The sequence below is a fragment of the Ovis aries genome, chromosome 13 (assembly GCF_016772045.2).
Source record: "Ovis aries strain OAR_USU_Benz2616 breed Rambouillet chromosome 13, ARS-UI_Ramb_v3.0, whole genome shotgun sequence".
Classification (NCBI taxonomy): domain Eukaryota; kingdom Metazoa; phylum Chordata; class Mammalia; order Artiodactyla; family Bovidae; genus Ovis; species Ovis aries.
In genome coordinates this window covers 56971803-57114498 of record NC_056066.1, presented here as the reverse complement: position 1 = coordinate 57114498, position 142696 = coordinate 56971803, and the positions used below count along the sequence as shown (strand labels likewise).

The window sequence follows — 142696 nt, the reverse complement described above, 5'->3', positions numbered from 1 at the left end:
GCAGCACAAGCAGAGCTCAGAGGGAAATTTAAAGCATTGAATATATACATCAGCAAAGACAGAAGTTCTAAAATCAATCATCTTAGCTTCCAAATTAGGAAAATAGAGAAAAAAAAGAAAGAAAGAAATGACAGTGAGCAGAAGAAAATGAAGAATTTGAGCAGAAATAAATGAAATTGAGAACAGGAAATCTATAGGGAAAATCATGAACCCAATGCTGGTTCTTTGAAAAGATCCATTATGGCAATAAGGACTTCACTATAGATTCTATAGACATCAAAATGATAGAAAAGGAATAGTATTATTTGATAATGATGAAATGGGCCAATTTCTCATAAGACAGAATCTACTAAAATTCATGCAAGAGTAGACAACCTGAAAAAAATAGGCAATCTAAATGAACCTATCTATATTAAAGAAATTGAATTAATAATCTTCCAAAACAGAAAACAAGAGCCTGAGACGGGCTCACTGGCATGGTAAATTCTACTAAATCTTTGAGGAAGAAATTATATTCATTCCCTACAACCTATAGTAGATTCTATATTTTAGAAAAATATATATTTTAGAACTTTGTCTTCTGATGCACAAAATTTTAAAAGATTTTTAGGAAGCCCAATTTTTCTATTTTCTTTCATTGCTGTGTCTTTGGTTCATGTCCAAGAAATCATTGCTGAGTCTAGCATTGTGAAATTTTGCCCTATGTTTTCCAAGATTTTTACAGCTTTGGGTCTTATATCTTACATACATATGATCCATCTGTGTTAATTTTTTATATGGTGTTAGGTAAGAGTCCAGCACCATTTGTTAAAAACTACCCTTTTCCTCACTGAAGGATCTTGATAGTCTTGTCAAAAATCGTTTGATGATATATGTGTGGGTTATTTCAGGTCTTTCTAGTCTATTTCATTGGTCTATAGGTCTCTCAACATGCTAGTACAATGTTAGCAAACACTGTTTTGATTTACTGTAGCTCTGTAGTAAGTTAAGGTTCACTGCTCTAACATGTAAACTTTTAAAGAAAGCATCTGATAGTAAATATTTTAGGTTCTGTGGAGGAAGAGCAATCTCAATGATGTACATACTTATTTAACAAGAGAAGAAACAAACAAGTTTTTAATTGATGAAATTCAAAATATAATAACTAATTTTGTCATATAGGCCTACTAATGAGAAGAATGGGGTACTTTTAGGGGGGATAATGGTTGCTTAGTTGGTGATCAAAGTTAGTGTCCCCTATAATCAAATGCAAATATGCATCTGTGAATGCTGATCTGTGATGAGGTTTCGTTTTCCATCTTTGAAAATGCCCTTTCACACAGACAGGCACTCCAAAATCGGCATCAGTGCACAAGCATGTGACTTTAATCGAGCATCTTCATCACATACAAGGCAATCACAGAATTCTAGTAGGTTCTTCTCCTGATATTTCCATTTAGCACATCATTGCATTACAGGTTAATCACTTCCCATTGAACATTGGGTAGAAGCTGCTCAGTTAAAGAGTTAAATGGATTTTTGAATATGTAGATTTCCTTTGAGTTTGCATCAAAGTCTAAAAGACACTACTTGAACTGCAGTTTCAAACTCAGAAACTAAATAAACTGTGAGTTCCTTTGAGAATTGAGATCTTTACTCTTGTTTCAAATTTGAAACATGAGAGGTAAAACAATTTGACATTATGTGTGATTCAAACACTTTTAGTTAGTAAAGTTGAAATGACTGAACCACACTATGTTTTACATATAAACTCTGTATAGCCTTTTAAATATTAGTTTGATTTCATTTTAAAAAAAATGTTCAAGTCCAGAGCAAAATTCAGTTTCCAAAGCCATCCAATATTTGTAATAGTGGTTGAAGGAAAGAAGTTCTTCTTATGCGGAAAAATTTTAGTCTTGACTCAGAGCTCAAAATATCTTGATAAAGCTTGGCTAATGATAAGCCTTCAAATTTCTGAGTTACAACAAAGTTACAATATTCTGAGTTCAGCATATCCCTCTTAGAGTTCCGACAAAAATGTCACAGAACTGATGTTCCTGTCCACAAGGAGAAATGTAGCTCACTATTGATACTGATTCAGTAATACATGATAGATTCAGATATTTCCCTTGAAGTACCTGCTGATAATACAGTGAATTACCATAAATACCTTACATTTTCACAAGCTGTGCATGTTTTCCAGCCAAGCCAATTGCTGTTCCACCCATATTTTTTCCCGTTTTATTGAGAAATAATTGGTACACAATCTGTACAAATTTAAGGCATACACAGTATGATGGTTTGATTTACAGATATTGTGAAATGATGACCACTGTAGCTCAGTTAACAGAATATCTTCTCATACAGATACAATAAAAAGGGAGAAAAGGATGAAGGAAGGGGGGGAATTCTCCTTGTGATGAGAACTCTCAGGATTTACTCTCCCCTTTCCTGTGTGTCATATATCACTGTTAGCTCTAGTCCTCTTCTGCCTCACACCTTCAGCACTCCACATCTTATAAATAACTGGAAGTTTGTACAGTGTGATGTTTAACACCTCTGGTTGTAACACAAACTTAGTTGATTCTACTTCAGGCTGTGCTGAATTTGTGTTTTACTAATGTCTTTGAGACCTTCCAGGTGGCCCCAATAGTAAAGAACTCACCTGCCAACACAGGAGACATAAGAGACGCAGGTTATTCGAACCCTGGGTTGGGAAGATCCCCTGGAGAAGGGAGTGGCTCCCCACTCCAGTATTCTTGCCTGGAGAATCCCATGGACAGAGGAGCCTGGTGGGCTACAGTCCATGGGGTCACAAGAGAGTCAGACACGACTGAAGTGATTTAGCCCTCACCATGTCTTTGAGTAACTATAGGTGAGACTATTTTCAATCTATTTAGAGAAGCTAATTCTGTCGTCACTTCTATGTTAGCACTGACTCCTGAAATAAACACCAACTGAGTAGTAACATCTGCCCTGTTTTTAAGTTGTTCCCAATGTCCTAAATTCCTCAAGCTTCTATTCTCAGTATGAGGCTAATATTCTTTAAAAACATTTTGTTTCCTGGACCCATTTATTCAGCTGTTGCAATCAAACACCATCTAATTAACTTACCACTTATAAATGGCTTCTTTCTTGGTTAAGAAATGAGCCCCTTGACAAGCAATTTTGGTACTGGATCCTTTTTCTTTTTTTTTATGTGCGTTGAAGAGAAATTCTGTCACAAGATAGACAATCTTAAATTTTCCAATCTTTCTAACCTCCCCTTTGATTTGGGAATATTTGGATGAATGCTGAGTGTGGTTGCGGGCCCACTAATGTATACTGTAGTTTTTAAACACAGCTGTAGTGTCATCACACAACACAACATCTTGCCATGTAATGTAATAACAACAGAACCCACACCCCATTATGCTTTACAAGCACTTTAGTCTTCTTTTCTTGTTCTGACATAATGATGAGCGCTGGAAACTTATTGTTTAATCACAGTACGGCAACATGTGTGGCACTCCAAGTGCCGCCGAGTTCTAACTGTGTGACTGCAATTTGCATTGTTCCAACCACTGGCATAAAATCGCAAGTGCACCACACAGTCTCTGCTACAATTACTCATCTTTGCTTCAGTAGCAGGAAAACACCCACAGAAAGTATGTAAACAAATGAGCATGGCTGTGTATCCTTAAAAGTCTATGGACACTGAAACCTGAGTTTCAAATAATTTTCATGTGCTGCCAAAGAGTCTTCTTTTATTGTTTTCAACCATTTAAAACTGTTTAGAATGAAATAATGCCATCTGCAGCAACATCGACGGACCTAGCGATTATCATACTGAGTGAAGTAAGTCAGAGGAAAGCGACACATGATCATATATCACATCTACGTAGAATCTAAAATACAACACAAGTGAACCTACTTATGAAACAGAAACAGACTCACAGACTCAGAGAACAGACAAGTGGTGGCCATGGGGGAGGGCGTTGGGGGAAGGATGGATGGGATTAACAGATGCACACTTGCATCTATAGGATGGATAAACAACTAAGATCCTACTGTATAGCACAGGGAACTATATTCATTATCCTGTGATAAACCATAATGGAAAAGAATATGAAAAAGAATCTGTGCATATATATATGTATACACACACACATAACTGGATCACTTTGCTGTACAGCAGAAACTAACACAACATTGTAAACTGACTATAATTTTTTTTTTTAATGTAAGAACACAAAAACAGGCAGGTCAGATTTGGTTCACAAGCCATAGTTGCCAACCCTTGCTTGTGCTCAGTCATTCAGTTGTGTCTGACTCTTTGCAACCCTATGGACTATAGCCTGCCAGGCTCCTCTGTCCATGGGATTCTCCAGGCAAACCAACCCCTGCTATATGTCAATAAATGTAATTTTTATTTTTTAAAATTCAACTTCATTTCGTTGTTTTTTTTTTCATTATTTGTACAGGTAATTATTTTCACACGACCTAAAATGGAATAAGTTCCTGAAAGGCAGAGAGTATAAAATCTCCCTTCCACCTCGGCCACCAGCTCCTGATCCCCCTGGAAGAAAATCAAGGTTGCTAGTTTCTCATGTAATGTCACAGAGCTATTCTGTAAAATAATAAGTAATTACACACGTTTATACTCTTCTTTCCTCTTCATCTTTACATAAAAGGCAACATACTCCGCACCCACTGATATGGCAACAGTCAAACGTAGACAATAACAAGTGCTGACAAGGATGCAGAGAAACTGAAACCTTCACACATTGTTCGTGGGAACGGCAAATGCTGCAACTGCTTTGGAAAGCAGATCGGCAATTCCTCAAAAAGTTACACAAAGAGTTTATATACAACCCAGAAATTCTGCCCCTGGACATAGACCCAAGAGAAATAAAAACATGTTAACACAAACATTTATACACGAATGTTCTTACCAGCATTACTGAGAATAGCCCCAAAGTGGAAACAAATAACCATCACCTAGTGAATAAACAAAATGTGGTCTATTCATATGATAAAATATCTTTCAATCATGAAAAGGAAATGAAGTACTGATATACAATACAACATGGCTGAACCTTGAAAATATCACGGTAACTGAAAGAAGCCAGTCACGAGGCCGCATACTATATGATTCCATCTACAGGAAAAGTTCATAAAAGGAAAATCCATAGAGAAAGTAAGTTAGTGGTTGCTGGAGGCTGGGAAGCGGGAAGACAAGGAAGTGGCTGCTAATGGCAACAGGGTTTCTTCTTGGGGTCTGAGAATGTTCTGGAACTAAACAGTGGTGATGGTGGTACAGCATTGTGAATATACCAAAAACCACTGAATCATACACTTTGAAAAGGTAAATCATATGGTGTGAGCATTATTTCTCCATAAATTAAGGCAGCATCCTATACACACACCCTTTTCCCTTAACAGTATCCAGTGCGACCCCGTGGACTACACAGTCCGTGGGATTCTCCAGACCAGAATGCTGGAGTGGGTAGCCGTTCCCTTCTCCAGGGGATCTTCCCAACCCAGGGATCGAACCCTGGTCTCCCGCATTGCAGGCAGATTCTTCACCAGTTGAGCCACCAGGGAAGCCCAACAGTGTCCAGAGGCCAATTTAAAGGGGGTGAGAAATGCAGAAGCTGGGAAATAGAGTGGCTGCCTCTCTCGGCATCAGCAAACTTTAAATAACCAGTAGCCCGAATCTTGAGGAAGGGAATAGAATCTCAGAGCCTCTCTACTATGTTCAAAGACCTTTGAACTGACTATAAGAAGGCCCAACACCACTGAAAACCAAACCGTCACAGATGGATCTTGTGGCTTGCAGAGTATACTCTGTCGACTTCACTGTCTACAGTACATTTAACTGAAAGTTACAGCAGTAGTTGAGAAAGGCCAACAAACTGAAAATGAAATTAAAACATGCAGGAATAGTCTGTGATTCCCTGAGACCCCATCATCCTGAAACACCCCTCACTATTTAGGGTCTTCTCCCTAAGACCTTCCCCTTCCCAGGAAAGACACCATCCCCCATCCTCCTCTCTCCAAGGTGTGCTTGGCTGGGAAACAGCATCCAAATCCAGTGTGGCATGGGAGTGAAATGCAGAACAAGAAAAATGCATTACACTGTGGAAGAGGGGCAGGAACTGGCTAGCACATAGAGGTGCACACCTTGGAGGTGCCGGTGAGAATGGACTTGGGGTGCATGGAGAGGGAAGGTGGGGTTCTCTTTTCCATTGGAATGAGATTAGGGGTTTGAGTGCATTCTTTAGGAAGGCGTGACAGCTGCTTCTGCGGTTTGCTGTTTTAGCTAATGTTCTGGACACTCCTCCGTGCAAAGTGACACGGGGAGGCCAGTAACGCTTTGGCATCAGATAGAGAAAAGGATTCAAAGACTTCAGGAGAGAGGAATGCTGAAACTTGAATGAACTCCCCCAGTGCCCCCATCTCCCACCCCCTCTCCGTCCCCCATTAGACCTGGAAAGACCATGTGTTCCTTCACCTTGAGGAATCGTCTGGGGAGAAAGATGTTAGTCTTTTAAAATGGGCTTTAATTGACTGTTTTCCTAACTAGGGAAGGCTGCTGGTGGTGGGGGCTGCAATGGGCCTTCCTGATCAATTGCAGCAGAGATGGGTGGAACCAAGGGTGGCTGATCCAGGCGTTACCTGCCAGAACTAAAGTGGACCTAGTTATCGTAACTGGCAACAGAACAGGTATGTTTATTTAACTTTACGAACTGGTGTGGTGCCCAGCAATCTTAGCTGTGATTAATTCATTATAAAGTTCTCAGGAATTAAAGTGACAGATGACTCATTTTTCCCCCCATAAAATAAGTCCAGCTCTAATGGGACTATGCCCAACTTAAGAAAACCAACAAATTATACGTAATTCTTAATGCTGCGTCCTTTCACTGATTCAATCTCCATCTATACTCAAGTAGATGTCAGGTAGCCTTGAGACCTACCGAAGCATCATAGCAAATTATAAGTCTGCTTCCTCGTGTTCCCTGAAAAGAAATGTGCTCCAGAGGAATGAACATACTCAGATCTTTGGTCTGCTGGATATTTATTCCAAGTTAATGCTAATTATTGGGATCCTATAAACCTTGAGCAGCACTATTGTCTGCCTTCTGGAGTGAGGGCTACGTGGATCTAGAGATAAACAGACCAGGTGTGCCTATGGCAAGTTCGTTGTTGTTTAGTCACTAAGTCATGTCCGACTCTTTGCAACTCCATGGACTGTAGCCCACCAGGCCCCTCTGCCCATGGGATTTCCCAGGCAAGATTACTGGAGTGGGTTGCCATTTCCTTCTCCAGGAGATTTTCCTAACCGAGGGATCAAACCCAGTCTCCTGCATTATGGCAAGTTCATCCAAAGGCTATTTTCTGTTCAAACAGAAACAGCTGAGATGGACTGTCAGCCTCAGGGAGAAAGCCTGGACTGGCTTCCTAAGGCATGGAGTGTCTCCATGGTATGCAGGGTCAAGAGGAAAACACCGGAACTCCTTCCTTTCAAAATAGCAGTCAAAAAGCAGTATCACCTCTTGAATAAAAAATGTGGATTGTTATAACCATCAAATATTTAAAAGGGGTATGTTTGGTATTTAAAAGGGGCATGTTTGGTGGTTCTCATTGACATCCCCACTGAATCCACACAGCCCACCGCATAAGATGTCAGTGAATTAACACAAACTTCATCAAGTGGATTCTCCTTACCCGACAAAAACAACAATGTTGTCTGGAAACTGGTGCTGTACTTTGATTTAGCAAATGTTTTCTTAACTCCTCTACAGTCCTTCCTCAAAGCCCTCTCTCACTCTAGGGCTTAAATTGGTCCCATTAAATAAACACCTTACACTAGCTGGTCAGTTACACTGAAAGCATCATTTTTTGGTTTGTTTTGCCTGTGCCATGTGGCTTGCAGGATCTCATTTCCCTGCCCAGGGATTGAACCCTCACCCTCAGCAGTGAAAATTCCCCTGGACTGTCAGGGAATTCCCAAAAGCCTCGTGTCTGATAAACAATGAAGGTAAGAAGTAACAGCTGCCATGAAAATTTCTTTAGAGTTTTTCTGCACCAAGAGATCCTTGCAGGGGCAGGAGTATGTTCATTCGTCACGTAGTACCTTGGTTTCTTCAGCAGGATGATTATTATTCAGACAGGATCAAATCAGTCAGTCCTAAAGGAACCAATCCTGAATATTCATTGGAAGGACTGATGCTGAAGCTGAAGCTCCAATACTTTGGCCATCTGATTCGAACAGCCGACTCACTGGGAAAAAAACCCCTCTGATGTTGGGAAAGATTGAGGGTAGGAGGAGAAGGGGGCAACAGAGGGTGAAATGGTTGGATGGCATTACCGACTCAATGGACATGAATTTGAGCAAACTCCAGGAGACAGCAAAGGACAGGGAAGCTTGGCGTGCTGCAGTCCATGGAGCTGTAAAGAGTCAGACATGACTCAGTAACTGAACAACAACAAAAAGCTATGTGTGTATCTCACCCAGAGAACCCAGGCAGGCAGCTGTGTTTTAATTGGCTACGACTTTGCGTTATCTTCATTTGGAAAGTAAGCAAGATTCTGGAATTATCTAGGAGATGGACATAGAGGAATTTTAAACCTTATACGGGATTATGAGCAAGTGTCTATGCAAACACACAGGTGTACATGCACACATGAAAACTAAGAGGTGGAAGCAGTCAGCAATGACTGGTTTGGCCAGGTACCCTGATGCCTTTAGGGAAGTTATCTTCAGCTCCATCCAGTGGTGTGAAACGGGTGCCAATCAGAGGACCTCATTCTGTGTTCTAACCAGGCCTGGAAAGTGACTCAGGCCAACCATAATTCTGTATTGGTAGGAACACTGTAAGTGTCAATACACAGAAAACCCAACTAACATGCTTTTGAAAGAAGAAAAACTAAGGGGTGTTGATAGAACACTCTACACAGCAAGAGCAGAACACGTTTATTTCAAGGACACGTGGAACACTCACCAAGCTAGACCATATCGTGGGAAATAAAGCAAATCTCAACAAATTTGGAAGAGCTGGAATCATACAAAGTATATTCTCTGGCCACAAAGGAATTAAACTAGAAACCAAGAGCAAAAAGTATTAATACCCTCAAATATTTGGAAATTAAATAATACACTTCTAAATAACCCACAAGTCAAGGAAAAGTCTCAAGGGCAATGGAAAATATTTTTTTAATTCAATGAGAATGAACACACAACTAATCAAAAGTAAAATGAAGCTAGATAGTGCCTCGAGAAAAAAAATGATAGCATTAAATACTTATATCAGGAAAAAGGAGTCAGTGATCTATCACCTTAAGAAGCAATAAAAAGAGTAACTTTAAACACACAGTAAGCAGAAAGAAGCAAATAAGACAGATAAAAGTAGAAACCAATGAAATTGAAAACAGGAAAATTATAAAGTCAATTAAACCAGAAACTAGTTCTTTAGAGCAATACAATTTATAAACCTCTAGCCTAACTAAGGAAAATAAAAAGGCAGAGAGAGGATATAAATTACCAACATAATAAAGAATGAAAAAATAAAAGAATGAAAGATCTTACACTATAGAGCTTAGGCATTAAAAGGATAAGGAAGTATTTTAAACATCATACCTACAAATTTGATAATTAGATAAAATGGACAGATTCTTTGAAAGATATAAACTTCCTCAGCTCACTAAAGAGGAAACAGGTGATCTAGATGGTCCACTATATAATCTATAAATTGCATTATAGTTTAAAACCTTCCCCTCAAAACCCTACATCAAACCAAACCAGAAGTCCAGGCCTAAATGTATTCAGAGGTGAATTCTACCAAACATTTAAGAGAGAAATAATACACGTTCTCACAAAATCTCTCAGAAAATGGAAGAGAAGCAATTGCTTTCTAACTCATTTCTGAGGGCCCTACTTAACTGTCAAAACCTAAGATAAATATTACAAGAAAAAATAACCTTCAGACCATATCGCTCATGAACATGGATACAAAAATTGTAAACAAAACATCACCAAATTGAATCCATCAATAGATAAAAGGAATAATGTATCCTGAAAAAGAAAAGGAGATTAGATTACCCAGGGAATGCAAAATTGGTTCCATACTCAAAGATGGATTAATTTAATATGGAATTCAATAAAGCAAGGAAGAAAATCCATATGAACATCTCAATGCAAGTGAAAAACAAGTTTTTTAAGCATTTAACAGAATTCAACATTAATTTGTCATAAAAAAAATCTTTCCACAAACTAGGAATACAATGAATTTCCTTAAACCACTGAAAGCAATTACAGAAAACCAACAGGTAATGTTACATTTAACTGTGAAAGACTTACGCTTTTCTCCTAAAAACAAGAACAATGCAAAAATATTCACTCTCATCACTTCTATTCAACATCATTTTGGAGGCTACAGCCAGTGGAAATAAAGGTCATGTAGGTTGGTGATAAAAAATAAAACTGAGTTACAGATTACATGATTGTCTATGTGGAAAATATAAAGATTCTGTTTTTAAAAACCTTAGAACTAATAAATGCATTTAGCAAGGTCACAATATTACAAGGTCAATTTAATCAATTAAATTTCTAGACACTAGCAATGAACAATTACAAAATGGATATTTTTAAAGTACCATTTACAAGGACACACAAAAAATCATGAAATGTACAGGCTAAAATCTAACAAAATATGTGTAAGACCTGCATGCTGAAAAATACCAAACCCTGATGAAAGAAATAAGACCTAAGTAAACAAAGAGATATTTTTTGCCTTCATGGGTTGGAAGACTCAATATTATTAAGATGTAATTCCACCAAAATTTATCTATAAATTCTTTAAAACACCAAGCAAAATCCTAGAATGATTTTTGTAGGAATATATATGCTGACTCTAAAATTTTATTGGTAAAGGCAAAGGAACTATAAGTGCCAAAATAATTTTTTGAAGAAAAAATATGGGACTCCTGGTTTCCTGTCTGGCACGTAAGAAGCTTAGAAGTCACCATTCCATCCTGAACAAGGAAAAAACTGAACAAACTGAAAAATCAACCAGTCTTGGCTCCCAGATTAGAAAGACACACAGGCTGACAGAATCACAACTTACCTGAGCAGAAACCTCCACGGAAACCAGCGCCTAGGCAAGTAAAGTCGAGTTCGGAAAATCTCATCTTTTTTGGACAAATTGCTGGAGTCTCAGTATAGACAGTTCTGAGTTAAAGACTTCAGGGGGACCCAGTGATATGAGAACACCCAAGCTTTCGTGGTTCTGCCTCCAGGAGCTTCACACTGCGGTCCTCCCAGTGACCACCAGAGAAAAGCTCCCTCCGCCTTCCATTCGCAAGCAGAGGCGAGGAGCCAGGTTTGAATATTCCAGAGCATCCGGTATTTAACAAGGCATGCCCTCAGGAGAAACCACTTTCAGTTCAGTTCAGTCGCTCAGTCATGCCCGACTCTTTGCGACCTCATGAATCACAGCACCCCAGGCCTCCCTGTCCATCACCATCTCCCGGAGTTCACTCAGACTCACGTCCATCGAGCCAGTGATGCCATCCAGCCATCTTATCCTCTGTTGTCCCCTTCTCCTCCTGCCCCCAATCCCTCCCAGCATCAGAGTCTTTTCCAATGAGTCAACTCTTCGCATGAGGTGGCCTAAGTACTGGAGTTTCAGCTCTAGCATCATTCCTTCCAAAGAACACCCAGGACTGATCTTCAGAATGGACTGATTGGATCTCCTTGCAGTCCAAGGGACTCTCAAGAGTCTTCTCCAACACCGCAGCTCAAAAGCATCAATTCTTCGGCACTCAGCCTTCTTCACAGTCCAACTCTCACATCCATACATGACCACTGGGAAAAGCATAGACTTGACTAGACGGACCTTAGTCGGCAAAGTAACTTCTCTGCTTTTGAATATGCTATCTAGGTTGGTCATAACTTTTCTTCCAAGGAGTAAGCGTCTTTTAATTTCATGGCTGCAGTGATTTCACCATCTGCAGTGATTTTGGAGCCCCCAAAATAAAGTCTGACACTGTTTCCACTGTTTCCCCATCTATTTCCCATGAAGCGATGGGACCGGATGCCAAGAAACTACTTTAGCAGAGCCCAACTTACTAGGCTTTTACCAGGCGTAGGCTGCAGGGGGCGGGAGGTGGAAATACACAACTCCAGCCCCCTCCAGCCCTCCCAGCCCACCTAAGAGCCGGCGGAGGTGGGGAGCGCCGCTGGAGGCAGTGGTAGAGCTCTTAAGCCAGGGACAGAGGCTCACCAAAGACCAAGACCAGACCTAGGACTGGAGAACCCTTCCTTTACCCCCACGTCATACCTCAGCACTGAAGGACGTGCAAGTCCCTTACCCAGGACAGCAAGTTGAAAGTTGACTTGCTTTTTTTTTTTTTTAACCACACCAGGCAGCATGGGATCTTAGCTCAAGAACCAGGGATCAAACCCACAGACCAGGCATCAAACAGCCACACACACCCCCAACGCATTGAAAGTGTAGTCTTAACCATTGAACCATAGGGAAGTTCCCGGAAAGCTGGCTTTCAACAAAAAATGAAAAGGCATACTAAAAGGTAAAAAATGCAATTTTAAGGAAACAGAGTAGACATCAGAACCAGAGAGATGGCAGGGAGGTTGGAATTATCATATCAGGAGGTTTTTTCTTTTTTTTTTTTTAATCTGCTAAAGGCTTTCATAAAAAAAGAACGAAATAATGTCATTTGCAGCAACATGGATGCACCTAGAGATTATTGTACTAAGCCAGAAGGACAAATACAAATACCATATGATATTACTTACATGTGGAATCTAAAATATGACAGAGATGAACCTATCTATGGATTAGAATCATGGACATAGAGAACAGATTTGTGGTTGCCAAGGAGGAGGGGGTTGGGGGAGGATTGGGATTAGCAGATATAAGCTATTATATATGGACTAGATAAACAACAGGGTCGTACTATATAGCATAGTAGGGTCCTACTATATAGTATATATATCTGTAGTACCTATAGTAGTATATATACCTATATGGGTATATATATGTATAGTACCTATAGTAGGGTGCTACTATATAGGTATTCTTGGAGAATCCTACTATATAGGTATACCTGGAGAATCCCATAGACAGAGGACCCTGGGGGGCTACAGTCCATGGGGTTGCAAAGAGTCAGAGACGACTGAAGGACTAACATACACTATATAGCATAGAGAACTATATCCAATATCCTATGAGAAACCATAAAGAAAAAGGATATTTAAAAACATATATATATGTACAATGGAATCATTTTGCTGTACCGTAGAAATGAACATTGTAAATGAACTATATTTCAATTTTTAAAAATATTAAAAATTTAAAAATAGGCTAAAGGCTTTAATGAAAAAAGTAGACAGCATGCAAGAATATAAGAATAGCATAAGCAGAGAGATGGACACTCAAAGAGTAAAAGAGAAATGATGGAAATTATTAAAAAAAAAAAACACCCCACAACAGAAAGGAAGAATGCTTTTGATGAAATCATTAGTACACTGGACATAGCTGAGGAGAGACTCTCTGAACCTGGGGTTATGACAATAGAAACTTCCAAAACTGAAAAGCAAAGAAAAAACACTGAAAAAAAAAAAAAAAGAAGAGAGTATCTATGAACTGTGAGACACCTATGAAAGGTATAACATAGTCATTAATGGGAAAGCCAGGAGAGGAAAGAAACAGAAGAGATACTTTAAAGAATGATGACAATTTCCCCAAGTTAGACAAAAAAGCACAGATCCAGGAAGCTCTGCTGCTGCTGCTGCTGCTAAGTCGCTTTAGTCGTGTCCGACTCTTAGCGACCCCATGGACTGCAGCCTTCCAGGCTCCTCCATCCATGGGATTCTCCAGGCAAGAGTACTGGAATGGGGCGCCATTGCCTTCTCCGTCCAGGAAGCTCAGAGACCACCAAACACAATAAAAACAACATGACGACCCTAGGTATATCATACTGAAACTTAAGAAAATAAAAATAAAGAAAGAGGGAATTCCCTGTGGTCCAGCGGTTAGGACTTGGCGCTTTCACTCCTGGGACCAGGGTTCAGTCTCTGGTTGGGGAAATAAGACCCCACAAGCTGAGGGCAAAAAAAAATTTTTTTTTAAAAGTTGGAAAGAAGCCAGAGGAATGAAACCGCATTATCTATAGAAGATCAAAGATTTCCATTCACCTTCTTCTCAGAAACCATGCAAGCAAGAAGAGAGTGGAATAAAATATGTGTGTTTAGAGAAAAAGAAACACAAACCTAGAATTCTGTACCCTCAGAAATGATCCTTCAGAAATGAAGGAGAAATGAAGACTTTCTCAGAAAAACAAAAATTGAAGATATTTGTAGATCCAGTAGACCTGCCTCATAAGAAATGTTAAAAGTTCTTTAGAGAGAAGAAAAGTAATAGAGGTCAGAAACTTGGACACACATACAGAAAGGAACAGCACTGGAGAATAAACAAGTAAAGGTGAAAAATCCAAACTTTTATTTTTCATATTTTTTATTGATCTAATGAATCCAAATGATTAATCCAATTGACCTTAATTAATCCAACAATATCAATAGTCACATTAAATAGCAATGGTCTAAATATGCCAATTAAAAGAACTAGTCACAGTGGATTAAAAACATTACTTATCTTTATGTTGTCTGCAAGAAACCCATTTTAAACATAAAGACATATAGATTAAAAGTAAGTAGTTAGAGGGACTTCTCTGATGGTTCAGTGGTTAAGACTCCATGCTCCTAATGCAGGGGGCCTGGGTTTGATCCCTAATCAGGGAACTAGATCCTGCATGCTCTAAGATCTAACATGGCCAAGTAAATATTTTTAAAAAAGTAGATCGATAGAGAAAGCTATAGCCTGCTAATGCTAATTTACAAAATGGGGGCAGCTATATTAATTTCAGACAAGGCAGACTTCAGAGTAAGGAAGGTTACCACAGATAAAGAGAACGTTAGTGCTAGTGCTAAGTCGCTTCAGTCATGTTCAACTATTTGGCATCCTATGGACCATAGCCCACCAGGCTCCTCTGTCCCTGGGATTTCCCAGGCAAGAATACTAGAATGGATTGCCATTGCCTCCTCCAGGTGATCTTCCCAACCCTGGCAGTTCAGATGGTAAATAACACTAGGACCTAAGAAAAAAATCTTAAAAGAAAAAATTTTAATTTTGGCCTAAATGAAATACAACTTTTCAAAATTTGTGGGATGAAATGAACACAGAGCTTAGAGAAAAACTTACAGCATTGACTAGATATATTTGAAGAGAAGAAAGATCTAAAATCAATCATCTAGGGACTTCCCTGGTGGTCCAATGATTAAGACTCTATGCTTCCACTTCAGGGAACATGAGTTCAATCCCTGTTCAGGACCAAAGACCTCACATGCCACATGGCCAAAAGAATAAAAAGAGAACTACAGATCTATATCTCCCATAAATATAGATGTAAAAATCACCAACAGAACATTAAGACATCAAACCTAACAATGTATAAAAAGAATTCTGAATCATGACCATGTGAGATTATGCCAAGTCTGCAAATTTTGGTTCAACATTCAAAAATGAATGTACTCAATTGTATCAGTGGTGAAGGACAGGGAAGCCTAGTGTGCTGCAGCCCATGGGGGTCAAAAAGGGTCGGACTGAAAAAACAACATCATCAACAAGCTAAAAGAGAAAAATCATGTGACTATATCAACAGATGCAGAGAGAGCAGGTGATAAAATCCAAAACCAATTCATAATAAAAACTTTCAGTAAATTAAGAATAGAAATTGAGCTTACTCAATTTGGCAAAGAATATCTACCAAAAAAAAAAAAAAACCAAAACCCTCTACAGCTAATATCATATTTAACAGTGAGAAACTTGAAACTTTCTCGCTAAGCTCAGGGCTAACCAGGTGGCACAGTGGTAAAGAAAGAATCTGCCAGCAAATGCAGGAGACACAAGAGATGTGGGTTCAATCTCTGTGGGGAAGATCCCCAGGAGTAGGAAACGACAGCCTACTCCAGTATTCTTGCCTGGAAAACTCCATGGACAGAGGAGCCTGGTGGGCTGTAGTCCAGTCACAAAGAGTTGGACATGACTGAGCAACTGAGCACAGCACAGCACTAAGATCAGATTCTAGGCAAAGATAACTCCTCTGTTTTTCAACATCCGCAACTCCTAGCTAAGGTTATCACACACAAATATAAAATATAAAGGTATACAGATTGTGAAGGAAAAAATAAAACTGTCACTATTTGCAGATGACATGATTGTCTATAAAAGAATTGACAAAAAACTCCCGAAACTATTAATAAAAAGTGATTATAGCAATATTGCAGAATTCAATGTTCAAAAAGCAATTGCTTTCCTATATACCAGCAATGAATGAATGGATTTCGAAATTAAAAACACAATACCATTTGCAGTAAGACCAAAAAAAGAGATGAGCTTTGGTATAAAACAAACCAAAAAAAAATATGTACAAGATCTATATAAGGAAAACTAAAGACTATGATGATCAAAATCAAAGAATTAAATATGGAGAGATATTCCATGTTTATGGATTGGAAGATTGAATAAGGTCAAGATATCAATTCTCTCCAACTTGTTTGAAAGATTCATTGCGATTTTGATCAAAATCCCAATAATTCAGTTTGTAGATATTGACAAACTGACTCCAGAGTTCATGTAAAGAAAGAAAAGACCCAGAAGAGGCAGCTCAATATTGAGGGAGATAAATAAGTCAGAAGACTGACATTAGCCGACTTTAAGACTTACAAAAAAGCTATGATAATCATGCAGTGTGATATTGGCAAAAGAATAGACAAGCAAGGTGATGGAAATGAATAGAGCAGAAATATACCCACATAAATGTGTCACTTGATTTTTAACAAAGGATGAAGAGCAATATAATGGAGAAAAGAGAATGCTTGTAACAAGTGGTTGGTACATGCAAAAAAAACCACCACCAACAGTCTAGACACAGCCTTTATACCCTTCACAAAAATTAACCCAAAATGGGTCATAGACTTTGATGTAAAACACAAAATTATAAAATTCCTAGAAGATAACATAAGAGAAAGTCCAGAGATTTCCTCGTGCATCCAGTGGTTAGGATTTCGTGCTCTCAATGCAGGGAATACAAATTCAGTCCTTTGGGAACTAAGATTCCACATACTGCATGGTGTGGCAAAGAAAAAAAAAAATCCAAATGACGTTGAGTTCAGTGATGTGAAAGAAATAATTGATAAGCTGGACTTTATGAAAATGAAGATTTCTGCTCTGCAATAGAAGGTGTCAAGAGAATAAAAAGACATGCCACAGACCAGTAGAAAATCTTTGTAAAAGACATATCTGATAAGGACTTCCAAAATATGGAAGAAACTCTTAAAATTCAACAGTAAGAAAACAAACAAACAAAAAGCCCAGTTATAAATTGGGACAATGACTTTAACAAACTTCCCACTAAAGGAAATGTAGAGATGGCAAATCAGCATATGAAAGATGGCCCAGGTCGTATGCCATTAGAGAAACGTAAACTAAGACAACAAGGCGGTACCACTACACGCCTATTAGAAAGGCCACAGTTCCACACACTGGCAATGACAACTATCGGTGAGGATGTGGAGCAACAGAAACTGTCATTAACTGCTGCGTGCGGAGTTGCTAAGTCCTGTCTGACTCTTAGACTGTAGCCCGTCAAGCTCCTCTGTCCGTGGGATTTCCCAGGCAGGAATACTGGAACGGGTTGCCATTTCCTTCTCCAGGGGATCTTCCCGACCCAGAGACTGAACCCTCATCTCCTGCATTAGCGGGCAGATTCTTTACCACTGAGCCACATGGGAAGCCCCATTAACTGCTGAGGGGGATATTAAATGATACCGCTTCTTTGGAAGACAGTTTGGTGGTTTCTTACAAAACTAAACATACACTTACCATACATTTCAGCAACCAAGTGTTAGTGTTACTGAGTTGTGTCCAACTTTTTACGACCCCATGGACTGAAATCTGCCAGGCTCCTCCGTCCATGGGTTTTTCCAGGAAAGAATACTGGAATGGGTTGCCGTTTCCAGGGTCGGCAATCAAACTACTTATTATTTACTCAAAGAAGTTGAAAACTTATGTATACACAAAAACCTGCATACAGTTGTTTAAGCAGCCTTATCAGTAATTGCCAAAACTTGGAAGCAACCAAGATGTCCTTCAGTAGACACATGGATAAATCACCTGGAGTACATTTCAACAACAGAATGTATTCAGTGCTAAAAAGAAATGAGCTATCTAGCCATGAAACAACATGGAGGAGATTTAAATGCATATTACTAAGTGTAAGATGCCAGTCTGAAAAGGCTACATATTGTATGATTCCAAATACATGACATTCTGGAAAAGGATAAGACTGTGGAAACACTAAGAGGAGGGCATGGCAACCCACTCCAGTATTCTTGCCTGGAGAATCCCGTGGACAGAGAAGCCTGGTGGGCTACAGTCCATAGGGTCACAAAGAGTTGGTCATGACTGATGTGACTTAGCACGCACAAACCCATGGAGACAGTATAAAGGTCAGAAGCTATCAGGGCTAAAGGGAGATGAAGAGAAAAGTAAGTAAAGCACAAATGACTTTAGGGCAGTGAAACTACCGTGCATGATACTGAAAAGGTGGGTATGTAATTATAAATTTGTTCAAACCAATAGAGTATACAACAGCAAGTGTCAACCTACAATGCGTCAGCAAGTGTCAACCTTTGGATGATGAGGATGTGTCAGGGTGGAATCATCAATTTTAATAAAGTGCCACTTTAATGGAGGATATTGATATTGGGGGAGTCTACACACAGGTGAAGGCAGGAGAAATGGGAAATCTCTGTACCTCCCATTCAGTTTTAAAAAAATGAATGAATGATTGAATGAATCTTTGGCTGCTCATGGGCTTTCTCTAGTTGCAGCGAGAGGGGCTCCTCTTTGGTTGTGGTGCATGGGCTTCTCTTGTTGAGGAGCATGGGCTCTAGGCCACTCAGGTCTCAGTAGTTGCAGCTCCCAGGCTTTACACTAGACTCAATAGTTGCCGTACACAAGCTTAGTTGTTCCACACCACAGATCTTATCCTCAGAACATTAAAAAATGGCTGGTGGATGTTGTGTTAGTTTCCTATGACTTCTGTAACAAACGACCACAACCTGGGGACTTAAGAGAAATCTGTCCTCTCATAGTTCTAAAGGGCAAAAGTGCAAAATCAAGGTAGGGGCAGTCCTATGCCTCCTTTGAAGACTCTAGGGGATTTTTTTTTGGCCCCTTCCATCTTTGCCTGGTTCCAGTATTCCTCAGCTGTGTCTACCAACAAATCTCTCCATCTCTGTTTCTGTCTTCACCCGGCCTTCTTCTCTGTGGATAAGGAAACTTGTCATTGGATTTACGGCCCATCCAGCTAATCCAGGATGATCTCCTGGATTAAGTTAAGATCCTTAACTTAGTTGTATCTTCAAGACCTCTTTTGCAAATAAGGTCATTCACAGATTCTGGGGATTACGACATGGACCTAGGGTTTCGGGGGCCACCACTCAACCTACAGCGATGTTAAGCTATATAACACACATCTGTAGAGTTGCTGTGTTAGTTAAGGCTCCTTAAGTGGCATATGAAATCTACTCTGGCTGAACAAAGCCAAGAAAGGAAGTAGGAAAAAGAGGGTTATTGGAATACTGCTGCAGTCACAAAGTTGACAAGAAATAGACAAGCTGGCTTTAGAGAGGTCCATCCAGAGCAGCTCTAAGGACCTCATCAGTGAGAATTCATGAATTATGCTTTACATCAGGGATTGTCAAGTATTCTCTATCAATGACCATTGTATATATTTTCAGCTTTGTGGGCTATGCAGTGTCTGTTGCAATTATTCAACTTTGCTGTTGTTTGTGAAAGCAGCCATAGACAAGATGTAAATTAATAAGTATGGCTGTTTTCCAATATTTATTGCATGTTTATTAATAAAACTTTCCAACTTTATTTTGTAAAACAGGAACGGATTTGATTCAGTTCAGTTCAGTCACTCAGTAGTGTCTGACTCTGCTACCCCATGGACTGCAGCACACCAGGCTTCCCTGTCCATCACCAACTCCTAGAGTTTGCTCAAACTCATGCCCTTCGAGTCGGTGATGCTATCCAACCATCTCATCCTCTGTGGTCCCCTTCTCCTCCTGCCCCCAATCTTTCCCAGCCTCAGGGTCTTTTCCAGTGAGTCAGTTCTTTGCATCAGGTGGCCAACGTATCGGAGCCTCAGCTTCAGCATCAGTCTTTCCAATGAATGTTCAGGACTGATTTCCTTTAGGATGGACTGGTTGGATCTCCTTGCAGTCCAAGGGACTCTCAGAAGTCTTCTCCAACACCACAGTTCAAAAGCATAAATTCTTTGGCATTCAGGTTTCTTTAGGGTCCAATTCTCATATCCATACATGACTACTGGAAAAACCATAGCTTTGACTAGACAGACCTTTGTCATCTATTTGTCAATTACTTTAGTTATCTCCTATAAGTGGAATTATTGTTTGTCTTTTTGTGACTGGCTTAGTTCATGTAAGTGCTTCGCTGGTAGCTCAGATGGTAAAGAATCTGCCATAATGTCCTCAATTTCATCTATGTTATAGCAGGTGATCAGACCTCCTTCCTTGTAAAGGCTGAGTAATATCCCGTTGTTGTGTAGACCACATTTTGCTTATTCAGTCATCCATCAGTGGACACTTGGGCTGCATCCACTTCTATTCTTCACTATCGTGAATCATGTTGCTACAAACATGAGTGTACAAATATATCTTTCAGTTCTTTGAGATATATACTCAGAAGTGGAATTTCTGGATCATATGGTGAAAGGGAAAGTGAAGTTGCTCAGTTGTGTCCGACTCTTTGTGACCCCATGGACTGTAGCCTATCAGACTTCTCAGTCCATGGGATTTTCCAGACAAGATTACTGGAGTGGGTTGTCATTTCCTTCTCCAGGGGATCTTCCTGACCCAGGGATCAAACCCGGGTCTCCCGCATTGCAGGCAGACACTTTACGCTCTGAGCCACCAGGTTAGATCATATGGTAATTCTATTTTTAATTCTTTGAGGAACTGCCATACTGTTTTCCATAGATGTTGCTGCACTTTACAATGCTACCCTTGTTGACTTTTTTTTTTTGGTCCACTTGTCCACCAATTGTCAAGAGTGAGGTACTGAATTTTCCAGTGATTGTTGAATTTTCTATTTTTCCTTTCAATTCAGTCAGTCTTTCCTTCATTTACTTTGGGTTAACCGATAGAAGTTGACACATATATATATATTTATAATGGTTACAGCTAACTCTTGTATTGGCTCATTTATCATTAGATTTATCTGTAAGACTTAAAGTCTCTTCATCTGATACTGATAAAGAAACTCCAGCTTTCTTTGGTTACTGTTTGCATGGTATCCTTTTTCTATCCTTTTACTTTCAACCTATTTGTGTCTTTGAATCAAAGTGTTTCTGTTAAAAACAGCACATGGTACAGTCTTGCTTTTTCATTCAGTCTGACAGTCTCTATCTTTAGAGGTTTTCAGTCTTTGCATATTTAATGGCATTCCTGATATGATTGGATTTATGCCTATTATTTTGCTATTTGTTTTCTATTTGTCTTATGTCTCTTTTTGTCTCCTTTACTGCCTTATTTTACATTAAATGTGTTTTCATGAACTACTTTAATTTATCACTTCATTCTTTTCTACTTTTTAAAAGTTATTTTTTTAGTGATTGCTCTGAGGGATTATAACCTGCATCTTAATTTAGCATAATCTGCTTCAAAATAATATTAACTTCATTTCAGCAAAATCTGGAAACTTTGCTTCAATATGTCTCAACCTCCCTCTTTTGTGCTATTGTAAACCCAGCCATACAGTGTTATAAATATTGCTTTGTCCAATCATATATTTTTTAAAAGGCAAGAGAAGAAATGGAATCTATTTAAAGAACCCTTTATATTTGCCATTCCTGGTTTTCTTCCATTCTTCTTGTGAATTCAAGTTATGGTCTAGCATCAATTTCAGCCTGAAGAACTTCCTATAGTATTTCTCATAAGGCAGGTCTGCTAGCAACAAATTCTCTCAGTCTTTGTTTATCTGAGAATGTATTCATTTCACCTTCATGCTTTATATTTGCTAAATAGAGAATTCTTGTTTGATAATGTGTTTTATTTCAGCATTTCGAGTATGTCATTCTGGTGCCTTTCATCTCCATTGTTTCTGATGAGAAGTTAATCATGAACTGTATTCCCCTTGTTGCTTTCGGGCATAGAAGTCTTCTCAGGCAAAAAATATATATATATCTGATTTTCATACTGTTCTTACCTGAACTTTGGTGTGTGTGTGTGTTAGTTGCTCAGTTGTGTCTGATTCTTTGCGACCCCATGGACAGGCTCCTTTGTTCATAGGATTCTCCAGGCAAGAAAGAATACTGGAGAGGGTTGCCATTTCCTCCTTCAGAGGATCTTCCTGACCCAAGGATTGAACCCAGGTCTCCTGCATTGCAGGTGGATTCTTTATTGTCTGAGTCATCACAGAAGCCCTAAATCAACTATATTCCAATACAAAATGAAAAAAAAAATTTAATAAAAAAAAAGAAATATGAGCATAGAAAAAAGTAAATAAAATCTTCCTGTTTTGAATTTCAAGAGAACTTTATCAGCACTTCTGTCACAGAAAATGTCAGTTTCATCTTCATATTTAAATAATCTCTCTCCTTAGTGGATTTTCAGCTTCTTGATGGCATGCGTCATAGTCACCTTGGTCACCTTGCTTCCTCTGTGGTGTGTAACCTTGCATCCAGAAGTTCAGTAAGTATTTGTTCATTTTGGTTGCATCATAGGGTACAAATTATAAGAAAAAATGAACATCTTGCAATCTTTGGATTCTTTTCTTTATGGTAAAGTGATTCAGCAAAGTTAAAAAGAAGAAACATTGTGGATGTTTGGAGAATAGACTACGTGAGGCTCCTGTAGTATCTAGGTGAGAGTGGAAACCTGGACAGTGGGTGGCAGCGGAGGTGGACAGAAGTGAGAGATGTGAAGTGTATTTTTCAAGTGGGAATGAGGGACTTTCCCTGGCAGTGCAGTGGTTAAGCATCCTCCTGCCAATGCAGGGGAGACGGGTTTGATCCCTGGTCTGCCAAGATCCCACGAGCCGCGGAGCAACTAAGCCCTTGCTCCACAACTACTGGGCCTATGTGCTACCACTATTGAAGCCCACTTGTCTAGAGCCCATGCTCTGCAACAAGAGAACCCACCTCAAGGAGAAGCCCATACACTGCAATGAAGAGTAGCCCCTGCTTGCTGAAACCAAAGAAAGCCCTTACAGCAACAAAGACCCAGCACAGCCAAACATAAATAAACGAGCAAATAAAAAGTAATAAAGTGGGACTGATAGAGGATTTGCCTTTGCATTGGATGGGGGAGGGGAAAGAAGTTAAGGATGACTTGTAGGTATTTGGGGTTGGTAACTGGAGCCGGTGGCCCCATTTCTTGAGAGGGGATGGAGGCAAAAGCACCAGGTTTGGGGTGCTCATGGAGATGCTGAGGTACCCATGGGGAAGCCTAATGGTGAAGTCAGGGGGCAGTTGGGTGGGTAGATACATGAGTCTGGAGATGAGAGAAGACACAAGGGCTGCAAGTACAAATTTGAGAGCACAGATGGCTTCAAAGATTGGGGGTGGAAAAGAATCCCTTGGGGAAAGTGAGGAAGGAAAGAGTCCAGGCCTGGGTCCTGAGGCTCCACGGTGCCTAGAGAACTAGTAGAGGGACCACAGGGGAGGAAGTCTGAGACAGAGCAGCTGAGGAGGAGGAGGAAAACCAGGAAAGCAAGGGGCCGCCAGAGCCGAGGAAGAACAGCATTTCAAGGTCAGAGCTGCCCCTGCCAATTACTGTCAACAGATCAAACAAATAAAGTCGCAGAAGTGTTCTTTGGGTGGGAAAGGAGGGTTGCCATTGGCAGGTGTAGTTCAGCGGCATGAAGAAGATGGGAAGACAGAGAGGGGACTTCCCTGGTGGTCCAGTGGTTAAGAACCTGCCTCGCAACGCAGGGGATGAGAGTTTGATCCCTAGTTGGACAACTAAGATCCCACAGGCCTAGTTGTGTGGCACAACTAGGCCTGTGCACCACCATTAGAGACTGTGGACCACAACAAAAGATCCTGTGTGTCACAAGGAAGATCTAGCATACCACATCTAAGAACTGACATGGCCAAATTAATGAATTTAAAAGCTCACATTAAAAAAGGAAGACAGAGGAGAGGGCTGAAGCATGACTAGAAGATAAAAAATTTAAATATTGGGGTGTTTAATATATACACTCACTGGATAAGACCATTCACTCTCTACCTGTCCAGCTTCCTAAGCCTTTTCCAAGTGTACTTACTTCATCCCCCTGCCCGCCTCATTCTCAGTTACCATCAAGCCTCACCTGGACATTTAGTCCACAACATCCTAACTGATACCCAGCCTCTACTTTGCTCCCTTTAAGCCCTTTCTCTATGGGGCTAGAAGAACCTTCTGAAGACCCTACCTTTGATCATGCCACTCTTGTGTTTAGACACTTTTGATGGCTACCCATGACCCGGGGATAAAGTCCAAACCACTTGTAAGGTTTTAGGTCATCTGGCTCCTGCCTAGATCTCAGTATCTCTCAGTATTTCTCTGTCTTTGTCTCTTCGCACTTCATCTCTGCTCTTCGATCATTTTCTTTTACTGTCATCTTGTATTTTCTCTACTGTGCCCTACTCTCTTTGTCCTCCAGGTTCAAGTCTGAAGTCTCAGATTAGACGTCATTGCCCTAGAAGGGCTTCCCTTGACCTCTACGAGGTTAGACCCTCTCCTCTCCACACTTCTTCTATAGTCACAAATGACATTTCTTTTCTCTTTTCCACCATTAGCGTTAGATAAACTGTTTCCACAATTTATAGCTACATCACAGTCCATGAAACTGAGTAGGCACTCAGTAAATATTTCTTTAATAGATTAAGTGAAACCACATTCTCATTTCTAAGGAAATTCTCCACCAGGATTTTTCTGAAATAGGAAAATCTCTTAAAAGACTTTAGAGCCCTTATTTTCAGTAATGTAAGCTAATTTGAACATTTTAGATGAGGCTTTTCAAAAACAACGGGTCAACAATATCTTAGGAGGTAAGACCTACAGACTCAATTTTTCTAACTCATCACTACTTATACACTGAATGTAATGCTTTCATTACGGGTTGTTTGTTAATCTGCTTAATAGTAAGTAGCCTTTTGGTTGAGAGAGAGGTAAGTTAAATAATCCCTGATTCTATAGAAGTAATTAGTTATACATACATTAATTTGCCTGCTTTCAACTCAGGTACTATTAAAAAAAAATACAACAGGAGAAGTAGTGGGAGTTTAACAGCCATCTATTCTTTGTGACATTTTCAGAAAGCAAATGAAAATAATCCCTGAAACAAGCCAACTGCAGGGACACTTGTTAACTTGATATGCTTTAATCTTGTGAACAGAAGCTGAATCCGAGTCACTGAATCAAGAACTGCACACTCCCAGATCTGGATGCCTGCAAGACACCCAGGCATGAGTTATTTTCTGACTGCATCTCCAATCAGCACGACACAATCTGAACTCAGTATTGGATTCGTGAGGGTCCCCTGCAAAACCTGGCCAAACCCTGGACTCCCTACCTCTGTGGTGCTCCATGCCTGGCACAAGGCTTCAGGTCTCAGCAGCATCTTCCTGGGCAGGCTCCTTGGCCATTCCCAAAGCTGCCGAATCCTCAGGACTTAACCCTGTGCTATATAGTATGTCGTTTATCTATTTTATATATTGTTGTTGTTGTTCGGCCACTAAGTCATGTCCGACTCTTTGTGACCTCATAGACTGCAGCATTCCAGGCTTCCCCGTCCATCACCAACTCCTGGAGCTTGCTCAAACTCATGTCCATCAAGTCAGTGATGCCATCCAACATCTCATCCTCTGCCACCCCCTTCTCCTTTTTCCCTCAATCTTTCCCAGCATCGGGGTCTTTTCTAATGAGTCAGTTCTTTGCATCAGGTGGCCAAAGTATTGGACTTCATATTGGAGCTATATATTTTATATATAGTAATGTGTAATTTGAATGCAGAATTCCAAAGAATAGCAAGGAGAGATAAGAAAGCCTTCCTCAGTGATCAGTGCAAAGAAATAGAAGAAAACAATAGAATGGAAAAGACTAGAGATCTCTTCAAGAAAATTAGAGATACCAAGGGAACACTTCATGCAAAGATGGGCTCAATAAAGGACAGAAATGGTATGGACCTAACAGAAGCAGAATATATTAAGAAGAAGTGGCAAGAATACACAGAAGAACTGTACAAAAAAAGGTCTTCATGACCCAGATAATCACGATGGTGTGATCATTCACCTAGAGCCAGACATCATGCAATGTGAAGTCAAGTGGGCCTTAGGAAGCATCACTACAAACAAAGCTAGTGGAGGTGATGGAATTCCAGTTGAGCTAGTTCAAATCCTAAAAGATGATGCTGTGAAAGTGCTGCACTTAATACGCCAGCAAATTTGGAAGACTCAGCAGTGGCCACAAGAAAGAAAAGTTCAATTTTCATTCCAATCCCAAAGAAAGGCAATGTCAAAGAATGTTCAAACTACCGCACAATTTCACTCATCTCACATGCTAGTAAAATAATGCTCAAAATTCTCCAAGCCAGGCTTCAACAATATGTGAACTGTGAACTTCCTGATGTTCAGGCTGGTTTTAGAAAAGGCAGAGGAACCAGAGATCAAATTGCCAACATCTGCTGGATCATCAAAAAAGCAAGAGAGTTCCAGAAAAACATCTATTTCTGCTTTGTTGCTTATGCCAAAGCCTTTGACTGTGTGGATCACAATAAACTGCGGAAAATTCTGAAAGAGATGGGAATATCAGACCACCTGACCTGCCTCTTGAGAAATCTGTATGCAGGTCAGGAAGCAACAGAACTGGACATGGAACAACAGACTGGTTTCAAATAGGAGAAGGAGTACGTCAAGGCCGTATATTGTCACTCTGCTTATTTAACTTCTATGCAGAGTACATCATGAGAAACGCTGGGCTGGAGGAAGCACAAGCTGGAATCAAGATTACTGGAAGAAACATCAAGAACCTCAGATATGCAGATGACACCAGCCTTATGGCAGAAAGCGAAGAACTAATGAGCCTCTTGATGAAAGTGAAAGAGGAGAGTGAAAAAGTTGGCTTAAAGCTCAACATTCAGAAAACGAAGATCATGGCATCTGGTCCCATCACTTCATGGCAAATAGATGGGGAAACAATGGAAACAGTGTCAGACTTTATTTTTCTGGGCTCCAAAATCACTGCAGATGGTGATGGCAGCCATGAAATTAAGACGCTTTCTCCTTGAAAGAAAAGCTATGACCAACCTAGACAGTTTATTAAAAAGTAGAGACATTACTTTGGCGACAAAGGTCCATCTAGTCAAGGCTATGGTTTTTTCTGTGGTCATGTATGGATGTGAGAGTCGGACTATAAGGAAAGCTGAGCGCCAAAGAAGTGATGCCTTTGAGCTGTGGTGTTGGAGAATACTCTTGAGAGTTCCTTGGACTACAAGGAGATCCAGCCAGTCCATCCTAAAGGAGATCAATCCTGGGTGTTCATTGGAAGGACTGATGTTGAAGCTGAACCTCCAATTCTTTGGCCATCTCATGTGAAGAGGTGACTCATTGGAAAAGACCCTGATACCCATCACTCTGCTGTGGGCGTGTGACTTGCAGCAGACTAATCAGATCATTTTCCAAAGGCACTTCAGCTTCACTCATTGGAAAAGACCCTGATGCTGGGAAAGACTGAAAGTGGGAGGAGAAGGGGATGACGGAGGATGAGATGGTTGGATGGCATCGTCGACTCGATGGACATGAGTCTGAGCGAACTCCAGGAGTTGGTGATGGACAGGGAAGCCTGGTGTGCTGCAGTCCATGGGGTTGCAGAGTCGGACATGACTGAGAGACTGAACTGAACTGAACTGAACCGAATGTGTATGTTAATCCCAAACTCCTAATTTGTTCCCTCCCTTTCCCCATGTTTATATTTTATGTCTGTGAGTCTATTTCTGCCTTGTAAGTAAGTCCATTTGTATCATTATTTTAGATTCCACATATAAGTGATATCATAAACCATTGTTGCCCTTCTCTTGAGCCCAGGGGTCACGTGAGGAAAGTGATGCTCAGAGGACCAAAAGTCCTGGTGAGAAAGACATGGGACCAGAAACCAGGCCCTGTATGAGTCTAGTTTGAAACTTTTACCTATCTGGAGCCAACATCCCTGGAGCCCAGCCAGGTTGCCTTGGGGGATCAACTCCAGCGGTTCCTTCTGCAGCTTATAGGCCGCCCTCTGCGCCCCGCCCCTTCGCTCCGACCACGCCCCTCCACCTGGCCCCTCCTCTTCGCCGGGACCCTGCGCTTCCCGCCTGGGGACGAGGCGCGCGTCCGTAGGGGGCGGGGCCTCGGGGCCGCGCGTGCGCTCGCCGGTCCACTGTGCGCATGCTCAGTGTTTTCGCGCGCGCTCGCGAGAGAGGATGGCGGGGGCCGCGCCGGGCGCCATCATGGACGAGGACTACTTCGGGAACGCGGCCGAGTGGGGCGACGAGGCGGAAGGCGGCCAGGTGAGGGGGGCACCGGGCGCCCCCGACGAGGAATGTTGGTCACCGACCCCGGCTGGCCGCCCCTGCCCCCGCCGCGTGATCCAAGCACAGCCCGCCCCGCCCCCTCCCGCCGCGCGCTTCGCCCCTGCCTCGAGCCCGCCCCTCTTGTTGCCGCCGCCGGGACCCACCGCGCGGCCTCTGGGGGGCGGGGGCGCGGGGCGATGACCTGGTCCCCGCAGGGACAGGCACGGGCGCCGCCCCCGAGTCGTCACCCGAGCTGGCCCTCGGACCACCGTGGGGCGGCCTCGGAGGCGGGTCCTAGGAATTCTTAGCCCCCGGGGCGGGGCGGACACAAGCTCCAAAGTGAAGGATGGGGCTCAGACAGTTTAAAAAGTAGTCGTACTTAAAAAAAAAAAAAAAAATCCAACTCAGAGTCAGGAGTGGGGAAAAGTGCAACTTTGGACTTTCTCACACGTGCTTTACTGTTTGAAAACCACACTCGGCGTTCTGGCTGATTCAGACTGTCCTTGGCCTAAGTAACGACAAAAGGATTGTCTATCCTTGACCTTCAAAAGTTTGCTGTGGATGGTGAGGGGCTGGTCACAAGCTTCTCTTCTGAAGTCAGGGTTGCAGGTCCCAAACTGGGCGCTCTCGCTCTGTCAGGGGACCCTGACCTGATTCTGATCCGAAGACCCTCCAGAAGTGATGTTTGAATCCCAGCTTCTCAGGCTCCTCCCTTGGGCACTGGAAAGCGGTTTAGAGGGCAGGAAGCGAGGAACCTGCCTTTTATTTATCTGTTTATTTAATCTTTATTGGAGTATAGTTGCTTCCATGGTGGGTCAACGGTAAAGAATCTGCCTGCAATGCAGGAGATGCAGATTGGATCCCTGGGTCTGGAAGATTCCCTGGAGGAGGGTATGGCTACCCAGTCCAGTATTCTTGCTTGGGTAATCCCATGGACAGAGGAGCCTAGGGGCTACAGTCCACAGGGTTACAAAGAGTCAGACACAACTGAAGTAACTTTTAATGCGGCGGGGGCGGGGGCGGGGGGGGGGGGGTGGTCTAGTTTTTTTTACAGTGTTGTGCTAGTTTCTAGGGTGGAACCTACCTTTGAACAGGAGTCAAGGTTAGGTGTGTGGGGGACAATCGAAGTTATGTTTTGAAGGAAAAAAGCCTGCAGCGGCATGTTCTCCCTTGAAAGAGGCAGGTGGGGCATGGGAAGATCATCGAAGCCAGGGTGCAGGGTGCAAAGGTGGGCACTGTTTTCCAGGACCTGAAAGGAGGCCTGTGTGCTTAGTTGTCTGGTGGAAGCAGTGGGTTCTAAAGGGCCTTTGAGAGCTGCTGAAAAGCATGACTTGTTCAAGAGTTGGAGCAGGGAGTGACACTCCAAGATTCGAGTGTTGGCTCACTCCATGGTGTTGGAGGCTTAGAGTGGAAGGATAGAGTCAGATTTAGCTAACCGAAAATCTGGGCTGGTCAGATGCTTTCATGCATTATCTCATTCCACAGACAAGATACTGAGTTGGGTATTACTCTGCTCATTTTGTAAATGAAGTGAGACAGGAGGACCTGGTCCTGCCCATAGTCAGGAAAGTAATACATGAAGGAAGGGGATCCTACCTACATCCTTTGTCTCCATCACCACTGTAGCAGATGCTGGACCACCAAGGAGATCCAGAAGAGAGACACGTAGGGTATCAGTCAGTTCAGTGGTGGGTGGTTCAAGCATTTGTTCAAAATGCCCTAGTATTTGTCACATTAAGCCTTCCAGTCATAGTGATACACCTGGGGCATGTCTGGGGGCTGTCCCGTCAGTGCCCTCATTTTGTAAATTGAGGGTTTATGCTGTTTTGAATAGCAGAGCCAAGCCTAGACCCCATAGACGAGGGAGGCGACTTTTTGGAAACTTGAAGCACAATCCTGATCTGGCCCCGCTAGGCTCCCACGATGGAGGGGTGGACTAGATGTTCATTTCACGTTCACTCTAACCATGACTTTGTGGAGTAGGGAGAGAAAGTCACCAGTTTGCTGATCCCTGGCCCATCTCTTACCGCAGTGCGTAAGGGTCAGTTGCACTGAGGTTGGTCTCTCCTACTAGTTTGTAAACTCCTTCAGCAGAAAAAAACTGTCTGTTGTCTTTCATTTTCTTAATTTTCCTAGTGACAAGTACAGTGCTCAGTACAGAGTGAATGTTCAAAGAGCATCTGCTTGTTGGTATGACAGTGTTAAAGCTGGACAGACCTTGGGGTCATTGAGTCCATCGCCTCCACATCCTCATCCTGCTTTGCCCTTAGATTCAGTGACTGGCCTAAGGTAACTTCTGTGCAGAACGGGGACTAAAGTCCAAACAGCAAATGGGTGGCTTGTGTCTTCAAGAACTGCTTCATCAGTCTTTGTTGTGAAGCTTTCCGTGGCACATAAGAGAGAGTAATAGTGAAGACAGTAATCGTAGCTGAAATATGCTGAACTCTTACTAAATGTCAGGTACTAGGCATGGCTTTTCCAGAAATCAGGTCGTGGGATCTCACAGCAGCCCATTGGTAAGGGCACTGCTCTTACCTTTGTTCAGGAAAAGAGAAGCAGGTGCTGGATGAGGTGTCCTCTATGAGATGCAGTAACTTCTGTGACCACCGTACACGTTACGCAAGCGTGGAGTCATGCTGCAGGCCCACTTGGTTATGATTCTCAATTCCGTTCTCTTGGTCACTTGTTACTCAAAAGTCAAATGAAATGATAAATGTGGAATGCTTGACGTGGACAGCGTTACATGGTCTTAAGGTGAAATTTCAGGGTGTCTGTGGTAATGAAAGAATAACCTGGCTGTTTCTGCCAACCACAGGAGGATGACTATGGAGAGGGAGAAGACGACGCCGAGGTCCAGCAGGAGTGCCTACATAAATTTTCTACCCGGGATTATATAATGGAGCCGTCCATCTTTAACACTTTGAAGAGGTACGTGAGAAAGTCTGGCTGCGTTGGGAAGAGAAAGCTGCATAACAGACCCAAAGATGACATGTAAAGTCAGAGGGACATGATGCATGAGTGGAAGGCTTCCAGGGGCCCCCACTTTAAAAGCATGAACAACCTGTCTTCCTCCTCCCTCTGCGGTCGCTGTCTGTCCGCATGCCCTCTGCGTCCATTCAAGTGCCACAGCTTGTCTGTCACTTTTCTAGGTATTTTCAGGCAGGAGGATCTCCAGAAAACGTTATCCAGCTCCTGTCAGAGAACTACACGGCTGTGGCGCAGACTGTCAACCTCCTGGCCGAGTGGCTCATCCAGACAGGTGCTTTGTGGGGGGCCTAGGGCCTGCCTGTTCCCCGCCCCCATCTTTCCAACTGGATCATTTCTTTTTTAAACTTTATTTTATATTGGAGTATAGTTGATTAACAATGTTCTGTTGTTTTCAGGTGTACAGCAGATTCAGTTATACCTATACATGTATCTTTTTCAAATTTTTTCCCATTTAGGTTGTTACATAATATTGAGCAGAGTTCCCTGTGCTGTACAGTAGGTCCTTGTTGGTTATCCATTTTAAATATAACAGTGTGTACATGTTGATCCCAAACTCCCTAACTGTCCCTTCTCCCACCCTTCCCATTCTCTCAAGTCTGTGAGTCTGCTTTGTAAATAAGTTCATTTGTATCATTTATTTTTCATATGATACTTGTCTCTCTGACTTAGTTCGCTCAGTAGACGAGTCTCTAGGTCCATTCATGTTGCTGCAAATATGGATCATTTTAATGCTGATAAATTGGAAAGCTTTTGTTTCTTTTTCTGGTTTTAAGACTTCTATAAGTAAGAGGGACTTCCCTGGTGGTCCAGTGGGTAAGATTCCATGCTCCCAGTGCAGAGGACCTGGGTTCAATTCTTCGTCCAGGAACTAGATCCACATGCCTCAACAAAACATGTCATGTGTTATAACTAAGATTCAGTGCAACAAATAAATAAATTTAAATAAATAAAGACTTCTCTAAGTAAGAATTGAACTTCTTACCCATTTTCATCTGCTTGATTCAATAATTGAGGTTTACAGAGAGCTTGCGAATGTAATTCTCATTGAGCTGTTTCCTGCCATGTTGTAGAATTAAAGGGTGTATGTTCAATGTGTCATTTTTAAGAAGTCTATTATAGCGAGCAGTGGATGATGGGTAAGTGAGGACCAGGTATGATTATTGCTTTTAGCCAATACGATCAAAGTAGGGCCTTACTGGAAATCGGCTCCTTTGAGTAGGGATGACATGGTGGGGTAAGTGCTGCCCAGAAGCAAGTTGACCTGCTGCTGTCATGGTGATCACATAGGAGTGCCTCTTGGCCGGCATCTGTTCTGCTGTGGGGGCTATTCTGTCATCCTCCCTGTCTGTTTTGGCAGTCTGTCCTTGTTCCCTGCAAGCCTCAGAAGACGTCACCGTGCTTTACACGTAAACAAGCATCCGTGTCTGTTACACCCTGGTCTCCTTTTGGGGTCTTACCAATATGTTAAATATGTGTAATATTAATTTTAATAAGAAACTCCAAATCCTAAGTGGTTAGAAGCAGTTTTATAATACATAATTTGCACATGGACTTTTGATCTACTTTCTCTGAAGTAACACGAACTGAGAAGTAGCCATTTTCTATCTTGTTGCTTTCATTCTCTTCCAGGTGTTGAGCCAGTGCAGGTTCAGGAAACTGTGGAAAATCACCTGAAGAGTTTACTGATCAAACATTTCGACCCCCGCAAAGCAGACTCTATCTTTACTGAAGAAGGAGAGGTGAGGAATGTCCCCCCCTCTACCCCAGCTCCTGGCGCACGTTGCTGGCTCCGCATGCCCACCGGCACCTGGCATGCCAGTCATGAGAGAGCTGGGGGCTGAAGTCAGGCTGGGAGGCCCAGCTTTTGAATTGCCTGCTAAATGCCCCTGCTTGGGGTGCAGGAGGCTGGAGCGTCTAAAAATCGGGGTGGGGGGAGTGGAGGGCATCCCCTGGCTCTACCACTCGGCCCCATATGACCTCACCAGCCCTGGGCCTGCTTCCTCCTGCACAGGACACCGCAGCGGAAGCCAGGAGCCCAGGGACTCCTCTGTGATTGTTGGCACAATGTAATCTTAAGCTAGAGCCAGGCCTCTTACCTTGCTGTTTGTTTGTTGTCAGACCCCTGCTTGGCTTGAACAAATGATTGCACACACCACCTGGAGAGACCTTTTTTACAAGCTGGCTGAAGCCCACCCAGACTGTTTGATGCTTAACTTCACTGTTAAGGTAGGAAGGATCCTGGAGTCAGAGAAAAGATAAAACTACTTATGAATGAGGGTCACTTTGAGTTGGTTGGTTGGTGGTCTGTTCCCTCTGAAAAGGTCCTATGTGCTTTTTTGGTAAAGGTCTTCATTGCTTCACTTTAGTAAGTCTTGTTAAATGTTGAGAAAGAAAAGCACAGAATATGTGTTTTGGGGTTGACGTGGACTGTGTTTTAGAGTTTGGCAGGAACGTATTAGAGAACCCAATGTGTTCTGAGAGGAGCCTTTACGAATGTCTGGTCAGTCTCCTCTGTCTCACAGATTAAGTGTCACGGGTTAGGGGTGGGGAGTTGGCTGGGGCCACCAGCCTAGTTAGTGGTGAAATGGGCACCCGAGTAAAAGTTTGAGACCCAAAACCAGTGCATGTCCCTTCTCACCCCAGACCCCGCCGTCAGCCACCTTCCTGTGGACCTGTGAGCATGGCTCGTGTGTTTGGCTTCTTATTTCCGTGTTGTAGCTTATTTCTGACGCAGGATACCAAGGGGAGATCACCAGTGTGTCCACAGCCTGCCAGCAGCTGGAGGTGTTTTCTAGAGTGCTCCGTACTTCTCTAGCTACAATTTTGGATGGAGGAGAAGAAAACCTTGAAAAAAATCTCCCTGAGTTTGCAGTAAGTTCTTTATGTGGCTCAGATTAGAAGTGGGCCATTTGAGGTCATGTGTTTTCAGAAGCAAAATGTTCTTTACTGTGGAGAATGTCTGGATCAGAGGTCACCTCCCCAGAAGGTGCTGAACTTTTGGCATCTGACTCCCATCTGCCTTTGCTGTTGCTGTGGTCACAAAGCCCAAACACGCTCTTCTCTCCATTCTGTAGAAGATGGTGTGTCACGGGGAGCACACGTACCTGTTCGCACAGGCCCTGATGTCTGTGCTGGCCCAGGAGGAGCAGGGGGGCTCGGCTGTGCGCAGGATTGCACAAGAGGTTCAGCGCTTTGCCCAGGAGAGGTGAGAGGCACTGTCTCTGCTCTCTCACCCCACACCATTGCCCAGTGTCCACAACTGAAGACCCTAGGTCCTCCTGTTTTGATATAACTTCCTCTTATCCATAGAGCTGGGAAAGAGAGCTTGCGTTCTGAAGTTTTGCTTTGATGAATGTTTTGTAAAGGATTTGCTTACAGTTTAATTCACTGTATTTATGAATTTATTTATTCCCAATATATTGGGATTCATCAGTAGCAAATGACAGTAGTCTTGAAACAATTCTTCAGTAGTCCGATTGTTAGATTGTGGTCCATCTTTTACGGAACAGAATTATTAGCTTTATTAACTAATAAAAGTTTATTTTTACTAATTAGCTTTATTTTCTACTCATGGAGTCTTAAGATACTGAAAAGTGCATGGTTCCTTTTAGGAAGCTCGTAAGCTGCACTGGATCCTTCTTTCCCAGTTAGCTCCAAATGTTTTCATGGGTCAGTAGGTAAAAAAATACCAGTGGATGAGAGAAATATGAAAAAACAAAGAGACTCCAACAATTCAAAGCATAAATGTGAAAGGCGGGAGGGAGAGAAGGCAGGAGAGGGCTGGGCAGGGAGCCACCTTATCGATGATGGGATATATGATATTGTTTCATCAAGAGGCCACGACGCCAGTCAAATCACACTGGCACTGGGCACAGCTGCCTCCTACCCCCGGGCGTGCCAGGCCCTTGGGGCCATGCTGTCCAAGGGAGCCCTGAACCCGGCCGACATCACAGTCCTGTTCAAGATGTTTACAAGCATGGACCCGCCCCCTGTTGAACTCGTGAGTGGCCTTTCATTTTAACCATAAGGTGAGACACCCTCAATGCCAACTGGAAGTATATTCTTTTGGAATGTTGGTGCTCCTCTTAGTTCTTTCAAGTTAGGGAGCGCACATGCCTGTTGAAATGTTGCTGTCCTCTCCCTGGTCCTTCCTTATCACGTCCTCGGTCCTCAAGCCCCCTGGAGCACTCTCGGCAAAGGACCTGAGCTGGCACTCCTGCGTGGGCGTGTGTGGACTCACCCCCTTCTCGTTCCTGCTCTCCTTTCACTGAGTTGTGTTTCTTTTCAGATCCGGGTACCCGCCTTCCTAGATCTGTTTATGCAGTCACTCTTTAAACCCGGGGCCAGGATCAACCAGGACCACAAGCACAAGTATATCCACATTTTGGCCTATGCAGCGAGCGTGGTGGAGACCTGGAAGAAGGTAGTGTCTATGCTGAGAGCACACGGGCTTTAGGGAGACATGAACCACCTCTGTTTGGTGTTATGTGTGGATTTTGGCTGTAGAGAGTCACAGGCCCAACTAGTGTCTGAAATGTCTTTTCTGGTGTTTCTGCATAAAACAGCCAAAGTGCTCAGTGTCTTAAGGAAATGTGTATCGCATCTGTGATACTAATTCAAACTGTAATCTGAAGTGTGACTAAAGAAATGAAACTGATTCCCTAAGACACCGACAGACACAGGTGCCCCTGGTCTGCAGTGTGTGTTTGCTGTGTGACAGGGACCCTTGACTTCAGAGACGGGTTTGCAGAGGGAAGGGTGGAGTCTTGGGTTACCCCAACTTCAAGGACACGGATGCCATCAGGATTTACCAACTTGCTGTGTTTTCAGAACAAGCGTGTCAGCATCAATAAAGACGAGCTGAAGTCCACGTCAAAAGCTGTTGAGACTGTTCACAACCTGTGTTGCAACGAGAACAAGGGGGCGTCGGAGCTTGTGGCTGAGCTGAGCACCCTCTATCAGTGTATCCGGTGAGCAGATGAAGGTTCTAGATGTAATTATTTGGGGAGGAGCTGGTTTGAATTTTCATATTAACAACTCAAAATATATCACAAAAGATTGAGGTACTTATTCATTTAATTTGTTTTCTTTTCTGTAAATACATAGAGAGAACTTTGTTTTAGCAGCATGAGTAATTTTCAGATATTTACCTGCCAGAAATCTGTTCACAAATTAGACTAAGAAGAAGGAAGACCAACCAGAATTACAAAAATTGACTTGAAGAAGAGGATCTGTTGAAAGTAAAAGTTAGACCAACAGAGTTTTGCCTGGACAGATGTGTGCTATGCCAGTTCTATGAGCACTCACAGCTCTCCTTTTAGGCATGTGAATTTTCGTCTGTTAATTTGTACTAGAGACTGAGAGCTTGCTTCATCCCAGTCCACAAAGCTCTCAGAGTGCTGCAATAATGGCTTTCTTCTAAACCAGCGAAGTTAGTCTAAAGTCAGCAGAGCATGGGTTTCGGGTTCTGGCACCCGAGTCTGAGAGGTGCCGCTCGCATCAGACTCTGCACTTATGGCATCTCCCTGGCAGAGCACGTCGAAGAGTGAAGTGATAGGCTGGACTGAGGTGTTTGGTTTTGGTGTTTGCATTCTGCCTTGTTTCCTGGTAGGTTTCCAGTGGTGGCCATGGGGGTGCTGAAGTGGGTGGACTGGACTGTGTCGGAGCCGAGGTACTTCCAGCTGCAGACCGACCACACCCCGGTGCACCTGGCGCTGCTGGATGAGGTAGGGGCTGCGAGGTGCTCGGAGCAGCTCTGCGTCCTCACCTCCCACGTGTCTGTTCCGTGCCTTCAGAAGACAGTCTTTTCAAAGCTAGTTATTTCTCTCCAAATGAGGAGTTTCCTTTTAAGAAACTAGTTTCGTTGACTCTGTAGACTTCGCAGTTTCTATCAAGTGTTCTTGAGAGGATGAGGAAATGGGACAGAAGTTGACTGGCCCCGGGAACCACTGTCTTCCGCCACGAGCCGTGTTTGGAGGCGCTCCCCTGAGGCCTATGGGGAGCCCAGAGCCGCGGCCATGTGGCTCAGGGTGGCTCCCTCTGGCCTCTCTGTAGATTAGCACCTGCCATCAGCTCCTGCATCCCCAGGTCCTCCAGCTGCTGGTGAAGCTCTTCGAGACAGAGCACTCGCAGCTGGACGTGATGGAGCAGGTGAGTGGTGGCCTGGGGTGAGCTGGGCAGCGGGGAGACGGCCCTTCTCAAACTTGTCACCCCACACCCGCAGCTTGAGTTGAAGAAGACACTCCTGGACAGGATGGTGCACCTGCTGAGCCGGGGCTACGTGCTTCCCGTGGTCAGTTACATCCGCAAGTGTCTGGAGAAGCTGGACACTGACATTTCCCTCATTCGCCACTTTGTGACTGAGGTCAGTGTCCTGGCAGTGCTCTGTGGGCTTGATGTTGTCACCTTGCACCCAACAATAGTCATGGTGACGACAGTGATTTGGATGCTTGTCTATCAGGCACCTCCTATCTGCAGGAGCTGTTATACCTTTATGACCCCTGACCATCTTCATGTTGGAGTTTGGGATGGTCTCCAGGAAGAAGAGGGTGGGAGTGGGGACAGGGGTGAGGGTCCCTCCGCACTGCTGCCATCTGACCAGCTCACAGGGTGTGCTCCTTACAGGTGCTGGATGTCATTGCGCCCCCCTACACCTCTGACTTTGTGCAGCTTTTCCTCCCCATCCTGGAAAATGATAGCATTGCTGGCACCATTAAAACCGAAGGTGAACATGACCCCGTGACAGAGTTCATAGGTAAGGCTGGCGTGAGCATCTCTGGGCTGCAGTTTTGATGTCATCGTTTCCCTCTTGTTTCTAACCCAGGTCCCTTCTGTTGTTACAGCTCACTGCAAGTCTAACTTCATCCTGGTGAACTGATTCAGAGCATCCCCAGAGTGGAGCCGGGCCCTCGGGGAGACCTCTGTGGAATAACCCTTTGCAGAAGCTGTTGTTGAAGAGGCCCTGTCAGCGTCTTGGAAATGGGCTCTGATGGGAGGAGGTGAAGGACTTCTTTGTAAAGGAAAATGTTAGCAGTATAAGGGGAAAACTTGGGAATGGGCCCTCTCCTTGTAAGTCCAGGACTGCCCCCTGGATCCCGTCTAGCGTCACTTCCCCTGGTAGTGGACTGGGCTCCCAAGACCCCTTAGGATGTAGCCAGCCGTCAGCCCTGGGGTGGTAGAATTCAGAGACTGAGACACTCAGATGAACTGTTTTCAAAGTTGATTTTTGTTTTTGCACAAGATCTGATTGGTTAGTTCATATTATTATGATTACTTTTATTTCCCAAGAAATATGAAAGCTTTTCTGTGGTGGGAAGGTGTGGATCCTGATGTCATGTCGTTCTTATGTGTAAATAAAGCACTCAGATTCAGTTCTGGTGTGAAGTGTGCATTTTATTCATCAGTTGGGCAACTCGAAATTGCCATCTCCCCCGTGCGCCCCATTGGTTTCAAGGTGACAAAGGAACTGGTGGTGAGTGCGAGCTGTTTTTCCTCCCAGACCACAGCTGCCAAGTCATCTGTTACGGAGGTCACATTGTTCACTGCCCCTCGGATCCTGCTTCTCCAGGCTCTGGTGGCAGGAAGCCATCCAGTGCAGGCGTGGAGCACGCCACTCCCCAGCTCGCCCCTCTGTCATTTCCACCGTGCCTGTCCTCGGTGCTCAGGGCCATCACTGGCTGTCACATCATGTGAACGTCAACCCCCAGTTCCTTCAAAGCATGGCAGCGCCACCCCGGTGCCTGTGACAATGGGATCCCCTCTGGTTCCGGCTCCCGAGATCCTTTCTGTAAGAGCTGCTCTGCCTTAAACGATGGGGTCCCCAAATGTGCAGCTCTCCTCGATGGCCAGGTTGTAATGGGCGCCCTCCCCACCTTTGTAGGTGCTGGTCACAATCCGCATCCAGCCGTGCTCGCCCTGTGAGGAGTGGGACTATGCGTGAGGACTGGGGACCCCCCCACACCTTGCATCTCCTACCTAGCAGACAGACCCTCTCCTCCCTCTTCAATCCACCTTGCGCTCAGGGAACCTGCAGTGTCCAAGGCACCCGCTTAGCTGCCCCTCCCCTTTCCTAGGACCCCCATTCAGATAGCACTTTCGTGAAATATTTAAACTTGGTTAATTCTTAACACAAAGGGTATGTGGGTCTGTATACCAAGAGCTAATTAATGTAGCTAAAATGTTGACTCTCGTGAGCCAGATGTCTGGGCTACCTATTAACACCTCCCCTTTATAGTCACTGAATAAAAAGTACTGACGTTTCATCACTTTGACATAAATCATCTTCCCTGGATTTCATCATAATGAATTAGTGTCTGAAGCTGTAATCAACATGAGATCTCAGAAATGAAAATTCTGGCAGTTGTTGTTAACTCCCCTGGGTTTTTTAACCCAACTCAAATAGTGTTTTGAACTTCCCTGGTGGTAGAGCAGATCCCCTGCCAATGAAGGGGATGCAGGTTCAATTCCTGGTCTGGGAAGATTGCATACACTGAAAAGCAACTAGGTCTGTGTGCCAGAACTACTGAGTCAGCTCTAGAGCCTGGGAGCTACAACTACGGAGCCCACGCGCCACAACTACGGTAAAGCCCGAGTGCCCAGAACCCGGGTTCCAAAAGAAAAAGTCACTGCAATGAAGAGTACCCCCTGCTCACTGCAACTAGAGAAAGCCCGTGCAGTAACAGAGATCCAGCACAGCCAAAATTTTTTTAAAAAAAGGTATTTTTGAGGAAACTGTGGTTATTACTTAGAAGACCAGAAAATATAACAAGAGAAAGCATGAGATGGTTGTAAAGGAATAAAGCAAGCTAAATGGAAACGTTTAAAGCAGGGCTCCTCAGCCAGGGTCTTCCCCACCCCCATGAGATGTGTGGGGATGCTGTGGTGGTCACAGCTGGGAAAAGAAGGAGCATCTGGCATCAAATGAGTAAGGGCCAGAGAGGCTGCTGAACACACTGAGATGCCCAGAACAAGCCCCCTGCCCCCACCACGCAGTACAGAATCCCCCCAGCCCCACATCTGGAGCCTGAAGCCCCACTGCTCAGGGCTGCAGTTCTCAGCTACAAACCCCCAAAACCATCCAGGTGAGAGCAGTCCCAGTAGATTTGTCTTACCCATGGTTCTCCCCACGAGTTCCGGACAATCCAGTACTCCATGCCATCGCTGACACCCCACCCGGCCACAGAGACGATGTGGTTTATGTAGGCCTGGTTGTTGTATTCGGAGTAGATGCCACCAGTGTAGTTAGACATCTTTTCAGTTGCCATTATGCCACAGCTGAGAGCAAGCAGGGAGAGAATGCGCACTTTTAGAGAATGCATACTTTCGGCAGCCACTGTTCACCACGGTTAGGAACAAATCACATAATTCACACCTGATGGTTCTGTCCAAACTTCTGTTGTTACTCACCTGGCGTCCCCCCTATGGTTGCTCTACTGGCAGCCCCACAGCATGGGCCGTGCCCTGGGACCTTCCCACACACGTGTGCCCCCTTCCCAATAATCCTACCAGGGGCACACAGACTGTTGAGCTTTACTTTTGATTAGCCGCTAAGTTGTGTCAGGCTCTTTTGTGACCCCGTGGACTGTAGCCCGCCAGGCTCCTCTGTCCATGGGATTTTCAGGCAAGAACACTGGAATGGGTTGCCATTTCCTTCTCCAGGGGATCCTCCCAGCCCAAGGATCAAACCCATGTCTCCTGCATTGACAGGCAGGTTCATTACCACTGAGCCAGTGGGAGAGCCCTGAGCTTAATTTTGAGAAAACTCCCATGGCAGCTGTTTCTAGCCTTGTGGGTCAAGTTGGCCAGAAGAAAAGGGATGAAAATGACTTGGGTCTCCTCGACCTGAAGCCTGCGCGCCCAACTAGGGCAGGGGTCTCAGCTCCATACCTGATGGGGCCATTGGCGTAGATTTCCGCCATCATCTTCTCCCTCCCCGAAAGGGAGCCGTAGTCACCGACCTTCCAGAGGGTGTAGTTCTGGATGACGTGGCACTCTTTGAATTCAGTGCACGTCCCACACTGGTTAAACTTGTCACACTCTGGGGACCGCACGGAGAGGCAGCGTGAGACCTTTTCCTCGTTAACACGCAAACAGAGCAGCGCGCCCAGACCCCAGTCTTCACTTTTCTAGCTGAGTGCTCCATCCACTAGCTAATAACATAAATCACCTTATGCTCAGGTGTTTAATTACCCTCTTCCTTCAGCTACAGGAGTAAGGATAACCATTCCTTCCCCAGCTCTCAGCAAAAAGACAACACTAATTAGCACAAAGTAGGCGCTCCAAAGCTCGACTTCTCCTGAAAGCCAGGAGAAAGGCCTTTGCATAATACCCTATAGCTGAGAATAGAGGGTAATTAAATTCTTAATTTTTAATAATTTTTAGTAATTTCCTTTGATTTCCAAGGGGAGCAGTCTTTTAATAAGATTATATTGTTGGCTAGTGAATAGGTCAACACATCTAGGGGGAAAGTAAGCATTTTCTTCATTTGAGGAGGCATCAAGAATTAGGGTTCAAAACAAAGTGCAGCTGTTAGATCTGGAAGATTCCACACCGTCTCGAGCCCGCAGCCCCCTCTTTACTGCTTTCATGTTACCTATTTCTGCCATAATTTTCATGTCTGTCCAGATTCCTCCCCCCAGGACAGTAAACTCTTTTGAGGATTAAACTGTTGGTTTAATTCACCCCTTGGACACCAAATGCCCAGGACACCCTGAAACATGGTGGATCTGTGGCCACATTTGCTAACACAAAGGCAACACACTGCAAACAACCAGGGGCCGGTGAATTCCATCTGGCCCTATTGTTCTAGGTGGGCTCGAGGGCCTGGTTGAGGACGGACATGACCAGCTCTGGGCAGAGCGTGGCCCCAAGAGGCCGCAAGACCACCTGGGTCCCCAATTCTGAGCCCTCAGGGGCCCCCCTTCTCCTTTTCACCCTGGGCACCTCTCCCTGATCCTCTGACCCCTGTGGCATCTACCGCTTCAACAAGACTCACTCAACCAGTTTGGGGGGATGCTTTCTGGCTGGGAGTATGGCTGGGAGGCAAGGTGGGGGCACCCGTGGGCGTGGGATGGCGCCTTCAGAAGGCTCAGGGGTGGGAGCACACGTTTTATAGATGGGGTTGGGGGTGGCAGAAAAGTACCCTCCCTGGGCCCCTGTTCATCCCCATCCTCCCCTTTCCTGTCTCAGAAGGCCTTTTGAGTTGGCCCCAGCTCTGTGCTCTGGTTACGAGGGAGCTCAGACAGGACACTTAAAACTACCCACTGTGGGTCTGGGGTTTGGACTCTTTCTCTCCTTTGGTTTCCAAGGGGAGCAGGTTGAAAGGAACGTGCCAGCTCCAGGGACTGGAGGCACAAGCAGGCCAGCTTGTGTCCTCTGGTCCATGCAGTGCCCTCGGCCCAGGGTTGTGATTCAGGCCAGGCCCTCCTGCTGCCTGCTGGCTCTCCCCACCCGGCTCCTGGAAACACTCTTCCCTAGACCCACGTTCCCCTTACAAAGGCTGTGAAACCACTAAAATGCCAGATCCAAACACCAGGGCCTGGCCTGGCCACGGTACGTGCAGGCTGGAGAACCCCGCCCCAAGTCCTTTCTCAACAAGGACACCAGGCCCCCATTTCCTGATCCCCCAGCCCCACCCAGGGGGCTCCATCCCATCCTCCCCCAGGGCCGGCCACAGGACCTGAGAAGTGCGTGGGCCTGGGCTCTGGACCATCCCTGCCCTGGGAAGAGGGAGGCGTGCGTGCGCCCATGTGCGTGGGGTGGGCGGCGCCTACCTTGGTCCTTGGCCTGGTAGTTGTTGCAGGTCTCGTCGGGGATGCCATGCCGGTGAGCGTACTCCCACACCGGCAGGTCATTGCCCCCCTCACAAGAGCCCGCGTCGCCGCAGTCGATCACGTGCTGCACCGACAGCAGTGTGGACGGCCACGCCCCCTTCCTCTTGATGTTGATCCGGTCTGCAGGGGCAACAGCCGCATGGGTCGGCGCCCACCCCCTTTCCTGCTGTTCTGGGGGGGCCCCCTGCATCCCGCTCCACAGCACGCTCCCCTCCTCCCGCGGGGCCTCTGCTCTCTCTCCTCATGCCCCCCTCAGCACTGATGCCGACCCCCACCGCCAACTACCAGGACAGCTCCAGGGGTATCCTGCCTGAAGGCTGCTAGTGACCAGCCCCCTCTAGGGCACTGGGGAGTCCAAACCAGGGGCCGGTGGGGTGACCCCTCTCATTCCCCACGCGCCTAGGCCCATACACCCCACAGGCAGCTGAGGGTGGCCATGCCCCTTTCCTTGCACACGCAGAGTCCTGGGGTCCCCCAGCCAGTCCTACCCTAGCTGGCCACCTCACTTGCCACCTCCTGAGGTGATGATCCCACAACCATCCACGCCGGCCCACATCTTGAGATCCCACCTCCAAGTCGGAACTCACCAAGCCTATTCTTTCCCTGATTACAGTGAGCAAGCAGCCAGGTCCTCCACCCCCCAGCAGCCCCCTCCAGGCGCTTCCTTCCTTCCCTCCCACAGTCCCATGCCCCCCTACATCGCTGGGGTCACCTCCCAGGCTCTGGGCCCACAGGCCTCTACATCCGCCCCTGTAACCTGCCCTCGACCTCCTGGAACCCACAGCCAGTTACCAGCAGTGTCCCAGCTCTTTCCCCAGTGCCTGGGCCACACTCCCCCAGGGCCCTACTGCAGACACCTCTACAGAGCCCTGTGTGGCCAACCCCTCCCCACCACAGGTCTCCCCAAGCCCCTTCTCAGCAGCCTCCCACAGCCATCTGCTCTCAACCCTCATAATCCCTCCCCAGCCTTGATGGCCCTCCAGCTGACATCATTTCAGCCATTAGCCCTACCCCTTAGTCCCCTTGTTAATGGACCATCTCCATCCTGCAGTGCTGGCATAGCGTAGTTCCTAAGCTGCCTGGCACATTGTTGGTGCTCAGTAAATAAATGCGTTTAGTCGTGTCCGACTCTTTGCGACCCCATGGACTGTAGCCCGCCAGGCTCCTCTGTCCACAGAATTCTCCAGGCAAGAATACTGGAGTGGGTTGCCATTTCCTACTCCAGGTGATCTTCCTGACCCAGGGATCGAACCTACGTCCCTTGTGTCTGCTGCACTGGCAGGTGGGTTCTTTACCACTGCATCACCTGGGAAGCCTGCTCAGTAAATACCAGCTGCCTAAATGAACTCACTGAGGTTTTACTGATTGCAGCCTCACCCTGGAAGCCCCCTTGCCATGAACGCGGAGGTTCTCCACCCTGGCCGCACGCTGGGCAAGGCCTGGAGGTGGGATGAGGGCCCCCTTCACCCCCACTGCTGTTTCCCAACCAGTCTGCACCTGACCCACCCCTGGAGGGTTGCCCTCGGCACTTCCCCTTTCCACCCCACATCTTCCCCACTCATCCACGGCCGCCTCGTCACCTGCTGTGCGCCAGGCCCTGTTCAGTGAGCAAAACAAAGCTCCCACCCTGTGAGCTTCCTGTGGTTGGGGAGATGGGCCACGGCAGCAGTAGATGCAGTGCTGCCAGGAAAAGAGGGGAGAGGATGGGGGTACAGACAGACAGTGGGGGGCACCCATGGGAGGGGGCAAGGGCCAGGCCTGAGGGCACCCTCCCGTTCTTCAGCTCTTGACATCCAAATTGGGTCCCAATACCAAATAAGGAGTCAGCTAACATAGGGTCTGCAGGCAAGTCAGGGTTTTGACTAAACTGCCTGAAGTCTTAAAATAGTTTCAAGCAGGACAGAAAGGGGCCTAGGACAGCCTGGGTCGGAGCTGTTTCTGAGGTGGGGCGGCAGGGGAGCAGCAGGTGGACCAGTCAGGCAGCTCCAGCAGCGAGGCCAGGGCCCAGTTCCAGCAGAATCCTCGATATACCTTGAAGGGAGAGCCCAGCCCTATGGCCTGATTGTCTGAAGGTAAAAAGCAGGTGGCTGGCGTGCTTCTGGACTTCAGCCAGAGTGAGGGAAGGAAGGCGTTCTCCTGGAGTGATCAGGAGGCTGGGGAAGAACAGGTTTGGGGGTGAGGGTGGTGGTGAAAAGGAGAAGCAGGTGAGGTTTGAGGTGTCAGGCGTCCAAGTGACAGGGAGAGCATCAGGTGGACGTGAAGGCCAAGTCCAGATCTAGGGTCCTGGGGACCCAACGTTCAGAAGTTAAGTTAGGAGGATGGGGGCCAGGGAGGCAGAGATCAGGGGTCCACTGTGACTGAAGGCCAGGAAAGCACTGGGGTTGGGGGTCACGGATCAAGCACAATCAGGCAGGGCGAGGCCAGGCGGCGACCACCTGGCCTGCCCATGGCGGCCCCAGGCTGGAAACCTTGGCAAGGAGCTGGAGGTGCGGCTGGAGGTGTTTGAGGAGGTAAGAGAAGAAGTGGGGGCTGCAGGCACCTCTGAGAGCCCAGAAGTGGGGTAGCAGCTGGAGGCAGAGTGGGGTTCAGCGATGGGCAGGGGTGGGCATTGGCAGGGGTGGCCTCGTCCAGGGGCTCAGATGCTAGACACACAGGGATGGGGAGGGCAGGCGAACTATGACCAGCTGTGGTAGGTGGCAGCTGGGCCAGCACACTGGAAGTCCCCTTTTGGGGGCTTCTCTTTTCTCAGCGAAAGAGGAAGAGGATGTCCGCTGCTAGGGAGTACGTTTGAGGGTCAGGAGGGGGAAGCCATTGTTTGTCTGCCCAGGAGGGTCCACTCCGGTCAGTGGAGGGTTGACCTCTGATCAGGGAAAGGTCAATGGACCAGACAGCCCTTCCAGGCACCGTGTTCCTTTATAGATACAAACTTTGGCTTGTAAATCCCTCCTGAGATCCCTCAGGCTTCTGCCAGGCCCCTCCCCTGGGCGCAGGGCCCCTGGTGACCTTTTCAGCTTCCCCTACCACACCCTCAGGCCCCCGCCACAAAGGCCCTCTCAGTTCCTCTAGGCCAGTGAGCGCCATTCTTGCCAGGCCTTTGCCATGAGCTTTGAGCTCAAGGCCGCCCACACCCTGCCTGCTTGCCCAGCCCAGACGTCTCCCAGTAGCTCCTTGATTAAGCCTCTGGCTCCACATTCTCCAGGGGGCCCTGTCCATCTCCATTCCAGTCAGCGGGGGCCTCCCCAGCTAAAAATGGGGCTCAGCCTACCAACCCCTTCCCTCCTCCTTCCTGAAGAGTCAGAAGTACCATCCAGCCCCCAGGAGAGATGGGGCAGGGCCACCTCGGAGACCCACCAGGTGCCCCTGCTACAGTGGTGGACCCTGGGGTCCAGATCCCACCCCTCCACCCAACTCTTCACCCTCAAGGCAGCCCAGCTTCTGGGCTCAGGTCCCGGCTGTCACTCACGCTCACACAAAGGCCTAGTCTCCTGACCGCTCAGCCAGGAGCCTTGGTTTCCTCATCTACAAAGTGGGAGCAATCACAGGGCAGTCAGGAACTTCAGTGATACATGGAACGTTGGCCAGAGGCAGTAGCCACAGTGTGGTCAGTCTGCCTAGCACAGAGCCTCAGGGCAGGAGTTTCATAGATTCTACTGTGGAACATCTGGGTTGCCAGAAGACCCAGGCTGGTGTGAAGTCTGCAACCCACCCTCCCAGGCAGGCCCAGCAGCCTGCTCAAGTGATGTGAACCTCTGATGTCCCCTCCTTCCAGGCCTCAAGCCTTCCAGCCCTCACTGTGGCCAGGTGGCTAAGGTCCAGATGAGAAGAAAGCTGGCCTTTCTCAATAGCCCCAGCCTGGGTCAAGCATTCATTTCAAATATTAACTACCCTGAAAAGCAGCATTACATTCACATGCCCAACTCCAGCAGGGGGTTGGGTGAGTCTGTGGTTTGGGCCCCAGTGGCCCAGGTCACAAGCTTTGAGACAGATAAGGGTCCTGGGGCTTCAGTTCTGTGAACGCTGGGCATGCACAAGGCCCCAGATCCGCTCCCCGAGGCCTGACACAGACACCCCCCCTCCCCATCCCAGGTTGAATCCCCGGGACCCATGCTGACAGGAAGCGCAGCTGGATGGGCCTCGCTGGCCCTTGACCTACCCGCCATGGCACTGGTGCTGCCATGCGCCCAGCAGGAGCCGCAGTACTGGGGGATGTGCTGGTTTCTGGTGACACTGGCGTAGTTGACCCCATTCACGTTGCGCCAGTCCCAGCTCTTGGGGAGATCCGACGGGGACAGGTACTCATGAGGCCGGGGGTACGTCCTGGGAACAGACACCACCAACAGAATCAGCGCTGGGCACCTCTCCCCTCTCCAGGGGTGGGGGTGGGGGGCCCCGACATCTTCCCCAGTGGAAGGGTGAGAGGGAATGGGGGCGACCCATCTCACACCGGGAGATCCCCGCCCTCTCAGACTCTGAAGCTGGCCCCTACCCCCACCCCCAATGCAGGAACAAGACTGCTCTGGCCAGCAACGCCCCAAATGCAGGTCGGTGAGTCTGGCCTGCTTCCAGCACGGGTGAGGCCCGTCCAACTCCGCACAAGTGAAAGAAAGCGCTCCCAAAGCCTAGGGGCTGGCCCTGACCCGCAGAGGTCAAGGGAGGCAGGGCGCCCTGGTTGCTGGCACCCAAGGAGGCGGCAGGGTTCCCCAGGCGGCAGAGCGCGCGCAGCCCCGGGAGATGGGCAGCCCCCCCACCAGCCGCCCCGACCTGCGCCCCAGTTGGGTGAGCCGGTCCCCCCGCAGAGGCCGGTAGCAGCCGCGGCCCGGGCGGAAGTGGAGGCCGGCCCGCGCCGCGCCCGCCAGCAGCACGAGCAGCAGCAGCAGCGTCGGCACCAGCGGCCCGGACGACGCCATGGCTCCCTCGCCGGTGCTATCGGACCCCGAATCGAATCCTAACTCAGATCTCGCGCCGGTCACCCCTCCGCAGGCTTCCTCCCCGGCCCGCAGGCCCTTAAGGTGTCTGCGCCCGGCGGGACACTCCCCCGGGGCGGGGCGCGCTGCTGCCCCCGGTGACCCGGCCCCGCCCCGCCCGGCCGCCCTGCCCGTCCGGGCTCGGGTCACGCGCCAGGCCTCCGCGGACCCCGCCCCGACCCCGTCACTTGCCTCTTGCCTCTGATCTATCAGATCTCATTCATTCTTAGGGCCCCCCGCCCCCAGCCTTGGCGTCTTGGGACCCTTCGGTCCGGAGAGATGCCCCGGATCCCCGCATCCCGCCTGGGTCTAGCCTCCAGGGATGATGGGCAGGGGTCTCCCGGCAGAACCGCGCCCTATTCTAGCTTCCTGATGGAGGAGGGCATGGCAACCCACTCCAGTATTCTTCCCTGGAGAATCCCATGGACAGAGGAGCTTAGCAGGCTACAGTCCCAGGGGTTGCAAAAGAGTCAGACATGACCAGGCACCTGAGCACCCTAGCTTTCCATGAGGCTAAGACCCATTCTGGAGAGACGTTGCTCCTACATAGAGAAGGAAGACTGAATCCTTCTAGAAAAGGCCCCTCAAGGAAAGTCTCACGTGGAGCCTGAATCTTCTTTCTCCCTGCCAACTCCCAAAGCTGCCTGGGGAGGTTTCTGCTAACAAAGCATTTCATCTTCAAACAACCGAAAGCAGAAGTTCGACCCCAGGGGCCTGGGTTTCATAACTCAGGAGTTCCCTCATCCTCCGGCTCCTCGTGACTCCTCGTGACCTGAGCTGGCCACAGAAGGGCCTCCCTGGTCTTGGGAGAAAAGGGTCCAGGCTTTTGGTCCTAGAGTCCAGTGTTGGCGTAGGGTCCTCCGATGTGGGCACCCTGCTCTTACCACATGGACACCTCCCCCTGATCCCTGTCTTTTGCTCTGCTGGCACCAAGCCTGCCCACAGAAATCACAGTAGCTGCCTTGCGGACCTCCAGCCATTTCTGTGGCCGCCCTTGGAAGCCCTGAGGTGCCCATGGAATCCCAGTAGGGCTTGGTCCCCGCTCCCGAGAGGCAGTCTCTGAGGCGACATGTAGACACGGCCTCTATCCACTGAGGTGTCCTTTATCTTCTTGGAAAGCTGGCTCCTTGGTGCTTGCCCTAGCATGTGTCCTGGGCCTGGTCCCAAAGCCTTTCCCTTTCCCTGGGTGCAGCAGGTGTGGGAAGGGAGTTTCCAGTCGGTGTTTCCCCATCTCTCACCTCTCTCCTCCACAGCCAAGGTGAACCAGCCAATGGGTCCTCCATCCATAGGAGGAAACAAGCCAGCGGGGTTGTCCCTGAGTGACCCTGGTGACATCTACCATCCAGGTGGGGTCTTCCTAAGAGGTGGGTTTTGGGTCTCCTTTAAATAAAAATATGAGCTTCTCAGGTAATGCAGTGTTAAAGAATCTGCCTGACAATGCGGAAGACATGGTTTTGATCCCTGACCTAGGAAGAGCCCGCATGCCTTGGGGCAGCTAAGCCCATGAGGGGCAACTACTGAGCCTGTGCTCCAGAGCCCATGCTCCTCAACAAGAGAAGAAGTGAGAAGAAGAAGTGAGAAGCTCATGTGCTGGAGAGCAGGCCCCACTCGCCACAACTAGAGAAAAGCCTGAGCCGACACAAAGACCCAGCAGTCAAAAATAAATAAATAAATAAACATGAAAAAAAATCATAAACGCTCATAGTTGTTGAAGAATGACCACAGTGGTCATTGTAGGGTGATGAATATTGTGGGGACCTCCCGAGTGCCAACAGATGGTCAGGGCCCAAGAAGTGCAACACGGGACACAGATGGCCCCTCGGCCCCACCTCAAGGGAGTGCTATGAGGTCTGGGGCTGCATCCCTGACGCTGGGTGGAAATGTGCCAGGTTATAAGCTCTTCTGTTCCTGCAGTGTTGGGGGACCTGGATGCTCTGAAGGTGTTCTGGGCTTCTCGTAGGAGGCCCATGTGCATCCGTATTATGATGGTCAGGGCTGGTGTCGTGGGCGTGTGACACCTGACTTCAACAGGGCCCTGAGCACTTGGTGAGATGCTGGTCTGCCAAGGCCCCCATTTTCATTTTGAGCTGCACATTCTGGAGCTGGGCCTGCCTGATGATACAACCTCCGTAGGCCAGGGTCTGAAGAAGAGTCAGAGTGGGGCAGTGGTCACGCACTGGGCCCTGGAGAAGGCAGGTTAAAGGGAGGGACAGTGACATTCTCAGGCTGACAGGTAGTGTACCAGGGTTTCCTTGCCCTGGAAGCTATGCAGACTCAGAGGATGATGGGAAAATCTAGCAGGTGGAGCGGGGAGGGAGGCCAGACATTTGAAACCACAACTTGCAAGGCAAGAAGAAGCGAGTGAGTTCTCCTGTGACCCGCTCTGCCTCTTCAGCACCTGTGATGCGTGCACCACGTGGAGTCAAGCCTCTGGGCCGTTTCTTCCCCATGAAGTTGGCTCTGGTCCACAGATATACGTCTGCCTGGCTCCCAGCTCTGAGGGATGAGCTGGCCGCGTCACTTTGGGAGTCCCTCAGTGCTGTGGTCTCTTGAGGGAGGGGCCCTAGCTCTGGCCACTGCTGTGAGGGGAGGGCATTTGACTCCAGGAGCTCTCTGAAGGTGCACCGATGAAACTCAAAACCTGCTGGGACTGCAGAGAGGAAGGAGTTGCTGGACTGGCCGCCCCACCCATCTGCTTGTCTCTGCCCAGAGCAGGTGCACCTGAGTAGCAGGTTTGGGGACCCTGCGGATATGAAAGCTCTGTCTCTTCCTGATGCCACCAGTGCTCTGCGTGTTTGGGAGGGTGTTTTGTGGATAATGACTTGTCTTATCTGCCTGGGACAGAGGCTCAGGGAGCCGGCCTGTAACTGAGTAACTGATTCGTCCCTGCCGCTCAGACGTGCTTGAAGGCAGATACAAAGTCAGTCTGGAAAACTCCTGTCTGGGAAAGTCTTCTCTCCTTTGATCCTTGGCACAAGCCTGTGAGGTGGGAATCAGATGCTATCACCCATTCTACAGGTGGGGAGACTGAGGCTCCAAAGAGGACGAGAGACCTATACTCAGACTGAGGTTCATGGGTGGCAAGTTTGAATCTAGGCTGTTCTTTTTTATTGCCCCATAAAGTCTCCTGGCAAACACGTGATGCAACGCCATGACACAAAAGCCTATTCATTTCTAAAAATAAGGTTGATTTGTCCCCTTGTCCTGATAAAGAAATCTTGCACTTTACAGCCAGGCTGGGGCCGACCCAGCCTGCCCACTTGCACAGGAAGAACACAGGTGAGTTTTCATTTACTGTGGACCTGCCTCTGAGCCCTCTCCTCCTTCTTGGCTCATACCATGCTGCCTGCCCTCCACGGCAGACGGCAGACACTTCCTATTCTCTCACCTTCCCAGGCTGAGCCAGGTCTTGGATACTGCCTTTATTGTGATGGGTGCTGGTGTGCTGGGAGGCATGTCTGGCTCGTGGGCAGCATGGGTCCCTCACCAGCTGTTCCTCTGTCCACACAGTCACTCAGTTAGATGACCCTGTGCTGTGAATGTGGTCCCCAAATGCCATTGACACCACATCCTGGTCACACAGGCTGGCTTGGGAGGGGACTCGCCTCCTGGGGGTCACATTTGTGAGACCGGCCTGTCAGTCTCACCCTGAGAGCATGCCTCCCACTGTCCACCCGGCAGGTCCCATCAGGCCCACCCAGGAGCCTGCCCAGGAGCCCTTGGAGCGTGGCCTGCCTCTTGCACCGGATCCAGTCTTCTGGGACCCAGAAGGGAAGTTGGCAAGCACACTGAGAACCTAGGATGTGCCACGTCATTGTCCTAGCCCTGGGGACACAGGAGTGTCAGTCCCTGCCTGCCAGGAGTGGACATTCTGGTAAGGGGCCACGTGGAAACAGGAAGGGTGTCCAAGTAGAAAGAGCTGGATTCAGAGACGGGGCCTCTGGGAGTTTGCTCTGGGGTGGTTCTCTTAGCCATCCTGTGAGTTGGGATTGACTGACGAGGATGCCGCTATGAAAAGTGCTGGACTTTTCAAGCATGTGCAAGGACCTCGAAAGGCGGGCACTCTGGGTAGGCGTGGCCAAGTGGCCTCAGAGATGGCTGGAGAAGAAGGAGGCTGGGCGAGGTCCCTGGGTTGTAAACGCACCTCTCAGCTGCCACGCTCTGGGATCTAAGGCCAGCTTTCTGCTTCCCAAAGGCCACTGTCTTCAAGTGCAGGGCTCCTCCTCCGCCACCAGGTCCCACCCAGCCCTCCCTGGTCCCTCCCTCCTTGGGTCAGGCCTGTGTCTCCGCCTCCTTTGGCTCCCTCCCTGCTTCCCACTCACCCCAGGGGTTTCCCCATCAATCGGAACAATATATCAGCTGCGGTAAAAGGGGTGGTTTTAACCCGGTGGCCGCTAGTTTCCTGGGGAGCAGTGGTGAGGTCTTTATGTTCTATGAGCTCCCTCTGGGAGGAAGGATGGAAGGATGGAAGGCTGGGGGGTGGTGGTCAGTTAGAGGCTATTGCGGTTGTGGGCGAGAGAGCTGCTGCTGGTGGTGGGTCACTGATTCTGCTGGAGAGATGCTGAGATGGGTGGCAGCGCTGGCAGGACCCAGTTATGGACCAGAGGTGAGGAGGCCTGGCTAAAGGCTGTCTGGCCGACCTGCCTCTCCACACCTGGAGTCATCTTTTTAGAACCATCTCTGGTTCTGCCATGTCATCCTGGGACATGTGTTAACCTGTCAGGTCCCTCTCTGAGCTTCAGTCTCTTCCACCAAATGAAAGAACCATCCCCTGACTTGTTGTTCAGTCACTGAGTTGCGTCCGACTCTTTGTGACCCCATGGACTGCAGCACGCCAGGCTCCTCTGTCCTTCACTATCTCCAGGAACTTGCTCAGATTCATGTCCATTGAGTCGGTGATGCCTTCTGACCATCTCATCCTCTGTCCCCCCGCTTCCCCTCCTGCCCTCAATCTTTTCCAGCATCAGGGGTTATTCCAGTGAGTCGGCCCTTTGCACCAGGTAGCCAAAGTATTGGAGCTTCAGCATCAGTCCTTCCAACAAATATTCAGGGTTGATTTCCTTTAGGGCTGACTGGTTTGATCTCCTTGTTGTCCAAGGGACTCTGAAGAGTCTTCTCCAACACCACAACTCGAAAGCATCAACTCTTTGGCACTCAGCCTTCTTTATGGTTCAACTGTGATATCCATACATGACTACTGGAAAAACCACAGCTTTGACTCTACAGACCTTTGACTGGAGGTGGGTGCAGCAGGAGAGATGGTGGCAGAGCACTCGGTAAAGGACAGAGAAGGGAGGTTTGGCACGTGAGTCTCTCCTGCCTGGAGGCCAGGAACCACATTTCCTGCATTTCTGAGGTCCTTCAAGCTCTTCTGAGTTCCTCAAAGAGTACTCAGCCAACATTTGGCGGTTAAACAAATAGATTTCTGAGGCTTGTACAACGGAGGTTGCTTGGACAAACACTGGGCTTGAGGAAATATATATTTTTGTTTGATTTCATCCGTGTTGTGCTTATCTCTCTTTCTGCCACTGAACATGGCTTATCAGGAGCTGCACACCTTGGGAGATGGGAGAGATATGAGCGAGAAGGTTAATATTTCCGTACACCTCAGAATCATGGTGGGTCACGGGAAGTGTGTGTGTATGTGTGTTTCCTCCTGCAAATAAGAGGTGCCACAGCCCAGGACGCTGATTCTCAATGTACCCAAGAGACGGCATATCATCCCCACTTTGGACGTGAGGCTGGAGAGGGATGGGGAGCCGTCGGCATGGGGCACCCAAGGGAGAGAAGGTCTCAAACTCCTCCGTGGAGCTGGGCAGCCTGGCTTAAAGAAAAACAGTAACTAGTTTCTTGGTTACTTTTTCTCTCCTTTCAGTTACTTAATCATTCTCCCAGAACTTTCTTTTACAGTAGGAGAATGCACGAGGAGGAGAGTACAAGCAAGTGGAACTCAGTTCATCTGATGATCTGCCCACATCCGCTGAGTCACTCCTAACGGCCCCTCAGATGTCATTTTCTTACTAAGACATTTGGAAAAATTTCTGCCTCTGAATCGCAAGCAAACATTGCAATTCACCAGTCTTCTCTAAGTTATGCAAGGAACTTTGATGTGCTCAGAAGTAGAAGCTCGGGGGGGATGAAATCAATGAATTCTCTGAGAACTTTGTTTTTCTCCTACTTGAAGTTCATTTTCCAAGTGGAGGATGCGGAGAGCTCTGTCTGACCACGGGAGTCACCTCTGCAGGAAGTCTGGGAGCAGCTGATGTGGGGTTTCTTGATGACACTGGTTTTCCTTATCATCTTGGTCCTGTTCCCATAATAGACCCGAGTGTCATCCAGGAAGGGGCTTACTGCCACAGCATCTTGCCAAGGGCTGCTCCTCACAATGAAGGGCTGGCCTGAGGGTGCTTAATCATCTCCAGGGTTCTCAGGTGCATGGGGTCGCCCCCGGCATGCAGGGGACTCCTGCCCTCTGCCCCCCTGGAGCTCAGTTCAGGCCCTATCACTGTCACCTGCCTTTGTCACAGCCCTTCTCGGGGGAGAAGATGGCTTTGTCACTCATCACGGATGGCCGCTTTAAACCCCTTGCTGTGCTTCAGGGCAAGGGGTCACCTTCTGCCTGGCAGGAGCGCAGACCTTTGGTCTCCCAGGGGGGCCTGTTCACCTGTGTGTCAGGAAGGGGGCACTCCTAGGGGCCTGAGAAAGCCATTGTGTCTTCACCGCCTCACTGGCTCTTGATAACCTGGCAGCCAGAGGGCTGCGTGTTCCCCAGGGGAGCGGGTACCTTCATAAATAAGGACAAAGGGGCAGAGACAGGTTGGTGTCAGCCCCTCCGCATGTCCTGGTGCTACCCGACATGCTAACTCCTGTGCCAGCAGCAGCTCAGGCCAGACACACAGTAGGCGCTCAGGACCCAGGCCCGGGAGACAGTGGCATCTACACAGTCAGTTGCATCGCTGCCTTCCATCATGTGAAGCTGACTTGAAAAACACTGCTGGTGCAATGGTTGAGCGCTGCTCAGTCCTTACCTCAGACTTGGGCCTTGGGACCACTATTGGGCTTTCCAGGTTTGAGGGAGGTAGGCCCCCAGTCCCAGCCTCCCTGCCTGGAATCCGCACCCCCTCACCATTAGCCCCCACCCCTGACAGCGCATGCCGCCCAGGCTGAGTAAACATCACTGGCCCCACTGGAATCAGAGCAAACAGGGTTCCTCTTCTTCCCCCTTTTTGCCACCATTAACAGAAAAACTTTTTAAGCGCTCATCTGAAATGCTGGCAAACTCAGGTGACCCAAGGAGGGTGGCTGCAGGGTGGAGGCTGGGGGCGCCCAGCTTGCTGGACTGCATTCCTCTGGCATGGAGTGAAAACACAGGTGGAGGACACCCCTCAGACCCTCCCAGCAGCTCTGCCCCCCACTGCCCCCTGTAACTTTCCAAAGTAGGTCTGTGCTGACTTGACATACCATCCCTGTTCCCTGGAACCGTTCAAACAGTCAGCCTGGACCACTTCCTAGGGAAGGAGGAGTCCCGCCCCGCCCGTTAGGACACACTCCTGAGTAAACACATTATTGGCTCTGGGGAAGCTTGCCTTTCTGAGTGGGGCTGCTCACCCTCGCCCAGCTGTTGGTCTGCACTCAGCAAACATTGACTGAGGCACTTTGGGGACTCGAAGGTGAAGCGATGCAGCAAGTCTCAGGCTGTTGGGGAGATAAGGCAGGAATATAAGTGATGAGCAAACAAGGCTGAGCACTGGAAAGTGCCACCAAAGCTCTGGGGCCACCGGAGGAGGGGGGTGTCCCTGACCCCCCAGGGTCTGTCTCCTGCCCTGGCCTCAGAGACGCAGGGGCCTGCCAGGCCGGGGGAGGGCGGGGAGGGCAGGTGGGGGCACCAAGGGAAGAGAAAGGAGTAAAAGCAAGTGGGGTGACATCCGTGGGTGCTGAAAGGCTCATTCTGTGTGTGTGTGTGTATTTCATAATATATATTTAACTAGATTGTGTTAGTTTCAGGTGTTTAGCACAGTGATTCTTTTTTTTTTAAATAAATATCTATTCTTTTTCAGATTATTTTCCTGTAAAGTTTTTTTACAAACTATTGAGTAGAGTTCCCTGTGCTGTGCAGTAGGTCCTTGTTGGTTATTTATTTTATATATAGTAGTGTTTATCTGTTAATCCCAACCCTCTGGGACTTTCCTGATGGTCCAGTGGCTAAGACTCCACTCTCCCAATGCAGGGGACCTGAGTTCACTCTCTGCTCAGGGAAATAGATCTCACATGCTGCAACTAAGACAAAGCACAGCCAAAAAAAACAGGAAAACTCAACTTCTGAATTTATCCCTACCTGCTGTATATTTTTTACTTTGTGAAAAATACTGCTAAGCACATGCATATTTCTCCTCATAGATTTACACTGTCTCCTCTTTACCTTGGGGGCAGCCAAGTTTGGAGCAGACGCAGGTGTGAAGGATGTGGTCATTCAACTTGGAGCAGAAAGAACTTAACAAACTAAGAGACATGTCGCAAGAGTCCTCATTTCTAAGTTTGGAAAGATTCAACTCTTAACACGTCCCAGTTTGTTTAACCTCCCTCTCCACGTGTCACTCAGTCATCGTTGCCCTGCTGTTTCAGAGAAAGTTGCGTGGTGATCTTGAATACCTCAAAGTGTCTCCTGAAAATAAGGGCTTACGTGCACGTAGTCCCCAGGCCAAGATCAAGTTCAGGAAATAGAAGGTGGCTGCAATGTTATTATCCTATCCACACAGTCTGTGCTCAATCGTCCACAGTTGTCTCCTTCGTGTCCTTACAGCAACTCTTCCCTAGTCCAGGACCTGACCGAGGGTCATGGAGCTCTTAGTCTGCACGTGACGGGTGAGATCACCGGACAACAGACAGGAGTGGGCCTGCGGCCAGCACCAAGCGGTGAAATCCTTCTTCCACACCTGTGGGTCTCCCTCCCAGTGTTCACCTCAGCTCTTGGCTCTGTGGTTGAACTCCTGGGAGGACTGGAGACTATTTTCCCCAGAAAGTCCACTGTGGATAACTTCCCTGCTCATGTCACTGACCTCACATCGGGGTCTCCCCAGGCCTGTAGGAAGGCACACAGTTTAGGAGCTGATGGTCAGGCTGGGGCTTGCAGGGTGAGAGGTGATGGGCAGCGGGCTGGTGGTGAGCCTGGTTTGCTGGGAGCGCGGGGCTGAGCATCTCCTGTGTGGCTGGCCCTCACTGGGTGTCAGGCAAATGTGGCTGGGACTCTGGGTCTGAGGGACTTCATCGTTTGGTAAAGGAACCAAAGTCAGTGAGACCCCCATGCTGAGAGCAAAGGGGCAACAGAGCAGAGTTGGGGGGGGGGTGCCGGTGCAAAGGGGCACCAGGCTGTGTCCTGGGCAGAAAGGTGGGTGGGGCAGTCACAGGCTTTTACGTTAAAAGGAGCCTTGTCATGTCAGGGAGGGGCGAGTGACCACCAGTATGAACAATGTACTGGGAGAGAGCAGTTGTGGGCTGAAAACCCCATGGCCCAGTGTGGAGGAGGGAATATTCCAGAACCCTGACCACGCAGGACCAAAGTCTGGAGTGGGTGCTGAGATGGAAGCCTGGAGCCAGGTTAGCAAAGGCCTTGATGGCAAGCTGGAGAGTTTAGATCTTACGTCTCCACTCTGATTTCCCAAACTCCCAAGAACATGTCACCCATACAAATTTGGCCAAGTTGAAAAAGCAGACTTTCTCTTATTATCATTTTACTATTGGGCTTCCCACGTGGCGCTAGTGGTAAAGAACCTCTGGGGACATAAGAGACTAGGTTCAATCCCTGGGTCGGGAAAATCCCCTGGAGAAGGGCATGGCAACCCACTCCAGTATTCTTGCCTGGAGAATCCTCATGGACAGAGGATCCTGGTGGGCTACAGTCCATAGGGTTGCAAAGAATTGGACATGACTGAAGGACTTAGCAAGTTTTTTTTTCCTATTAACATTAGAATATGTAACATAAAAATAAGAACTGTCCATCCATGTTCCACCTCAGTGCCATCAATGGCTTTTAGACAAAGCACAGCTGAAGACGAGGGAGCCATGGCAAGTTCTAGAGGGAGGGTGGGGCGATGTCTAATTGGTTGTATGCATGGCTGTAGTGAAGCCACTTCATACTCTGGAATTTGTGGATCCATCTGTCATGCGATGCATTTAGACAACAGGATTTCTAATAATACAACTGGCTTGGGTGGGAAAGGTCTCTGGAGGTGGTCTGGGTCGCCCCAGAGAGCTAGGAGTCTGACCAACTGGGAGCCCAGAGCCAGTGCCCAGAGCCCACCACGCAATGCCGAGGCCTATTGCCAGTCTTACAGGCACCGCACACAACAGCAGCCTTTGGTCTTGAACTCTAGGAAATGATCGGGCAATATTCTGTGCTGGGAGAGGAAGAACTCCCCCTTTACAAGGATGACAGAGCAGAGAGGGGCAGGGGCTGGGCCTCCAGGCTGGACACACCCGTGGGTCACTGCGGGAGGCAGCCTGGTCAGTGGGTCTTGTCACTGCGACGACCAGAGTTGTGTAAGGCTTGTGGCAGTTACCAGCAGCTCTCCCAGACTGGGGACTCGTTCCAGCAGGTCTGATCCTTGGGCACCGAGCAAGGATGCGTGAGATCGTACACATCCAGATTGGCCAGTGTGGCAACCAGATTGGAGCCAAGGTAAGGAATGTCCAGTTACTAGTGTTGGCCTGTCCATGATCCACAGCATAGCCAGCTCAGAAAAGCCCCTAAGGTAGCAGGGAGGACCTGGGCCCAGCAGATCCATGCACTTGCCCAGTGTCTGACTTACTGATGTCAAATGACACCTGTAGTAGTTAAAGAGACCGAGGGCATAGGAAAAGGCTTAAAGGGTAAATCTAACTCCTGTTAATTCTGTGGACAGTTCTGTGTGTATAAAACACCTGTCAATCATTTTTACTTTGATCACCTCTGCATTCATATCTAAAACCAGTAATTTTGTCTCAAAATAGTTTTCCAAAATTTCTTGGGAAAATTTTTCCACTCTATCACTAAGATAGCTTTCCCTCCCCTCCTGTATTTATGTTCCAGTTAAAAAAGATCAACAACTATTTTATTTTGAATGCAACAAAAAATCAAAGTGGTAAACCTAAAATTTTGGGAGTTCAGCAGCAGAAATAATTAAAATATATCCTTTGTGATATAAATAAGTTTTTCTCCTCCTCCATCACAGTTTTCTAAAAAGTACTTGGTTCTATTGACCAATGCTAAAAAACAGATACCAGAGCCCAATACCTCCAAGTCTAAGTTTTTTTAAATTTATTTTTTTAAAGATTTATTTATTTTTGGCTGTGGTGGGTCTTTGCTGCTGCACGTGGTTTTCTCTAGTTGTGTCCAGTGGTGGCTATTCTTCATTGCAGTCGGGCTGGACGGGGGGAAGCTTCTCATTGCAGTGGCTTCTCTTGTTTCAGAGGATGGGCTCTCGGGAGCCTGGGCTTCAGTAGTTGTGGCTCACAGGCTTAGTTGCTCCATGGTATGTGGGATCCTCCCAGACTAGAGATTGAGTCAGTGTTCCTTGCATTGCAAGGTGGATTCTTAACCACTGGACCACCAGGGCAGCCCTCTTAACTCTAATTTTAAAGTGATCAGTTCTACTATGAAACAGCTGTCTGATTATTCTCTTTACTATTTTGAAATTACTTCTACTAGTATGAATTGCATTAAAAACTTTATTGCATTACAACTTGAAAGTTTATATGTGATAAGATGATGTAAAATTTACCATCCGTAACCATGTTTAAGTATCTACTTCAGTAGTGTTAAGTACATTCACACTGTCATGCCTCCAATCTCCAAAATGCTTTTCTTGAAAAACTGAATTTAAAATGCTTTTTTCTTGCAACTGAAATGTGGTGCACACCATTAAACAAGGCCTCCCCATTCCTCTCCCTTGCTCCTGGCACGCTATTCTACTTTCTGTCTCTATGAATTTCATGAACATATAACACTATTTGGCCTTTTGTGAGTGGCCTATTTCACTTAGCATAGTGTCCTTGGGGTCCCTCCCTGTTGTAGCACATGTCAGAATTTCCTTCCTTTTTAAGGCTGAATAACAATCCATCTGTATAGATAGATCACGTTTGTTTATTCAGTCATCTGTCCATGGGCATCTGGATTGTTTCCAAATTTTGGCTACTGTAACTAATGCAGCTATGGGAAAAATGAAAGTCTTTTAATACAGGTGTTTAAAACCCGGGGCAAAGAAAATGACCGCTTACAAGGAAGATGTCATCCTTCCTTGCTGGAGTGATAAGACGTTCAAAATTAAAACACAGAGAGAAGGGAGGCATGGGCTCCTACTGCTCTGAAGTTGGAAGATAAGATGAAGATAGGATCCAGGCAGAGAGTGCAGGGTCTAGGCAGGGTCTCAGCTCTGGGTCCAGAAATGTGCTGCATGGTTAAAGACCCAGCAAAAACTTGTTATCTGGGGCCATGAGAACTTTTAGGACATATTTTTTTGTTAGTCTCACTCCTGATTTTATTTTATTTTTTGGTATTAAAAAAACTTTTAATTGGAGGGTAATTGCTTTACAGTGTTGTGTTGGTTTCTGCCATACAGCAATGTGAATCATCCATAAGTATACTCGAGACATTTAATTTGTGCTTTCAGACAACTCTTTTTTTTCTGCTGATAATTTACTATAAAACAGAGTCTTATATTAATAAGATCAAGGCTGAAGCAGAGCTATCATTCACAAATGTGGTTGGAAAAACAGCCTTGGGGATTGAACATAAATGAATACATTTTCATGTATATTCATGCTTCTCCAGGGTAATGAAAAGGGGCCATTTCAGTAACTGTATCCATAAAAGCCTGGCACATATCTATATGAATAATATGTGTATGTGACTGAAGGTATAATATGTTTCAAATAGTTACCAGAAAATGGCTATGCATAATTTTGAATTGAGCTCATATCTGATCATCCAAAATGCGCACTGTTTAAAATCATGCATAGGTGTCCTCTTGATGGGCTTTTGGGAAAAACTGCATGAAAATAAATCCGCAAAGTGAAATGAGATGTTATCGTGTAGTCAGAAAAGAATTCAGTTTATTTTCACTTAATGGGATCTATACTCTGCTAGCTGGATGCATTGTAAGGCCGAACTAGAGATACACTGTCTGATGGAAATTCTAAAAGAACAGCATTAATGTACATGAGGGCCTGAATTTCATAATAACAAAATACAATTTGACATTTTATGTGTTGACATTGTATTGAAGCAGTTCGGTGGATATAAAACGCAGTCTTCATCTTCATGGCTAGCAACAGGGACAAAGCATAAATTTAGGAAGGGGTGGGCAGGTGGGAAAAGGGCCCCAAAGATAAATCTCAGGGAGGAAAGCAGACCCAGAGCCCTTGCTTCCTGTCTTTCTGCTCAATCTGCCGGCTCCAACCTGGCCTTCAGCGGGATCCCTCTGGACACTGACCTTCTCTCCTTCTGCTTTCAGTTCTGGGAGGTGATTGGAGAGGAGCATGGGATAGACTGGGCCGGGAGCTACTGCGGGGACAGCGCTCTGCAGCTGGAGAGGATCAGCGTGTACTACAATGAGGCCCATGGTAAGACACCGCACTGTTGGCCTCGGTCACCAGCCCCGGGGACACAGCAGAGACAGGAGGGCCTGTGAGACCAGAGGGACAGGCAGGTGATGTTCTGAGAGCTACAGAGGATAGCCCTGGCAAGGCTGTCTCTGGTCACTGGAGGGCCATGCTGCCAACACAGACTGTTTAGACCCTGACCTTCCTTTCTGGTTTTTATTATTTTATTTTTTCCCTTATCTTCCTCTTCTGGTTTTTATTTTTTAATTAATTATTTTATTAATTTTTTTTTTTTTTTTTTGCCATGCTATGTGGCTTGTGGGATCTTAGTTCCTGGTCCAGGGATTGAACCTGGGCCCTGGGCAGTGAGACTGCAGAGTCCTAACCACTGCACAGCCAGGGAACCTTCCCTTTCTGGTTTTTAAATAAAAAGTAGAGTCAGTTCCAATAGGAACAAAATCCTCATCACTGGCAAGAGAACAAACAAAATGGACAATGGCGGAAGAAGTGATTTCTGAAGCTTTTTACAGATGTCTATGATTGTTGTCGGGGTCCAAGCTATCACTGCTAGTCTTTCTACCCAAGACGCTTTCTGGAAGGACTTTCCCCCTCACCCAGGTTGTACTTTGATGAAACATGAACCTTCAGAAAAACAAGTTAGAAGTTTGCTAACTTCGTATCTTTCTATGCAGGTAAGAAATACGTGCCCCGAGCAGTCTTGGTGGATCTGGAACCCGGGACCATGGACAGCATCCGATCCAGCCGAGTGGGGGCCCTCTTCCAACCGGACAGCTTTGTCCACGGTAGGTTTTTCTGGAAGGTTCCACCGGGGAGAGAGCAAGAGCGCCTCCTGGAGGTGCGCATCCTCCCCAGCCCCCATGCCCGATCCTGGGGGGGTCGGGGAAGGAGGGGTGTGACCGAGTCCCCTGTGTCCACAGGTAACTCTGGGGCCGGTAACAACTGGGCGAAGGGCTTCTACACGGAGGGCGCCGAGCTGGTGGACAGCGTGCTGGACGTGATGCGTGCCGAGGCCGAGGGCTGCGACTGCCTGCAGGGCTTCCAGCTAGTGCATTCGCTGGGCGGGGGCACGGGGTCGGGGATGGGCACTCTGCTGCTGGGCAAGATCCGTGAGGAGTACCCTGACCGCATCCTGAACTCGTTCAGCGTGATGCCCTCACCAAAGGTGTCAGACACTGTGGTGGAGCCCTACAATGCCGTGCTGGCGCTGCACCAGCTTGTGCTCAACTCCGACGCCTGCTTCTGCATCGACAACGAGGCGCTCTACGACATCTGCTTCCGCACGCTGCGGCTCAGCACTCCCACCTACGGGGACCTCAACCACCTGGTGTCCCTCACCATGAGCGGCATCACTACCTCTCTGCGCTTCCCGGGCCAGCTCAACGCTGACCTGCGCAAGCTGGCCGTGAACATGGTGCCCTTCCCGCGCCTGCACTTTTTCATGCCCGGCTTTGCGCCGCTCACGGCCCAGGGCAGCCAGCAGTACCGCGCGCTGACCGTGGCCGAGCTCACCCAGCAGATGTTTGACGCCCGCAACACCATGGCCGCCTGCGACCCCCGCCGCGGCCGCTACCTCACCGTGGCCTGCATCTTCCGGGGCCGGATGTCCACGAAGGAGGTGGATGAGCAGCTGCTCAACGTGCAGACCAGGAACAGCAGCTGCTTCGTGGAGTGGATCCCCAACAACGTCAAGGTGGCCGTGTGCGACATCCCACCCCGGGGGCTGAGCATGGCGGCCACCTTCATCGGCAACAACACAGCCATCCAGGAGCTGTTCGGCAGGATTTCCGAGCACTTCTCGGCCATGTTCAAGAGAAAGGCCTTCGTGCACTGGTACACCGGTGAGGGGATGGACATCAACGAGTTTGCTGAAGCTGAGAGTGACATCCAGGATTTGGTGTCCGAATACCAACAGTTTCAAGATGCCAGAGCGGATGTGGAAGAGAAGGAGGAGGTGGGGGCAGAAACAGAAGTGGAACCGGCAGATAAGGAACATTAACTGCCAGAGGCCCTGCCTGAGGCTGGCTCCGCTGGAGCGCTATTAGGATGAGCAAGTCACCCTCCCCGGGATGGCAGGCTGGTTCTGTAGTGCAACACAGAGACCCACCTGCAGCCACTCAGCCTTAGCTTTGATGGGGGACTTCAGGGGGTGGGGGGTGGGGAAGTACTGACAGGCACTAGGGTCTTGAGTGTGGTATTCTGTGCACAAGCTTGGTTTTATTCTTTTTAATAGGCAGGTGAATTAACTGTAAAGTGCTCCCTTTGTTTAAAGATCTGATTTGGCTACTTGCTGTGTGTGGAGATGGACTGTGTGGATGGGGTGGGGGAACCCCTGCAGGTGAGGTTAAGTTGTATAGGCATTAGCTACCCTGGTAAGTGCCTGGGGATCTGTACTTGTTGGCATCTCGGGACTGTTAAGGCTCTCACTGTAGGTTCTCTGTTAATGTATGGCCTGCTGCCCACTTGTTCACACCTGCTGACCTCCAGGAAAATCAGGTGACTGCTTGGTGTTTGGGAGCCACACAGGAAAACGGGAGTCAGTGACCACTAGTAAATTGTGGAGATTGTGTGTACACTTCAGCGTACCAACTACAAAAGGGACAAGGGAGGAGAGGAAAGTGGCAGTCCTTCCCCAAAAAATACCCAGGCAAAAAGCCCCACAAAATGACTCCAGTCTTCTGATCTTTATGTCTGAATAGCCACCTTTTAAAAATGTTTTTAAATTGGCTGTGCTGTGCAGCATGTGGGCTCTTTAGTTCCCAGTCCAGGAACTGAAGCTGCATGCCTTGCACTGAGAGCTTAGCGTCTTAACCACTGGTCCACCAGGGAAGTGCCCTGTATAACTAGCTCTTAACATATATGTAGATACTTTAAAGTTTCTTATTAATGTTTGATTCTGGGAATTCATTCATCATCTTTGGTTCTTCTCGTAAAGGCTATTTTGAAATGCCCTTTTCATTTGAATGCAGAAACCCTCCTGAAAGGGCTCTGCAGGCACTCTGCTCTTTAGAAAGGGCACATGCACGCCCAGGGACCACTGGAACGGAGGAATTAAGCAGCAGTGGCTGTAGTGTCCTTAGAGGTTATGGAGGACACTGTCTCATTAGGGAACTTTTACAGTTCAGATTAATTTGCAGAAGTTGCCATAAATGTTTGCTTTAGCCATTACACGATTTTAAGCTGTTCACATTACAACAGGACCAAATACACAAGAGCGTGATCAAATCATCCATAACTTCTTAATTACAGTTTACCTATTTCTGACATATTGCACTGCCATCCCATCCAGTGCCCGAAGGGTTTTAATGGCTTTCTAGAATTACCACGGAGTTATCCAATTGGATCCATGGGCAGCCAGTGATGGGAGGAACTATTTACTTGCAGGCAACTGGGTTTTCATCTCCTATTTGCTTTGTAACCTGCAGTAATAGGGAAGCCAGTGGATGGGTGATAGTAGCTCATTTTGAGAAACTTCACTCTCTTCACATGCATATCACGAGGAAATAACCAAAATATGCACCAAGAGAAAAATTCTCTCGATGTTTGTATCATGACATGCCTTTTATCTACAGAATTAAAAAAAAATAAAGTTTTAAACACTTTCTACTTGTGGTTCAAAAAGCACCAAAATCAAAAGCAGATTTAATAAGAAACTGCCCCTGAGTTACTTGAGTTCATAACTTCTTTAGATGCTAAAAAGACTTATAACCTGTGATTACATAAGAATTTATACACATGCTTCCTCTGGCACTTTTTTCACTTTCTCAAATCTAAAAAGGCAATTCAATAGATGCAGGAAAGGATACAGATCTAAAGTAAAAAAAAAACACAAAAAACAAAAACCCTGCTGATTTATATTACTATAAAGATTTTTGTTTGCTCAATAGTAATCATTAAAGTACAAAGAAATTCAATTTTAAATGGCTAAATTGCTTTATTTCAGACTAAATAAATTCCTTTTCTTGGAGCCTAACTGCCCAGACTTAATGTTGAGTAGTTAAAAATATTTCAAAATGCATCCCACTATCCTAATCTTTTGTATGGTAAAGTGAAAATTGCTCACTTTCACTTCTGACTCTTTGTGACTCCATGTCTATGGAATTCTCCAGGCCAGAATACTGGAGTGGGTAGCTGTTCCTCTCCAGGGGATCTTCCCAACCCAGGGATCAAGCCCAGGTCTCTCCTATTGCATACCAGGTGAGCCACCAGGGGAAGTCTAAGAATACTGCAGAGCAGTAGCCTATCTGTTCTCCAGGGGATCTTCTCATCCCAGGAATTGAACCAGGGTCTCCTGCATTGGCTTCCCTGGTGGCTCAGAGGTTAAAGCATCTGCCTGCAACACCGGAGACCTGGGTTCAATCCCTGGGTCGGGAAGATCCCCTGAAGGAAATGGCAACCCACTCCAGTATTCTTGCCTGGAGAATCCCATGGATGGAGAAGCCTGGTGAGCTAGTCCACAGGGTTGCAAAGAGTCGGACACGACTGAGCGACTTTTCACTTTCACTCCTGCATTGCAGGCAGATTCTTTATCAGCTGAGCTAAGTAGATATAGATTTTAAAAAAAAGCAACAACACTAAAACCAAAAGAAATCTGTCCCAATTTTGAAGGGCCTCTTCCTTTAGCTGTACAGTGGTTATAGCAACATTGGTCTGTCTTGAGACTGAGACGGTAGACTCAGGATTTTAGAGCGTGTTTGATTCCTTCACTTCACACACAAGAACCTTGTTTGAATGAGGAGACTGAATCCCTCACAAGTCACGCAGGTGGTTAGTGAAATACCCACAACTTGATCTGACCAGGCCCCCTGGTATTCTGGACACAGTGGTCCTGCCAGCTACCCAGTGGGGCGTGATGCAGGGCCTCATGGTAACAGTTCAGGATTTTTTTAATCATGGAGAAAGAACTGCACAGAGTCTCTACTGAGCAGTGAATCTGTCCTTTACTCAGTTAACTTTAATCCTTTCCTTATCACAAGGCCTGTCCCTAAGTCTCGACTCTAATTATTCCATCTGCCTCCTGAATAAAATGACTTATCTCTAATTAACTTGGCTGGAAATGATTCAGCCCTTTGCCTATCAGTTACTTTATTCGTCTGGTATCAGAGGCCCCATGGCCTTGTGAGTCATTTGTTTCTGTCCCAGTAATGAAAGATGCCTCCTGGTACCTTAATTGTGGGGACTGAAGCATGACAACTGAGGGGCCCTGACTTCAAAAGCTCAGGACAAAAGCCTCAGGCACAGGGCTCAAGGGGCTCCTAAGCTGCTTCTGTTCAGCACCCCCGCTCCTCTTTGTGTGCCCTGTGCCGAGAAAGAGATAAAACTTACATACAGGTCAAGAGTCTGGGGCAGGAAGTCCTCTCCAGAAGCCAAGAACAAAAGTGTTCTCTTGGGCTCGTCCTCAGCGTGGCTGAGTGGCCCTGATAAATTATACAGTGAGCTTAAGTACCAAGGTGAGAGCTGTTCCTGGGGCAAAAGCTGAAGTGTTTCAAAATTTCCTGTCCAGCTGTATTTCTCCATCTTCCAGAAGTGGTTAACAATCAAGCAGTTCTCACTCAGCAGTGGGATCTTACTTAGCCAAGTGCTTTCAAGTTTCAAAGAAAGAGAAACACTGCACTTGCCACAATTCTTATCTTTAAGTATTTAAAGGGTAAATGAAATACCCCCAAAAGTACAGCGGACGGCTGTCATGATCACACCCGAGACCTGCAGTCCAGAGCCTTAGACTTTCATGTCAGCTCAGCCATCAACTCCATAAGCAAGTTAATGAGTGGTTTTGTCTAGTTTCCTATGAGAAACACTCCCAGGATATAAAAGTTCATTTATAAGACAAAGTGAAAGGTATTTTGTGCTTGATAATTTCAACATTAAAAGTACTCCTCTATAGGTTTGAAGTGCATGATAAGAAATGAATACTATGATTTAGTATTTTGTCTTCTAATCTATGCTTTTAATAATCATTCTCACTTAGCCTACTGGCTAAGTGGCATCACGTGGATACGACGGGTGCCTGCAAAGGAGGATGAGGCCAGCAGACAACCCACCTCCCCTCCCCCACCCCTGGCCACTAGCTCTGACATGATGTCTGCAATTTGAAGATAAGCAGTAAGACAGCTTTGATGACAGAGCCCAATTCTGTCAGTTAATGTCATGAAAAAGAGCACTATTTTGAGACATTTTCAAAATGTCTCCTGGATCCCTTTGGTCACTAGATATGACATCTCTTCTTCCTTTAACTTTTTGGGTTTTTTTTTTTGGTGGCTGTGGGATCTTTGTTCCCCAACCAGGGATCAAACCCATGCCCCCTGCAGCTCGGAGTGCTAGCCACTGGATGGACAACAAGTCCCTGTTCTCCCTTTATCATATTCCTCAGCTGGGCAGATGGCTCCCATAAAGAAGTCTGACAGAAATCAAAAGCCAACAGCTAGAGGGAACTGTACTTTAATTTACTGGCATTGCCAATCTATGAACAAGACAGGTATTGTTTTTTTTCCATGAAGGGAGATGGTTTCCAATCTGCTATAATATGTGCCCACAGCTTCACCTTGAACATGCAGCATTCAGGCTGTACTCAGGGTCTAGAAGGAAAAGAGAAAATCCAAGTTGTTGGTCCTTTTATGTTTTCTTAAAAATCCAACACAAATAGGGGAAATAACTTCCTTACAATGAGCTGTACAATACGACTGCAGCTTCAGTTCACTCGGCTGGTGATAAACCTTGGCTCTCAGATGTAAAAAGTGTGGGTTCACGTGAGAGGCCCTAGCCAAAGAGGCACTTCCCTGCTAAGTAAAGCCAAACACTCTCCCCACAGTTAAGAAACACTCTGCCTTTAGAAGATGTTGAGGCAGTGGGGGCTCATTCCCTGTATGAGGTATAGACAATGGTCACTGTGCTGTTTACTGAGCCAAACCCTACTTCCTGGCCCCAAGGACATCGCAAGGTTGAGGGCATTCGATGCAGGGTTTGGATTGGCCATGCTGCAGGCAGAGGTGGGGTGATTTTTCTCAGTTAGCTCACTGTTAAAACAAAAACAACCCAACCTAAAGCTCTCATTCCTCAGAATGATGAGATTAGACAGAGAGTCCCAACAGAAACAGGGCTCAATTCAAAACACCGCATCTCCAGACTTGTAATAAAATATTTACTAATTTAAAATGAAAACAAAGAATGCTTGGGGGAGACAGTTCCAATAAGTAAAATTGCTCATAACCACAAGCTGCCAAAGGATTAATATTTATTACATTTCCTGGCTACTGCGGATCTGAAGCTTTTTTTTTTTTAAAGCAAAACAAGAAAATTAAATCTGAAAAACATCCCTCTGGTAATTTGCCTCACTTTATCTTTGAAATAATAATGTCAAGAAAGTGGTTTAGAGATCAAATCACTTTAGTAGTTTGAACTTATCAACTGTACGAAACTGTCTTACTTTGCAATGCCAACATCAGAGGTGAAATGAACCAAGCTCTGAAACCATAATAAATTTAGCAAAATAGTATTCACTGCAGGGTCTTGATGATTTTAATGCTTGATAAGAAATCAGGACCCTTGCCTGTACTGGCAGCCCTTATGCTTGAGAACACTAGCAGATGTGGGGAAAATAAACTCTCAAAGAAGTGTAATTTTTCAAGCTTCTGAAGGAGTTACAGAACTCCAATAACAATTATAAAAGTTGGGAGTTTATCCTCCGAATTATTTGATTTTGTGTAGACAAATGAAGCAGGTTTAATTAAAATAAGAAGGCCGATGGCTCTTTACCTAAGCTTCGCTAAATGAACTGAAAATCAACGTGGCAATTACTTCTGCTTGTGAGGGCCTCCCAGTGACATTCTTTGATTAAGCCATGGGACTTCTACAACCTGTATGCCTCAAATTATCATCCCACTAACTCTAAATGTACCAACTGACCAAACATGGACAGTTATTTCAGAAAGCTGAAATTTGCTTTTTAAAAGCTTTCTAAAAACTTATGGTGCAACTTTTTCTAAATGTTATCAATAACTTACAGATTATTCCTTTTTCACTTTCACAATTTTTATGCTGCTGCCAGAAGTCTTCATGGCGTTTGCTTTGAATTCGGTCTTCAGTGCATCTCTGACTGCTTTTGCACAGATCTGGGAGTATCGGATGTAGCTGGGAGGAAATGAGAGAGCAAGAAAGCTAATAATCAATGATCCAGCAAGACTGGTTGTGTGACTGTGCTTTTGTTTTCCTGCCTATACTTTCGGTTTTGTTGTACATTATTGTAGAACTGAACTTTAAAATACATGACTGATGCAAAAGGAATATACACAAAGAGAAATAAGACCAGAAAGAAATGTATCAAAGCCTTCACTGGTATTAGAATGGAAGATTTTTTATTTTTCTCTGCACTGTTTTCTCTTCACTACATATTAATTTGAACTAAAGATGCATAGATTTATTAGAGGGAAAAACCCACAGCACAGCCCTAAATTGTTAACAGAGGGTATAACATGACTGTACTTTTTCCCATTTGATTCAACATTTTGTCTTTTGTTATTCTTATAAGATAAAGCATACATAATTAAAAGAGGAAAAAAACACACCTACTTTGAATGAAAAGAGCTCTACTTCTGATTATTTAAAGGTTTTCCTCAGAATACTGGATTCTGATTCACAAGTCTGCCACTGAAAATAACTTTCCAATCAAAGTTTCTAAGTTAAACTGAGAGGCCCTTGGAGAACATCATCAATTCAAGCAAAGTATCTCACAGCCTGCTTCCTGTTTGCTACATGGGACTTCCATCAACACCTTATTTTCCAGGAGCTGTAAGCTCACTTTTAACACTCTTTCAAAACAGGAAGGGGAGTTTGCTGCTGACTATTTTCTCCTGTTTTCAGGTTTGTTTTTGGGGGGACCAGAGATAGGAGTTCAGATTCTTGCTTCCACTCCTAGGAATTGGTGATCTTTGCATCTTTTTGTCTAATTTGCTCACCTGTAAAAACAACAGGACAAAGCACAAGGATACAGTATTTGTCCCACTGGTGGCTGGGAGGATGAGAGACCAAGTGAGATGAGCAGGACTGCCCCACCTATCTCGTGGTAGGTGCTGCCTCTGAGGGGGACCATCATGCCTTCAATCTTACAGAACTCTGCCTCGACCTTGAAAATCAGGAAACTCTTGGGTTGCCCAGTCACATACCCATAGGTCACCATTAGGAGGTGCTACTTAGTCTAATCAAGTAACAAACTGTGTTAACCTGAGCCAGGTGAGCAGCTCAATCGGGTGTACGGGCAAAGAAACCAGGTGTGACACCTAGATCCACGGTTTCTCCATCTCATCAGAAACCATGGCCTCCAGTGTGTTCCATATTCTGGCTTCCCAGGAGCCACCCCTCACCTGTGGCAGAGCTCTTTACACCTTATCAAGGGCTTTCACCCGTTTTACCGATAAACCTGACAACAGGAGTTAGTTTTTAATGATTCTAGGAAGAAACGCCAGCTACGGTGACCGTGGTTACACCCAGAGAACCCCTCCGCTCTCTCGAGCTCTGTTACTTCCAGAACCTCAACTGAGTCCAATTCAAAGGCCAAAGGCCGCGCGGGTGAGAAGCGCCGTCCTTGAGAAGACATGGCACTTGTCGAGGGCGCTCCTGGGGGCACGCAGGTGCTCGGCGACACTCGGCAAGTGCCGGCAAGTGCTTGGGCCCGGGTGGCCGTGACCCTGGCCCAGCGTTCGCAGGCCGCCATCTTGGGACCTCACTCGCCGGGCCGACCCCCATCCGCGAAGTGCCCGGCGTGACCTCCGACCCCGGGCCGCCCCGTACCTCCCCGTGCCCCAGAGGTCCGCCCTTCCCGAGGCCTGGGCCTACCTGAGTCCAGCCTGTCGCCAGTACGCCACCATGATGTCGCGAGAGGGGCCGCGTCGGGCCGAATCGCGAAGACCTATCAATGTCGGTTCAGCGCGCGGCCCGACTGCCGGAAGGTCAGGTCTGAGAAGCGGAAGGGGCGGTGCTCCGAGCCTGCCAGTCCCGCCTCCTCCTGTCCCGCCCCGCCTTCCCGGACGGCCTCACCGCCTCGTCGCAGAATGCTCCCAGCGCCGTGAGCCAATAGGGGCGCGCGACCCATGCTGCGGTTGCCAGTGCAGGTGTGCCCCGTGGGTTTCCGTAGTAGCCTTGGCGGGGCTAGAGGGGAGGCGTGACCGCGTGGCTCCGGGAGCGCGGGACTCTGAACCGCGTCGAGGCCGGTGTTCTGGGCGCGCCACCCCTTTCCCACCCCTGGATCCGACAGCCGGGTCCGGACCTTGACGACGCGCCAGCACGACCGTCCCGAGTTAACAGTTAACCATGGGGAGCCGACCCTCGACAGTTCTGGGGTTTCAGGCTGGCCCAGGGTGGGTAACCAGACCGGGCAGCAGAGTCCGGCCGGGGAAGCAGACCGGACACCGGAGGGTGGACCGACCAACCTAGAATCTAAACCCTGGGCGCTGAGCCGGCTCCAGCACGTGGCATTAGGCGGATTCTCACAAGGATAAAACACTTCTTTTACTCCTTGCAGTTATTAGAAAGAAATTATAATCAGGAAAAACATCATAGTTAAAAGGAAGTTTTTATTAACAGGACGTTTCTTAATTCATATAAGATCCACCTTTAATATTAAAAAATATGCTACACAGTCTGAGAGCCTTAATTCTAACCCACGAACACCAGTATTCCAGTCCTCTCAAATGCTTATTTTAACAGGTAAAAGCCATTAACTACCAGCTACTTTACTAAAAGTAACTACACTGGAAAATAAAAATTTATACAATTATTAGAATTAAAAATGTTAGGATAACATTTTGTTTAGAAATCTTATCATTAGGCTATTCTGACACTTTCCAGAACAAGTATAATTTTCAGAAATTATACAAGGTAATTTATTAAATATCAATATTTAGCAATGTTTTGTTTAGTTGAAATGTTATTCGAATTGTAAAAAATATAAAAATGATAAAAAACCTTATTGGCTTTAATGTGCTTTTACAAATAGCCTCAAGCTAAACAGTATTTTAAGTAGAAAAACACTAGTTTTTAAATTGGTATACGATTTTTGTGGTTTATGTACCTATATTAACTGGTTTCTTTTGTAGGAAAACTGACTAAGTTTGTAGCATTAAGTACTGTGAAATAAAAGCAAGAGCTCATCACCATATAATAACAGTACTCTGTATGCAACAATTCCAAGGATCATAGTTATTCTTCCTTAGTGGTTGATAATTAATTGCCTGCTACAAAAGACACATATTGGACTGTTCATCCAGAGCAAGGATTTCCTATAAATAAAAGCTGCAAAGCAGTTCATAGGGTGCTTTAGGCCAATGCTTTTTTTTTTCCCCACCCTATTATTTTTTCTTCTCCACCACCCCCATCCCCCGCAGTGACACAGTGTTATTAAAAACATTAAGTCCCTGGGATTTATGCTTCAGATCAAGACATCATTTGAGTAATTTCAAATGATGTACAGCTTTTCAGGTAACAAAGATGTTTTGTGGTCATAATTACTTCACAAAGTAATTATATGCAAATAACCTGACATATCATGCTTTAGCAATTACAGAACCATGATTTTGACACATGGCAATTTATAAGTTAGGCAAATGTGAAATGCTAAAAGATATGAACAGCTGTTCTTCTGTTTAAGTTTAGAGCGCTGCAAAATTCTGGTAATGACTTTATTTTTTCAGTTAACATAACCAGCCCACGATATAGCATACTAAATCATAAAGTACAAATCCAAGGAAGGTAATACCTTTACTAAGTTACAAAACTTTGGCAATCAGTACAGTACTCTTTATAACACAATAAAATGTACTTTTGTTGGAGTCATTACTTTCATGATAATTTTTACTCCAAAAAATGTCATTTGAGTATGAAATTTAAGCATTGTGATTTTTAACGGTTTATAGCAGAGCAAATTATTTCGTACAATTAATGTCTTTTTAAAACGATAGTTTCTCCTTTAAAAGTGAGTTCCCTCATGGAAGCTCTCCAAGTTTACCGCAGCAGGGCAGTCGTGCGTATGCAGAAGGGGCTCTGCTTGGTTCTGCGGTTGGTCCAAAGCCAGGTAAAGTTCGAATGCATGAAAAGCTCTAAAATTCTACCTTAAGGAGGTTTCATCAGCCAATAGCAATTTCCAAGCATACTTTTCAAAAAACTTAAAATTTTGCATAAATACTGGAATCCTCAAAATCAGTCATTTCAGACAATACTAATTTCAGCTGATCCCTTTTATTTAGAAACCCTGAACCTCTGTTTGATCAAGTCACATAGCTTTTCTTAAGCTTATTAAAAAAAAAAAAATTCTACCTAAAATAGAGTTGTATTTTTTAAATAACAAATAAATATACTGCCAGCTTGTAGAGACCTGGGGAACTGGGTGCCATCTATCCACCTCCATTATCATTTCTCCACAAACGCTGCTGCTGCCATTGGTGTCCGTATGCTTCCTCTTGCTGAAGCTGTCAGCTCTTCAATTTCAGCATTTAATTTATGTATTACCCACTCCATTGCTTCTCGGCCCTTAAAAAAAAAAATCCAGTATGTTTACTGATACCAAGTGAGGGCAAAGGCATGCATAAGTAGTACATCAGGAAGTCACAATGGGCGGAACAAGCATAACTAAACCTCACTAGGATAGTTTTTCTCTTTGTATTTTCTTCTTTAATGTTATTTACCAAATATCAAATGCTTTGAGAAACTGGCTTGATCTAAAACTGGTTTTTGTTTTCAAAAGATGTTCTAAAAAGAATCTACAATTAATGATAGTGATGTTTTACTTTATGATTAGAACGGTCCCCCTTCTGATGGTGAGGTCAAGCTCCATTTCTCTTTTTATGTCCATATTTTACACCAAATTCCTGTCCGAGGCTCTGGTCTAACTTCCTCTCCAACCCCTCTCTCCTGGCACTCTGTGCACTTCCCTGAGGGACAGAATGAGGAGCACTGACTGCTTCTGGCCTTGGGGCCTTTGCACATGCAGCTGCTCCACCTGGACCACTCCCTAGCAGACCCCTCACGGCCTACCCACCCCTCGCTCAGAACTCAGCAGCAACACCACTTACTCAGCACTCATGAAGCACTCTCGTACCTTTCTGTACTTTTCCTTTCCTAATGCCGTGTTGTATGATTAATGTCGCCTTCCTCTTAGTTCCACGAGGGCAGGCACCACGTTTGTTTTGCTCCCCGCTGTGTCCCCAGTCTAGCCTAGCACTCTGCCTGACATAGAGAAGGCATCTATGAATATCTTTGGACTGCTGAATGATATTACACGTTATAAAACAGTGCATTAGGCATCTCTTTCTCTAAACTTACTTTATTTTAAATCATACATTCTCAACGGGGCAAAAATTAGTTGGGGGGTAGTGGGGAAAAATCTCACTTTTTTTAACGTACAAAGCACGGATGCAGACCCATATATCTCTGCATCTGTAGGCATAATGTTTGGCATTAAATAATTTCTCAGGGTGGGGATAGTTAGGAGAAAATATCTACAGTGGATCTGGGGGTGAAGGGAGATGATAATGAGAAACAGGCTGAGAATCTATGCTTTAAACAGTAACACACATCTTTGCCTCCCCCTGTCCCCAAGTACTGGGCCCCCAGCCACAGATTTCCCATGATAACTCATTTACTCTTCACACCCAACCCTGAAAGGTGGGTAATTAGTCTTCACTTCACAGATAGGAAACTCAGGCAGAGAAAGGCTCACTTAGTTAACTGCCCAAGATGAAAGGCTGGTCAGAGTTACAGGTGGAATGTGAACCCAAACAAACTAGACCCCAGTAACAGCCCACATGGCATCACATTGCAGTGGCTCAGGCAGCTCACAAGGACAGCTCTTCTAAGAAATGACCCAGGAAGAAGAGCAAGCAGGGAGGGACTTCCCAGGTGACCCAGCGGTTAAGACTCTGTGCTTCCATTACAGGGGGCCTGGGCAACTAAGATCCCACAAGCCTGTACCCCACCCCCGACATTAAGTGAGAGCAGCCTTACTTACTTTATTAGCATTTGATGATATCGTACTTGCCATCAGCCCTTCAAGGTAACTGCCGAGACTGACTCCTTTCACAGTAATTATGGCTTCTTGAGTCAAAATAGTTCTAGAACAAAACACATTCGCATAGCTTCAGGATGACTAATTTTCATCTTTCATACTTAAGAAAAATTAAAATATATTGTAAAATAAGCTTGTTAAAATACTTTTCACTTACTTTTCTGGGTCTTGAGGATGTGGTTTGTATATAAGTCTCTCATCTACTGAAACCATATTTGTAAATGAAATCTACAGAATTAAAAAAAGTCAAATAATGTTGGGAATCAAGATTAAAAACATTTCCCAAATTAACTCACAAACCAAAATCCTGCTAGGTAAATATGCAAAACAGCATATAAACCACTTTGATATTACTATGTAAATAGAAGTTTTCAATATTCATTGCTTTTTATTAAAAAAGTAATAAACTTGACAAAAGCACCATAATAGTAATAATATACACTGATTCCAAATTCATTTTATTGAGTGCTATCTCCTAGAAAGCAACAGGCAGGCTCATTAGAGCACTGAGGCTGCGAACAGGCAGAGTCGGTCCAGCATCTGAGTACGAATTTCTTAGACCAGGCTGAAGAGTGTATGTCCACTTTTATATCAACTACAAGAGGGAACGGAGAAGGAAATGGCAACCCACTCCAGTATTCTTGCCTGGAGAATCCCATGGACAGAGGAGCCGGGCAGGCTACAGTCCATGGGGTTGCAAGAGTTGGACACAACTTAGTGACTAAACCACTACCACCACCACAAGAGAAGAAAAAACTAAGCTGGGTAGTTACTTACATTTGTAGATTTAAGTTCCATTGTTTTCTCTATGGGATCCACTACAGAATGTTCTTGCACATACGTTTTGGTTCTTGCTGCACCAATAATCTAAGTAAAAACATTTGGAATTAGTGATCGGAGGGGGATTTCTTAACTAGTGTTATCAATATTTTATTTGTAGGTAAAGATGTGTTAGTATTTTGAACCAAAAATGTGTTTTCATAAAAAAACACAAGGAATGAGACAAAGATCAGAAAGGAGGCCCACTTAAAGGAGAAGATGAGACTCCCAGACACAAAAACCCTCTGCAGAGACAATTTAGCCACCAGCCAGCTGAGAACGTATGCAGGACAAGGCAGGATGCGGAAACTGCCAAGGTTGACGTGGAGCAGTGAGCCTGACATTCGGGAAACATGGAGAGAAAGGAGAGCTTCAGAGTGTCTGTCAAGGTTTCCCTGGTGCAGTCCAAGGGGGAGGATGTGGTGGCTCTACTCTCCAGGCAGAAAACCAGCCACTTCACAACAAAGGTAACAAGGCACATCCAGGGGCACTCCCACGCTCTGACCCCATGCCCATCCCAACCCTGCTCACTTCTTTGTCCACATCATCTAGTGCAGTAGTTCGTACAAAGGAAGCAATTAGCACATTCCTGGTACTTTTGTTTTCTGCGTGGGCCCACCTTCTATGAAGAGAGTTTCTACAGATAACTTGGTCCTTATACTAGGATTCTCTCCCATCATGATAGATTGGATCCCTAAAACCTGCTCCCTTGAAAGAACATAGAATTACATTTTCCAATGTACAGACAGAAGCACCAGATCTTGGAACAAACATGGCCACGGCAAACTGAGATTATGCCTCACTTAACGTCACACCACCACTGACCCCAGCAGCTGCCCGCTCACCACCACCACCAAATCCCAGCTGCCATAGCTCAAGCTGTTGGCAAGGTAGGAAAAGCAGAATAAAACTTTCAGATCACAGAGCATTAGCTGGCTTCCTTTAGAAGGTTTTATCAGGTGACTTCATGAAGACTGTAATAATATTTCCAATTCATTATACACTCATAACTCAAGTTTATTATAATACAATTTGAACTGATGCAAAAATGACATTCAGAATCGGCTCCCACCACCTATCTGAAATTATAATGTGGTTTAGAAAACTTCTCTACAGCAGTCACATTGCTTCAGGAACAAAGGCACACTTACAGATTTCACAATGGAAGGCAGTCCCCACTCTGTGCTGAGAAGTCTATGGCTGTGCAACTTTCCAGAGGGATCTATGTGTCTGTCCAGTACATCAACTCCAACCACACTCGGATTCATAGGGTTTGGGTATTTCTGCATTGCAGCTGTTGTAACGGTTTCCCATGGATGGCTGCAGACACGAATCAAAAATCAAACCTTTAGCAACATGCATATAAATTAAACCATTTATATAACTCATCAAATTATTCCTTAGAATTAAAGTTTACTTAATTTGCCTATGGAATATTATTTTCTGAAATGTTGACCGGAAGATGATTTCAGGGGACTCAGTCTACATTATGAACACATACAGATTTCAGTCTTTTTTTCAGTACATAGGCTATGTGTCACAGCTGATGCCTGCAAGGTTAAAATAACCTATAGAACACTCCAGTAGTTTCCTGAGTCATATTTTCCACTCACCAGTATCCTCTCACATGTAAATTTTGTTTCTAAGAATCACTGATTCATATTAAACATGTACTTGCCTCTAATAATGTAATAAATAATCGTGACCCCTCCAGCCAATCTTTTATTCTTCACTTTCCTCCAAGGAGTGGTTCTGACATCTGTTTTGAAAAGGTCACTCAATATACTGTTTGTTTTCTAAGGTACTCCTAATGTGCCATTTTCTAATAGTCTCTCTTCATCAGCCTTTGCTTATGAAGGATTAAGATGGCAACAGCATCATCATGGAACTTGCAGCATCTTTATATTTCTGGAAAGACACATGTACTTGGGTGATTTACAACATAATGTGCATTTGTTCTCTTCACAGCTTACCTGAACAATATACTTATACAAAAGATACCCCTTTCAAGTGAGCCTCTGACTAATTACAATGAACATTGAAAGTGACTGATTCTACGTCTTCACTGAAAGGAAAGATAAGATCTGGAGATGGTGTTTCAAACTTCACTTACTGATAAACAACACAGCACGGCTTTTTATTTTTCTAAAAGCAAAACAAATAGGTACTAATCTATTTCAACTTTTCAGAGAACTAAGCCTGATAACTTTTTGTGGACAGAAGGAAAATCTCAACTCCATTCGCTTTGCCAAACCCTGGACAACCAATACCATTTTTCTTTTTTAAACAAATTTACTTTTAATGAAGGATAATTGCTTTACAATATTGTGCTGGTTTCTGCCATACATCAGCCATAGGTATATATATGTCTCCTCTCTCTTGAACCTCCTTCCCACTCCACCATTACTCTTAATGCTTTCATTTTTGCTATACTATACAGAAATGAATCCCATTGTATTTTTAATCTCAAGCCTTATTCAGCATTAAGTGCAGGCATACAAGCGAAGCTATTTCACAAATCTAAACAGTCCCCACAAAAAGAAGTGATAGGGGCCAAGCACTCTGACTGTTACCAAGGAAACTATCTAAAATGAGAATCAGATGAGTGAGCCCTTCCCTGTCTCCATCTAGTCAGAGACTCTGGATAGCTGGCTTCCTGGAACTTATCTCTTCCCTACCTCCTCTAAAAAATTACCAATTGCAAGGTTTCAGGATGGTTGTATGTTATTTGTAATTCAGTACTTCTCTCCTCTCTGGACCAACCTGAAAACACTGATGTTGACTTAGCTTTATAAAAACGTCTAGCTCAAAAATCACAAAGGATACATATTACAATTAACAATCTCCCAGAAATTCATTTTAACTGAATTAATGTAATCATGTGAAAGACTTCACACAGCAAGACATCCAAAGATAGTGCCAAAGGGCAGTCAATCAGTGGAACTGGTGCTGGCTTGGTGAACTGTCCAGTTTTTTCACCTATAAAACATGGGAACACTTCACTGTAGGCAGCAATGATGTCTTGATTATTTACCAAAGTGGAATCGATCCAAAGAACAGCTCCTGGTGCCTACTGGGCTTTCATATTTGGTGTAAGAATCAATGAATGACTTCAACTAGATACCAACTACATGCTAGTCCTCAGAAGGAAGTCTGGCAACTCAAAGATGGGAAAGACACAGAAAGTCATTTAAGACGACTTAGATGCTGGTTAGTAACATCCTTAAGATGGGAAACACAGGGAAAGTGTAAAACTTGAGAGCGGAGATAAACAACTTCATTTTCAGGGATGCTGAGTGTGAAAAGCCCACAGAACACTGGAGCAGAGACACATTGCTGAAACCTGAAAATAAGGATTTGAAGGTCAAGAAAGGCTGGAGCCCTAGGTACAGATTTGGCTGCTGGAAATGAGTATGTATCAGCTGGAACCTTGATCAAGAAGTCCAGATTATCTGGGGAGAATCAGGGCTTCTCCCAGAACATGCAGAGCATTTATGTGAGTATGTCTATGTTCTGGGAGCAGAGTCTCAGAGCCTTCATCAAATTTCAGAGAAGTCTGCAACAAGAGAAAAATTAAGAATCTCTGATGAAATGCAAGAAGGCCAATAGCAGAATTTCACTGAGCATTTACACTGAAGGAGAAAAAGAGAGGGAAACATTAAAGAAAAGGGCAGAATGAGTGGAGAGGAGGGGTGGGGAACAACCTAGGGAGAAGAGTGTTAAGGAAGAAAGTTATGACACAGTGGAAAGAACTTAAGCATTTAAACCCAGAAGAAAACTGCCAAGAAGAAACCACCCATGATCCTAATGGTTCAAACAGAGTAGAAGAATTTGACCTAGTTAAAGAATATCAAAAAGACTACAAATTTAGGGTCGCCCCCCTAAAAAATGGTAAACATTAGGGAGAAAAGAAACCTTCCCTCCGATTCTAACATTCTCTGCTTTCTAAGATCCAGCGAACTCCTGCATGTGTCTGATTTGATAAGAATGTAAACAGTCTACAACCTGTTTTAACATTGCCTTCAGAAACGTTGTTTTGTTTTTAAATCAAGTGGTCATATTAAAACATACTACCAAAGCTATAAAAATTAAAACAGTGTGGCAACAACAGCAAGATCAGTCAAATAGGGCAGACAGCTCAGAAATGGATTAAATTATAAGTGACAGCAGTGTTTTAGGATGAAGGCGGCATTTCAAACCGGTGAGAGGAAAAATTATCAGTCAATAAACAGTGATGAGATAATTGATCAACAATTGTTCAGGCAAAAACAATACAGGTGATTCAAGGCATGGTTCTTCTGTACAATGAATCGTGGAAGCAGCAAAGAATTTAATTCCCAACATCCAACTGGTTTAAGACCTTTTTCCTTAGTAAACATTTCCCCTTAACCAGGAGATGTTAATGAACATGGCCTCAAAGACATCTCAGTGCTGGCAGGCCCTGACAACCCGTCACCTTCCATGTCTCAGACGACGGAAAAGGGTAACCCCCAAGGTCACACAGCTTGTCAGAGTCAGGGCTGTACCTTGGACTCCAATTCCAAGGCCATAAATTGCAATTCCTCAAAGCAACAAGCTGCTGGAAAAGTTCCACTTCCTGGTCCCCTGATCTCACCCTAAATCCACATTCCGAGGTTAAGAAACTCTACCTGAAGGTGGCGAGGCGACCAGAATCTCGACAGCCCACGCCTTTCTCCCGGATTCTCGGGGCTACGGGGCTGTCAAGGACCTCGTGTTCGGCGCCGCCCCTGCCACCCGAGGGCGCGTCCCCCAGAGGAAGGCCGCAAGGGCCCCATCCCCAGTCCCCTCCCGTCCGGCCGTGTCCCCTGGGAGCCCATTTCTGAGGTGTCCCCAGGGTCGTGACCTTGGACCCCACGCCCCGGGCTCCGAGGCGCTCGGGCCCAGCTCCCCACACTAGGCCCGACGCCCGGAAGCTTCTTGAGGTGCGCCGGGGCCTCGCCGCGACTCCGGGGCCAAACTACCCTCCTACCCCCAGGTGCCCCGTGACCCCCGCCAACCTGCTCCTACCCCAAACTTACTCAAAGACGTGCTCCGAAGTCCAGATCTTCATGGTGTCGGCGGCCAGCACAGTGTCCGGGCGGCGCTAGGGCACAAATGAGGCAAAAAGGCCACTCTTGCCCCCGCCCCGCCCCTCAGCCGCCCAGCCGGCCACCCAGTGCGCACGCGCCGTCGGGCCCGACGCGAGGGACGTCCCGACGCGCTGCCCCACGCCCTATCCCGGCCCGGGTTTTGCCCCAGCCTTGCGCGCGGCGCAACGGAGCCCCGCCCCTTAGCGCCAGGCGCACCGCGCCGGCGCAGTTCGAGGGCAGCGCTCGGGGCCGCAGGCGCGGGCTTTGTATTGCGCAGGCGCGGCACACGGCCTACGGCCCGCCCCCTCGAGGGCGTAGGCAGGAGCGCGGTTTTCAGGGCAGAGTTGGGCCCAGCACAGCCGGTTCTTCGGCGCGCAGGCAGGTCGCCTCACCCCTTTCCATCCCTGCCCGTGCTTGGCTGGGGTTCTGAGGCCTGTTGACTGGTTCAGTCTGGCGGCTTACGCCGACTGCGCCTGTGTGTTTGAGCAAATGTTCATGGTGATCTATTAAGAGCTTCCTGCTATCTCCTATCCCATTGCACCTGCCTTCCGGAGATTTTGCCCCTGGGCGGGGAGCAGGTAACGCAAGGTAGACCCGGAGACGCTAACATCAGGCAGCACAATTAGTGTCTGGTGGAAGGAGGGTGTTAGGTTAGATTAGGAAGCACGAGTGCTCATGGAAGAGATGGAAAGCCTCCTCAGTTCAGTTCAGTTCAGTCGCTCAGTCGTGTGCGACTCTTTGCGACCCCGTGAATCGCAGCATGCCAGGCCTCCCTGTCCATCACCAACTCCCGGAGTTCACTCATACTCACGACCATCGAGTCAGTGATGCCATCCAGCCATCTCATCCTCTGTCGTCCCCTTCTTCTCCTGCCCCCAATCCCTCCCAGCATCTTAGTCTTTTCCAATGAGTCAACTCTTCGCATGAGGTGGCCAAAGCACTGGAGTTTCAGCTTTAGCATCATTCCTTCCAAAGAAATCCCAGGGCTGAAGGATGGATCTCAGCTCAAGTGTCACCCCATCCCCCCGCCCAGAGAGCTCTTATAATTCGTCACCCTCCTTCATCAGCTTGGCAGTTCCTCTAGCCTTAGATCCTGTTACATAGCCTGTCGTATTTTTCTTAGCACTTCTCACTCTGAGATCATCTTGTTTGTTTAACTTCCACTCAAACATAAGCTCTTGAGTGCAAGGATCTTGCCTGTCTTGCTCAATAATGATTCTCGGTAAAGACTCAATGGTTATTTATTAAAAAATGAAAATTCTTCGTGGAATGAATGAATTACTGGAATCGTATAGTTTACCTGTTTGGCTTCCACTAGACTGTGAGCTCCTAATGGGGAGGGCCTTGCCAGACTTGTCCAGCAGTCCCCCTGTACTTACATAATCATTGTTTGTTGAATAAATGATTGAGTAAGAGGTGAGCTGGTGGGAAGGAATGCCATGCGGTTTCATCCACAGAGGAGCCTCCTTCAGTGGCTTGTCCTCTCTTCCTGGTCCCCACCACACTCCACAACCTGTACCCGCTAATAGAACAATTTACTGTTTTAAATGATGGCTCTGTAGGAAAATGTTTACATCTAGTTTCTTAGAAGCTAGTTAGAAGCACTGCCTCATTCTTGTTCTTAGCTCATTCAATTGTTAAAAACAAAAGTCAGGTTAATTTAGGAGTGGGGATAATTTTTTAAAATAGCCGAAGTCCTTTATAAAAAGAAACAGAAAAATTACATTAGACAGGAAGGAAATAATATGGTTGGGTAGTTGCTAAGTGTAATTTGTGGTACCCAGGACTTTAAAAACAAAACCTATAGTACTTAGAGGGAAGTCTTGGGGAGGTAATACTTTATCAGCTGCTGAGAGTGCCTCAGCCTCCATTAAGATGCAAAGTTAATGTCACTGGGTGTTTAAAATACTGGTTTGGGACCCATCAGCACAGAACAGTCTGTCTCTGCTATTTCTGGAGATCCCTGAAGCTGTTCACCATCCAGGATCCCTATTGTGTTTATTTTAGAGAAGGTTATTCAACCCCTTAGTTCTAAGATTTCTGGTTTTTTTGAGTCGTGAAAATTAAATGATGCCTATCTTCCTATCCCTCTGTCAGTCTATCGATTTTACTCACTAAAGCTGGAGTGATGGGGGTGGGAGTATGAAAGGAAGACTAGGATTCTAGGTCCAAATGTTTTTCTGTGTGGAAGTAAACACCATCTTGTACTTGGAGAGCTGGACCTTTACATAGGTTATCTGCTGAAGACTCACTTAGAAACACACAGAGGAAATCGACTCAATGGACACGATGAATTTGACCCAACTCTGGGAGACAGTGGACAAAGGAGCCTGGTGTGCTGCAGTCCATGGGGTCGCAAAGAGTTGGACACGTTGCAATGACTGAACAACGAGAAAGCCTTGTGTTACTTGCCGTGCCTCTCACAGAAACAGAGAAGTCTTTAGCAGGTCATTAATTTGACTTAAGTTTAAGTAGGTGACTGGCTCTTATGGCACTTAATTACTAGAGTGACACACAATGCCCAGAGCCTCATGCCCTTCCCTGTGCCTGGGGTGGGGTGGGGGATTCCTTCGAACCAGAAGCGTCACACCTGGCTGAGCCAAAACACAAGTCAGAAAATAACTAGAAGATCAACAAGAAGGTGCTTTCGTATAGCATAGGAACTATAGTCAATCTCTTATAATAAACTATAATGGAAAAAAAATCTGAAAAAGAATATATGTACAGCTGAATCCCTCCTGTATGCCAGAAACTAACACAACATTGTAAATCAGTTATATTTCAATAAATTTTTTAAAAAGTAGAGGACATTTAAAGCGGGGGTGGAGGGCTTAGGTGTTCAGAACAGAGGCCCATGGTTGTGAAGATAGCTCTTCTTGTGAGATGGTGGGTGGAGCCTTGTCATCCTGGGCTCAGATCAGGGGCTGGGAAGTGAGGCAACCGGCAGCCAGCCCCGGTGGCAGCAGAGCCCCCTTCGTTCTTTTGTAGGGCTCAGAGACAGACCTCGAAGGAAAAGTGGGTGAGTCACGTGCCCCAACTTCAGCTGGGCGCCAGCACCTTTTATTCCCAAACTTCAATCATTTTCACCACGTGTGTGCCATCTTCACAACGTGCCCTGTCTTCATACCATCTGTTCTATTATTAAGTTTCTAATATCAGCATTCTTACAAATACACTTTAAATGAAACTTTATGTAACTACCATCACTAGAAAATTGTTTTCTTTTTTCTCCTGGTTTTCACGTAACACAGAACTATTAAAGCCAAACAGTAAGTCCATGGGCTCCCCACCATCTTTCACAGAGTCCAGAAGTGGGTGTGTCTCACATTGGGGTCAGTTTCCAAGCTGCTTTTTTTTTAAAGATTCTTTTTTTTTTTTTTTAAATGTGGACCGTTTTAAAAGTCTTTATTGAATTTCTTACAACATTGTTTCTGTTTTACATATTAGTTGTTTGGCCCAGAGGCACATGGAATCTTAGCTCCCCAACCAGTGATCAAAGCTACACCCCCTGTGCTGGATGGCGAAGTCCCCACTACTGGAAGGCAGGGAAGTCCCCCTAACTTCTTAACTGCTCTTCAACTCTCACCCGTTCTCTTCAAACTCCAAACCCACCTTGACCTCTGACCCTCTCAGCCGTGATATTTGTCTCTGAATTTACTGAGAGCTTCTTCAACTTGTGTCCCCTCCTCTTGAAAATGTCTTGTCATCTCATTGCATGCGTGCTGTCCTAAGTCGCTTCAGTCGTATCTGACTCTTTGTGACCCATGGACTGTAGCCTGCCAGGCTCCTCTAGCCATGGGATTTTCCAGGCAAGAGTACTGGATTGGATTGCCACGCCTTCCTCCAGGGGATCTTCCTGACCCAGGGACTGAACCTGAGTCTCTATATATCTCCTGCATTGGCAGGCAGGTTCTTTAGCACTGCTGCTGCTGCTGCTAAGTCGACTCTGTGCGACCCCATGAATGGCAGCCCACCAGGCTCCCCCGTCCCTGGAATTCTCCAGGCAAGAACACTGAAGTGGGTTGCCATTTCCTTCTCCAATGCGTGAAAGTGAAGTCGCTCAGTTGTGTCCGACTAGTAGCGACCCCATGGACTAGCACCATGATAATCTCATTAATACTCCTTATTTCTCTGCATTCAGACATTTTCTTTCCAACCTTTTTGCCTCTGCTCCTTTCATTTTTTTATTCAACGAATAGCCACAGGTCACCTATTCTAGGTCCTCCCTGCACTCATGGAGCTGACGCTACAGCAGCGGTTCACGGTCAGGGATGATTTTCTCCAGGAGACACATAGCAATGTCTGGAGGTTGTTACAGCGAGGGAGGGAGGTGCTCCTGGCATCTGGGATGCTGCTAACATCCTTCAGGACACAGGACAGAGACTGCACCCCCTCCCCCAAGTCTAAAAAGTGCCAGCCTAAGTGTCAGTAGTGTCCCGCTGAGCTGCATCTAACAGACTCTTAGTCTACCTCCCTGGACTCCACCCATCTGTGTCCTTCCAGCCGCCAGGTCGCCTGAGCCCCACAGCGATTACTAGCTGTCCCTCAATAGGCTACACAGGCCACACCCTTGAACTCTGTACATGGTGTTCTCTGCCCAGAAAGCACTTTCCCCTTATTTGCTCTAAAGAGTCTTGCTCCCATCTTGACGCTGCAAATGCTCACCGTCGTACCCCGGCTGCCTCTCCCCTGCACCGCCCAATGCTTTGTTTCTTCTTCTGTGCTGTTGGCATTTAATATAGACCTTAAGATCACGGTGTGTGTGTGTGTGTGTGTGTGTGTGTGTGTGTCCACAACTGCAATGTAAAATACAAGGTGGTATATATTAGTTCAGGCTGATATAACAAAATACCATAGGTTGCTTGGCTTATAAACCACAGAAATGTATTTCTCACAGCTCTGGAGGCTCCATGAAAGTCTAAGATCAGGATGTCTGCAAGGTTGGGTTTCTGAGTTCTTGTTGGAGCCTCTTGGTGTATACTGGGGCAAGGGGGCTCTCTCGTGCCTCTTTTGTATCAATCTCATTCATTTGGGGACCTCCTAAAGGCCCCACCTTCTAATGTCAGCACATTGAGGTTTCAACATGAATTTTTTTTGGGGGGTGGAGGGATGGGACACAAACATTCAGACCATAGCAACCTCTGTGTTAGAGGGACTAGAGGGCCTCCTTGTCCAACTCTTCATTTTTCAAGGCCTTACTTTGATGTGGCCATACTGGGTGGCGAGAATCGTCAAAACATGAACGTATTTGCTCCTGAGCCAAACACTTAGAAACTTAGCACCCTCTGAAAACACTAGCCTAGACCCTGTTGAGCCCAGCTGGCTTCTGGTTAGTCTCTCAGTACTTGTCCATGGCTGAAAGTGCACCACCCATGGCTGGAAAATGAAGTGGCAATTCTGAGGAAAGATGCAGGATTTTATCAGGTTTGTGCAGGTGACCCTCAAGACCTCCTCCATCACATGTGAAACCACTGGTGGATGACTTCCTGTGGAATCAAGGCAGCTAACAACTGAGAAGAGAAAATTGATGAGAGATGGTTCCTAAAGTAAAAGTGTGTCATAAGGCAATGCTTTGAATAGCTAAGGAGTAGGAGGGACCCATGGGAAAACTAATCAAGTCTTTGACTATTTCTGCAAACATCTTCATCCCTGTAATTGGGTTGTGAAATTCAAATATATTGTATAGCACTTTTTCCAGTTTGGTGGGGAAAATGATGACAAAAACCAGCCCTTGATTCATCTTATGTAGAAGAATTTGTAGAGAGTTACAGTTTTACCCTAAATCATGCATGTATGTGTCTCATACAATATATAAACATGTGTTAAATATATATGTATCACTTCATATATGCATATATATACATGTGCCTGTGTGTATGTCTCATTTTCCAGGATGAAGTCCTAGCCACACTTTTTTGCTGTTCATTCTTTACTATGAAGCATTGGTGTTGATTGTAAGTGGACTCAGTGGGTTGACTGGATACCAGATGGATGCTGAGAATGAGGGCTTCCTTAAACCTCAAGAGCTGAGACTTCTCGGGGTCACTCAGGGAGATGGTTTAGGAGGAAAATGCAGAAGCATTCAATAGTTTGGGTGAGAAAGAGCAGAAGCAGAGATGGAAGGAAGGGAAGGGGTTTGAGGCATGTCTAGGCCATACTCTCACCTTTCCACAACCTTTACAAATGGAGAGGAAGGTTCTGTGTGGCCAGGGGATAAGCGGGAGAGAAGCAACCTGCATGACAAGCCCAGGACTTCACCATTCCATGGCCTCTGCTCCCTGGGGATTTCACTGGCCAGGAAGGAGAGGCCAAAAAGTGAGAGGGACCCAGAGGCTTGTGGGGACCCCAGAGACTACCTGCTTGACTCTACAGAGGGCACCTCCTCATCTCAGGAATCTGTCATTACTTTTCATTCAACAAGTATCTTGAGTCCAATTCAATTTTGCTCCCGTTAGTGATTGTAGATTTTGGTTAATTGCCCAGAGCTTCCTATCTATATGATTCCCCCTCTTCCCCGCCCGTGCTCTCTGTTTACCTAAGTACCTAACCAAGTTATCCCTAAGTTTCTATCGTAAGAAATGAATCCCTTCTTCTGGGAGGACTTTGACTATTCCAGTAATTCCTCATCCTGAGAAATTAAGGATAACTTCTTCAAGCTAAATCAATTTGTCTTATGAGCCATCTTCCCATAACTGGGCAGTCCATGTCGAAATTACCTTCACTCTCTTTCTGTGTTGAAAGCTTTAACTCTGAAAAGACCCCCTTACACTCTCACACAAAGACATATAAACCTGGCCAGAAATCCTTCCTGTGATAATAAAAATGTCACCATCATATATGTCTCTGAGATGAACAGTTGTAGCAACCCTTCTTTCATGGTCATTTAATGGACTTTGTTTGGTTCTTGCAACCATATCAGGAGATGGAGAGGTGGAAGGAGGTGCCCTAACAGATTGCCAAGTGTCTGAAGACCAGAGAAGGTTCATAGCAGTGTCTACCTCCTACCCTGTCTACCCTCCAGGGTCTGTGTTATCCATTTTTCTTATCTCTTATAAAGGACATTTTTATTTGAAGTCACCCAGACCATGACCTGCTGTTTGGTGATCACAGTCAACATGGCAAGACCATGGCCAACATAACTCTGCTCTGTGCCATCAAGAGAAGGGGGTGGGACTTCCCTGGTGGTCCAGTGGTTAAGAACCTGCCTGCCAGTACAGAGGACACAAGTTCGATCCCTGCTTCAGGAAGATCTCAAATGCTATGGAGCAACTAAGGCCATGCACCACAGCTACTGAGCCTGCGTGCCCTAGAGCCCAAACTCTGCAGCAAGAGAAGCCATTGCAATGAGAAACCTGAGCACTGTAACTAGAGAGTAGCCCACGCTTGCCACAACTAGAGAAAGGCTGTGAGAAGCAATGAAGATCCAGTGCAGCCAAAAATAAATAAATAAACACTTTTTTTTTTAAGGTGGGGGGTGACAGTCTGTACTGAGACCCAACCTCTTAGTGAGAAGAGTCACTAGATTTACAAAAGAGGGGTCAGCTATACCTCAATTAAAAAAAAATAATAATAAAAAGAGGACTGAGCGTTTTCTTTGCTGGCTGTTGAACTTGGCAGTCTCTTCCATTTTGCTGGAGGTAAATTAGTTCTTCATCTTTGCTGGTGGGCTTCCCTGGTGGCTCAGACAGTAAAGAATTCCCCTGCAATGTGGAAGACCTGGGTTCGATCCTTGGGTTGGGAAGGGAATGGCGATCCACTCCAGTATTCTTGCCTGGAGAATTCCATGGACAGAGGAGCCTGGCAGGCTACAGTCCATGGGGTTGCAAAGAGTTGGACACCACTGAAGGACTAACACTTCACTTCACTTCACTTCACGTTTGCTAGAGGCATATGGACCAACTAAGTCAGAAGCAGAGGGTCCTTGTTCAGGACTCCCTTTCCTCATCCACAGGGGACCTTGGAAACGGAATTACAAATGCAACCACATACTGGCCCCGGGACTCAGAGAGCTTCTTTTTGTGTGGCCTATTCTCTCTTGACTTTATCTGGATGACCTTTTGGATCTAACATTTCAGTGGTTGACAGCGTGAACACCGAGGGAGCAAGCAATTACTGCCATGATACTCTTCCTGAAAGAGATCCAGCTGACTACCATTTCAAAGGATCAAGCTGGCACCTCTTTGAACCCCTTGGGGTCCAACCCACTCAGTAATGAGTGTTTGGGCTGAATTCTAGGTTGAATAAATAACTTGTCTTTCTCCGAGGCAGCTCAAGCCATCCCATACATCCTCTCATTGGTCAGTGTGACATCTTGTAAAGAAAGGAAGTAGGGACTTTTCCCTGCTTTACAGCCAGAAAAGAGTTGGCAGTGCCTTTTCCATCACACGTGCCTTCCACTGGCCAGCCTTGTCCTCTCATTACTGGATTGTGTTGTGGGGACAAGGAGGGCAGGGCAAGGGGATGACTCAACACAGAACTTGTGCAATGTACTTGTCTTGTTTCCCAGGTCGGAGGTGGCAAGATCAGCCACCCAGAGCTGGATGGTGTGAAATCGCAGAATCTGACCTGCTTGGTGACTGCTCTTAATTTGGTGAGGAGGTGGGTGTGTTATAATGTTCTGAACATAAGTGGAAGTCCAATAAATATTGGCTGGATTCTATTCACAGAATTTTAGGTAGAGCCAGCTCTTACGGTCTTCCTGAGAGGTCCCTTCTGCAGAAAGGTGACATCTTATGTATGTTCAAGAAACTGTGAAAAACAAGCACAAAAGTATGGGAGGAAAGTCAGTGGATTGTCACGAAACATCTTGAAATGACTGATGTGGATCTTTTGTTTTTTAAAGATTTATTTATTTGACTGTGTTGGGTCCTAGTTGTGGCATATGAGATCTTCATTACGTCATGTGGCATCTTTTGTTGTGGCACACGGACTCTCTAGTTGTGGTGTGCAGGCTCAGTAGCTCTATAGCATGTGGGATCTTAGTTCCCTGACCAGGGATTGAACCTGCATCCCCTGCATTGCAAGGTGGATTCTTAACCACTGGACCTCTAGGGAAGTCCCTGGGTCTTTTGAAAAATATATATATATAACTTTATCATCGAGACTCAACTCCCTAGTACAGAAGGACCACATGATACTGTGGGTCACACTGAGGTGCTTCACAGCATGTGGGTAGAAGGTTCTGGAATATGGGTTCAGGAGGAGTATTTGACAATTCTTTTCCAAGGCCCTGAGTCAGGAATACTAACAACAGGTACCTGTGGGAGTCAGTTGCTTTCATGTTGACACGATCCCTAAACTAGGTGATTCAATTGGTTAATGAAAGGAAAACAAAGCTGGATTATTGGCATCCAAGATGGAAACCAGGATACTGGGTGGTCATCCTCCCTGGTAGTGTGTGGGCTCAGCCTGCTGCCCCCGGCATCAGGTTGGAAATCCTCTAGGAAGAGACAGTACACCGAGATGTCAGCTTGCCTTCCCACACTGTGTTCTCATGCCTCCTCCCAAACAAAACAAAACAGTGTATCCTTCCTATCTTGAGCCTCCTATCTGTGAGCTTCTCCACTGAGAAAATGGATCTATTCACATCTGGATGCTCCAGCATGATGTGGGAAATTTGCCAAGAGATCTTTCTATGGAGGATAAACTCATAGTATTCTGGTTGTGAGGCAAACCAGACCTCAGCATTTAGGCTCAGAGGGACTTGGCAGCCTATAAGAACCAGGGTTTTGATCTTCTTAGTTCCAAGGGACCCACTTGGACAGATAGAACAGTCTAGAGAGGTGGTCTGTCTTGTTGACAGCCAAGTCCCCAGTGTGTACCCATGACCTAGCACAGTGCTAGGCACATAGTGAAAGTGAAAGTGAAGTCGCTCGGTCGTGTCCGACTCTTTGCGACCCCATGGACTGCAGCCTACCAGGCTCCTCCGTCCAGAGGATTTTCTAGGCAAGAGTACTGGTGTGGGGTGCCATCGTGTTCTCCGCACATAGTAGCTGCTGAATAAGCGTAGGTTGAATGAATAGAAGAATGAATGGAAAGCAAGCCAAGCCCTTGCCTTCGTGACACTATGCCTCATGTAGTAATGTCTCCCCTGTCCTTAGAATTTTCCAGGCAAGAGTACTGGAGTGGGTTACCATTTCCTTCCTGGGGAATTGAACTTGGGTCTCCCACATTGCAGCCAGACGCTTTACCCTCTGAGCCACCAGGGAAGCCCCTTGTATTAATGGATGTCAGTAACAGTGTTGACAGCTTTATGAAGTTGGGTAATTATAAGAATTTGGAACTTGCAAGGCACAGTATGAAGGCAGAAAGCTAGAAAGAACACAAGGGGACTGGGGGAGAACCAGCAGGTGCCTGAGTCTGAACAGTGCTCCCCAGTGCTCTATGATGGGTCAGTTGGGGGAGCATGATGTTGGAGGCTGGAGCAGGGAGGAGCAGGGGCAGTGCTCAGAGCAGGCCTGGAGGGAAGGATGTGCCTGGAGCCCAATCTGCTGTCGTTTGAGAACAGCTGTAGGTGAAAAATGCTGAGCCATGTGTCCTTATTAAGTCAGTGCCAGTCCGCTTAGAAAAAGTGCCCAAATGATTGATTAGAAAATAATCAGCTGGCCCCTGCAAATTACTTTACTCGTGTGCTATGAGGTAGTTTAATGTCAAACTGCACCAAAACCTACTCAACTTCATCCACTTCCAGTTTTCATCAAAGAAATGTCTAACAAATGCACATACTGTAACCACCAGGGGAGAAAGGGAAGTCAGACAGTTTCTGAAGGGCCCGGTGGGGTGCAAGAGGGAACCATCAACTCCAGCAGAAAACATGCCCTTTTACGGATTACGTCTTGACGTTAAACAAGGTTAAAATGTTTATGAGTGCCTGCAGACTGATATATCATGATGGAATCTTAGATTTACATAGATCTTCCTTCTAGATTCATCAGACACCTAGCAGATGGGAAACAGAGGCACCAGAGGCCCTGTGTTAAGAATCTTTGGAATGCACTTGAGTGAGATCATATTGGCATGTCCAGGCTTCTTCCTTTCCTGACGTGTCTATTCATTAAAGAATAATGTAGAAAAAGCCTGCTGTAAGAAGTCATTTCAGTGATTTCACATTTCTTTGTTGACTAACTCTAAATAAGACGAAATCCTCATATAGCTTTAGTTATTCCCATCAGCCGACCTGGTGCTCAGCACAAATACATACAGATGTTTACATTTTTAACAGTGTCAATCAGCATGTAGAATTGGTTGTAGGTCCCCTAAAATTATACTTTAGGTAACTGTGATTTATTTGAAAAGCTAATAAGAAATTATTTACATTTTAATATGAAATTGTTTACATTTAACTTATAACTAATCAAAAATAGAAAAATCAATAGCTTTCTTTTATACCAGTAATGATTACTTATAAGCAATAATAAAAAATTTCCATTCAAAATAACACCAAATATGAAATACCTAGGGAGAAATCCTAATGAGATGTATAGGATTTATATAGACAGAATCATGAAGTTTCTCAGAATATAATAGGAAACTTGAATACGGGAAGATCTACCATGCTTCTGGGCAGGAAGACTGAATGCTTTGATATGGTCAATTCTCCCCAGATTCAGTTCAGTTCAGTCGCTCAGTCGTGTCCGACTCTTTGCGACCCCATGAATGGCAGCATGCCAGGCCTCCCTGTCCATCACCAACTCCTGGAGTTCACTCAGACTCACGTCCATCGAGTCAGTGATGCCATCCAGCCATCTCATCCTCTGTCGTCCCCTTCTCCTGCCCCCAATCCCTCCCAGCATCTGAGTCTTTTCCAATGAGTCAACTCTTCACATGAGGTGGCCAAAGTACTGGAGTTTCAGCTTTAGCATCATTCCTTCCAAAGAAATCCCAAGACTGACCTCCTTCAGAATGGACTGGTTGGATCTCCTTGCAGTCCAAGGGACTCTCAAGAGTCTTCTCCAACACTACAGTTCAAAAGCATCAATTCTTCGGTGCTTAGCTTTCTTCACAGTCCAACTCTCACATCCATACATGACCACTGGAAAAACCATAGCCTTGACTAGATGGACCTTAGTTGGCAAAGTAATGTCTCTGCTTTTGAATATGCTGTCTAGGTTGGTCATAACTTTCCTTCCAAGGAGTAAGCTTCTTTTAATTTCATGGCTGCAATCACCATCTACAGCGATTTTGGAGCCCCCCAAAATAAAGTCTGACACTGTTTCCACTGTTTCCCCATCTATTTGCCATGAAGTGATGGGACCAGATGCCATGATCTTCGTTTTCTGAATGTTGAGCTTTAAGCCAACTTTTTCACTCTCCTCTTTCACTTTCATCAAGAAGCTTTTTAGTTCCTCTTCACTTTCTGCCATAAGGGTGGTGTCATCTGCATATCTGAGGTGATTGATATTTCTCCTGGCAATCTTGATTCCAGCTTGCGTTTCTTCCAGTCCAGCGTTTCTCATGATGTACTCTGCATAGAAGTTAAATAAGCAGGGTGACAACATACAGCCTTGGTGTACTCCTTTTCCTATTTGGAACCAGTCTGTTGTTCCATGTCCAGTTCTAACTGTTGCTTCCTGACCTGCATACAGATTTCTCAAGAGGCAGGTTAGGTGGTCTGGTATTCCCATCTCTTTCAGAATTTTCCACAGTTTATTGTGATCCACACAGTCAAAGGCTTTGGCATAGTCAATAAAGCAGAAATAGATGTTTTTCTGGAACTCTCTTGCTTTTTCCATGATCCAGCGGATGTTGGCAATTTGATCTCTGGTTCCTCTGCCTTTTCTAAAACCAGCCTGAACATCAGGGAGTTCACGGTTCACGTATTGCTGAAGCCTGGCTTGGAGAATTTTGAGCATTATTTTACTAGTATGTGAGATGAGTGCAATTGTGAGGTAGTCTGAGCATTCTTTGGCATTGCCTTTCTTTGGGATTGGAATGAAAACTGACCTTTTCCAGTCCTGTGGCCACTGCTGAGTTTTCCAAATTTGATGGCATATTGAGTGCAACACTTTCACAGCATCATCTTTCAGGATTTGAAAGAGCTCAACTGGAATTCCATCACCTCCACTAGCTTTGCTTGTAGTGATGCTTTCTAAGGCCCACTTGACTTCACATTCCAGGATGTCTGGCTCTAGATGAGTGATCACACCATCGTGATTATCTGGGTCGTGAAGATTAGTTTAATGAAATTCCAATCAAAAGCCCAACAGGAAGCTTAACCTGACAGAGTGATTCTAATGCTCATTTAGAAGAAGAAAGAGTTGAGAATTGCCAAGAAAATTCTGAAAATACAAACAGGAAAATTTGGTGTACCAGGTATTGCAACATATTATCTAGTAACAGTAGCCAAAACAGCATGATACTGGGCAAAAATGGGTGGAAAGTAATGGAGAGCTTTGAAATTAACCTTAGTATATATGATATTTTAACATTTGATTTTTTTTCTTTTTTTTGCTGAACTCTGTGGCATGTGAAATCTTAATTCCTTGACCAGGGATTCAGGGATTGAACCTGTGCCCCTTGCAGTAGAAGCATGGAGTCCTAACCACTGGACTGCTGGCAAGTACTAGCATTTGATTAAAATCAGCATTTCAAACCCAAGGGGAAAGGACAGCTTAGTACATAAATGGTGCTGGGACAGTTAATTAAGTATTCAGAAAAATAAGTTATATTATCACAGGCTACACACCTAAATCCGTTCTTAATTAACTAAAGAGATAAATGTTAAAAATCTAATTATTCAACTGTACAAATAGCACAGACTCACAAAAGTAGATATCATCAAAAACAAAACTGACAGGAAAATATTGTATGGAAATATTTACTACAAATATGGTGAGTTAAGTATTAATTTTCTTAATATGCAAAAAAACTCACAGAAACTATTCAGTTCAGTTCAGTTGCTCAGTGGTGTCCGACTCTTTGCGGCCCCATGAATGGCAGCATGCCAGGCCTCCCTGTCCATCACCAACTCCTGGAGTTTACTCAGACTCACGTCCATTAAGTCAGTGATGCCATCCAGCCATCTCATCCTCTGTCGTCCCCTTCTCCTGCCCCCAATCCCTCCCAGCATCTGAGTCTTTTCCAATGAGTCAACTCTTCGCATGAGGTGGCCAAAGTACTGGAGTTTTAGCTTTAGCATCATTCCTTCCAAAGAAATCCCAAGACTGACCTCCTTCAGAATGGACTGGTTGGATCTCCTTGCAGTCCAAGGGACTCTCAAGAGTCTTCTCCAACACGACAGTTCAAAAGCATCAATTCTTCGGTGCTTAGCTTTCTTCACAGTCCAACTCTCACATCCATACATGACCACTGGAAAACCATAGCCCTGACTAGATGGACCTTTCTTGGCAAAGTTATGTCTCTACTTTTCAATATGCTATTTAGGTTGGTCATAACTTTCCTTCCAAGGAGTAAGTGTCTTTTAATTTCATGGCTGCAGTCACCATCTGCAGTGACTTTGGAGCCCCCCAAAATAAAGTCTGACACTGTTTCCACTGTTTCCCCATCTATTTCCTATGAAGTTGGAAAATAAAAACACCACAAACAGACAATTGGTAGCAAAATAAAATAGCGACGAGATTCGAAAAAATACTCGGCTGTACTGGTAATCGAAGAAATAGAAACCAAGACAGTATACAATTTTATTATTATTATTATTTTCGCCTATGAAATGAACAATGATGAAAATATAACTCTTATTCAGAGGTGATGAGTGTGAAGCAAAGCAGGCACTTTTATCTGATTCTGTTGAATATATAAATTGGTACAGTCTCTCTGGAGAGCAATTTAGCAATATCTCTTCAGAGACTTAAACATTCTTCTTTGTTCTTTGTGATTGCTAATGCAGGAAACTACTGTGATGAAATATTCCAAGACTGCACAAAGATCTAGATCACAGAATTATTTGTGATAATGGAAATTTGGAAAAACTTAAATGTTCATACAATTATTTCCTGGTTGGATTGGGAAAGAACACAAGCTTTTCAAGGGGAGGGAAGAAGAAGAAGAGGTGGAATTCTAGGGAGAAAAAAGAGCTTGGCTGGTGTCAGGGGTGTGTGAGAATTCAGTGCATGGCTAATTTGAGACTGTCACGTGCTCTGTCCTGGCGAACATGGGGCATGTGGAGGGGTAGGAAGGGAGGCTCAGAAGCTCTTATGCAGTTGCCTTCTCTCTCATGGGTTTCCCTGGTGGCTTAAGTTGTAAAGAATCTGCCTATAATGCAGAAGACCTGAGTTCAGTCCCTGGGTCAGGAAGATTCTCCAGAGAAGGAAATGACAACTCACTCCAGTATTCTCTTACTTGCGAGAACTTATGATGTAGGGATTCCGTGTCGGTCATCTTTTTCTTTCCAGTGTTTTTTCTTTTTTAATGTTAGTCATCTTTCTGTCCTTCCAAGTTCTTATTAGGTGTTTAATAAATGTCTGTTAGTTTATAAATAAACTTCTTTCAGATGATGAGTGACTTTGAGTTCCATGTTATTGAGTCGTGGTGTTACTCTACCAACAGTGAAGATACAGCAAAGTTTCTTGGGAAGAAAATTGATAAATTCTTCCTAAGTAACTATTGATTTATTTTTATGACATCCACTAAATGATATTTTAAAATAAATTTATTTGAACTTCAGTCAGTAGGGGGTGCACAGATGCTGGAAATTCTAATATTAATACGGAGTGACGCTTATTTGTTAATCTTATGGTTCTTTATCCTGGTTACACTCTATTTCCTCTGTGTTCCTGTCCCCACAATTTTTCTATCACATACATATGTAACTATTACATGAATAATGCTTCAAAACCACCAGTTACAAAACTGGGTTTTAAAAAAAGCTAATTTAATATTGCTATTTATTACAGTTGTTACAGGTAAGTGGAAGATTAAAAAAAAATTAGTGCCATAAGGAGAAGAGTTTATATTGTGTTTATCATTTATTCAGGACAAATTTTCTGTAAGAATAGGTGGGAAAGTACTAGGGGAAAAAACGGAGGTGGTACTTTAATGGTTCATGTGAACAATATTACTATAATTGGAACAAGAATAATAGTGACCACTAAAGAAAGAATATTTCATAAAGCATTCATTAAAATAGAAGGAATTGGCTTTTGAGACATTTTTTTTCTCAAAGTTTTTCATGAAACAGGATTAATAAAATTTTATGGTTTATACTGAAATTTCAAAACAAAAAAGGAAACTGTTGTGTAGAAGAGTTGAGAAGAAAGTAAAATGAGGTTTATATACAGTATTTTTGGTACAGAAAGGAACTTGAATGACATATTTTAAATTTGAAGATGATAGCTAAAACCAGTGGACCAGAATAATAAGAATCAGCATTTGAAGACAAATGCACAATTATAGAATTTAAGAAAGCACAATCTCAGTACAAAAAGAGAGCTACTTGTGGTGGTGGGGAGTTTGGAAACTTGGAGATGCCTACATTTCATTAGTCAATGCTGTGCTCTTTTGAAATGATGATATAGGGAACACTAGGGATCTTCTCTCCTTCAGTTCCTTCAAAATGTTTATAAAGTGACTTAAAACAAAGAAAAATATTAGCTATGAAAATGATCACTCAGATGAAACAAATTCAATTAAAGGTTTAAAAACTTTTCTAGAAGGAAAAATAATGAAACTAAAAGAAAAAGAAAACATCAAGTGGAACCCTCACTAAAAGGCAAAGATGCTCAGAAGGAATTCTAAAAAATAGTTTGGCATTGTCCTGCTCACAAATAGCATACATATAACAAATAATGCGAAAAAAAAAATAATGCAGACAACCTAAAATTAAAAGTGTCTGCAAAGGTATAGCAATGATAATAAGTACAGTAAAGTTTGGAATAATAATTTCAAATAATTTAAGATAAGATATATTAAATGAAATAAATGGGTGGTTATGCAAAGATAAACATAGTACATAGTTAAAGGTGTAATTATTGTGAATTCATATGCACCAACTAACATAGCAACAAAACACACAAAGCAAAAAGTGTAAGAATTTCATGTAGAAACAAAAATTCAGTTATAGGGAAGAATTAAATTCCTTATAACCAAAACTATGATAAGTAAACAAAATTCTGTCATATATAAATAAGATATAATTCTTTAAAGAATTACTCAAAGAACACTTATCAATCTTACCTGTTGGTGGTTTACATAAAAGTAAATGAATAAAATTCATCAGAGGTTTTATAGGCTACATTCTAACTAAAATACAACTAAAACTTAAAATTAGAAGCCCTAAGAATAAACAAAAAATAGTAAATTATTTTGATATTTTAAAATAATCTCCTAAAGAACAACTGGGACAATGGGAAAATCAAGAACTCAATAAAAGACAATTTAGAAAATATAGTGATAATATCCTACATACCAAGATCAGTGCTGAGAGAAAACATCAATAATAGTTTTAAATGTTTTATTGCTAAAATTAAAAAGATAAGGGAAATAAATTATTCAGCTTAATATCTCAGAGAAGAAAACGCACAGTGAAAGAAATTAAAGATAAAGTCATAAATTGGAAAGCAAAAGACAGAGTGAACAGAAACAAGAGTTGATTCCTTGAAAGTCTAATAATATAAAAAAAATTCTGATAATTCTAATTAAGAAAAATGGAAAAATCTCTGAAAAGTAGAAATTAGAAAGGAAAAAGAAACTATTGAAATAAAAATCATAAGAAATAAATATTGAAAGTATGCTACTGTATTTGTAGTTCTCAGAGAAATTCCATATACAATAAAAATTTCTAAAGTTGATGCAAGACAAAGATAACCTTTACAGATTGGTAAGAGAAGAGAAAACCAGGGAAGTCATCAAAGAAGAATTACAATTTCATAGAAAAGTCTCCGAATATGACTGAATTTTTTAAATGTTTAGAAAATAGACGACGCTATGTTACAAAGCGCGTTCTTGACTAGAGACACTTAATACAATACTGATAAGGATAAGCACTCCAAACAGATAGCCAATGTCATGAACACAGATGGGGAAGTCAGAAACAAAGCCCTTTAAAAGGGGGTTGCATTAGAAAGGAAAACGTACTCGTGGAATTCAAGGATGGTTCAATTGCAAAATCTAAGACATCAGTGAGTTAAATGAAAATTCACATATGGTCATTTCCATAGAAGCTAAAAAATAATCTGAAAAAATTCAATACACATTCCAAGCACATATTTTCTTAAAAGGACTAAACATATTATGAAACTTTTTTTTTTTTTCAATCAAGTGAAGTGAAGTGAAAGTCGCTTAGTTGTGTTCAACTCTTTGCAACCCCATGGACTATATAGTCCATGGAATTCTCCAGGCCAGAATACTGGAGTGGGTAGCCTTTGCCTTCTCCAGAGGATCTTCCCAACCCAGGGGTCGAACCCAGGTCTCCTACATTGCAGGCAAATTCTTTACCAGCTGAGCCACAGTGTTAAATCAATGGACAATCCTAGAGATAGTTCTTTAGAAGCAGAATTAAATTAAGGTGCTGCCTTGGTTTAATATTGTTTTATTCTCTTCAATAAAATTAAAACATAAGAATAATACATATTGGGCCCATAAAAACAAAATATTCAAGTTCAGGTGATTAGAAATGTAAATAAATCTGCAAAAAGTTGCCAGATATAGAAGAAATGTGTAAAGTCAATAATATTCTTGTGTAGTAGCATTAATATCTCTTTAATTATAGCAAGAAATAAATTATAAAAAGAAAATTAATTACAAGTCTATTACTCAAGGATACATTTAATAAGGGATAGATGTATGAAAATAATAAAGAATGTACTGGAAAGTATAAAGGGAGATAAGGACTTCCCTGATGGCTCAATGGGTAAAGAATCCGCTTGCAACGCAGGAGACGTGGATTCAATCCCTGGGTCAGGAAGATCCCCTGGAGGAGGAAATGGCAATCCACTCCAGTATTCTTACCTGAAAAATCCCATGGACAGAGGAGTCTGGTGGGCTACAGTCCAAACTGTCGCAAAGAGTCAGACACGACTGAAGCAACAGCACAGCACAGCACCGCACATAAAGGGATATAATGGAAGATAGAGCAATCTGTCCTGGAAAATAACAAATTTCCTAAGAAGGATAATTCTCTCTAACCAGAGATTGAACCTGTGCCCTCTGCAGTTTTACTGCGCAAAGTCCCAATTACTGGACCACCAGCAAAGTCTGCTAGACCACTTTTATAAAATAAAAATTAACCAAATAAAAAAGGAAACAACTATTTGGGAAAAAATGTAAGAGTCAAATAAGACAAAGGGTTAATATCTAAAGAAGCCACTTCAATACACTTCAGTGAAATGATGAGTCCAATAAACAAGACAAAGTTCATAGGGAGACAATGTACAGAAGAACAGATATGAAAAAGAGCTGGGCTTCCATGTAAATTAAATGTTAAATAATGCACAATAGGTGCTATTTAAACAGTTTATATTAGCAAAAATATTTAAAAAGATAATACCTATTGCTAGTATACTGAAAACTGTATATGTTACAGGTGATACTTTTGAACAGAAATAAAAGGAATATTTGCAATATTAAAAAAGAATATTTGCAATATTAAAAATAGAATAATAAAAATGCTTCTTCCTTTTAACTCCATGATCCCACATCTGAGAAAAAGCATAGTATCAGAAGAGAATGCAGAATTTTGAGTTGGAAATTCTAGGTCTGATTTCTGATTCTAATACTTGAAGGCTGAGTGACCCTGGGAAAGCTGCTTAATTTCTCTCTGATGCTCCATTTTTTCCGGGGGTTTGAGCGATGCAATCATGTGCGTCAGCTAAAAGCCCTGTGTTGTTGTGACAATTTGTACCTCTGTCCACAAGACTCAGTTTCCTTATCTTATCTGTTGAGTAATGATGCCTATCTCAACAAGTTTGTTGGGATAGTGAGGTCAGATAAATGCATTAATTCATTTAGCCGCCAGGCTTGAGTAGTTACAGGGCGCTGACTCGTGCTGGCCACACTTGGGTGGGCCAAGCATACCCAATCCGCCATTCCATGTCCAGTTGGAGCCGAGTTCAGGGATAGTTTTGTCCGATGATGCATTTCTCAACAGACACGACCACACTGTAATTAATTAGCAGTTCTGGCTTTGAGGTGCAGACCACACTCAGGGTTCCTTAGAGGGGATTTCACATTTGCATTCCATTTTTGCACCCTCTGAAAAGAACAGGGGCTTCACTTAATATTCCATCCATTGGGGGGATGTATGCATGCATGCATGTGTTTACAAGAGGGTAATTTGTTTTAATGAATAATCTAGAGTCACCTAGATGTCCAAAACAAGAGGAGTGGATAAGCAAATGATGTTGTAATCACTTAGCTGAAAAATTTGCAGCCATTAAAATGGAAAATCATGAGGGTCATGAAAGACAGGAAAATATTTGATATAATATTACAGAGGGAACAAAAAGAGAATGCAAAATAACATCTATTTCCCAGTCATAACTATAGGTCCAAAATGAGAGCAGATACTGAAAAACAAACATTTCTATTATAGTCAGGAGTTACTGGTGGATTTTTAAAATTCTTTTTTAATTATTTGAAAATATTATTTTAGCAATAGAATTACTAACATTGAGAAAGAAAATGGCTGCTGTGCAGAGAGGGGAAAAAAATGGGTGATTTTACTTAATTTTTGGTTGAGGTATAAACTTACAAAGAGTAAAGTGCTTTTAAGTGTTTTTACATATGTATTATTTTACATACATATATGCAGCTGTTTAGTCTCCACCCAGGTCATTTACAGAACATTAACAGTGGATGACATAAACAGGAGAAAATGGTTTTTTGTGTGTACTGTGGGGTGGACGGAAAACTAATGGTTGATATTATTTTGCAGAAACTATCCTAATGTGGAGATGAACTGTTAAAATGAGTGAACTGAGCACAGACTTTCAAGCCCATTTTCAGACGGAGGTCAGAAGCTGACAGCTTTTCCAAGGTAAAACAGTGTGAGCAGACTTCCCTTTTACACTAAATGGCCAAATGGAGGAAGCTCCCTTTAGCATGATTACATACAATATGCATAAGTACAAATCTGACTCCCTCAAAACAGCTGTAGAATCTAGGTTTTCCTTCCAGCAGGATAAACAAAGCCACACAGACAAATCCAACTGGAAATATGACCCTCAAATGCCTCAAATGCCTAACCCTAACCCCCGCCCCAAATTGGGGACTGGGAAAAGAACAGAGTCTGAGAAGGAAGTTGGAAAACCGGAAGCCTAAACCTGTCTTGTTTTTTTGCCCTCATCCTCCCCCGCCACGTCCTTCCAAGATGCGAATACTCATTTCTATATTCCTCTCACAGCCATCCTAACTCCCCAACCGCAAACACTGACGCCTTCTGTAATTTCACAGTGCTTTCTTTTCGGTGGGTAATTTTTCTGAAGTGTTGCTTGGCTGCTTTATCTTCCTCTCCCTGCACGGCCTTTGAAATTGCTTGAGCAGATCCTAACCTCCCAGGAGACAGGAGACAGGCACGCAGCTCTGCGCGGGACGGAGCAAGGCCCCGCGTCCGCGTGGGCGCTGAGTGATGCTGCGTGATGGCAGCGTGAGTCACCGAGAGTAGGGGGAGTGTGGAGGAGGGCGAGGATGAAAAGGGCTCTGGCACCGCGGGAGATGAACGCAGGTCAGGAATCCTGACGTCAGGCCCGAAGCCGGGCTTTAAAAATAGTGAAAATTCACTGTGAATCAAAATGATTCTATGGGGGAAAAGAAAAATAACAACAACAACTAAATGGACGATGTAAGGCTTTGTGGCTTCGTGAAAGTAATTTATGCTTGACCTCCAGACAAGCAAAAGTTACCAATCAAAATAGATTCCGAAGTGCTTTAAGCATTCAGAAACTTAACAAAAAGAGTTGGAGTGAACTTACTGTGTTCTGTACAATGAAGATGATTGGAGAGTCTTGAAGAGAGAGATACCTGACTCTCTTCTCACTCCCCTTCCGCTGGGGTCACCTGCTTGGGTGGAATGACTGGCTTCAGGGCAAATATCATGTCTCTGCTGGGTCCATAAGAGAGAGAATTCAGGATGGGGTTATCAGTGGGTGTGGATGACAAAGCCTGAATTGTTGAAGTTAACCCCAAAGAGGAAAGAACCTGAGTCTGTTTTAGGGTTACATAAGACACCCAGACTTGAATAGTCCAGGCTGCTTACTGGTATCTAGGTACCTACAAGCTTCCCTGGTGGCTCAGATGGTAAGGAGTCCGCCTACAATGCAGGAGACTCAGGTTCTGTCCTTGGGTTGGGACGATCACCTGGAGGAGGGCATGGCAACCCACTCCAGTATTCTTGCCTGGAGAATCCCATGGACAGAGGAGTCTCACAGGCTATAGTGTCCATGGGGTAGCGAGGCCTCAGACAGGACTGAGCGACTAACACTTTCACCTACCTACTCAGCCAGATTCAACCTGAAGAAGGGCCAAGCCAGCTTTAATTTGATTTTCCTCTTTTGATGGAAAATAGAAATGTATTAGCAATTGTTCCAAATTACCACCCCCTCCCTGGAAACTCTTTGTGAATTCTCTATCATGAGGTGGTTAAGTTCTTTAGTGAATGATTTTGTACAAGCATTTAATCACAAAAATAATATTTTTGACACAAAGCTGGCATTTAATAAATCACAAATAAAGAGTCAGACCATATCAGTGGTTCTAAATTTAAAAATCTATTCTGTGACATTAATAATAAAAGCAATCACCTGTGAAAATTAGATTTTTTGTTTTCTTTTAGTGATTCACAAGCCTGTGATAATAAGTGCAAAAATAGGATTTACCTACAGAAAAAACATGTTCTATTCATAAAAACCAAGCAAGACCAATAATTAAACCCTATAGTTCTTTAAAGTAGCATTTAAATTTTAGTCTTTTTATAAAATTAGCTCTAATATTTAAATGATAAATAGTAGGAGAGACTAGAGGACCTATCTTTTTTTCCCCCTTAACTAGACTGATACAGCTTAGGGACAAAAATTATTTTCAGTTTCTGTTGTTAGTCCTTGTGTACCATCAAGCTGGGGCCATAAGCTGTGAGATGACAGGGAAATGGTAGTTTAATGAAGCACCCTTGATTTTTCCTGTTTCCTTTCCTGTATGTTTTGTCCACATGACAAAACATCAATGTAGAATTAAATATTATACTAGCAAAAAAGATACAGGAAGTAAACATGCTGTCAGTTCAGTTCAGTTCAGTCGCTCAGTTGTGTCCGACTCTTTTCGACCTCATAGACTGCAGCACGGAGAAGGCAATGGCACCCCACTCCAGTACTCTTGACTGGAAAATCGCATGGACAGAGGAGCCTGGTGGGCTGCAGTCCATGGGGTCGCTGAGGGTCTGACATGACTGAGCAACTTCACTTTCACTTTTCACTTTCATGCATTGGAGAAGGAAATGGCAACCCACTCCAGTGTTCTTGCCTGGAGAATCCCAGGGACGGGGGAGCCTGGTGGGCTGCCATCTATGGGGTCGCACAGAGTTGGACACGACTGAAGTGACTTAGCAGCAGACTGCAGCACACCAGGCTTCCCTGTCCATCACCAACTCCAACTCCTGGGACTTACTCAAACTCATGCTCATTGAGTTGGTGATGCCATCCAACCATCTCATCCTCTGTCGTCCCCTTCTCCTCTTGCCTTTAATCTTTCCCAGCATCAGGGTCTTTTCGAATGAGTCGGTTCTTCGCATCAGGTGGCCAAAGTATTGGAGTTTCAGTTTCAGCATCAGTGCCTCCAATGAATATTCAGCACTGATTTCCTTTAGGATGGACTGGTTGGATCTCCTTGATGTCCAAGGGACCCTGAAGAGTCTTCTCCAACAGAACAGTTCAAAAGCTACAATTCTTTGGCATTTGGCTTTCTTTATCATCCAACTCTCACATCCATACATGACTATTGGAAAAACCATAGCTTTGACTAGATGGACCTTTGTCGGCAAAGTAATGTTTCTGCTTTTAATATACTGTCTGTTGGTCATAACTTTTCTTCTAAGGAGGAAGCATCTTTTAATTTCATGGCTGCAGTCACCATTTGCAGTGAATTTGGAGCCCCCCCCAAACAAAGTCTGTCACTGTTTCCACCGTTTCCCCATCTATTTGCCATGAAGTGATGGGACCAGATGCCATGATCTTAGTTTCCTGAATGCTGAATTTTAAGCCAACTTTTTCACTCTCCTCTTTCACTTTCATCAAGAGGTTCTTTAGTTCTTCATTTTCTGCCATTAGTGTGGTGTCATCTGCATATCTGAGGTCATTGATATTTCTCCCAGCAATCTTGATTCCAGCTTGTGCTTCATCAAGTCGAGCATTTCTCATGATGTACCCTGCATGTAAGTTAAATAAGCAAGGTGACAATATACAGCCTTAACATACTCCTTTCCTGATTTGGAACCAGTCTGTTGTTCCATGTCCAGTTTTAACTGTTGCTGCTTGACCTGCATATAGATTTCTCAGGAGGCAGGTCAAGTGGTCTGGTATTCCCGTCTCTTGAAGAATTTCCCGTAGTTTGTTGTGCTCCACACAGCCAAAGACTTTGACGTAGTCAATCAAGCATGCTCTATTTTACCTTTTATTTTTCCCTCCTTGCGCTTAGTTCTATCAAGGAGATACAGATAAGGAATCGCTACCAGGATCAGTTTGTGCTGTTGACTACAGTTCTAGTAATTTATATCAGTAAACGCTCATGCACAAGGCTTTAGGGAAATCAAGTACATCTACAGAGAAGAAGAAGAAGATGTGTGTAGTGCACTCAGTTGTCAGTCGGGTCTTACTCTTTGCAACCCTCTGGACTGTAGCCCTCCAGCCTCCTCTGTCCATGGGATTTTTGTCATGGAAACCTGAGTTGGGAATTGCAAAGTGAAAAGAGCCTGAAACATAAAACTTTAGGCTGCATTATATTTTTCAAAGAAAATCACATGGATATCAAGAAAGGTAAAGATTCTGACTCTAGAACTGGACATTATGACTCTAATTCTCCGATTACCATAAAGATAATGTAAATGGCCCCAGGGGATGAAAAAGAATTGTTTCTTCAGATAAAATCTCATGACTTCTCAGAGGGAAACCACATCTGTGTCACACTGAAGAAGAGACAGTCACTGTCTTCTTTTCCTGAAAGGATTCAGAGGCATAGAATACATTTATGATAAGTAGGCAGCTATTATATTGGAGTGTGCAATGATTTAGAATGGCTTAGAAATGAAATATGTTCAAGAATACTCTTGCACTCTTCTCCAAGCTATTCTGAACAACTGATTCTATAGATTAGATGAAAACTGTCAGCCTAAAGGATAAACAACAAGGATACTGGTTCAGAATAAATAAGTTAAATATTCTCCCTTATGACAGAGTAAGGGAGACAGCTTTTACTTTCAGGAGTATAAAAATTAACCAGAAATATTTTAAAAGACATATTTAAGAAGAAAGTAATTCAGAAACTGCAGTGTGTTATCCAGAATGTCTGGCATATAGTAAGAAATTAGCTGATTTGAGAACATACAAGAGATATGACTGTTTAACTGGAAGTTCAAAGAATCAGTAGAAGCAGACCTGGAAGTTATTCACATACTGGAATGAGTGAAAAAAAAAAGTACTTCAAAACAACTGAGTAAGAAAATAGAGACAAATGTGGATAGATGAAAAGATGAAGTATTTAAAAATAAGTTAGAATCTATCCAGAAGCTTGTAGTACTGGCTACAATCTCCAACACAATATCGACTAGCTGTACTCATAATAATCATCTGTATCTTGCTCCTAATCTTAGAAATGATTTTAGCTAAAGGGTTTTTGTCAGCTGCGCCTTAAGATCAGAGTACTGTACTATCATAAGTTATACCACAATAAAGAAGAAAAAGAAAATAAATATCCTTACAGGTATTTTTACTTGGGTGTTAAACCATTCTGAATGGGTCTAACGTCTATCCTTTATTTAAAATATGCAAAAATGCACAATCTAATCTCTTTCTAGTTACCGAGAAGTGCAGTTTTAGGATCTTGATGGTCTTCTGAAATTATTAGGGACATTTAGCTGTAAATAAAACAGGAAGCAGTTGCTTGGAAACCTCAAAACTGATATAAAATTATTCCGATCAAAATATTTTTACTGAAGTGTTATTGTTTCAAAATTTGGCAGTTGGTTTCTGGTCTCACCACAATGCCAAGTACTGGTAAAAGTTAAATATTCAGTGTGTTTGGAGGAGGACTTGTCAATTAACATTTTGTGGTTCAGTTGTTAAATCGTGTCTGACTCTTTGTGACCCCATGAACTGCAGCACACCAGGCTTCTCTGTCCATCACTATCTCCCTAAGTTTGCTCAAGTTCAAGTCCATTGAGTCAGTGATGGCATCCAACCATCTCATCCTCTGTTGCCCCCTTCTCCTTTTGCCCTCAATTTTCGCCAGCATTATGGTCTTTTGCAATGAGTCAGCTCTTTGCGTCAGGTGGCTAAAGTATTGGAGCTTCAGCTTTAGCATCAGTCCTTCCAATGAATATTCAGGACTGATTTCCTTTAGGATGGACTGGTTGGATCTCCTTGCAGTCCAAGGGACTCTCAAGAGTCTTCTCCAGCACCACAGTTTGAAAGCGTCATTCTTCGGTGCTCAGTCTTCTTCATGGTCCAACTCTCACATCCATATGTGACTACCAGAAAAACCATAGCTGTGACGATATGGACCTTTGTCAGCAAAGCGATGTCTCTGCTTTTTAATACACTGTCGAGGTTTATCATAGCTATTCTTCCAAGTCAATTAACATAGACTTAAAATCTCTATTGCATGTCCACGTTGCTACAAATGTCAGCAGTTTAGTAATTGTGTGATTGAAAATGGGCTGGGGATGTCACTCAGTGATGATCTGACTCCATTTCCATTCTCTTTCTCTGCTCAAATGAGAACCCAGAGGAAGCAAAACACCTTCAAATCCAGATTGGGGGAGATGTCTTCATCTCTCAGCCTCTAACCCAAGAAGCCACAAAACTCTTCATTTATTGCTTTCATTAGAGAGTCAAACACAGGCAATGAAACTTGCAAAAGATTTTTTCACATAAAAGATTTCTGATGGCCATTTCATAACTTGTTTCAGTTTCCTGTTCCTTCCTCACACTGCTATCTGGGAGCAGCACTTAAATGTAAGATATCATGCATCCCCCTCCCCACCCCAAATATCTTCAGCTACCTGACAGGAAACATGATGGCCTATTCTTTTAACTGAGCAGGGCACTTGTTTGCTTGGTTTTCAATGCTGTCTCCAGCGTTTCCATTTTCTGAGTATTCAGAGGCTTCCACTGACTGATTCTCCTTTCTTCAAAGGTTGTCAGGGCTGCTGCAGGCCTCAGATGCTGACTCTCTGTAAATTGTTTTGCTTTCACATAATAGACAAGGATTAGATTCTTGCTTCCTGCGTTGCTGCAGGCATATTTTGCAGTTGTATACCTCCATGTACAGAAGTGCTGTGGGAAGAATGTATATGCATGCTCTTAAGCATGAGTGGGCAAATTCAGCCAGCCCCGTTTTTGCACAGCCCATGAGCTGAGGATGGTTGTTAGATTTTTGAGTGGTTGGGGGAAAAAAATTAAAAGAATAATACGCTTGACACATGAAAATAAGAGATTCAGATTTTATTGTCCACAAAAAATGTTTCATTGAAATGGAGCCACCCCCACTTATTTGCGTATCATCTACCAAATATTTCATGGTGTAGCCACAGGCAGGAGTAGTTGCTAAAGAGACCCCATTGCCAGCAAAACCTCAAAGACTCACTATACAGCTCTTTATGGAAAAAGATGGCCCACTGTTACAGATTAAACTATGCTCCCCAACCCCCAAAGATGCTGAAGTCCTGTACCTGCGAGTATGACCTTACATGGAAATAGGGCTTTTGTAGGTCATTAGGATGAACCCTAAACCAGCATGTCCTTATAAAAAGGGGAAATCTGGATACAGACATGGACCTACAAGGGACAGTCACATGAGGATGAAGGCAGAGATGAGGCGATGGCTCTGTTAAGCCAAGGATGTCCCAGATGGCCAGCAAAGCCTGGGAAGCTAGAGGAGAGAAGAGATCCTCATGGGGACTCCATGGAATCTCTTTACAGTACCCAGACTGCATCCCTCTTTTGAGGTGCAGCTGAATTAATGTCCATTTCCTCCCCAGGGTTTCATGACAGCTGGGAGGACCTTGCTCAGAATATCAACTGCACGTATAAATCTTTCCATCCATTTAGCCCTTAACTGTATAATTTTCTAATCTTTGAAAGCAGGCTAAAAATGAATTCCATAAATTTATTGAGGTCGAAGTTTATATCTCAGTACATTTTTTCCTTCATTGCACCAAATTTAGAACTTGGCCTCTAGAAGTTTCTCAATCTTTTGCTTGATTATTTGATTAAGAATTGGAGGCTTTCATTTTTTAATAGATGTGCTCTGAAATAAGGTAAAACAGTGAAATCATTTGCAAAAGAATTCCAAAGCCCTATTGTTAAAGTGAATAAATCACCCTTTTTTTTCTAGCTTATATTTCATACCCATGTTGATGTTCATTAACAGCTTATATTTGTATTGGAATGCCTTCCACAAATAATTTAAACATTTTAAAAAACTGTAACTAATTGTAGAACATAGATGGGGCGAATTTATTGTTTATTCTCAATGGTAATTTTGCTTTCATCAACTATTTCAACTGAAACCTCTTTGGAAAGAGGGTTTGGTTCCTTAAAATGTTTTTTAAAAGGAACTCCAAACATTTATTTCCTTGTTTTGTTATTCAGGGCATTTAAATGAAAAGTTGAAAGTTTCCCTGTGTCCTAGGATTTTACTGGGCACTTCCACTGGTGAATGTTCTCAAAAATATTGGTAGAAAGAACATCACACTCAGTCATCCTTGTTTTATCTTTTAAAAGAAAGCCTCCTTATAAAAAATTAATTTTTGAATAGGAAGCTATGAGAAGTTGGTTCAGGTGGGAGTTTAACTGTCAGTTCTTAATTCATTTGTTATTGGGAAAAAGAGGTGCATGTCACATGTGGGGAGTTTGCAGGTGCACAAGGGGGAGCCAGGCATTACCGAGGAGCCTCAGGACCAAGAGAGAGACCAGGTCACTCAAAGTGGGAAGGAAGGCAAGACCTGTCCACAGTGTTGTAGAAATCAGATGCTTTTAAGAACGTTTCCAGCGAGCAACCTAGATGTCCATCGGCAGACAAATGGATAAGAAAGCTGTGGTGCTTATACACAATGAAATATTACTCAGCTATTAAAAAGAATGCATTTGAATCAGTTCTAGTGAGGTGGATGAAACTGGAGCCTATTATACAGAGTGAAGTAAGTCAGAAAGAAAACCACCAATACAGTATATTAACACATATATATAGACTTTAGAAAGATGATAACAATGACCCTATGTGCGAAACAGCAAAAGAGACACAGATGTAAAGAACAGTCTTTTGGACTCTGTGGGAGAAGGCAAGGATGGGATGATTTGAGAGAATAGCATTGAAACATGTATACTATCATGTGTGAAATAGATCCCTAGTCCAAGTTCGGTGCATGAGACAGGGTGCTCAGGGCTGGTGCACTGGGATGACCCAGAAGAATGGGATGGGGAGGGAAGTGGGAGGGAGGGTCAGGATGGGGAACACATGTACACCCATGGCTGATTCATGTGGATGTATGGCAAAACCCACCATGATATTGTAAAGTAATTAGTCTCCAATTAAAGTAAATTAAAAAAAAAAAAAAGAATGCTTCCAGTGATGGGAAAAGGGCATGAGCACCTTTCAGTGGATGATGTTATGTTTTAGATTGAGAGTGAGTGTTTCTGATCGCTAGGGTTGCCATGAGAAAGCACCATAAGCTGAGCAGCTTAGATAGCAGAAATTTACTGTGTCATAGTCATGGTGTCTAGAAGTCCAAGATGAAGATGTGACCAGGGCTTCTCTACAACCCCCCTGTCCACCACGTAAGAAAGGGGAACCACTCCCATGGGCTGGCAGCTATGGTGCTACTGACCAAGAAGAGCTGCCTGGGGAGTGGCTTCTGAATAAACCAGAGGGCAGGTACCAGGCTGGGGCAGGGCCTTGGAGGGCCCCAGAGGACAGGGATATGTTAATGGCAATGGGTGGGTTGGGGGGAGGGAGGGATACCAATCATTAATTAATAAGATGTGCAACTTCAAAGTTACCTTTCCCGTGGCCCTATGTTTCACCCAGGTGATAAACTATTAACATCTTTCCCTCGGTTTCCCAGGCTGGGGACCTGGTTCCTGCGACCCCCTCTCTCCCTCACTCTTACCCACCTTCATCCCATCAGTTTCAAACTCTAACATGAAAGTAATATCGCTGCTGCGGCCACTAAGCAAGTAGAGACTTGAAGAAAAATTCAGCTAAGGTCACACAGCTCATCACCGGCAGGTCTACAGGCTTCAGATCCCATTCATCTTCCCTGACAGCACCAGATCTCCTCACTGGTCCATGAATGGTTAAGCCAGCACAGCTCCTGGTTCAGAGCAATGCTTTGTCAGTGTTTCCTGACCAAATGAAGAATAGTATCTTTCCTTCTGCTTCCACTGAGTAGCTTCTTCCAAATAGGATGTTTTCAGATTTTGAGGACCATCTTGTTGTTTGGTCACAGAGGGCTTGATCTCCCCCATTGCTTTATGTTGCTGCTTTTTAAGAGAAACAGGGCATAAATGGAATTGCACAGCAGTCTTTGAAGTACATGGGATTGTTCTTGGGAGTTCATTAACTTCTTTCTTGGGGAGGTGGGTGGGAGAGGTATGGGCAGGAGAAGATCAGCTTAGGACATACAGTTCTTAGATCAGGGAGCATGGGATAATAAGGAGTGTGGGAAGGCTTCCATCAACTGGTAATGACAATGATGAAATGTAGAGACACCATACAGGTCACTTGGTGATACAGATGAAGAGAAAGTGACCAATGAATCTTTCTACCTCTCAGAAACAAGTGAAGGGCAACTCAGATCAATTCAGAAACACTACTGAAAAAGTGGATGTCTTTTCCTCAGGCACTCTGCCTAGAAGGCATTGTTATTTGATTCTATGGACTCTTAAGAAAGAAGAATCAAAATCAAGATGAATTCAGTGAAGTAGCACGTCAATGTATTGAGTAAGGAAGACTGAAATGCATTAAAATATGAGGTCACATTGCTTGACACACTGTAGCACCCCTCACAGTATGCATCTTATCTCTAAGATGTGACTCCTCCAAATATGTACTTTTATGCTTGAAATTCAGTATAAATTTACTAAATATACTTTATTCTGATCAACTCCTTAGCTCTTCTGAGATAGAAAAACTTGCTAACTATCCTCCTGGCTCTCAGGCACCAATGGGGAAAAACAACTTTCAGAATTACCATGTTGAACTTGGAAGCTGCTCAGAAAGTTCCTGCTTAATTCTACAGCTCTTATGCAAACTGGGTGGCACAAGATTTCATTTCAACTTATTAAGTCAATTACCTGAAAAATAGACACCAAATTACAATGTATACTGTTTTTTTCCCACTCTATAGAGAATCAAAATGTCACAGGTAGGTGGGATACAACAGAACTTAAAAAGTTTTCTGCTTATGAATGATACATAATTTCAAATGACTCATAGCACTTGTTGAAATAAAGTATCCAACCTGGCTGACTCATAATAACACTGACACTGGAGTTTCAAATAGAGTTTCATAATGACAAAAAAAGAAAAAAAAGGAAAAAAATTGACCTGACGTATGCATTGCAGAGAGTTATCTTGACCATAAGAAATCATGAATGATCAGGCCATCAATCATTAAAAAAAGCAATACTATTCCAAGATAATGCACTTAATTGCCTAACTTCATCAGGAAGTTCCATAGGTACCACTTTCATAACTTTTACAGAATGCAATGGGATACACTGAAAAGTCTTTTTAAATGAAGGCTCTATTGTCAAGCTCTAATGAGAAAGGAAGGCTCTTTATTCGCCTATAATTTTGAAAATGGCCTCATTTATTCTCCAAGAACAGTCAAGACGTTTTGGATAATTTAAGAATACTGTATTTTTTGAAAGCACGGTGTGAGAAATGTCAATGTCTGGGAAGGAGAAATTTGGGGTGGCTTTAGTTGTTTCATCTCCTTTTGCACTGACGGATCCTGGAGAGATGACACAATGGGTTTTTCACTCTGGTGTCTTTTCAATGACAGGGTATTAGAAGAGAAAAATAGAGCCCGAAGTAATTAAGACTGATTCACACTTACCAGTTCGCAACCATGTTCTACTTGCTTCTGCTGACTAATTTCTAACACCATTATGAAAAGTCAGATCTCCTCCATTTCAGTTTCCTGCTCCAATATGGAAGATGGAGATTTCACTTTGGCAGCAAAACTTCAAAGCAGAAAACTTCAGAAACAGACTGAGTGCTCTTTGCATTCTGTCTTCGTTTACAAAAGAGGAGAGAGACTAATGGATTTATGCGAGGAAGGTTAGCAGGTTAGCTTTGATTCAAGTCCTGTATTCATATCGTTCAGCTTTGCTGTCACTATAAACACTTTCTCCATGTGAAAGTGGCATCTGCTATTTTTTCTCCCAAAGGAAATTTCCATGGAAGAATTAAGAAGTTCTGAGGAAATAGTATGAATCTCCCGAGAAAGATGATTTTTTTAAAGACTTTTCTACTGTTCCAATCTAGGTATCTATGCATTCAACCAGTATATATCTAGTATCTACTATGTGTCCATTGAAAGGTGAAAGGTGAGAGGGGAGTCGTTTAGTCATGTCCGACTCTTTGTGATCCCATGGACTGTAGCCTGCCAGACTCCTCTTTCTGTGGGATTTCCCAGGCAAGAATACTGGAGTGGGTTGCCATTTACATGCCCATTAGACCAAAAATGAGATGGCATATGACCTCATGGAGTTTTCCCTCTAGTTGGTGGGGGGAAGGGGGAAGATAATTCTAAACAAGCAAACATTTTGTTAATTACAAAGCATGGGAGAGCACGAGAGTTACAAATATGGTCAAAAAAGTGAGGATGTCGTGTGGGAGCAGAGAGGCAGATGGCTTCTGAGGCAGGTCATTTTGGCTACCTGAGCCTGACACTTAACCTGAGATTTGAAAGGTGAAAAAGATGCAGCCCCTGGCTGGCAGGAAGAAGAGTTTTTCAGGAGAGGGGATGGCTGCTGGAACCCTGAGTTCAGAATGACTGGGTTATGTGAGAATGTAGGAGGCAAGAGAAAGGAGGGGCAGCATCCATGTTTCTTCTCACTCTGGTTCTGCACCCCACATCCCCTCCATTCTTAGGAGGGAGCCAAGTCAGATTCCAATCAGGTGAGGGAGTGGAGACTTGACGCTGTAGAGCTGAAAGCAGCCCCGAGAGCGTGTGTTTCAGAGAACATGTGCATATGTGTGCCTCTTAGTATGTGAAAGTGAGGGTTTACACAAGGGGCCTGCTCCTTGGCTGTACCAAGACTTGTGTGGGAGGCCCAGGATCTCTGCGCCACCTGTGTGTTCTCCTGTAAATCAGTCTATGCTTTGAATGGCATCCCTTTAGGTGTGGTGCAGTGCACAGCCTGGACACTGGTATGTAGCTTCCCTGGGGGTGAGGAGACCATCACAAATGAGTCAGGGGTGTGGCTTTTACCATTAGTGAGCAGGGAGAACTTGAGGACACAGGTGAAAAGGAAAGAGGAAGAAAATCCTCCCCTCATTTTATGGCTATTTTTTTTTTCTTCCAGTTACACAATGTAAAATGTCACAGGGACAATGTGCAGTCTAGATTAGTCTTTTCACCCTTTAAGCCCAATGGCAAGCCCAAGATGGATGTGAGCTCTAGCACTGTTGTGCAGAAGAGTGAAGCCCACAGGTCTGAGGTCAGACTGCTTTGGTTTCTTCTGGGCCTCACTATTAGGTCCCTTAACCTTCTGGGCCTCAACGTTGTCATCTGTAGAGTGGGGCATTCACATGGTTCATAAGAGGAAACATTCGAGTTGGGACCCAGGTCTTTGTGATTTCAAGGGGGGCTATTTCTTCTTATTCTACACTTCAATTTTTTCTCCTCCTCTGTATCTGGATTTGCAGACCCATGTTCTTGGTTGGAAGGGCATTTCTTTAAAGAAAGCATTTAAATTTTACTATTTAAAATCTTTACAAAAGAAGTAAGGTTAGAAGTAAGATTTTCCAAGTAAATGAATTTTAAATGCAGCACGCATGCATGCCTGCTGAGGTGCTTCAGTTGTGTCCAACTGTTTGCAACCCCTCTAGGGGATCTTCCCGACCCAGGGATCAAACCCGTACCTTTTGCATCTCCTGCATTAGCAGGTGGCCTCTTTGCCACTAGCACCACCTGGAAAGCCCCAAATGCAGCACGTCAAATTTTAAAATCAATACTTCTTCTTGGTCTATGTACCATATGGTAACAATTTGCAAATTGTTACAAAATAGTTTTCCTCTTTGTTATAGGAAATTAGACCTAAGAAATGGCTTCTTTTTTACCTTGCTCAGATATAAAATAGTAGTTGAAATGAAGTGTCCAAGAGTGTAGCATAGTCATAATGAAACTTAAACTTCTGTTCTATTTTTCTGATTCTTTTACTTATCTCTTCAATTTTTTTGGAGCCAGAAAAGCATGACAAAGAGTACTTAGATTTGGGTGGGGGAGTGGTGATGAGGAATTCTGAGAACTTTGAAACAATGTCAATGCTACTAGGAAAAAGGAGTTAATGACAAGAATGATCTGCTCAACCTTCAGCCCATCCTGAGAGAGATCTGCATTTAAACTATCTAAAAATGTTTTAAGGAAATCACTGACATTTTAGTTGCTTTACTGTCTCTTGCAGCAGAAAGGTTTCTCTCTGCACTGGACAACTGGCCTCAAGATCAAACTACAGTGATAAAACTACGCATCACACCAGTCACAATGGGTGTCATCAAAACTTTTGCAATTGATAAATTCTAGAGAGGGCATGGAGAGAAGGGAAGACTACTGCACTGTTGGTGGGAATGTAAAATCGGTGCAGTCACTAAGGAGAACAGTATGGAGGTTCCTTAAAAAACTAAATATAGAATTACCACGTGTGACCCAGCAATCCCACTCCTGGGCATATGTCTGCAAAAGAGGGAAACTCTACTTTGAAAAACATCCACATACCCCCATGTTCATAGCAGCACTATTTCCAACAGACAAGACATGGAATCAACCCAGATGCCCATCATCAGATGAATGGATAAAGATGATGCGATGTATACATACAATGGAATACTACTCAACCATAGAAAAAAGTTGGAGAAGGAAATGGTAACCCACTCCCGTATGCTTGCCTGGAGAATCCCGTGGACGGAGGAGCTTGGTGGGCTACAGTCCACGGGTCGCAAAGAGTCGGACACGACTGAGCGACTTCGCATAGAAAAGAATGAGATAATGCCATTTGCAGCAACATGGTTGGACCTGGAGATGATCATACTAAGCGAAGTAAGTAGGGCTGCTGCTTCTGCTAAGTTGCTTCATTCATGTCTGACTCTTTGAAACCCCATGGACCATAGCCTGCCGGGTTCTCCTGTCCATGGGTTTCTCCAGGTAAGAATACTAGAGTAGATTGCCATGCCTTCCTCAAGAGGGGCTTCCCAACCTAGGGACTGAAGCTGTATCTTCTAGGTCTCCTGCACTGGTAGGCAGGGAAGGACAAATATCATACAATATTACTTATGTGAGGAATCTGAAAAGAAGTGATACCAACGGATTATTTAAAAAACAGAAATAGGGCTTGCAGACATAGAAAACAAACTTATGGTTATGGAAGGGGAAAAGGGGGGATAAATTAGGAGCTTGATTTTGCAGATATACACTATTATATATAAAACAGATAAGCAATAAGGACCTACTGTATAGCCCAAGGAACTATACTCAATATATTGTAATAATCTATAATGGAAAAGATTTAAAACAGTATAATATACCATTTTTTTAGGGCTTCCCTGGTGGCTCAGATGGTAAAGAATCCGCCTGCAATGCAGGAGACCTGAGTTCAATCCCTGGGTTAGGAAGATCCCCTGGCGAAGGGTATGGACACCCACTCCAATATTCTTGCCTGAAGAATCCCAGGGACAGAGGAGCCTAGTGGGCTGCTGTCTATGGGGTCGCACAGAGTCAGACATGACTGAAGCGACTAGCAGCAGCAGGATCATTTTGCTGTACAGTTGAAGCTAATATAACACTGTACATCAACTATGCTTCAATTAAAAAAAGCAGCAGAAAAGACTGGCATGCTCTTAAACTATATATATATACACGTGTGTGTATATATGTACACACACATATATACACATATATAGTGTTTTTTCTAACCACTCTCCATGAGCTCTTTGCACATCATCATCCTCAACAAGAAAAGGATACTTTCTGGCCAACTTAGAGGGATATGGTCCGACTCAGCCGCCTATCCATCAGAGTCTCTCTGGATCAGTCAGATGAGAACGATTTCCCCCTTCCTATAGGCTCGTGACTTTTGGCTTCTACTTCAGCTGCAGTACTTCGAGTGAGCTGCCCTGCAAGTGTGATCAGATGGATACATGTCTTCACTAGATTTTTGGGTCCAAGGAAGAAAAAAATAAAAAACATTTTTAGCCTTTCTTCATTCCTCAGAATAATGGCTTAAACAGGATCATTCCTCCACAAATATTTATTGAATTTGAATTTCAAGTTTACTGTCTATTAATAGATTCAATCAGTGACAAGCCCAAGATTTGTATCTCAAGTTTAACCCCAGATATAGATGATATCAATCAAGGGTTCTGATTACCAAACAACAGAAATGGATTCTGATTAACTGGAGAGGACAGGAATTCATTGAAAGGCTGTCAACAGTTCACAGAACCAATGAGAAGGCTGGTGATGGCATCCTGGGGTGTGAGCCAGCTGTGCAGGGTCGGGAAGCCGAGGACTCCAAGACCATACCATAAGGAGAGTCTCGTTATGCCTCCCCTCCGGCATCTGTCTGTGCACTGGCCACCCCTCGGCTCCTAACTCTGCACCCATCGTGCTCAGCGCTCTCTGCGTGCACCTGTTTCTTAGGGCCACTCCCTAAAACTTCAAAGCCATGGACAGGAGGGCCATTATGCTGAGCCTGGGTATGTTCCCATATCCTGGCATCTGGGAAATGGGGGGAGGGGACATCTGCCTCCCTGCCTTGACTCCCTTTTGAGAGGAGTCAAATTCTCCTCACAGTGGAGAATTTCACCAAGATAAGAAGGGTATTTTCAGAGTGGAGAGAGTGTGGGTAGGGAGAGAGGGTTGGGAGGAAGGAGGAGGAGGAGGAGAAGAAGGAGGTGATGTCCACTAGGTTAGGGAACAAATTTTGCTTTTGTCAACCATGATTTTTTAAAGTAGGTTGAACAAATTCTTCTCAAAACACATGAGCCTTTTCTGAACAAACTGATCTAAAAAATCTAAATGGTCTGTGTGAGTAGAAACAGCTTAACTAATTATACAATCTAAGTGACAAACTTATGTTAACAACACGAAAGACAAGAAACTTTAAATATTTAATAAAGCTGGAAAGCAGAGAATGAAAATTATTCATTATTTCAATACTAATAAAGAGGGAACTGTTTTAGAATAGAAATCAGAAAATTAGATATTAACTAGAGAGTTATTAATTAGGTCCCAGTAGTTGAAACTAATGAACTGTGTGATAAATATTCTCATATTTTGGCTCTACTTGAGATCTCTCTGTCCTGAGATAAAGACCAGTTGTGACATCAGGAAGTAATATGCTCTCAAAACATGCTAACATATTGGGAGTGTCAATTAGGCAATCATTTCGTTTTCTCACAGTAAATCAAAACTGTTCTTCCTAGGGCAGAAATGATCCGGTCATTATAATCATAATGATTGTGCCATACATCTAGGCTAAAAATTCCCCTCTTTAATATCTCCCAGTTTCTTTCTGTCTTCATGAATTAGTTATGTTAATGTTCCCAAATAGTCCAGCTGAACTCAAAACCTCTCTTCAGGCTACAGTAACACGTTCCTTTAAAAATAGGGCCTGCCATTACTTATGCCGCATCAACTTTATTAAGTCATGCTTCAAAAAGATAAAATATGGTAAAATAACACGCTGTCAAAAAATACCACCAATTCATGGTTACTAAGTTTTTCTGGAAGTGAGCATCCAAATTCATGCTATGTAATTTATTCACGTGTGTTAGTCACTCAGTCGTGTCCAACTCTTTACGACCCCGTGGACTGTAGCCCTCCTCCAGGGGATCTTCCTCACCCAGGGATCGAACTCAAGTCTCCTGCATTTCCTGCACTGGCAGAGAGATTCTTTACCACTAGCACCACCATTGCTCGAGCCAAATTACTGAACCTGAACAACTCAATAGTTGTATTTGACTGTTTATAAATTGAGCTGTCTCGAGAAAGGGTTTTCCACTTATATTTAAGAAAGTATCATATCACTTCATGGAAAATAGATAGGGAAACAATGGAAATAGTGACAGACTTTATTTTGGGGGGCTCCAAAATCACTGCAGATGGTGACTGCAGCCATGAAATTAAAAGACACTTGCTTCTTGGAAGAAAAGTTATGACAAACTTAGACAGCACATTAAAAAGCAGAGAGGTTACTTTGCCGACAAAGGTCCATCTAGCCAGAGCTATGGTTTTTCCAGTAGTCATGTATGGATGTGAGAGCTGAGCTATAAAGAAAGCTGAGTGCCTAAGATTTGGTGCTTTTGAACTGTGGTGTTGGAGAAGACTCTTGAGAGTCCTTTGGACAGCAATGAGATCAAATCAGTCAATCCTAAAGGAAATCAACCCTGAATATTCATTAGAAGGCCTGATGCTGAAGCTGTCAGTTGCTCAGTCATGCCTGACTCTTTGCGACCCCATGGACTGCAGCCCACCAGGCTCCTGTGTCCATGAGATTTTCCAGGCAAGGATACTGGAGTGGGTTGCCATTTCCTTCTCCAGGGGATGATAAAGCTGAAGCTCCAATAATTTGGCCACCTGATGTGAAGAGTTGACTCATTAGAAAAGACCCTGGTTCTGGGAAAGATTGAAGACAGGAGGAGAAGGGGACAACAGAAGATGAGATGGTTGGATGGCATCACCAACTCAGTGGACATAATAAGTTTGAGCCAGCTCTGGGAGATGGTGAAGGACAGGGAAGCCTGGAATGCTATAGTCCATGGGGTTGCAAAGAGTCGGACATGACTGAGCAACTGAATAACAACATATCCTTCAGATACTTTTAAAGCACAGTACTAGTTGTCTTTTCTAGCAAAACCATAGAGAAAAATCCATGTGTGCAAATAAGTGACAGAGATTTATACAAACTTAGTATCAGCAGGTTTTAATGCAGGTTGTAATTTTTAGAAAATCTGTTATATATTTTGGCAGAAATGAGTAACTTACCAAAAAGAGGTCAGATATGACAGGAAGTGTAAATTGGATTGATATTATTTGAAGGCAATTTGTGTATACATGTTCAAAGCCTTAGCTTTATTTTTGCTCCAACAAATCCACTTTTAGAGACATATATTTAAAAGACATATGATCAATTTGTATAAAGATTGTATGAGGAGGATGTCCACTACAGCATTGTTTATAAAACCAGAAACTTGTTATTAATTAAGTGTCCACCATCAGAACACTAGGAAAATAAATCCTTCACAGTGGCATGCTAGGCAGACATTAAAAATTAAGCTGGAGAGGACTTGCAGATGAAACCCACAAGATACCACTTTATACCTGCTAAGCTGGTTGTATTAAAAACATTGGAAAATAACACGCTTTGATGAGGATTGGAGAAAGTGGAATCCTCAGATATTGCTGGTTTGAATGAAAAAATGGATCAACCATTGTGGAAAATGCTTCAGCAGTTCTTTGAAAAGTTAAACACAGAATTACTGCAAGACTGAATAATCCCACTCCTAGGAATATACCCTAATAGATGCATTTGGAAACAGAGATTCAACACTGGACATGAATGTTCATAGCAGCAGTATTCACAACAGACAAAAGGTGGAAACAATCCAAATGTCCATCAACAGAGGAATGGGTAGAGATGATGTGGTCCAGCCATACAATGGAATTTTCTTCAGCCGTAGAAAGGAATGAAGCCTGATACTCGATACAACGTGGATGAACTTTGAAAACATTATGCTAAGTGAAAGAGGCCAGACATAAACGGCCATGTATTGTGTGATTCTGTTTATATGAAGTGTCCAGAATAGGTAAATCCATAGGGACAGAAAGACCGCAGGGGCTGGGGGGAGGAGGAGGAAATTGGAGCACAAACACTGAGAGTTCTGGGCTTCCTACTGGGGTGATGAACACGTTCTGGAACTAGACTGAGGGTTGTACACATGGACTAAATGCCACAGGACTGCTTGCTTTAAAACGGTCAATGGTTAATGCTTAGGTTTCCATTATGTGAATTTTTCCTCAGTATAGACAAATGATAATGGAGAAGAATATATCATGATAAGAAAAATGTCTATTATATATTGAGTGGGAAAAAAGTGTCAAAGTAGACAAGAAAAGAGTGGATATAGGAATTTATTTTGCTTGCTTAAAAATTATATATATATATGTATCAATCACAGCAGATGGTGAGTGCAGCCATGAAATTAAAAGACACTTACTCCTTGGAAGGAAAGTTATGACCAACCTAGATGGCATATTCAAAAGCAGGGACATTACTTTGGCAACAAAGAACCGTCTGGTCAAGGCTATGGTTTTTCCAGTGATCATGTCTGGATGTGAGAGTTGGACTGTGAAGAAAGCTGAGCACTGAAGAATCGATGCTTTTAAACTGTGGTGTTGGAGAAGACTCTTGAGAGTCCCTTGGACTGCAAGGAGATCCAACCAGTCCATTCTGAAGATCAGTCCTAGGTGTTCTTTGGAAGGAATGATGCTAAAGCTGAAACTCCAGGACTTTGGCCACCTCATGCGAAGTAGTGACTCATTAGAAAATACTCTGATGCTAAGAGGGATTGGGAGCAAGAGAAAAAGGGGACGACAAAGGATGAGATGGCTAGATGGTATCACCGACTCGATGGACGTGAGTCTGAGTGAACTCCGGGAGCTGGTGATGGACAGGGAGGCCTGGTGTGCTGCAGTTCATGGGGTCGCAAAGAGTCAGACACGACTGAGTGATTGAACTGAACTGAACTGATATATAATTATACCAAAACATCAACAATGGTGATTCCTAGGTTGGGGGCTTTAGGGGACTACGTGATGAGTTTCTCATTGACTGAATTCTTTTCTTAGCTGTATTTTCAACTATCTCATAATTAGCATGCAACTATTTGTATTAAGGAAAAAGTATAGGTCATATAATAAAAATAGGAATAGAAATTCAGGATTAGTTCTGATGACTCACAGAGTGACTTCATAGAACCTCGCAGTAACCTGGGGAACTTTTACATGAGCTCATTTGTATAACTGGGTGAATTATGTCCTGTGAGACAAAATAACACAGTGAAAAGCCGGATATAGCACGCTGAGCAAACACTTGGGGCTCTCTAAAGTGCTCTATGGCATTTCTGTGCAAAGACTTAAGCCTCTTAGTTGAGATAATATTGAGGCAATTACAGTAACATAATTATGTTACGTGGCTTTTGAATGCACTCAAAAGAAATCTACTTCCAAGAGATAGCATGTCAAGAAAGTAAATTCACAAACTGCATTTAATAAAACATAATTTAATAAAAATATAGTTTGCTTATTAATAAGAGCCCTTTATTTTTTCATAAAGTATATCAAATACATCAATTTAACCAGAATGAAATAAAATATATTTTATTTACCACTTTCTGGATAAAAATACAAAAACTGGATAAAAATGCAAAAACAGGGAGATCACATGAGCAGCAATGAGAGGGAGTTGCTCTATGAAAGAATAAGCTTTTTCAAAGTGTTGTGGAATTTACAGTTGTTTTCGTTGTGTGGGGTTATTGCAACTCTATGTTTCTGTCTATATCCACAATTATTTGTCTAGATGGTACTAACTGTTATCATGAAGTCCTGTCCACCTCCCTACCCCACATCATGTCAGATTTTCTCTCCTGTTAGCAGAGACTGACAGACACTCTTTGACCAAGGGTTGAAGATATCTGCCATGCTCCAGGCAAGGTGCCCAGTATCGGCAGGGAGAAAGCTGGGGCCACAGGGTGAGGCTCAGCAGAAGGGAGGGGAGGACTTGTTATCCCTATCAGGGTAAATGGAGAGCTTTGGAGACTATTAGGTGGGAAGCAGGGACTTGAGGACCTATACCAAAGGTAGCCCAGAGAAACGGTGAGCGCGCTGACCTGGCAATCACACCGTTCTAACCCTGGAAAATGAAGTACTTAGATGGTGGTTTCTTACTATTATTGTGAGATGCTTTCATCTGAGTACAATTTCAGGCAATGTGATCTGGAGCAAGACTGAAAATGAGAGGCACAGAAAAGGTTCAGAACGGAAGTGACGGGCAGGTAGGCCTAATAGTTGCTTAGTCATTTCGTAGGGCGATTTTCTGCTCCAAGCTGGTGATAACTGGTTTTTCTGTCCATGTTAGTTTTATGAAGCTTGCTTTGAAAACAGATCTATTTAGGTAAAATAAACAAGCCTACTGCTGGGAAAAATGTAAAGTGAGTAACGGTACGGATAATTCAGGGCCATGACAAAGACAGTAAAGACTCAGTGTAGATGAGGGAGGACTGGATAATATTGAACTTGGGAGTATACTTCCTAGTTAAAATCATTTAAAATTTAACATTTTTTAAAAAGTACTGTTAACTGCTTCACCTGGCCAGGCAGTGCCATATCTCAGCCAAAACCAATACCCGCCGTGAGAGAAGAGGGGGCTGAGTCCCTGGCAGAATTCCTCTGGTGTTGGCAGAGACCATGGTCTAAAGAAACCGTCCACCCATTTCCAGCTGTGCAACCAACAGGTTCCCTATAATAAAAAAAGGAAAAAAAGAAACAGCTAAGCTACCCTTATTTCAGTACTCCATTAAAACAGTTTTTAATGTTCCTTCTCAGGCATTTATCATTTCATCCGCTCCATATATGTGCAGCATTTCAAAAGAAAGTGGAAAATAAATCTTTGCTCTAAGAGCCAAGTACCAGAGTAAATCAAAATTTTATCCAATTATTTCCTCTGTGGCAGACATTACTGTGTTTCTTCGCAGCATTCAAGATTTTTGCTCGTTATGACACTGATTCTGGATGCTGGGACTTAAAGAGACCTTAAGACAAATGCTGGCTTTTGATCTGTTCAGGTTTCCTTTGGGAAACCTGATTGAGCAGTATATTGGTTGATTTATCAATTATCTCTATTTAACTCTAGAAAATCAAAGGATACCTGCCATGTAGAGACGAAAATATGGTAAGTCCCAGACCCCTTTCCTTCTACTAAGGCGTTCACGGGGTGCTTTGTAAGTTCCAGACATATGGTGCAAATAAAAACTCTGACGTAAAGGGAAAGTATGGACCTGCCTTATATGTTGGGTTTATTCACAGATGGGGCAAATTACCCTATTCATTTCCAAATTTCTTCCAGCAAAATATCATTAGCTGTTGAAAAAAAGAAAACTAGGAATAAGGTTCTCTAGCCTGGGTCTTTTGGATCTCCAGCGGCTGTAGACCTACCACGGTTGATGATGTCTGCGGCAAAACAAATGCATAATTGCATTTAAAAATGAATTTGCTTGATGCACACAAGATTGTGTCAATACTCCACCTGTAAGATTCTTAAGGAAATACTGAGTAGTTTATAATCTCAAAATAAAGATATTCCCTCTTATCATGAGGGAAAAGTATGATTCAAAATGAAAATATTCTACACAAATGAAGATTTGGCTAAAAATCCATGAGCCACAGTATTAAAAAACATCAAAAGACACAGTCTTGATTAGTCTTACCTTCTAGACAGTTTTTTAAAACATCAAAAAACATGAAGATACAGTTATATAAACTACTTTCAAAATAATATCCTTGATTACTGATACCATGAACTGGATAGGAAACAAATTTCAAATGTCATAAAAACACTAAATCTGATTTTACAGCATTCCCTTCAAAACTCTAATTAAGTTAAATGCAAATAATGTAAGCATGTATCAGCCAGAAAGCTTATAACCCTACTAACAAAATTTATACAATTCTTTAGGAGATTTTATATAGAACAAGACAGATGTTAGAATGAAAATATAAAAACATGTACTTGCCTAAAACTTTTGAGATAATAACCAGAATATATGCCTGGGAAAGCAAGAATTCCTGTGGGTAGAACAGAATTATGTTTTCATCATTTTAATGTCTGTTAGAAGGCTGCCCAGATAATGATAATAAAAAAAATGGGTTGGTAAATTTTTGTAACTAAACTATAAAGATAACTTATGTACCATATGACAAAATATTAAACTGTTGTAACTTACTCAAATGCAATAAAAAGTTTAAGATTTAATGCATTTCTTCATAAATATCCTTCAGTATACAATCAAGAAAATACCAAGTAAATACTAGTATAGTAGAAATAGAATTATGAACTCCATATTGTTACTTGACATTTTTAGTATGTATAGTCCAAAACTATTTTCCAAAGTGGACGACACCAATGGAGAAAAATGGTTCACTATAGTAGGGGTCAGCAGATTATGGCCTGCAAGCCAAGTCTGGCATGCAGTTTGGTAAATAAAGTTTTACAGGAACATGGCCACACTTGTTTGTTTACAGATTGTTTCTGGAAGCTTCTGTGTTGCAACAGCAGAGTCTAGTAGTTGTGGTGGAAACCTTCTGGCCAGAGGTATCTAACGTATTTCCTCACTGGCTCTTTATGGGGAAGTTCACCAACCCCATAGAATCATTCAGAATTGTGATGATTTATATGTACTTTAATATTCACTGATGATAGTGGATTGGCAAATTAATTCGTTTTGCTTCTCTTTGCTCTTATACACTCAAATTAAGTGTTTATCTTAGAACCTGTGCCTGATCAATGCTCAAAAGCAAATAAGCAAAATCATTCATCAGAACTAAAAACTCTGCAAGTTATTTTCATAAAAATAAATGAGGCAGAGAATAAGTAAGACATACGATAGATAATATAAATAATAAGATACTCATTCAAAGCTGAAGATAACCCTAAGGCTGCTAAGATAATGTTAGTTACTTATAGGAAATGATTAACCTCCTTTGCGAAGTACTCATCCTCTCCTCTATGAAATAAACATTTCCCATCAAAGGCATAATGACTATGTTAATGTAAATAAAGCCTGAAAAGTTCTATATTGAGTGAGAGATGGGTTTGGATTCTCTTGTGGTGTTGTTTATAGTGAAAAGTTGAAATTTTAATTCTATAGGAACACACTACTAATTTTTGAACTTGGGATGCAACTGTAAATAAGTATATAATGAATAGTCTCTAAAATATTAGATATTCAACAAAGGGTTAAGATGAAAATAATCTCAACGATCAAAACAATTTAAAAAACCGAGATAAAATGAATTGCTTGGTGCATCACAGCAATAGAATTCTCTGGAATCTGCCGTGAGCCCTGGTCAAGAGGACCACCAGGGGGCGCCTCGTTTCTAAGATTTCCCCAGGGGTTGTTCTAGTTGGGCTGCGCAGCATTACTTTGCCAACAAAGGTCCGTCTAGTCAAAGCTATGGTTTTTCCAGTAGTCATGTATGGATGTGAGAGTTGGACAATAAAGAAAGCTGAGCGCCGAAGAATTGATGCTTTTGAACTGAAGAAGATTCCTGAGAGTCCCTTGGACCGCAAGGAGATCAAACCAGTCCATCCTAAAGGAAATCAGTCCTGAACATTCATTGGAAGGACTGATGCTGAAGCTGAAACTCCAATACTTTGGCCACCTGATGCGAAGAACTGACTCACTAGAAGAGACCCTGATGCTGGGAAAGATTGAGGGCAGGAGGAGAAGGGTAGGACAGAGGATAAGATGGTTGGATGACATCACCAACTCAATGGACATGAGTTTGAGCAAGCTCCGGGAGTTGGTGATGGACAGGGAAGCCTGGTGTGCTGCAGTCCATGGGGTCACAAAGAGTTGGACATGACTGAGTATATACCATTCTACTGCGCATATAGATCACAATTTGTTTATCCATTTATCTTCCCATGGTCATTTAGGTTGCTTCTACCTTTGGCTGTTGTGAATAGTGCTGTTATGAAAATAGGTACAAATTTTTGTTTGAATACCTGTTTTCAAATCTTTTGAGTATATACCTAGGAGAGAAATTGCTGGCTTATTAGGGTAATTCTATGTTTAATTTTTTGAGGAACCACCAATTTTTGACCACTTTAAAATGATTTACCTTTTGTTGGTGTGTTGTTTTTATATATTGATACTAGACTTTTTTGATACATGGTCTGCAAATATTTCTCTCCATTCTGTAGGCTGTCTTTTCACTTCCTTGATAGTGTCCTAATTACTTGCCCCTTTTTTAAGAGTCAGATTTATCTGGTAGAATTTACATACAATAAAATTCACTCTTTAGCAGCATTGAGTAGCCATGACTGTTTACAGCCAGCACTGCAATCAAGCTGGAGCATTTTTATCCCCACAGCAAGTTTCTCTTGCGCCCTTTCAGAGTTCATTCCTTCCTGATGCTAATTACTTGTTAGCTTTTGTCATTATACCACAAACTTAAGCTTCCTGAAAAATTACCAGGGAACACTGAACAAAACAACGGTAGATAAATGATGCATGATTGTATTATTTGTACCGACACCATTTAACTTGCGGAGTATTGACTTTCATATTTTTAATTTTCTCTTCCCTGGCACCCTGCTGCAAGGGTAACAGTTGTTTCAGTTGTGTAGACCTGGAGTGCCAGCAGGAAGCATCGGAACACAGCTTCTCTCCTCCTTGTGATTCACTAAGCAGACTCACTGTTGTAGGAACGCAGAGGTAAATTTCACCACCAAATACATGCCATCCAAATTACTTCAAATGCAATCTAAAAGGATGGATGATGAAGGCTGAAATATTTATTTAGTAATGTTCTTTTCTAAGAGCCAAAGAGGATTCATGATTTTCTGGTTTCTCAAGAGATATAGGAAACTTATTTTAAAAAGAACTGAAATTTTCGTACTAGTATGAACTTGTGTTGACACTTGTCAATGCTTTTGGACACCTACCTGCAACCCTGAAGTTCCTATTCTTCCCTGGAGTTTTCTAATTCCTTGCTGAAACCATCCTAGAGATGTCTTGTGCCATTTCTACACTACAGAGGGTCTTCAGTTATTATCTTTTATTTGAGCTGGGTTGAGAATTCTAGATTTTTTGAAGTTCAAAGAGCCTGATCCAAACAGAACTGATACAAAGAGGGAAGTTTCAGAGAGAAGGTCTGAAGAAGAAAGAAGAAATTTGGGATGCCTGTAAGATTATCAGGACGTAGTTGGCCATGCAAAAGGGAGAATGCCCTCCAAATCCTATGAGATGCTAGTGCTCTGTGGTAGTGAAATTCTTGACTGAACTGATGCTAGAGACTCAAGTCCAGGGCCTTTAAGTCCCTGAGTAGTGAGAATAAGATGAACCAGCAGAGCACTAGAATTCCGCAGGTGAGCAATGGGTCTCGGCATTTATGTCATTGACCACTTTGTATCGAAGTGGTCTGTGTTCCTATTGAAAAGATCTGTCATCTCTTCCAGGGCAAGGGTCAGTTGTATTTGTACCCTAGTGTCTCTGTAACTTGGCAGGGGATCACTCAGATGACACCATGCTCCTCAGCACAGGGTTCTCTTAGTGCGTGTTCAGTTGTACCTTTTCAGTGTTCTTTCTATCTTTTCCAGCCTTCCTTAACTTCCCTGCCAATTCCCAAGATACCTTCACCTAAATTACATTCCAAGCATCTTTCAACTAGGCCAATGGATGTTTAGTGCAGATGTCCAGGACGTCCAACTTAATAAAGAAGAAGTCAAAAGTCAGTTATTTCTAGATGCAAGGCATCATAGTGGATTGGACACTGGGCCAGAAAAAGTTGCTCTGCAGGACATTGTTGAGACGGTGGGGGGAGGTGGAACTTGGAGCAGCACTCATTATTCATCTGCCCTCTGATTCTGTCTTTTCTTTCATCCCAACCACCACCCCCCACCTCGCAACTGTAGACTAGGTAAGAGTATTATGTCAATGAACAATTTCTTGAATTTGATAACTGTACTGTCATTACATTAGAGAATGCCTCAAATGCACACTGAGGTATTTAGGGATAAAGGGACAACATGTATGCGGTTTAATCTAAAATGGTTCAGACAGAGAGAGAATGATAAAGAATATGCTGCAAAATACTAGCAATCGGTGAATTTGGGTAAAAGATATTGGGAACTCTTTGTACTATTCTTATAACTTTTCTGTAACAAAATTATTTCTATATAAAAGGTTATCATTTCTAAGATCATTAAACCTTTTGTTCGATGCACTGTGAACAAAGGGCACAGGCCACAGATATCCAGGACTCAGCAGCTGGAGCAATACCTCTTTATCCATCCATTTCTCATTCTTCCTTCCGCTTTATCCGCTCTCCCCTCTGCCCTTCCTAACTTGCTTTTGTTACTTAAATGTGGACAAGCCTTTTTGCTTTTCCTTTAAAAAGGAAACACTACGCTGGATCATCGAAAAAGCAAGAGAGTTCCAGAAAAACATCTATTTCTGTTTTATTGACTAGGCCAAAGCCTTTGACTGTGGATCACAATAAACTGTGGAAAATTCAGAAAGACATGGGAATACCAGACCACCTGACCTGCCTCTTGAGAAACCTGTATGCAGGTCAGGAAGCAACAGTTAGAACTGGACATGGAACAACAGACTGGTTCCAAATAGGAAAAGGAGTACATCAAGGCTGTATATTGTCACCCTGCTTATTTAACTTCAATGCAAAGTACATCATGAGAAACGCTGGACTGGAAAAAACACAAGCTGGAATCAAGATTGCCGGGAGCAATATCAATAACCTCAGATATGCAGATGACACCACCCTTATGGCAGAAAGTGAAGAGGAACTAAAGAGCCTCTTGATGAAAGTGAAAGTGGAGAGTGAAAAAGTTGGCTTAAAGCTCAACATTCAGAAAACGAAGATCATGGCATCTGATCCCATCACTTCATGGGAAATAGATGGGGAAAGAGTGGAAACAGTGTCAGACTTTATTTTTGGGGCTCCAAAATCACTGCAGATGGTGATTGCAGCCATGAAATTAAAAGACGCTTACTCCTTGGAAGAAAAGTTATGACCAACCTAGACAGCATATTCAAAAGCAGAGACATTACTTTTCCAACAAAGGTCCATCTAGTCAAGGCTATGGTTTTTCCAGTAGTCATGTATGGATGTGAGAGTTGGACTGTGAAGAAGGCTGAGCGCCAAAGAATCGATGCTTTTAAACTGTGGTGTTGGAGAAGACTCCTGAGAGTCCCTTGGACTGCAAGGAGATCCAACCAGTCTATTCTAAAGATCAGTCCTGGGTGTTCTTTGGAAGGAATGATGCTAAAGCTGAAACTCCAGTACTTTGGCCACCTCATGCGAAGAGTTGACTCATTGGTAAAGACTCTGATGCTGGGAGGGAAAAGGGGACGACAGAGGATGAGATGGCTGGATGGCATCACTGACTCGATGGATGTGGGTTTGGGTGAACTCCAGGACTTGGTGATGGACAGGGAGGCCTGGCATGCTGCAGTTCATGGGGTCGCAAAGAGTCGGATATGACTGAACGACTGAACTGAACTGAACACTGTCTACACTGTCTGGGTGCTCTTAATTGTGCTCCTGGCTTCTCCGGTGCCATCTGCCTGATGTTGTTGAATGGTATTGTGAAAGGTGTTAAGGAGACTTGTAGACATTCAATTTATGGTAATGTAGATAAGACAGGTGCCCATAGGATACTTCTGATCTGGGTTTTAATGGAACTATGGCTACTAAATGAAGATGGATAACTTTACCCCACTGCCTACTCACTGCACACAGCTAGGCTGGTTTTCGGAGAAGGCAACGGCACCGCACTTCAGTACTCTTGACTGGAAAATCCCATAAACGGAGGAGCCTGGTAGGCTGCAGTCCATGGGGTCGCTAAGAGTCGGACACGACTGAGCGACTTCATTTTCACTTTTCACTTTCATGCACTGGAGAAGGAAATGGCCCCACTCCAGTGTTCTTGCCTGGAGAATCCCAGGGACGGGGGAGCCTGGTGGGCTGCCGTCTACGGGTTGCACAGAGTCAGACATGACTGAAGCGACTCAGCAGCAACAGCAGCAGGCTGGTTTTGGTTTTTGTTGTTTTGTTGTTTAGCTGCTCAGTCATGTCCAACTCTTTTGTGACCCCATGGACAGTAGCCCACCAGGCTTCTCTGCTCATGGGATTTCCCAGATAAGAATAGTGGAGTGGGTTGCCATTTTCTTTTCCAAGGGATCTTCCCAACCCAGGGATCGAACCTGTGTCTCTTGCATCGGCAGGTGGATTCTTTACCACAGAGCCACCAGAGAAGTCCGGTTTTGGTTTTTATCACCACTCAGATCAATTGCCATTTGTAGGATTGTCAAGAACTAAATGCAAATCCAATGGGCAGTTTTCAAACTTTGTCACATTGACCTCTTTGGAAGGTGTGTGGCCTAGGATAACAGTAATAGCAAAATACAGAGCGGACTATAACAGGCTCTGTTCTAGGCACTTTTTCATTACTTGCTGATTTAATTCTCTCATCTGTCCTAACTGGATGTTACTATCTCAGTCCATTTGGGCTGCTATAACAAAGTACCACAAACATGATGGTTCATAAACAGAAATTTACTTCTCACAGTTCTAGAGACTGTGAAGTTACAGATCAAGGTACCAGCATGATTGGGGTCTGCTGAAGGCCCTCTCCTTGTTTGCAGACTGCCACCTTCTGTGTCCCACATGGTGGAAAGGGACAAGGGAGCTCTCTGGACCTTCTTTTATAAGAGCATGTAACCTATTTCTTTTTCTTCATCTTCTTTTTTTTAAATGATTTTTTAAATGTGGCTCTTTATTGAATTTGCTACAATATTATTTGTTTTATGTTTTGCTCTTTTGGCCAGGAGGCATGTGAGATCTTAGTCCCCCATCCAGGGACAGAACTCACACTCCCTTCATTGAGAGGCAAAGTCTTAACCACTGGACCACCAGGGAAGTTCCTAAACCTATTTCTGAGACTTTACCTTAATGACCTAATCACTCCCAAAGGCCCCACCTTCTAATCCCATTACCTTAGGGTTTAGGTTTCAACAAAAGAAATTTTTTTGGGGGGATGCATTCAGACCCTAACATTTTCATTCCCATTTCACTGCAAGAAATAGGCACAGAGACATAGAGGAACTGGCCTCATTTAGTAAGCCCTGGTGCCAGGACCAAAGTTTCAATCTGTGCACTTACGTGCATTATACCCCATATAAAGTGCTTACCATGGTCTCTGGTATTCAGCCTGCACCCAATACAGGTTAGCTCTTATAGCTATTATTATTAATAGCTCTCAGGACTGGAAGATTTGTGGCTAATGATCTCACTCTGTGCTTTCCAACATCATCTCTGAGCCCCATGCGGCTACCAAGCCATTGAAATGTAGTTGATGCAAACCGAAATGTGGTTTACGTGTAAAAATATACATCACATCAAAGATCACACACACACACACACACACACACACACACACTCTTGATAATTTAAAAACAGTTCAGACATAGTGGCTTAAATATATTATTAAAATTAATTTCACATTTAAATTTTCACTTGAAAATGTATTTACTAGAACATCTAAAATTATATTCGAGGTTTGCCTGGAATTTCTATTGCTCAGTGTGTGCCTAGGGCCTTCAAGGTAAGCATGAAGTCCAGAGCTTACATGGGAAGAAGCACCATGCCCTCTGAGATTATGAGTCTGGGTGTTGAGCAGAAAAATTGGAGGCAGTTTTGGTGCGAGAGACTTCAGGAATCCTCACAATTGCCAGTGCAAGCACACATGGCCTCCCCCAACCAGACAGTAAGGGCTGCAGAGGAAGGAAGCTGCACAAGCCCTTTCTGCTTCCAGTAGAATTTGGCCATGTACTGCCGCCATCAGAGACTGAGGGGACCAAGAAGGCTGCCATGTTGCCGGCCTTCTTCAAGCAGAAGAAGTGCCTTCCGGCCTCAGCGGAAGTCCCGCCCTTCCTTGTGGAGTGAGGAACCCTGAGGTATTGTCACCGCGAACAGCAGCAGCTACATCCTCATGTGGCTTGTTCTGGAAACCCTGATTTTCCTGGGACACTTGCAGTTTTCAGCAAAAGGGTTATCTCAGAACTTAACCTGCTCATCTAATAGTTTCTCCTCCTCTTCCAAGCTAGAGATAAAGGGAGGGTGGCGCACTCCCATCACTTGCAGTAGACTCCTTTTGAAACATCTCTATCTGGCTCTGCCCCAGGAGTGCCTTCCAAGTCTCTCTCTCCAAAACTGATTGCAGAAGCTGTTCTCTGTAAGCTACCTCTTTGGTGTGCTGGCCCAAGTAAATTCCCCCAGTGCTCCTCTCGCCAAAGCCTAGGCATGATCTTGGAGTCTCTAGCTCTTTCGATCTGCACGTCCAACCAATCAGCAAGCTCTGAGCACTTTACCTTTTAGATATATGTGGAACCTCTCCAGTAGTGGCCTCCGATCCTGGTGGGAGTCACCTGGATGACTGGAAGGACATGGCAGTGTCTTCAGGGGTTTTCCCATTCAAATTTCCCATTCTTGCACGCCTCCATCCATCCTTGCACTCCAGCCGGGGGTACTTTCTAAAGCATTTGACAGCGTCGCATGACATTATTTCCCTAAGACACTTGCCCCTTCAGGCGGCTGGCTGGCAGGACTTTCATCAACAGGCTTCTCACTGACTCATCAGTCTCCTTGCTCATGCTTCTTCCTTTCCCTCTTTACAGTTCAGGCATCTAAGACTTCTTGCTTTTCTGTCACAAGTTCAACTTCTATCAATACTAATTCTGTACCCCACCTCGCACCTCCACTTCAAGCAAGCTTGCTCTCTGTTCAGGTCTCAGTTTAACTATCTTTTGCTCATCCCATCAACTTTGCACCCTGCTTCATAGGCTGATATTGAGCATGGCCTGCTCCTGACTGCCATGTGTGTCTGCAGAACATAGCAATTGCCTTTAACTATCTATTACATAAGTGAATGGATTCAACATAGCTGACTACTGCCAGAGGGTAGCGAATACTTAGGTCCAGAAGTCTTTAAAGCCAGGGGGCGACAGAGGACGAGATGGTTGGAGGGCATCATCACCTCAATGGAGATGAGTTTGAGCAAACACTGGGAGATAATGAAGGGCAGGGAAGCCTGGAGTGCTATAGTCTGTGGGGTCACAAAGAGTCTGACACAGCTTAGTGACTGAACAACAACATATGGCTGCTCAGGTTGGCCTGATTTCTAACTTTATAAAAAGATAAAACTGCCAAGGTCAAGGGCATCAGCCCACTAAAATCCAGACTCCTTTCTTGGGTAGCTGATGAAATGTTCATCTCTTCAGTCCCCAGGGTCCTTACTTGCTCCCTGTTGCTAATGTTTTTGAGGGTGGCCAGGCTAAGAATGTGTCAACAGAGGTGTTGCTGGGGAGAAATTGGGTAGAAATGGTTGCTGCTTAGCTATGGAGCATGAACTAACTTCAAAATTGTTAACTACCTAATACTTTTTATCAGCTTATGCTTTTCAAGTATTGTTCCCAAATTAAATTTGAGTCATTTTCAGAACCCAAAATATCCTTCTGAATTATTGGATGTGGCTGGGAATTGTGTTCTCAAGGAGCCCCTTGTAAATTTCCATGAGCTCTGTTATCCTAAGTCATATGAAAGCAGTAATCCATCAGAGTTACCCCATGTGCATGAAGAAGGTCTGTCTAGAATCTAATTTTATCTCTAACTCTATAAACAGCCAAGTGGCACCATTTATTATTTTACATAAATCAATCCTGAGACCAAATTCTCCTTTAAAATGTGTCCTTCCATCTTTTCCAATACTGCTTAAAAAGTCTCCATAGCTTGAAATAGTTCTGTGGCTTCTGCATTCAGGGAAGACAAAGGGGCAGGAGGGACAGAAGAGGAGGGTCTTGAGAGGCAAATGATGACCCCTCATCAGTAAAACTGTCAGACAAGACTTTGGCCCCATGAGCCAGGACACCTGGACGTAAAGCAAAGCATCAAGTCACTGGCCAGCCTATTCTCAACTTGACCAGATGCCTTTTTCTATTCTCTTTGAAAATATCTTTTGGAAAATAGGAAATTGTAGGTCCGCATTAGTCACCATTAGGAAAGCTTGTACAGGAATTTGCTCTCTAGTGACTTGACTTGGAGAGTGGCCGGTATCCATGGGTCGTTAATAAACGTTAGTGAGAGATCAGGGCCTTGATGAAGATTGATGCTAAATGGGCCATATGCTTCCTGTGGGCTCTAATGGAAATAACGTTGCATTTAGCATAATGTTAATACGGAAAATCCACTTCCTTCTCCCAGCCATATTTTTACTGATATAATATTATAATATGATTTCTCTTGTTTATCCCGTTATTTTTTATAGTTAAAATTTTAATTTGGTGTTTAAATGTAATTTGAGGACTGCCTAAAGCTCTCCAGAGGCAAGGTGATATCAATTCTATGCAACGGGATAATTGTAATTTTCATATCGTGTTGGATGGCGACTGAGGATGCAGGCTACCTCATGATTGGGTATCTGTAAGCTCCTTCCGTCAACTTCAAAAGGGCCATCCTGGGCAAATGAGAAACCGATAAAAATAAATGGTTCTCTCCCTCCAAATTCAGTTACCAGAGTGGAAAATCAACTTGTTATCTTTTCTTGCCATACTTTATAGGATGAAATTTTAGTCTTTAAAAAATATTTAGGAGTAAATAGCCTGGTTTCTTCTTTCTGTTCAGCTAGGGGCTGAATTTCTGGGCAGGTAAGTCAACTGTAAAGCTTAATCCTTTTCCTGTCTGATTTTGGATGCTATGTTTGGGGACAGATTATATTCTTGTTGTTTTCACTTGTTTGTCATTCTCAGTCCAGTGAATTCTCCTCTAACTTCCATCTAGTGTTAATTTACATTCCCAGTGTTGGGTGTCCTTGGATGAAATCAGAAATGGAAAACAATTTTTATAACTTTGTGTTCATATGGTTTTAAATGTTTGCTTGTTGGACGTTGTTGGCTTTGGTTCAGTTGTAAGCTGATATTGGTTTGGGAAATGAAAAAAAGAAATCCTAGGGAAAAGTCAGCAACATAAAAACCAATTATTCCATGACCATTAACTGAGTGCCTCATTTGTACCAGGCTCTTATCCTGGCAATAACTTTACAGAGAGAAGTAACACAAGACCTCTGCCTGCAAGGGAAGGGAGTTCATCTGTCTATCTATCTATCATTTATCCATGCACAGAGACACACACAGTGGAATATTACTCAACCATAATAGGAAGGAAATCCCATCGTTTTTTACAACATGAAAGTAACTTTAGGGCATTATTTGTCTGTCTGTCTATCTATCTATCTGTCTAGCCACACATAGTGTAATATTATTCAGTCATAAAATAGTAAAGTCTATTGTTTGTTACAACATGAGTGTAATCTTAGGGCATGATGCTAAATTAGATAAATCAGACAAAGACAAATGCTGTATGATTTCACTTAAATATACAATATAAAAAAGTCAAACTTGTAGAAACAAAGAGTAGATTGTTGGTTGCTGCGAGCTCAGGGTGGGAGAAGTGGAGAGATGCTGGTCCAGGGGTATAAGCGTCTAGTTAGAAGATGAATGAATTCTGGGTCTCTAATGTAGAGCAGGGTGGCTACAGTTGACAAGATTGTATTGTATGCTTGAAAGTTTCTAATAGAGGAGACCTTAAATGTTCTCACCACACACATTAAAAAAAAGGTAACTATGTTCGGTGATAGGTCTGTTAACTCATCTTATTGTGGAAATTATTTTATACTATCAGATTGTCATATTATACAACTTAAACTTACACAATTTTCTTTTTAATTCATTGAAGTATAGTTGATTTACAACATCATGTTAATTTTTGCTGTAAAGTGACTCAGCTATGCAGAGCCACTAGGGAAGCCCAGATACACACATATATACACATATATACATTCTTTTTCATATTCTTTTCCATTATGGTTTATTACAGGGTATTGAATATAGTGCCCTGTGCTATACAGTAGGATCTTGTTTATCCATCCTATATATAATAGTTTGCCTCTGCTAATCCCAAACTTCCAATGCTTCCCTCACCCACCCACTTTGGAAAGGCATACATTTTATGTATCAGTTATATCTCAAAAAAGCTGGAAAACGCTCTCCAGGGAAATGCTTCCAGGAGAGTTCATATATGATGAAAATGAAAAACTCTAGATGTTAGACACTTTTTGAATAGCAGGTGGTTGAACTCCCATAACTTCTATGGCTCTAGAACTTCAGAGTTTTAAAAGGTAATTTAGAGGGCTTCCCTGGTGGCTCAGTGGTAAACAATCCATCTGCTGATGCAGAAGACATGGCTTCGATCTCTGGTCCGGGAGGATCCCACAGGCCGCGGAGCAACTTAGCTCATGGGCCACAACTATTGAGCCTGTGCTCTAGAGCCTGGAAGCCAAATCTAATGAGTGCACAAGCTGCAACTACTAAAGCCCATGCATCCTAGAACCCTTGCTCTGCAAGAGAAGCCATTGCAATGAGAAGCCGGTGCACAGTAACTAGAGAGCAGCCCCAGCTTGTTGCAACTAGAGACAAAGCCCACACAGCAATGAAGACCCAGCATAGCCAAAAATAAATAAGATAAAATAGAATAATATATTAAAAAACAGTAATCTTAAAAAAAATAATTTAGAGTCAAACAAGCTCAATCTTGTTTGAGCGTCTCAAAAGTTCAGAGCCAGCAGGGCAGCAATAAGGAAAGGCAGACTCAGAAAGGTGAAGGGGTCAGCTTGAGGTCAGACTGCTAGTAAGTCACAAAGCTGCTGCTTCTCCACCAGGAGTGGACATCTGGCAAGGTTGGGGGACATTTCTGGCTGTCAGACTCTGTGGGGGGGGGGTCCCCTTGGTATCTAGTGGGTGGAGGCCAGGGATGTTGCTAAACATCCTACAACGGAGAGGGACCCCCCGCCCCCAACAGGCAACAGATGTCAACGTAGCCAAGGTTGTGAAACTGCTTCTAGATCCTTCCTGCCCCCGTCCTATGCCTTCCCAATACTTTCTGGCATCACTCTCCTAAGTTCTGCAACAAGTTCTCCGTTCCCTCTTGTTGGAAAGGGAGAACAAGCTGTCAATCACACCCTCTGAAAAGTGCCAATGGCTGGGAATGGAACCCTTTTTGATATTCTCTTTAGCTTATAAATAATCCTTGCCTTTATTACAATGTTCTGCCAGATAATGTTTAACTTGGTCCTAACTGAGAGTGGTATATGTGTATGTGTTTTCTTCAGGAGCCTATTATAATAAAACAAAAAAGGTGGTGGAGCTGACTGGGTCAAGCAGGAGGCTGTGCTGCCAGTGCCTGGGAAGGTGTTTAGAGGATGGATGGTTCATCATATCTCCTCAGCTCCTTGCTGCCCATTCCCAGGCACTTTCTCATGTGGAAAGCAGTGGCATCTACTGTTGTCCTTTGCTAGAGCATCCTGGCTCTGGCCACCCCTGTGGCCCTTTTTCTGAACAGGCCTCCTGACATAACCTTGCTGTACCAATGTGGTCAAGAGGAGGGTGATTTGGCCCAAATTCTGGGCTACCAAGCTGTAGGCTTGATGCAGAGATTTAATTTTTGGAGAGCTGAGGATTCTAAATTGGTGGATGAGACTTCCTTTGTGGTCCAGTGGTTAAGAATTTGCCTTCTAATGCAGGGGACTTGGGTTTGATCTCTGGTCAGAGAGCTAAGATCCCACATACCACAGAGTACCACAACTAGAGAGAAACCCTCTCAACAAAGATCTCATGTGCCACAACTAAGACCCAATGGAGCCAAAAAAAAAAAAAAATTAAACTGGTGGGTGGACATGGGTTCTTGGACCTCATGGAATGGGTGGTATTTTATGATTAGCAAAGTGTTTTCAGCTTTTTGGGGGCCTTGAAATCTCTCTGGGTCTTATCAGAAACCTTCTGCTACAGTTTCTTTGGATTTATTGTAGGCTTAGCCTTTTGTTTGTTTTCTTTTCAGTTATTGTTATTTCCCTGGAGTTTTGAGGCTTTGAGGGCAAAGATCAGGGTGCTGAGCATCAGCTGGGAAACGTCAGAGACAGGGACATTGTATCTCATGTCTGGGGCGAATTTGCTGTGACCTGAAATGGCCACTCCCAGGTCTACCAGCTCAGTCCTCAGTGTCCCTATTTAAAGTCAGCCTGTTTCTATCTGTAAGTCAAGAAGACGTTCCAGGTGGATTAATGGATAAAGAAGATGTGATACATATATATGTATGTATATGAATGGAATATTACTCAGCTATAAAAAGGAACATAATTGGGTGATTTGTAGCGATGTGGATGGACCTAGAGTCTGTCATACAGAGTGAAGTAAGTCAGAAAGAGAAAAACAAATATCATGGAATCAAGAGAAATAGTACGAATGAACTTATTTGCAGGGAAGGAATAGAGATGCAGACATAGAGAACCAATTTGTGGATACAGGGGGGAAGGAGAGGGTGGGACAAATTGAGAGAGTAGAATTGACATATATATACTACCATATGTAAAACAGATGGTCAGTGGGAAGCTGCTGTATGACGCAGGGAGCTCAAACTGGTGCTCTCTGATAACCTAGAAGGGTGGGATGGAGGTGGGGGTGGGAGGGAGGGTATATATGTTTATGTATAGCTGATCATTTGTGGTACAGAAAAAAACTAACGCAACGCTGTAAAGCAATCATCCTCCAATAAAAAAAAGAAGATGCTCCAGCGATAACGTCTTAGGATACAAGGTGCTTCCCCATCCCTTATTCTGTAGAAGGGAATGCTCTCCTGGAGTCCACACACTAGACTCTAATGCACCCACATCTCTCAGCACCATAAGTCAGTGTAGCCTCCCAAATACTGATCAGCCCCTATTCTGCCCTTAACGCACGTCAATAGGGTCAAAACCACAGTGGGTAAGTGTTGGGCCTGGATTCTGGTCTTTCCCACGCCGAGGGCAGCCTGCCTGCAGGCATCCAGCACGGCAGCCCTTCTCCCAGAGAGGCTGGACGTCCTCCTGTGTTAGTCTTCTGTGCTCTGTAGCAGATTACCACACATCTGGTGGCTTGACACGACACGCGCATTTCTTATCTCACAGTTTCTGTGACTCAGGAGTCCGGGCACGGCTCAGCTGAGTCTCTGTCCAGGGTCTCCCCTGGCTACGATCAAGGCATCAGCTGACTTATATTTCCATCTTGGGGGCAGAGGTCTTCTCACGTGCTTACCTGGTGGTTGGCAAATTCCGAATCCATTTCCTTGTGGTGCTAGAACGCTGGGCCCCAGCTTCTTGCCAGCTGTTGGATGGGGGCTACTTTCGGGCTCTAGGGGGGCTGACAGCTCCCAGCTGTTAGGGCTGAATTCTGTTCTCCAAAGATGTTGAAATCTCAATGCTCTAGTACCTGGGAACGGGACCTTGTTTGGAAACAGGGTTGTCACAGATGACCAGGTTCAGATAAGGTCAGAGGGGGGCCCTAATCCAATATAATTGACTGTGTCCTTTTGAACAGGGGAACTTGGGACACAGAGACAGCCATAAACAAACGTCTATTGTTTAAACCACCCAGAGTGAGGAATTAGCAGCCCTGGAAAACTTTTACACCTGCCGTTCGAGCATCCACCACATGGCTGCTAATTCCATCAAGTGCGTAAGGGGAATCTTTCTCTCCAGTTGGCCAGGAGGGAGTCCTGCATAATGTAACCCTGTCTGGGGACTGACCTCCTGCCACCTTGGTTATATTCCATGGGTTAGAAACAAGTCACATCTCCCGAGGGGAGAGGGTTACACAAAAACGGGGCTACCAGCAGCGGTCACCAGGGCTGTCCCTCGTCACGGATGGAGGACCAGGTCAAGCTTTCACATAACCCCAGCCAAATGTAGCCTCGCTGTCTTCAGTCAGACATGGGGGGCAGAGCCTTCCTAAAAGTTGGTTCAAGACCAACTTTTCACTTCACTGGTGAAATAAGGGGGAAAAAATAGGCTCAAAGTAGTGGGTTTTTCCATTAACCTAGACTTATTCAATTTAAAGAGAGAACCTCATTTTTCAGTATAAACTGCCCCCACCTCCACTTTAAGGAAATAACAATGACAATCGAGTGGATGAGGCATTTTGGCGGAGGGATGAGGGGGTCTGTATTTGGCAAAATAACAGTTGGAAACTCTATATCATTTCCTATAAATAAGGAAAGTGAAAGAAGTGAAAGTGTTAGTAGCTCAGTAGTGTTCGACTCTGCCACCGCATGGATTACATAGCCCACCAGGCTCCTCTGTCCACAGGATTCTCCAGGCAAGAATACTGGAGTGGGTCATCATTTCCTTCTCCAGGGGATCTTCCCAACCCAGGGATGGATCCCAGGTCTCCTGCATTACAGGAAGATTCTTTACTGGCTGAGGCAACAGGGGAACCAACTTATAAATTTGTCAAGTGTGAGGATCCCCGGCCTGGTGCAGGAGGCTTTCCTCTGAACAGGCAGCGCAGCAGAGCCCATTGCCTCCAGGGCGGTGGAGCCTGCCTTCTGATATGTTGGCTGTTCTTTGGAAGGACTTGGCTCCTGAGGGCA

At 44.2% G+C, this 142696-nt stretch overlaps 5 protein-coding genes and 1 long non-coding RNA gene across 9 annotated transcripts; 3 read left to right on the top strand and 3 right to left on the bottom strand.

Moving 5' to 3' along the window:
* Positions 1–28545: 28545 nt before the first annotated feature.
* Positions 28546–39022, top strand: NELFCD (negative elongation factor complex member C/D). Its single transcript, XM_015099796.3, has 15 exons — positions 28546–28661; positions 31480–31592; positions 31814–31923; positions 33282–33391; positions 33771–33878; positions 34371–34523; positions 34727–34857; positions 35487–35652; positions 35941–36075; positions 36483–36622; positions 37264–37378; positions 37707–37802; positions 37876–38016; positions 38277–38406; positions 38495–39022. Exons 1-15 carry the CDS (start codon positions 28575–28577, stop codon positions 38527–38529), a joined length of 1770 nt encoding a protein of 589 aa, XP_014955282.1. The 5' UTR covers positions 28546–28574; the 3' UTR covers positions 38530–39022.
* A 1-nt stretch (position 39023) lies between these two features.
* On the bottom strand, positions 39024–48461 carry CTSZ (cathepsin Z). The gene is made up of 6 exons (XM_015099797.4): positions 48245–48461; positions 47637–47800; positions 43424–43603; positions 41538–41688; positions 40763–40925; positions 39024–39566 (listed from the first exon to the last, which is right to left on the bottom strand). Exons 1-6 carry the CDS (start codon positions 48388–48390, stop codon positions 39456–39458), a joined length of 915 nt encoding a protein of 304 aa, XP_014955283.2. The 5' UTR covers positions 48391–48461; the 3' UTR covers positions 39024–39455.
* A 121-nt stretch (positions 48462–48582) lies between these two features.
* LOC121816190 (uncharacterized) lies at positions 48583–56503 on the top strand. 2 transcript variants are annotated; one of them, XR_009595951.1, is made up of 4 exons: positions 48583–51726; positions 52129–52321; positions 53546–53687; positions 54358–56503. It is a non-coding gene; the product is annotated as an uncharacterized LOC121816190 (long non-coding RNA). The 2 variants fall into 2 exon arrangements; XR_006055657.2 differs by lacking the exon at positions 54358–56503 and having other exon boundaries at positions 48585–51726; positions 53546–53945.
* Positions 56504–58950: 2447 nt separating this feature from the next.
* On the top strand, positions 58951–70617 carry TUBB1 (tubulin beta 1 class VI). Its single transcript, XM_004014431.6, has 4 exons — positions 58951–59122; positions 61935–62043; positions 62715–62825; positions 62961–70617. The coding sequence occupies exons 1-4, from the start codon at positions 59066–59068 to the stop codon at positions 64037–64039; spliced, it is 1356 nt and encodes a 451-aa protein (XP_004014480.2). The 5' UTR covers positions 58951–59065; the 3' UTR covers positions 64040–70617.
* On the bottom strand, positions 68463–71986 carry ATP5F1E (ATP synthase F1 subunit epsilon). Its single transcript, XM_027976991.2, has 3 exons — positions 71869–71986; positions 70041–70167; positions 68463–68615 (listed from the first exon to the last, which is right to left on the bottom strand). Exons 1-2 carry the CDS (start codon positions 71898–71900, stop codon positions 70044–70046), a joined length of 156 nt encoding a protein of 51 aa, XP_027832792.1. The 5' UTR covers positions 71901–71986; the 3' UTR covers positions 68463–68615; positions 70041–70043.
* Positions 71987–72588: 602 nt separating this feature from the next.
* On the bottom strand, positions 72589–82037 carry PRELID3B (PRELI domain containing 3B). Of its 3 annotated transcripts, none has more exons than XM_060396955.1 (6): positions 81949–82037; positions 78061–78229; positions 76868–76957; positions 76248–76318; positions 76034–76136; positions 72589–75252 (listed from the first exon to the last, which is right to left on the bottom strand). In XM_060396955.1, exons 1-6 carry the CDS (start codon positions 81978–81980, stop codon positions 75241–75243), a joined length of 477 nt encoding a protein of 158 aa, XP_060252938.1. In that variant the 5' UTR covers positions 81981–82037; the 3' UTR covers positions 72589–75240. The 3 variants fall into 3 exon arrangements, with proteins under 3 accessions (XP_060252938.1, XP_012044298.1, XP_060252937.1); XM_012188908.4 differs by having other exon boundaries at positions 72589–74556; XM_060396954.1 differs by lacking the exon at positions 81949–82037 and adding an exon at positions 78588–78811 and having other exon boundaries at positions 72589–74556.
* Positions 82038–142696: the final 60659 nt, after the last annotated feature.

What these genes read in the sequence shown, in the direction of transcription:
- PRELID3B (XM_012188908.4), bottom strand. Translation starts at nt 81,980, where the DNA reads ATGAAGATCTGGACTTCGGAGCACGTCTTTGA. An exon ending in CATCCTCAAGACCCAGAAAA is followed by an intron (nt 76,137 to 76,247) that starts GTAAGTGAAAAG and finishes GTTTTGTTCTAG; the next exon opens with AACTATTTTGACTCAAGAAG. An exon ending in TATCATCAAATGCTAATAAA is followed by an intron (nt 74,557 to 76,033) that starts GTAAGTAAGGCT and finishes TTTTTTTTTAAG; the next exon opens with GGCCGAGAAGCAATGGAGTG.
- NELFCD (XM_015099796.3), top strand. Translation starts at nt 28,575, where the DNA reads ATGGCGGGGGCCGCGCCGGGCGCCATCATGGACGAGGACTACTTCGGG. An exon ending in CGAGTGGCTCATCCAGACAG is followed by an intron (nt 31,924 to 33,281) that starts GTGCTTTGTGGG and finishes ATTCTCTTCCAG; the next exon opens with GTGTTGAGCCAGTGCAGGTT. An exon ending in CCCCGTGACAGAGTTCATAG is followed by an intron (nt 38,407 to 38,494) that starts GTAAGGCTGGCG and finishes CTGTTGTTACAG; the next exon opens with CTCACTGCAAGTCTAACTTC.
- ATP5F1E (XM_027976991.2), bottom strand. Translation starts at nt 71,900, where the DNA reads ATGGTGGCGTACTGGCGACAGGCTGGACTCAG. An exon ending in TGGCGACAGGCTGGACTCAG is followed by an intron (nt 70,168 to 71,868) that starts GTAGGCCCAGGC and finishes ATTTCCTCCCAG; the next exon opens with CTACATCCGATACTCCCAGA.
- TUBB1 (XM_004014431.6), top strand. Translation starts at nt 59,066, where the DNA reads ATGCGTGAGATCGTACACATCCAGATTGGCCAGTGTGGCAACCAGATT. An exon ending in GTACTACAATGAGGCCCATG is followed by an intron (nt 62,044 to 62,714) that starts GTAAGACACCGC and finishes CTTTCTATGCAG; the next exon opens with GTAAGAAATACGTGCCCCGA. An exon ending in ACCGGACAGCTTTGTCCACG is followed by an intron (nt 62,826 to 62,960) that starts GTAGGTTTTTCT and finishes CTGTGTCCACAG; the next exon opens with GTAACTCTGGGGCCGGTAAC.
- CTSZ (XM_015099797.4), bottom strand. Translation starts at nt 48,390, where the DNA reads ATGGCGTCGTCCGGGCCGCTGGTGCCGACGCTGCTGCTGCTGCTCGTG. An exon ending in CTCACCCAACTGGGGCGCAG is followed by an intron (nt 47,801 to 48,244) that starts GTCGGGGCGGCT and finishes GTCTGTTCCCAG; the next exon opens with GACGTACCCCCGGCCTCATG. An exon ending in ACTCGTGGGGAGAACCATGG is followed by an intron (nt 39,567 to 40,762) that starts GTAAGACAAATC and finishes CACTCCTCACAG; the next exon opens with GGCGAGCACGGCTGGATGCG.